We start from the raw sequence: 108,082 nt of genomic DNA, 5'->3' as shown, positions 1-108,082 counted from the left end.
TTCTCTTCTCTTCTCTTCTCTTCTCTTCTCTTCTCTTCTCTTCTCTTTTCTTCTCTTTTCTTTTCCCTGCTGATTCTCTTATTTGGCTAAAATCACATACTACAATAAATTGTGTAGTTTATTAAATTGTTTACAGATGATATAGTTAGAATCTACTCGAAAGTTGTTAAAATTGACATTTTTAGGGAACTAGCCTATGTTGATTTAATGTGAAAAAAAATCAGATAGGAAAAGAATGAAATGTTAAAAAGGAGAAAACCTTACCATTCAGGTATTTACAGCACTAAAATGCTGCCTATAAATTAGAGATCATGATATCCTCTTTCCCTCTCTCTATTTCTCATTACTAAGGAATGGGTGGAAAGGTTTGCATTTTTAAAGAATCCACAGACCTAAGGTACTTTTGTAGGAAACTGTAGCTGAAATGACAGCTTTTTTTTTTTTACTGCGAAATGAAACGTTACATACGTCTTATTTCTTTTCATGTTGCTGGAATGTCTTCTGAATCCAGAAGACAGAACTGGTTGATATACATTAGATTTTAGGTAAATCCACTGACAGTAAAACTGTTCAGAATCATAATTGATTATTACCATAAGATTCTATATGGACAAGTGTCTGTAGGTGATTGTAGGCAAACAAAATGAAATAGTCACTGAGATCACACAGAGTTTTAAAGGAATTTGAAGCTGCAAGAGATGACTCTTAACTTAAAAGTGCCTTGTTACCTGAGACTACAGAGTGACATTTTTTAACAAAAATGTTCCAAGAGATGTTCAGAAAACAAGCCTGTCAGTCCAATACCTACACAAAACAAACAGGTGGAAACTATAATAAAGAACAGTGGACATCTGGATAAATATGACTTATCTGGGAAGAGTTAAAACAGTTTTCATAAAAGGAAGTCTTGCCTCACAAACATAAGGCTACCTTTGAGGGGATCAAAAAACATGTGGATAAGGGTGATCTGATTGATCTTGGATTTACAAAAGGCTTTCAACAAATTCCTTCACCAAAGGCTTGTAAGAAAACTAAGCAGCCATACATATTCCTTTGAATGTGGATGACTGAGGTGGATATGACAGATATCTATAAAGTAAGTGGAAAACATTACAAATACACTTGGTAAGTGTAGCTGGGGATTGCTTGTTCTGTCTCTGACACAAGAAGCAGCGGATGTCAGTCAAATCTATAGGATCCAGATTCAAACATTTTTAAAATTTCACAGTGTAGTTAGGGATGACTTCCTACAATCAGCTATAACTACTAAAAGTTATGTGAGCTCAAGAGGAGACTGAAAAAGTTCATAGAAAATAAATTTATAACTACTACTAAATACAAAGGAACTGCATCTGGCTGAGCAATTTCTTGAGCGGTAGTCACTGCGGGCCGCCTGAGGAAACTAGTGTACATTTTCCATGTTCTTGTTCTTTTTTCCTAAGCATTTTTCACCCCCTATCAGAGACAACATTTCAGGATATATGGCCTCAATGAAGTCTAAGTTCTGTTACTTAGCTACTTTAAGTTTACCAGAGCTCATCAGTGCTAACGTGCTAGAATTTTGTACTGGCAGTTCTTGAAAGCAGATGGGCAGCTGAGGGTTTGACCTAGATTTTTTTTTCATAAAGATCTTATCATAGAAGATCAGATTCAAGCCAAAGCTTTGCCTGTAATTTGGCACAGATGAATGTTGGCATTTGTAATTTGCTGAGTTGATAAAGCTGAGGTTTGTCACACAGAATTTTGATCAGTTGTTGCCTACACTCCGATCTTTTGGTTTTAGAGAAAATGATGGAGGTGAGGGCAATGGTTAAGTGGCTGAGTTTGCTGTTAACTTTAAATTTTTCAGTGGTCTTCATAATCATCTCTGAATTGATGCTATTTATCTGTGCTATAGAGACCAAATAGAAACCCAAATGTCATAAACCCCGTGAATGACTCCAATTTTAATGATGATGTGTCCAATTTCTGACCAGCATTTAGAAATCCCAAAGGATGCAGAGAATGTACAAGAAGATAAGACTCCTATTAAAAAGCAAGATATGCTGAGGCATAAGCATTTAAGAAAGTCGTATCTGGCAAATGGGAGTTGTTAATGCCTACGGAGCATTATTTGTTAGAAATTAGGACACAGGAAGCTTTGGGTAGCTTTTTGTTTGGGAAGCTTTTTCTACAAGTATTTGGACGTGTTCATAAACAGGGATCTGATTTGATTATCCTTTTTTTACCAAAATGATAAAGAGCCTAACACAAACTAAATACAAAAGCATCCTAGTAGTAATTAAAAACATAAATTTGCCCAGAAATTTATAACATTTGAAGGGTTGATGCATTATAAGGTTCATTTTCTGTAAAAAACAAAACAAGAGTATTTTTGTATTTAACAGAGTGCAGTAGAGCATTTTTTTGCAGCTACATGCTTAAGAATTTTACGGTCATAAAATTATCTACAAGAATTTTCATTAGTAAGCAAAAGGAGACAATTTTGTCTAAAGCAAGATTTTGCTTAGGGAAAAACTAAAAAGCATCTGCAATAGCAACAGATCAACATTGCACGAGATAGTAAGGTGTAGCTAGCCCTCTTGAACTGAGTTATTCTAAGTCAGGCTTTTTCACTCGGATGTTGTCTAGCAAAGAGCCTTCAAAGACCATTCCCTTCCTGAGTATGGCTTCTCTGGTAGTATCTTTTAAAAATATTTAATTATAAGTCACGTTGTGCTTCTTTTGCTTCTCCAGAGCCTTTGATTTGCAAGCAATAAAAGAAAACACTCTTTCTTCCATTAAATCGTGACATTTAGAGAGTGACATTTTCCTCTGTTTGATTAGAGAGCCTGTCTCCACCCAGTCTTTGAGTTACCTTAGTACCTTTTAGATTCCTGACGAAGGGCACACACTTGGGTTTAAACCCTCAACAGCTATCAACTACTTAGATGCAAAGTCATGTAACTTAAATGCCAAATGTTTCCCATTGCCCTGGCATCTCTGAAGACCTAGAGCCAACCAACTAAACCCACTTTGTACAGGCACCTTTTAAATCACTCCAACTAGATATGCAGGAGGTCAGCTGTCTACAGTTAGACTACCTTAAGTCAGGAACTGGGAACAGAATTGCACCCAGGTCTTGTAATGCAGTGGCTAATTAATTTCTCACTGAATCATTTTTATTCATGCTTATAATAAGTCTACCTTACAATGCAAATCATCTCTTGATAGCATCATTATAGTGAATTGATATCTCATTCCACTAATCCCCTTCCCTTCCATGGTGGGAAAGGCATAAGAACAGGCATTATTATGGTCCAATAATGCTTCAGGTCATTGCTAAATAGCAGTGCATTCTTAAATATGCTGGGGCTAGAGAGTACCAGCAAAAGAAGCAATTTCAGGAATGGGACACTAAAAAGCTTTTAATCTAAGTGTATCATTAATTCAGAGGATGTACATGATGTTTCACTTGAGATTCTGCTTTCTTCTTTGTTTGGAGTATGAATGCAAGAAGTGGGTAAATTGGAGTTTAAAATGTCTGGCACCATTTATTAAAGTAAACTTATGTCCTAAATCATCACTGGGAAATGTACACTTCTTTCTGCTGTTGTTTTGATTTAGCTGTCACGAGAGACTCAAGTTTAAATACAGCCTTTTCTGCCTCATGGCCGAGTCTCTTTGTGTGCGTTTCCTCAGCGTTACTTACTTTACTTTGAAGGTGGGCTGAGCGTAGGAATCTGACGAAAGAGTGGGCTGTGCCCTTGGTCTGAGAGAGCTCTTACATTCTTCTGAATGACTACATTTGCTAGTGCAGTACGCAGCAGCAGCAACAGTGTGGTGCTCTGGGTCTCCAGCTCTGCCTGGCAGGCAAACCTCAGGCTCGGTGAACATCTGCAAGACAAATTTTTCATGTTCTTCTGTAAATGAATGCTGTCTAACTGCACCAGGAAAATGGGCACAGGGGATTACATCTGCATTGCTATGACTGGAGGGGCGCCTTGGGGCTTTAGATTGCAAGGTGGCAAGGAGCAAAAGCAGCCTTTGCAAATCGCCAAGGTAGGATCATGAGAGAAAGATGTCAGTGTTTTGTGAACACGAGTGAAGAGAACAGTTTGTTAAATATATCCTGCCTTGGGTGAAATTGTTGGTGTGGGTTGTATTGTGATTCTTGTTTGAATGTGCTAACACATTTTGCAGAGATTCTACAGGTGCTGATTGTATTTGTTTCAATAGATAGTTAACTAATATTGCAAACATTCTCTTGAATGTAAAAGTTTTGAAACTGTGAGGTGATGTATGCCTTTCAGCTCCTATTCAACTCACTGTACGCTTTTGAATGTTCTCAGCATATTGCAACACTGAATCTCATATTAGGAAATGCTGTTTCAGTCATCTATTTACGATACTTCTCTAAGCATAGAATAAATACAGCTTTATCATGAGAAAATGTTCTTACTATTTTGGGAATCCCGGAAAGCATTACACTGAGTTATCTCTCTTTTTGGAAAGTTAGCCAGTCTTAGGAGCAGCTTTAACAGAAGCCAAACATTTCCTTTTATATTTCATGAACAACATTGAAAACTACTGAATGCTTCATAAATTATCTTCATGGATAAAAAGAAAGCAAAAGAGATAGCAGAAGTTCAGAATAAACTGAAGTAAGTCCCTGGAGAATTAGTAACCCCAAGTTACAAAACAATACTTTAAAAAGTAGCGCTGCTAAAAATCATTGCTCATGCCATTGCACCAATGAAGATTTGTCATGGATATTGAGGCTTATGTAACTGTATGGAGCTGTGTTCTGTTTTCCTAGACAAGGGGGACAAATTTTGTCCAGATCTCTGGGATCAGCAAAATACCATTGGCTGAAACAGTATAGGGACAGCTCACCATACGATTCTCCCTTCTTAAATTGAGAGAGATTATAATATGCCTTAGGCCAGAAAAATAGGCAGAGAGACAAGATGTCTAGGGATTTGCAGATCACCTTTTAGTATCTTGGTAGTTTCAGTACACTGAGTGTTAAGTTTTTTGTATTTTAATACATTATCTTAGATCAGAAGTTCAGCTGTTTAAGCTCTAACTTTTTAAGCTGTCAATATACTTATTAACTAGCTACATCTAATTTACTGGATCAGTTAACTTTCTTTACACAAATAGCAGAACAGTAAATCTACCTCATTTTATAAAAGAAGGTCCTTGTAGTTCCTCTGTCAAGAAAAGAACAGCTTTCACTATTATTTTCAGTTAAATCCATAATATTAATCATATTCAGTAAGAGAATTATTTTTATTGAGTTTATCTTTTTTAAATTATTATTGTTAAAGTTCTAGGTTTATTTTAATATTTTGCAAAACTTGAACATGTTTAAATTTTTTTCCTACTGATAGGCAACTGTTGCTTCACAAGTAAAGCCACTGATAATAGATAACAGTAGAGTCCTGCCATCTAGTGAAAATTTATAGCTAGAACTTCAAAAATTGTAAGAAACAGTGAAAGGCAACTGCCCTTGATTATAAAACTAAAACAAAACAAAAAAACAAAACAAAACACACACACAGTAATTTGAACACAAGGTTATGAATAAACTTCAGTTTTTCTGACAACTACAGTCCACACCACATACTTTTTTTTTTTTTTTTTATATATATATATTGACATCCTGAACAGCAGCACTTAAGTCTTGGTTCCCTTTTACCACCAAAATTTGGAGCTTGAGAACTAGAGACATGGTAACAATTGTGACTTTTCCCCTTTTCTAATGGCAATATCAAAATTTAGGAAACAAGTATATCTATTTTTAGAAAAAGAAAAAAGCATGAGCTTGTTTTCTTGAAAATGAAACCAACCAACAGGTCGATACAATACTTTGTAAGCGTACATGTCTATCAGCATGTATGTGTTATAAGCATGGTGGATTGGTTGCAGCTAGGCACTGTGTGACCCTTTTTGGGGAGAGGCAATGTTTGCAGCTTTTCTTCCATTATCCATGGAAACTGAAACTAATAACACATGAAAGATTAAACAATTACACAGCTATTGCATAGTGATTTTCATGCTGGCTCCAAGATCCAAAGGTAGTGTTTTCCAAACACATTTTTTTTAAGTGTAAGGTTCAGCTTCTGCACTAGTGCATATTAATGTAGCTCCACGGAACTGGTGGGTCATTGCCAATTTACACCAACGCAAATTTTTGTCAGAAGCATGTATTTCTCTTTCGGTATCTCAGCTCAGCAGGAAGCTGTGAGGGGTTGCTCTCGTGGTTGCTGAACACAACCTGAGTGCAATATACCCCTGCACAGCTGCTGAACTGTACTCAGGCCCCAGTCATAAGCAGAGCAGGGGTTGTGATACGGATCTAAAGGGGAGAGGGAAGTAACATGGAGTGAAGTGAGACAATCCCTGAAATTGTGGCAGGAAACCCAAAAACCCAAATTCACACTTATCTACACTTGGTAAAAGAAATACACTATTTTTAAAGCTAATGAAATAAGTCATTGCAGTTCACTACCAGAAGCAACTTTTACCAGTTTGACTTATGACTGCTCTTTGAAAATATTGTTTTGTCACTTTTAACAAGAAAAGTGTAGAAAAATTGTTTGTTTCTTGCCCAGCTCTTAAACTGTATAGGCAAGTAGCATTCCTTCTAAAATCAATGAGAGTGTAGTATAAAGTGTCATCTACCATTATCATGCTAAGTGTTAACAGAGAGATAGAAGCCTTTTGCCTTCCTAAGAAATATCTTGTGGTGTATTTTTTCACCAGGACATAAAACAGATAATTTTCATCTGCAAAGAATTTTCAAACCATTAAATTAGGTTCAAGACATCTCAATAATTTAATTGTGAGACTGGAACAAATGGAGATTTTTTTGAACTATCATAAAGTATCACGTTGCTTTGTCCATTTATAACTCTTATTCAAAACATGCAGTTTTTAAAAACATTTGACTCTTTTTCCATAGAAGCATACAAAATGTTTATCCACCCCCCAACTCAAACCCTGGATCCTTAGATCAACTTATTTTGTTAAGTCTGCTATTGTAAACACTTCACAAAAATATTGTCCATTAAAAATATTTTGCATAAACTTTGTATGTCCAAATACATTAAAATGGACTAAAAAATATCTGTTTTAAATGCACTGTCAAAGGGGACACTGTGCTATAGAAAGCTATTTAATAAATGAATGTTCTGGAAATAAAAAAGATAATTGGGACTACCAAACAAAGGAAAACAGTGGTTGTATCAGTTGTGCTGTGCATGTACAACAACAATAAAACGTGTCAGTATAGCACTATAGAGTACCTTTTCCAAAGCAGGAGATGGTTTGGAAATCTCAGTATAACAGTGACCCTAGATGGTTAAGAATTCCAGATATATAAGAGCAAAGTGACACGTGATGTCCCTTCTGTTTCCACTATAACATGCATGAAAGAATTATTATTTTTCTCAATATCATGGACTTTTTCCATGTAAATATCTTTGCAGTTTTTAATTTATAAAACATATAAAAACTGTATTTACAAAATGATGGATGATTTTCTGGACTATCATTTGAAATAGTCCTGTTAACGTTCCTACTAACACTTAACAATACCAGATATAGTGTAGCTATATCCTTTAAGAAGCACCTCTCTGGCAACAGGTAATTTAATGTAGTTGTCTGTTGATGACTGATTTATAATTCAACCATAGTGTAACTCCAGTAAATTACCTGGTTGCAACAGAGGTACGCTATGTTCAGCATATTCATTACCTACACCAAGCAGCAATTTGATGAACTCATTGTTTATAACTGTCAAAGTCTTGCTAACTTAAGTTTGGGAAATTAACTGTCTATTTCTAATATTCAAGGGTGATAAGTTCCATCACTTAGACCTCTAACCACTTCAAAGGAAATTCAGTCCTCTTTCTCATATCGGTATCCTAAAAGTAAAAATGAGCAGATGCTTACAAACCCTTATGATCAATTCTGCTTAAGACACTGAAGAAACTGATGTTACTCAGAGTGGTGCCTCACTTGTTAGTGATTTCAAATCACATCAGGTCTAGAAGTACTCTGGTAAATATGTCTATATTCTGATTAACACAGCTATATTTCTACATATGTCAGCAAAAAACACATCTTCAAAGGGAATCGAATATCTTTGAGAGCATCCTCATCTCTCCCTGATTTATTGATGGCAGAATACCGTCTAACTGTATATGGAGAAACACATAATGTTTTTTTTAAAGTGCTGATAAACTTAATGTATTTTTTCAGCAACTTTTTCAACTAAATTTTTAGAAAAACAAAATGGTAACATTTCCCCTCCTTTAATTTCTACCATACCAACTTGCCAGTGCATAATTACAAATATAATGCCTATCCTCTAAAATTTCAAGTTATTTCAAATAACTTAATGGACACTTTGAAACTAATTTTTTTTTTTTTTTTTTTTTTTTTGAAACTGTTTTGAAACTCAGTGTGGTTTTGCACCTGAAAACCTTTGCTCTACTTCAATGGATGTTCTTTTATGTCAGAACATGCAAAATATCATGCAATTTCCATTGTCTTGTAAATGTTAACTATAGTCCTAATTAATTCTGTGAAATACTTTGATAATTCACAGTTCAAATCCAATGGCTTCAGCTAGGCTTCATGTAAAACATTTACAGTTTTTGACTATTTTGCCAATTTCTTAAATGGACTGCTACTGCTACACAGATAGTAGCTTTACCTTTGCCTTAGTTATGACATGACAACTGTCTGCCTTGTCATTTTGGACCTGTGCACTTGTCCATGAGAACTCTCTGATTTCAATTCAAGTCTCAGTTTCATCATTTTGGATTCAATGCAACCTGAAACTGAAAGAGAAGCTCAAAGACTTGGCACCAACCTGAGCCATTAGTGTGAAACGTTGATGTCTGAATTTGATGAGTTAATTTGGATGTATACAGAGGTGGGCTCTAGTGTGGTTGTTTGGCTTTCTTCCTGCGTTTATCTGAAAAACTTGACACATGCAGAACAAGCCCAAGAGAATTCCATCAAGTTGACCTTTACACTTAATTCTAGTAGAGAAAAAATACAGTATAGGATACGTTAGCACAGTTATGTTTTTGATCCTGAGGTAAGGCAAAGCACGCCACTGGCACACGCATGAGAGGTATGTCAGCACACATTTGGCCCACCCACAAAGTACACCAGTGCCACTAGATTTAAAGAAACACTTTTAAGTCACTGTCATTCTCCTACATTTTCATTAATGACGTGTGCCCAAAATGCCAGGTAGAAACACGTGGTTAGCAGAAGCTGAGGTTCTGCTTGCTACATCCTAGCTGAGACACGGCAAATACACTTGGTGTTATACCTGTGCTCCCAGCTCATTTGAGTCACACAGATGAGTACGAACCATCAGCTGCTGAAGCAGTTTTTTTGTTTGCCTGCTTGCCTCTGCACTGATGACCTAGGAACACCATCCTCCTCCTGAGATGCAGGAGACGCAGGAAATAACCACTTTGTATCGGGACATCTCCAGATGACATCAGCAATCATCTCTGAGTTGGAGTTGGTACTTTGGTGCCATCTGATTCTGAAAATATACTAGTTAATGCATAGTCAAGTAAGATCTTACTGAATGTTAGTGCATTTGAAAAGAAGATGCATAGATGCAGTGTAAAGGCTCAGTAGTGTACTAACACGACCCTGCTGATGGTTCCTTATTTGTATCAATGGACATTTTAAATAGAATTTGAATACAACTTTATGCTAATGCAGACAGAGCAATCCATGTTTAAAACATGCTAGCTGAACTTTGGCAGCAAAGGAGGGGAGTTTAGAGTTAACCTACAAGATTTTAAACACAACTTGCCTTACTTGGACTGCATTTAAAACTGTTTGTTTAAATTTGCTAGCTAATACATTTCCAAACATAGTTTGTTTTCACAGCCTGGACAAGCTCTTATTCTCAAATTCAGTCTTCAGACCATCTGACACAGCCTGTATTTGCTGATATTCAGGAAACCCTGTAAGGCATATTTACATATTCTTTCACATGAAGAGTTATGTGGAAAGTGTTTTTTTTTTTTTTTTTTTTTTTTTTTTTTCCCTCTATCTTTTCCTGAGAGGATTTTGAATCCTTTATGGGGCCTGACCCAATTTAACAACTGATAACATTTTTTGCATATGTTCAGATGACACAGCTCAGCTTCTATCTAAGTAAATGACAAAACTTCCATTGAAAGACAGCGAAGAACTTGGGCTTTACAGAGTTTAGGTGAATTTATTTTGCAAAATGAAGGAACAAATTAAGTTTCACAAAATCTAACTAAAATACTCCACTACTGAGTAACTGTTCCTGAAAAGCTCTCATTGCTAGTTAGAAACAGAAAAATAATTAGGAAAGAAAACGTCATACACCTTTAGCAGCAAAGGCTTATATTCACTTCCCAAGGTTAGGGCTCTGCATTTTCTAGCTCCAAACTTTTGCGTTCCAGCTATTGTGCCAGTGGAAATGTTTAGTACTGAAGTCCCATCTAGTTGTTTAAAAGCTGCAGGCTGAACCAGCACATGATTGTACACTCTGTTTTAGATATACAGAACTACATACCAAGCTGGTTTTGGCATGCTTTCCACAGTATTTAGACAAATACAAGCATGCTTTGGATACATGGAAGTATTCTGTGTTTGTTTCTAACAGATACTTTCCCAACTCTCATACTAGGAGAGTTTTCAATGGAATAGAATGAATGACACAATTCACACTGATTTAAACCGAACAAGTTAAAAAAACCAGTGTATTCCTACTAAATCAGATTAGTTGCTTTGTACAGAGCTTTGCCCCATTGTTTAGGTTCTTTGCTGGAAACATTTAAAGTACACTGCATGACATTATTATATTTCATTGTTCTGTATTTTCTGCCATTGCATTCTTATTGTGAATGTGAATGTAATAGTAAGACTTTGGCCATATTCACAGTAAAATATCACAACAGGAAATGCTGTTTACAAAACCCTTTAGGATTGTGTCAGATTGATGGAGAGGATACTGCAAGCAATTTATGCAAATCATGGAATGGCTTTCTTCCAAGCTCAGTGTGCTTCAGATTTACTTTCTAGAGCAGAAATCTGTGTTAGGGACCATATTTCATGGGTTAAATGCTTAGCATTCTATAAAGTGAGACTGATTCACAGAGATAGCTTCTACTTTAAAAGGAACAATTCTGTGCAGGGAATTAACTGTGGACAAAAATGATAACATTTAGATTGCAACCAGTACTGTTTGCTAGCTGGAACAGAACAGGCATTAAAGAAAAGCCCTGGATATCAGCTTGAAGGTTTTAAATTTCAGACCTAATGTACACAAGTTACACAGTGGATTTCTTTTTCTTTTTCTGTAATTTTTCCCATCTGTCCCATTTCATTAGAATCTGCAGTCCATAAGCAGTCTGGATGTTAGGAAGAAGCTAACGCACATTTAGGCTGAAACACTTCAGCTTGCACCAAAAAAAAAAAAAAAAAAAAAAGTGTTATCCTTTGGTTACCTGCCAATATAACATGGTGTTGAGCATGAAAGCCAAAAATCTTCAAAACACCTCAGCACCTTACTCCTAGTGGGGTGCTAAGAAGAGTGAAGTGGCTGCTTTATTTGTTGCTTATGGGGAAGGAAAATTGCAATGAAAAATTGGTTTTAAGCTCTCCAGAGTTGATAGGCTCATGCCGTGAGCTCTCTATGTGCTTCAGTTCTGGGCACAGCACAGGATCTTCTTCTCTTGTTTAGCAGGGAAGCACTGCCTACAAATCTTTATACTTCCACAGAAACATATTTTGAATCCTTTAAATTTCCTTCTTTGTTTGGTATCTCCTTGCTACATCTGGGTTGGGGCAACTGAAGAATGGGTAACCTTTTTCTTCAAAGGAGTTATGTCATCCTGGACAGTGCAGTTGTGGAATTGTTATTTTATAAACTTGCATTTTTGTAAGTAAATTTCAGAAATATGGCCCCATTTAGGAAGCTGGAAGCTTTGGTTTTTGTAAACATGTTTTTTATTACAATTAATTAGCAGATGAACCGTTGGTGGGTCAAAACTCTGAGCAAAGTAGATAAGTTACGGTTTTCTATATGGATTATCTGTCTTGATGGTTTCATTTGGTATGTTCTCTATATACATAAACATGTCACATATCTCATGAATTGCTACAATATGGAATTTCAAGACAGAAAGTTTCTAAAAAAAAAAAAGCAAGACAATCATATGCCCATTGCAGCACCCAGTAGTAACAAAGAAAAGCAAACTGAATGACAAGTGAGCATAATTTTGTAACACCAAATTCCCCTTTCCTAGTACTCTTATATAAGGAGTACCAGGAACTACTTGTTGTCTGTAGGCAAAGGTGGAAGAGAAGAATCTTTGTTTTAAAAACCAAACAGCTGAAATTACTATAAAGGACTCCTTAACAAAGCAGTTGCATTTTTTCCCATGAACTCAATGGGAGAATTGCCATTGACCTTAAAGGGCAAACATCTGAGTGTTAAGATGTATTATATAGTATAGATATTTAATTAGAAGCAGATATCATGAATAAAAATTCTCATTGGGAAGGGTGTAGCAGCTTTTGCTAGAGATCTATTTCCTACAATATTCTTAGTCTAGCAGAAGTAATTCCTTTCAAAAGAAAAAAATAAACTTAATAAAAACAGACTTCAGGGTATTCCAGTAACACTGTTGAATAATGTAACTTTTTTTTTGATCTATTTGGTAATTGTATATTTTACTTCCAAGCTGTCTTGGAAGTCTTTGTAAGCACCAAGATACACTTTTGAGTTGAAGGCATTTCAGTTTGCCAATTTATAAGAAAGTGAAATGATTGCTAGTAATAGGTATTAGACTGACATTACTAGATACTTGAGACACTTACTGATGGGCATACTGTATCAGTGTAAGCTAAGGAGGGAATTTAGGCTGTGGACATATCTCTCAGTTGCAAAGTTTTATTGGTTGAAGGGACTACTTGTAACTGCCCTCTTGCTTCCTTCAGCTTTGCAAATAGGTTTGTGTCGGTTGAAATAAGCTGGTATTTCTTAAACAATGTATATACCAGGGCTTTGCTAACTCACCTAATTTTGACTGAGAGCTTAGGGACCAATCATTAGAGCATCTCATCTACTTGATTTGAAGTGTGGAAACCTCCACCTTAGCACAGGGAGGAGGAAAGAGAGGAGTGCCAAGCAGCTCTGGGTGGCAACCTTTCCAGCATGCACAGCTGTGGCTGGACAAGGCAGACAGTAACTCCTTGAGTTGGCACACCTAACTTGCAGATGCATTTTCAACAGTTGAACTGGCATCACTTTGGAAAGGCTCTAAGTATAATGCAAAAAACAGAAAAGCATCCAAATGGAGAATTGTGTAATTGTAATTATAGTGGTTGCCTGTGCCTGGATCTACTGTATTCAAGGGGATTCACTGTCATGAGTTTTATTAGCTTTACTCAACCACTAACACCAGTGCTCCTGAAGACATATCTCTATTTATCTGTCTATACAAACTTAGATCCTTCTTCTCTGCAAGAAATTCTTTCTCTGTGTTCTCTTACCATTCTCTCAGAAGTACTTTCATTTGAATATAGAAATACAGCTCCTTACTTAAGCATCACTTTCAGTGAACTCACTGAAAATTGAGGCCTAACAATGCCTAAGAATTTAAACCTTGTTACTTGGTTAGAATAGTGCCTGTCACTTCCAGACCTCTGGACTGAAATAAATAAAAGAAACCTTCTGCTTTGCAAGAACTCTCTCATCGCTGAAATCTCTGAACTACTAGAGCATAACAGATGTGGCTGGAATACACTGATCAGCATTTTGTTCCACAAATTACATTTTCCTATTCTGTAGAGAGAACTTCAAAGACTAGCTGCCATAAGCCACTGATTTAATTACAGAGGATGCATATGGAAATAATCTGAAAGGGATAAATAGCTTTATATATTATCATATATTCATAATTATCTCCCTGCACACTGGAAATAATACTCCCAGAATGCATAGTATAAGACCTGCTTATAAAACTCTTCAAATTAGAAAATGCTATCATTAATCAAGGATATTTTAAGCAAAGTCTAAAATATAGCATTGTTTAATGTCTAAGGCCCTTACAGAGAAGCAGCTGTTCCACATCCCTCACTGTGGAAAACCCAAGGCTTTAGAATTGTTGACTTATTTACATATAAAAAAAAACTAGCTAATTAGCATAGTTTCACCTAAATTCTCATTCAGATGAATGACTCCATTATGCTGATCAATACAAAAAAAATTATTCACAAACTTGTGGGAAGGTTTGTTACAATAATGCCTAATAAAATTGTGCCATTTGTTTATGAAGCAAAATGTTATTTTTAAAGTTTTATTTCATGGGATCCATACTGTCAGCCAAAGTTTGGATTTAGATGTGCTGTGCGTGTTTAGGGGTATCATGAGGAAGATACTAGTCATTAAACTGAGATAGAAATTACATCTAGAGCACTTTTCCTTTTCAAGTGCCCAAATCCCATTGCTAAGTGAATTAGCAGCATGCAATCACACCCAGGCTGAATAATGACCTTTTCATGATACTGACATATTATTGATTATCACTAGATGGTGCTATTATTCACAGCCCCCAAAATCACAGGTAACTGAATGCAAAGATAGATACACCTTTGAGAAATTTTGCTTGTTAGCTTTAGTATCTTCTTACTGAAGCTGTTGAGTATTGTTCAGTTCAGCAACTCTCAGACTGAGTAATTTCAAAGTGTAGAATTAGTTCATTCAAGATAAATATGTAAACAAATCAAGAATCACATATTATCAAATTAATCAAGATCTACATCCCTCATTGCTTTTTTCAAGCCATTTAAATTCTTCCCATCACATCTACTTATTAAGCCCTGCATGCAAACAGAATATAATATCTTGAAGGGGGGGCCCATAAATTTGTACTAGGGTTTGATTTGTGATTTTGTAATACTATAATTAGGTCAGTTTTTTTTTTTTTTTTTTTAAAGTAACTAAAAAAGAAATATTTCAGAAGGTCTTAAGAAAGAAGCAGACATAATCCTTTAAAGAAAAAAAAAAATCATTATCTGTTTTGCATTGTATAATCATGTAATAGTACACACTACTATGTAATACATGTAGTGAAATAACAAAAGAGAGTTAAAAAAAAAAAAGCATTATATCAAACCTAAGTTTCTTCCAGCCCAATATGAGAAAGGCCAGGGCTGGGAGAAATGGAAGATTTAAGAAGTCTCCCAGATCTTGTATACAATTTAAAATGAACTTTGAAGTATCTCTTTTTTTTTTTTTTTTTTTTTTTTTTCCTAGAAATTTTTTTTTTTTTTTTTTTTTTTTTTTTCCCCCCTAAATTCCTCATTATCTTACTTTTCCTTTTCCCTCCCTTCATTTTTGTTATGACTTCAGCCTGCAATACTAGCCCTTCTAAAGATGCATCCTTGAACAGCTAGGGATGTTGGAAATCTACCTGAGTTTTTCAGCTTCTGCCCATTTTTACTTGAATATTTTGAAATTAAGAGATCACTATAAGTTTGATCCAACATATTTTTCCATGACTGCATCTTTCTTTGAAAAGCCCTCATTCAGCTCCTACATGTGCTACATTTTTAAGTCACTTCCCAGATTCCCAACATAATGTTACCGAAAGATTTCTGAATTAAATGGCACAATCTGTGAGTACAAAATGATTTGACTTTAAAACCTCTTGTCAATCCACAGAAGCAAATATTTTCCAAACTCTCAGACTTACAGCTTTCTTCATCTATATTTACAGCAACAGTGAAAAACAATCGAGTGAATCTAAATCTAGTGAGAGGACCTTGCATGCCTCTTTTTCTATACAGGCAAGAACAGTACAATGGGTATGATAATTAAGCCCAAGGAGATGGTCATCTTTGTGGCCTGACATTTTTTTTAGTGTTACTACATGAACAAATGGAGCACTGAAATGCTCTGCCTGAGAACAATTGGTGCTGAGCCCCGTACCACCCTCCTGGGTCATTCAGTTGTTGTTTGCTTCCAGTCCTGATTTGCATAAGAGGCCTGGAAAAGTTGCAGGGACTGCAAATTAGCACAAATTGATATTGGGTGCTAATTGACTCAAGAGAAAACTAAAGATGCTTTGGCCTGTTCAAACCAGACTTGAATTCAAGCCTTCTGGGTTCCTGCATCAGCCAGCTCTGAAGAATTAATCCCTGGCACAGTTCACCAGCTGCTGGGTCCTGGGATAAAAATAGAGAGGCAGTGACTGGACCATGTTTTACCACAATCTCAGCTGAAATTGAACAGGGTGGGAAGGATCCCTTCCTTTTATGAAATATATTTTATTTTCAAGTGTTCTAGGCTACAACATGGCAATAAAACTCACCTAAAATGAGAGCCAAACTAAATGTCTTCCCAAAGCCTTTTACTGCTCTAGACCCAGGCATTTTTTCAAGGCTGTAAAATGTTCATAATTTTATTTTTTGTGTGCTGTTTTTAAAACAAGGAACAACATTTATTTCAATGACTGGATGAATCATGCTGACAGTCACAGCTTTACCTCTACAAACTGTGCAGAGGCAGCTACCTATTGCTTCAATTCTATGCAATGTCTCTCGCTTGTCTGTTACCCAACTAAAAAGCTTCTTCTCATAGGTATCCTCCAAATCATGACAAGTGAGCCTTCAAATACCGTGTCAATAGGTTTCTTAGTGACACCTACTCCATTTTGTATTGTAGCACTGTTGTACACCTTACTGGGAGAGGAAATGATGTACTACAAAATTCCCTGTTTTTATACTTTTATAGCACAATAGAAAGCAACAAGCCCTTAGGGATTTGCACAACCTCACATTATACCTATACATCACTTAAAGCAAAACCTACATGTTGGTCCAACTGAATTAGTTTCATTTAAAAGCTTCCCTGAACTTTCTTGATTTCTCTGATTTTACATTTGCAACATGCTCTCAGGCCAGGGATAAAGCTTACTTCAACATGCAGATTTATTGTTTCTTCCACACAAAAGGAAAGACCTGGAAAACCGTTCCCTCTGATACAGTCACGTGAATATGCTCTTGCTGAAGTGTTTTCTTTAAATTACTTATTAGGCTTAAGTTAATGTGAAAAAGGTAAGTTTCAGGGCAAAATAATAAAGAGAAGAGGAAACTGAACACTGATTCTGACACCAAATTCAATTTATGAAGGCACTGACGTATGTCATCTGATTAAAGACTATGCAATCCTTAAAGAGTATGCTTCCCAGAGAAACTTGAGAAGATACTAGCAATTCATATAGCAGGCCCTGTCCCTCAAAATTGTATTAATAAGAACGGTGTCAGCAAAGTTATAACTTTTCTGAGGCAATCTGAGTCAGATAATTTCTTTCATATAAAAGAGAGCACTGTACATTTCTACATCCCTCTTCAATTGCTTAAAATGCCACTCTTCAGTTGATCTTTAAAATGACTTCTTTAATCAACAATATGGTGAAATTTGCATCTGACTCTAAAGGTTTCTTAAAGAGAGCTAGAAACAGTACCATGAGTTAAGTAATTAGATCACCCATTAATTTCCAATGGTAATGTGAATCATAGTGAAGTACTTGCTCAAGAAACAAATCCAAAATACAGAACTGATCCATATAATTAACTTTTCAGTTTCTAGCTGTGCCTTCACAAGTTCCTCCTAGCCTCTATTCCCTTTCTTTGGTGTTTGGCATTTGGAAGAGTGCCGCAGCTCAGGGCTTGCTGCCATTACCACAGGTTTCCTGAAACTCCTTCTAACAATCCTTCATGAACAACATACTGTCATATTGTCAGATATTCCTTCAGATTATTTCTTTCACTAGTAAATGCTGAAAGCAGAAGAATGCCTATGAGAGGAGAAGACAGAATGATTACCATTTCCTGTTCTGCATGTGTCTCATCTTTTTAAGCTAGTATTTGACCTTTGTTGGGAGTTAGAGCACTTTCCACAGATCTAAAGGGAAATATTACATGGAGGATTTTGTTTTAGCAGCTGCCAATCCCTTAATTTCACATGTATTTACAAAAAGTGCCTCTTAACTCAGTACAAAATACATTTTGTTGTTGTTGTTATTTGCTTCTGTAGCAAAGGCTGTATTCAGTCTCAAGATCAAGTCATGAAGATCTGGCACAGTTTCAGATTCATCCAATCGAAGGTTACTTGGAGGTTCCATATGGTTGTAACAATGCAACTGAGTTAGATTGCAACAAAGTTGGAATAACAGAAGCCTTGCAAAATGAAAAGGAATGCTTTTGTCCTGAAGTCATATAACTGTAGAGCTGTCAAAAAACTATCTATGTTGGGATGAAATATTCTGAATGACAAGTAGGTATTTTATAGCCACATGTTAATCTTCTCAAACGGGATGAGTTATTAAATTAAATACTTAGATAGGGTAGTTCTTTTATGTGTGCTTATGTTTTCCAGATGTTTGATACAGACAAGACTATCCTGCTCATTTGCATATGCTTGTTTCTTTTGTTATTATTTTCAGAAAATTCTTTAAAACTCATTATTATTCTAACATCTGAGCAAGATTTGAAAATCTTCTTTTATTTTAGTCCCAGAGCATTTTTCAATTATCTTTCTTAATTGTTATTTCTACAGTTTATAGTTTTGGAAGATGAGGAAAAGAACAGAAGCCTATCGTGACTTCAAGTTATAACTTTTATTTCAGTAACACTCTACAAAATAGGCCATTACTCTGCAGCATAACAATAGAGCAGGTGATGGAGCTGTGCTAGAAGAACTGTTGTGCATTTTCAACAAAGTCCAGGAGGCATAAAGGAAGGTCACAGGCGAGAACATATTTGTAATTTGGGGTAACACAGTATTCTTCAGAATGATCATACTCTTTTAGCAGACTTTAGATCTTTAAGGTCTCAAAATGGGAAGGTTCATTAGCAGCAAAATCGAGAGTCAATTGAAATTAATTAAACAAGTAGGATCTTGTCTTAGGTTTTGTCTCCATTAGTTGGATTTAATGCTTCTGGAAGCTTAGTAAAGTTATAATGCACAGAAACTATTAAGTCTTTAAAAAACACTATGCTTTTTACTTGTGCTCTTCCATTACATAATAATAGGTAATGCGGAAGCACTTTCACACTTCGGTTCCTTGTCTTCAGGAAATGGAGATGTACCCATACAACTCCTGTGTGTGACTGTCTCATTGGTATACCACAGCTGGCTGATATTTTGTAAGCCAGATGTCACTTAATAGGAATACTAGCAACAGCAGTGATTGTTGTCTTTCATATCTAGCAGAATGCTTTTATACAAAGTACACCTATGCTGCAACAAATAACTGTGCTTCGAAGTGAAATAATACCACTTCAAATTGCAATCTCCTTTTTCAAGGCTCTTCCTTCTTGACAAAACCAGAGTGTTGCAGAAAGTTACTGCTGTGCATTCGGTACATGGCAGCATCCCTGCTAGGCCAGCCCCTGAGTGACCCTAGCAGGAAATGTGTGCCTGGCAGTTCTGACCACCTGCAATCATTTTAGTTTTTAAAGTCTATCTGTAGGAGAGAGACTACTTACAGTGTCTCAACCAAATTCCAACTTGTGCCTTGGATCTGATTACATTAGTTACCCTGTGTCCCTTCCTGTTTTGAGAGTTTTATTTGGAAAATATTACTTTACCTCCTAAAAGACACACACAGTTGTGCTCTGGCATAGGACAGCTGCATTTCATGAATGTGTGGACTGCAGACTTCTGTGTGTACAGCTGCATCTGTAAGATAGCTGACATGTCTTCAAGCTGGCACAGATTTTGGCCAAATGTCATTAAAGCACTTTAGAGTGGAACGAGAGCTGCCATATTATGCTTGGGTTAGTACATCATAACAATATTTCAGAAAGATAATTAAATTAATAGAAAATGTATGCCAAAGATCTGCTTGAAACAATACCCAGTCTCTTTTATTACTCCAGAATTGTTAAAAATGGCAGCATTAAAAACCAACTGTCTCTTTCCCAAGCTACATGCCTCTTGGATTTCCTTAAAAATTCAGTCTTTACAGTTCCTTAATAATGCAACCATTGTAATTCAAGAATGCTCCCCTGCTGGTTTTGATTAATTTATTTTAACAACACAGAAGAAGTCTGCTGTAGCTCCTCTGGTAATACAAATCTGTGTCACAAAGAATTCTGTTGTCTCCACCTCTCTAATAAACTATAGTGTCAGGGTTCAGAGCTAAATGGATTGCAATACAACTTAATTCATCTCTACTCTTGCATCTGAATTTAATATCAGTTCTTTTCCCCTTCAACCCTTAGCTTGTTTGTATTTCTATTTGTATTTCTATTCCAATTTCCCATCTAAGTAGCAATTCCAACCAAATATTTTAATTTGTATGCAATAACACACATTTTACACACTTAAAATTAATATCCTGAAAAAAATACCCATGGTTAGATATCTTAAAAAAATAAAAAATAATCATGGCTTTCTTGCCAACTTTTAGAAAATTACTGCAAGTCTCACGCCTTGTGCTCTTTTTCTTACAGTACTAGATTCTGAAAACTGGTTCCTACCTGAGTTACAGCCTACATTGCAAGTAGAATACATTACAAGTAGAATACATTTCTGCATGTTCTCAGTTGCAAAATTATTCCACCCAGAAGAGGAAAAAACCCAAGCAATCCCAATGTTTTAATGTTTCTATCTTTTTTTCATATGGTATCAGAAGAACTTTTACTTTCTAGTTGCAAGGCTAATAGAAGAACCTTGGAAGGACGGCAGTCAGTTTGAAAATGAAATACATATCGAGGGCACCTAAACAGCGGTTACAGTTCCTAAAGATGGAAACTGAGTAGATGTACAAATAGCTGCTTTTAAAAAGCAGGGGTTTTCAGAGGTTTTAGCAATTGTTGCAATGCCATATAGTTGTTTTCCCAAATTCTAGGAACAGGTGAATGAATATTCCAGCATACAAGCAGTATGATGATTTTTGGGAATCGTACCACACTTGAACAGAAATTGCTGTTAGCTTGCTTATACAATTACATACACTTGAACTGTTTTCTTTACACATAAATATTAAATACTTTTTTGTTTAAATTCACCCATTTAAACATTAAGTAAAATGAAATTAAACAATTTCCAGGCTGTTTCTTACGGTGAACTAAATGCTCCTTTGACATATCACATGTAATTTCAACAATACTCCTACGTGTGACTGTATATACAGATGCTTTAGGCTAACATTAAACAATGTTCTATAGCTATGAGTGTTTTTGTAATCCAAATAAAGTAGGTAGTGTTTTTATAACTATCAATTCTTGGGTTATGGAGAATGTCTTCAAATAGAAATGGAAGGAGGTTTATCATTACAAACAGGTCTCATTCCCTTAAAAGGAAGTTGTTTCTTTTTTCTTCTGCTTCTTTGGAGAACTGGCTACAAACTGGGAATGGTTATTGTATGACTCATTTGAGAGGAATAGCTACAGTGTAAAAAGTTCAGAAAGGATTTTAATAAAACCAAACCCAATTATCTTCTGTTTGGGGCACAGTAAAGATAGATTTAAAGTGGAAAATACCACATTTTCCAGAATGTTGTAAATCAACATAATACAGTAATGTTTTAAAGGGAAGGGGAAAAAGGTCAGGAAAAATAAAGCATTTACCCCTACTCTCTGTTCTACAGATGAGACAGAATTCTCCTTTCAAATGCAAACTTTACCTTTACGTTATTCTGGTCTGGCCTTAAAGTGAGCTCCTACACCCACCGGTGTAAATCACTGACTGCCAAATACATGCAGCAAACTTGGGAATCATCACTCAGCTATGCACAGATAGTGCAGCTCTTCCACTGCGCCCCACATACTTCAGCTTCTTGGAACTTCCTCAAAACCCCAACACTGTAAGTCCAACTGTTCACAGTAATAAAATTATTTGACATGAAGCTACTTTAATTACATAAATGACTATGCTGTGGACATTTGGGACTATAAATGCTACAAGTAAATATTATTGTTTTGTTCCTTTTATTGTTCTCTCCCCTGACAGCTTAAAGAATACAATAGTAAAGTTAGGACAGAAAAAAGCCCTTTTCACGTTAAACGTCTGATACTGTTTATGATTCAGCAACAGCAACTTTTGGCATAGCACATAGATGTGAAAGAGGCAGTCTTATACCTTGTAACTTTTGCTTACTGTGTCATTCAAAGGGGAGGCTGATCAGAAAGCACAGGGCAGTACTCAAGTCATCATTGTACCCTTTTATTACAAACCCCATCTTAGATTTTACAATTTGATGCATGAAATCACATCTCCAACATACCACTTAAAGTTCTGCTTTTCTGTGTGCTGCAACATTCAAGTATCCTATTTTTATTTACAAATGGGAGAGAAACTGGTGTTATGCCTCAAAACTAAGTTTTAATAGTGCTTGTGACTGTTAACACTAGGAATATGCATAGAAAAAGTACATGCTAGCTGATGTATTTTAAAAATGCGATGGCTGGGTGATGGATGCTGAGTGTTTAGCAAGTGTTTCATGCAAGATATGGAGAGAAGCATTTTTTTTAAGCTCTCCTCTAGCTGTTTAGCTATTGCTGCTCTAGCAAGAGAAGTAGGTATGCAGCACAGTGAACTACTAGAAAAATCTGGTATATAGTCCACTCTTTAAATAGGTAAGTGTTTCAATGTTTTTATCTAAACCCCAGGCAATAGGGTCAGGATATTCTATTTAACGTGATAGTCAAACACAGTTTGATAGTTAAAGATCTGCTGAACAGTCTGTAATATTTTTGTAAGGATATGGCTTGTCTATTTAAAGTGTGTGAGATTAGAAGGGCAACCACAATAATCATTGCATGTGGTTGCCAAAATTCTGTAGAAACCATCTGGAGGGGAACACAATATATGAAAAAATACCATTTTGCCTTAAAGTTATAGGACATCGTAAATGAATAAAACTTCATGGAATAAGTCAGTTGCTTCATATCAAGACACTTCTTACTGTGTAGTCCAAAGAATATTCTGCATCCGTATTTTACAGTTTTTCCACTCTAAACAAAGACAATAATTCATCAGTCACAACAGAAAGGTGTTAATATATTTTAAGATTTTTAATTACTTTGTCCTTAATGCACATATATTTCTGTGTTCACTTAAATATTAAACTGCTATAGCTTCATATTTTGATGTGAAAGTGCATGTACAAAAGTGCGTGTGATAGTGCGTGGCCATTTGTATAAATTAAAGTTTGCAAAAGAGCAGTTCTTTTTTAAATTGTAATTTAAAATGATTTTTTTTTTTTTTGATTTCTCCCACTTCTAGTGCTATAATTTTTTCCCCAGTGTTTCTCTAAGACTGAGCCAAGTGAGGCTGAAGTTAATAGAAAACAACCAAGTCATTTCAATGGGAGTTTCACATCTCAAAAGTAAAAACAGAACACTATTTTGGCAAGATTGTCTATGTATGTGAATTCCTATTCCTAGGAAGTTTACAGGAAAATGCTGAACATTTCAAACTGCCATGAGACTAATTGAAATTGAATCTTCTTCTAAATATATGTGAGATATCTTGTAGCCTTCAAAGCTAGATTTTAAAAGAAAAATTGCTTCAAAACCCTCATCACTCCCTTCCACCTTGCTTATGCCTGATCAGCTGAGAATGTCCTGGCCAAACATGGTTCATGTATGTATCGCAAACATTCATTTTTTGGGAGAACCCAATAATCTTGCATAACTTCATATTGTTCTAGGTTGTACAGTGCACTTGAGGAACTGCTGTTGCTTTATGAGGTACATTTGTGATGAGAGACCTAAAGTTGCAGCCATAATTTACCCTTGCAGTAGACTGGGCAGACAGAATTTTAGAATTGAAGTCATTTTAATGGATTTCTGGAAAATTTGTTTTGCAGATCTCACATTTTAAAAAGATGTGAGGTGAAAAGATGTGAGGAAAAAGTGTGATACTGTTGCTGCTGCTGCTAGTGTACTACAGTGTTGTTCTGTGTGAGGGCCTCCTGGTTGGTATATGGTAGGAGAGGGCAAGGTCTCTGCTGCTGGGGGTGAGAGGCCAAGAGACACAGGAGGTTCCCCACTTCCAAGCCAGTGCTCTACCTGATAGCAACAGGATTGATATCACAAAAGACTGCAAAAGAGAGTCTGTGCTCCTTTAAAAGCCTATCCCAGACCTGGCTGCCAGGGAGCTTAGGGAGGGAGAAGGCTGGCAGCAGACAGGAAAGAAGGAAATAATTTGGTTAAATTGAATTAGATTACATCAGCAGAACTAAGTAAACAAGTACAATAAACAGACCCCCTAAATCAGAAATGGCTATGACCACAGAAATCAGTCTTCACAGATTTGCATAACAGCATATTGAGTTATCACTGGTGTCTAACACGAGCCATTGCATTGCACAGTTACAACGTTTTCAGGACTTGATTACATCCAGGACTGTGTGGCAGTGTGTGGCATCGGCCCATCTTGGTTCATTTGACATTGGTAATTTTTCAGGACCCATAGCAGGTGGTGGTGCAGCAAGACACAGATTTCCTAAAGACTGAGGAAGTGCTGCCTTAGTTTGTGGATGAAGGAAAACAGAAGCAACAGCAGGAGAATACAGGACTGTGAGCAAAGCCTTGTTTCCCTCTTCTGCTGAGGACTCCTGCTGAACCCCTGCAGAGAGGGCAGCAGTTATCTAGAAGAATGACTTTGGATTTTCAAAATATCCTGTCTGAACTATTAGGCAGGAAATAACCTTAATCAAGTAGATATAACTAAATAGTCTACTAATACCTTCAGATACTCCAGATTATTTTTCCTCTGAATGGTAACTAATTGATTTAATGAGAGATATTTTCATCTTTAAAAGGAAGCACCCTGAGCATTTCCTGAAGACTGTAGATTTAATTTGTTCAGCAGTGTTTAGGTATTCTTCAGCATTAGTTTTTAGGTATTCATCAGCAAGTAAATATCTGATTTTAGTATATAACAGGCATTGAACTTCATACAAAAGCCAGATTTAGCAGGAAACTGGGTGCAAGTGACAAAGTATCACTCGTAACTGAGACCAGCACATAAGAATATATTTACCTACTGCTTGGTTGTCTTTCATTTGACAGTACATTTTGTAAGAAGTTATGTTTGAATGAAAAAGCACACTGGACAAACTTGCAATTTGAAAGTGAAGTCCTATTCCCTTTCCCAGTGCTGCCTCCTCTTAGTGCTCCATTGTAGGGGTTTCTGAACTGTCCTGTGCATTATTTAGCATCCTCAGCTCCTAGCAACATAAAATTACACACCGCATCAACAAAACTCCAACTCGGTAAATTTTGGAGGCCTAAACACTCCTATTTAAAAAAGCAGTAAGAAACAGTCCTGTATGTACTTCAGGATTCATGAGAATGAAATACTGGTGAGAATACTTCTGTTAGTTCAAAGTAATAAATATAAGTGTGCTCTTAAATGGGTTCCATTCTCCAATGTGAATTCCTACAACAAAGGCTAACATCTTGAGTACTAGGATATAAGCAATTCATTATGAAAGAAAACCTAACACCTAATTCTTCTAGAGGAAAATTTTCATGCTCACAATCTAAAATGTTCACTTTGCTTTTTTGCAATCATATTCAGAAACTGAAAGTGGTTGCAAGATTTTTTGTTGTTGTTGTCTGCAGTAATGCCTTTTTGGGTTATGGACCAACGGTGCTGACTAATATCTAAATCTTGCCTGCAGCCAAAATGCCAAATGGCAAGCTAGTCCATTTTTGATAGTACAAATGCAAGATATGGCCAAGATAAGATATGGCTAAAATTAAAATTGCAAGAGACAGCATGGCTAGTTTCAAACCTTGCTGTCTATCTGCAGTAATTACTTCGGACACAAAACAGCCTGACACACAGAACAAGAGTTACAATAGGTATTAATAATCAAAGTGTCTGACCAATTTTGTGAGTAAAGAACTAAAAATGGAGTCCAAACCAGGAAGTCAGAAATAATATTCAAAATTCCTATCTTGATGCATTTGTGACTTTGGCAATATAGATAAGATTGCTGTAAAATTTTGCACCCATGAATTTTGAGGGTTTTGGATATTGGGACTTCGGGCACGGGCCCAGAAGTGTTCCAGGAAACTCATTTTAGAAACATGTTTAGCTTTTCTATTAATGTGATCAGTAGAAGTGACTACTGTCAATGGAATTATGCCAAAGAGCTCCAGTGGAAGACCTAGTTCCAAAGATCATTGACTGTAGGAGACAGAAAGAACCAATGAAGGGTAGGAATGAGTTAAGGGTCCACACAGGATAGTCCTGTTTAGCATTACAGGCCAGGATCTAAGCTTAAAAGTCAGATATCAGAGTCTCATCTAATCTTTCACCTTTCCCTCATCCCTCCCCATATGCTTAACACCTGCAGTGTGCTGCTCCAATTTTTTCCTGAATACACAGACATGAGATTACAACTTCTGTCCATGAACAATCCCCTTCTAAATAATCTTTGTCTAAAATTCCTTCTTTGAACACCTTGCATTGCTTAGGCTTAGCTACCTCTTAAGCTGGTTGTTTCCCTACTTTATTCTAATCTCCCCTTGTCTTTTTGGTCCTTTTCCTCTGTCCTTCCACAAATATCAAATATCTGTGATATTAGGGTCCTTTTTATTTTATTTTATTTTATTTATTTAAATGGAAATTCCTACCATGTGAACAGCTCTATTGTGCTTCCTCACTCTGTAATTCTTACTGGAATATACACATCTTTTTTGACATTTCCCATTCCTTTCTCCTATGTGTTTTAAGGAAAATAATTACCCAGGCATATTTCAAATAAACTGTTCTGCATAAAGGTAGTAGGAAGTCATGTTACATGATGAAGAAGACAATTCTGAGATTGTGAAGTTTATCAAACATGGAAGAACAATTTAAATATTTTAACTACTTTGCTACACATACCATGTGCATGAGAAGATATAAATGACAGTAGATTAAATTTGGTTCACAAACCTTCAAAGATACTCAGTATGACATTCTTTTTCATTTATGCAGCTGAGCAAGTTTACTTCAGCCAGCTGGTGGGGGGTCTAGGAAAACTATTTGGACTGCATAACAAGAACACATCTGTACAGCTGAGATAGCTTTGAAGATATGCCCATTTTTTTTTAATAAGCTAAATGCTTTTCTGAAAGAATATTAATATAATTTCTCCCCCTCTCACACACACACAGAAAATAAAACAGCTTTAGAAAGAGTCATGAAAGCACTTTTACATCCCAATACATAAACTACTTAACCAGTCATGTCACAGAATAATACAGTATACACATAAAAAATGGAAAGGGATTAGTTTACAGATTATACATTCAAACAACCATTAGCTAAACCCATCTTTGAAAAGCATTGATATGAAAAACAGAATTAATGTTGCCAGTTCCAAGCAAAAATTACCTATAGCTCTTTACAAATAGAAATACCCAATTACGGTATGCTTCGGTATTTGACTAGGCTTGGCAGGGAGAAGTAAAAGCAAAAATATACCCTGGCAATCTACAGCACATAGAATACTTCAGCATTAACCAATGTAACCGTCTTGTCCTATTTAGGAAATTTATTTTTGTTTAGATTGCTTTGTTTGGGTTCAATAATATAACTGCAAGCTGATTCAAAATAACAAAAAGCTTCTTTCCCTGTGCAGAATTAGAATGTAGTCTCACTGCCTGTCTATAATGACGACTGTAAAAGGTCCCTTAGACTCTTAAAAAGAGCAGTCTGTTTGCAGCTCTTTCAGACAGAATTTGCTAGTACTACTGATTGTGTACACTTGTACACAAAATAGTAAGGTATATAAATTTAAAGTCAGCGTACCAAATTCTCATACAGCATAAATGTTCTAAGCATGCATTGTATTCAGTGCTTTAGGAAAAAAAAAAAAAAAAAAAAAAAAAGTTACAGTTCCTCCTACGCAACTAAATTTGGAAAGTAAGAGCCCCCAGATGTGCTCTGAAGTATTTTATGTGCTTGTACTCAGAACATTATGCTACCCAGCACAAGTCAGGGCTATGACATCCCATGACATAAGCCACTGGCTTTCATATGCCCAGAGCATTCGCAGTGCACAATGAAAATAGTTTGGACAAGCTGACCAACACCAGCACTAGCAGTGTCATTCCTAGCAAAGAGCAAACACTCAGGCATGGCTGAGGCTTTCTCAACACAGTGTGCATGATAGCTTCCTTAAGATGGTAAATAAGTGAAAATACTGGGAAGATTATCAATTTCCTTCTATTTTCTCTCTGTCCCACATTATGTAAAGGTAAATTTAAATGTTCCACTTTGAACTAGTAGAGATTTGGATCCCAATTAACCTAGATGTGTAACTGTCATTTGGCCTCACCTAGACCCTTTGCTTCCCCTCTGCCCTTTTTCTGATATCCTTTCTTCATTTCAAATCTTTCATATTAAGAGAGCTAACTGGAAACTTCAGGGTTCCAGTTCTCTGTGAAACTTGAATTTAAATCTCACAAGGATGTAGTGGGGAAAGCATACAGAAATTTCTTTATTAAGACCTACTGGTAGCCATGCTGTTAGCTCTCCTGTGGTAACTATGGGGGAGTCTGCTCCTGGCCTTGCAGAACAACCATCCTCTTTCACAAGTAACCAGACACTGTAGAGCTTGGTAGAAGCATTATACAGAGGGCTGTCATGTGTTATTGCAGTCTCATCTTTGAGCTTTTTTCCTTGGATGAGCTTATTTTTTCAATCCTACAACAAGTGATACACTTTTTCACCGAAAAACAAGGGTAGCTTTGTCACAGAATAGTCTAGGATAATGTGTCAGAACCTATTTTCATCTGCTTATTACAGTCCTCAAGAACAATACTTTAGCCCTTCCCACCATCCAGAATGATGCCTACCTTCAATGGATTGTTTGTTTGTACTCAGGATAGCTAGGCAACAAGTGAACAATAATTACCCATGACGCAGCAAAACTGCGTTGTTTTAAGCAGTACATGTCCAACTTTTTTTTTTTTTTTTAAATTATTATTATTATTATTTCAGAAGGCAAAATTGAATGCAAAATCTGGATCAAATTAGTTTTGACTAATCCTTTTCTACTCCCCATTAGAATACAGTGAGAGCAATGCACCATGATCTATCAGCTACCTAAAATCAGTTATTTCCTGGAAGATATTTGTGGTGCTTAATGAGCTGTGGCTCTGCACAGGGGGTCTAGCATGTTGCAGTGCCAGACACACCATGGAGCCCCATGGTGTGAAGGTTGTCATTGTTTGCAGTTTAGCACAAGGTTGCTTTACATGCCCTTGAATCACAGTCCTAGAACTGGGAGTACTGGGGAGCACAATGGAGGGATACAGGAGCTGGTTGAAGCAGATGGATTAGCCTAAGATCAGTGCTATTGCTGCAGGCAGCAGGGCAGCCTCTGCAGGCAGCAGAGGTGGGAGGATGCTGCAGCAGACTTTGGAAGCAGGATGAAGTGGATACAGCAGAGAATAAATCTTGCCAATTTTTTCAAGTATGGCTTAGCTGGAGAACTGTTGGGAATCATTACTGTATAATATATTAGATGTGCTTGTACAAGTTAAATTACTTGTTTTCTTGGACAATGACATGATCTTCTTTCTTTAAAGTACTATAAATTTCTCGACAATATAAATTGAGATATTCTGTTGATATGTGGGTTTTCTTTCTTTTCTTTCTGGTTTTGTTTGGTTTGGTTGTTATGCCTGGTTTCTAACAAAGCATAACTTTCAGTCCACATTCATGTCAGCAATGGCCTTATTTGAAACAGCAATTCTTCTCAAGGTGCCTCGCAGGGTGATGACCCTTAATTCCAGGCATCCCAGATTTGATTAAAGCCACATGAAACAAGTTCATCTTTGTAACCCTGCACTGGTACATTGCCTACTCTCCTCAAACACACAAAAAGCCATTACAAAGACTACACTAACTCATCTTTATGTCGGTCACATTTTCTTAAACTTTATCTCTCTATCAAAATTTAAGCCTCAAACCAGGTATAGAACTGAGAAATACACTAGGAGTTAGATAAAAACAAGATCAAGAATGAAGTATGAAGTGCCACATTTATTCCTTTAAGGGAGAACCCTTTTGTGGGCTCTATATAATTTATATATGTTCTGTCTAGATATCTTTTAAAGTAGAACAGAAAAATCCTAGCATATATAGTGAGAATTTCAGTATCCGAAAGGAGTAAAGATGGTCCATTTTGCTCCTTCTTAGTTTGCTTCATACATAAGACATACAGAGCAGAAAGCATGGAGTCTGTGTGAAGCTTTGCCTGCCTAGTGACTTGAGTTAGGCAAGAAGGAAACATTCAGTATTTTCTTTGTAAAAGCAGAGATCTTCCTCTGTGCTCTCCCACAACATCAAGTGTATGTGCTGTCAACAAGAACAATTATTGCAAACATAAGCATTCCTCCTGAATGAGGAGCAAAGTAATTTTCCTTGTAAAACCAAGAACAAAAACATCTATTCCTATAAGCTGAGCTATCCCACTCTCTTCTTCTTCTTCAGAAGTGGCCTTTTACCTTTCTTGGGGTTTTAAGGAGATGAAATCACATACTTCAAATCAGTGGCTATTCCTGTCCCCCCCCAAAGTAGCTACCATAGAAGGGAGAGGAGGAAAAAAAAAAAATGCAAGAACAAAACTTGAAGCTTTTTGGGGAATTGGACAAGTCATGACAAAAAAAAAAAAAAAAAAAGAAAAAGAAGGCAACATACAAACATACAACTGTTACCACAAGTAACTGTACAATCATTTCAGTGATTTCAGTGGAACTGTGAGGAACTATTCTGGATTTAGTGCCCATTTTAAGACTTGATCCATGAGTTTGATACAATGCCATTTTCTTACTTGAGAGCACCAGATACTGTTCTATGCTTTTCTGACTTTCAAAGTGGTGATAACGTTCAATAAAAATCCACTTCCAAACCAGTGTAGACTAATTATAGCACATAGAGTAAAATCTCGGTGTCTAAATATATTAAGAACAGGCACAGAAATTATCTTGAACACAAAGTCATCAGACAATAAATCCTTTTCTTTAAAGAAGATGCCAGCAGATTTAGTTGATAAAACACTAACCAAAACAGAGATTTTCTGATTTGTCATCTGTCCATAAGTATATGTGTGTTTCCTCAAGGTTTTGAAGACTCCAAGACTCAAGTCCCCAAGACTCAAAGCAAATTCCTCATACAAGAAGTCCTAAGCGTAGTGCTGCCACTACAATTACAATACAGTGTATAAAATCAGTTGACCCTCTAGTAGTTCATATTCTAGCTGCAAAAATACTTCCTTTCATTGAATTATGAGACAGGAACCCATTATGAGTCCTGGAGAGCAATTCAATCTCACTAATTTTCTGTCAGTGTAAACAGCTGGTAACCTTGTCTGAAAGTTGAATTCTGGATTAAAAAAATGTAAAAACCACTTTAAAAACAGAAAAGTAATTTAATACTGTTTTAAAATTGTGGTTTTGCTTTCTGTGGGAAACAAATGTTCCTGTGGGGATCACCTGAAGGAATGCCAAATATCCATAGTTGACTGCACAGCATATAGTAGCCCCAAACATTCCACAAATAAGCAAGCAAGGAGAACCTTCACTGAGTTTTAAATGAGCCTGAAATGGCTTTGTTGTTTGTTCAGTTTTCATGTGGAACCAAGTGAAACAGAGCAATTTTAATTTAATTTTGGTAGGATATTTCTTTTAATTCATTCAAATTCAATGTGAATTTCTAAGCATATAAGTTGTTTACATAGACATGTACACAGAAGGCAAAACTTAAGGTTTCACTGACATGCTTGTGACTTTCAAATGTGAAGCTACAAAAACTACAAATTAAAGAGTTCATATTTAAAGGAAGGATAATTATAATATCTACCTTCCTCTTCTGAATATGTGCACAAGTTAAAAAGTATTAATGTATCACAATATTTGATTTCTTGAACATCAGAATTATGATGATCCTAATGAGTCCCTTCCAACTCGGGATATTCTATTTTATGATTAGTCAATTTTATAGTACAAGTATCTTTTGACACGCTATACAGCAGCAATTATAGCATATACATTCAATAATGTATGTGCATTAACTGTGAAAATATAAATAAGTGATCAACAGAACCTGGACAGTTGTGCTGTGCACATGTATAGGAGAACATTTTTGTTAAAACTGTGAGAATTTTTTTTTTTTTTTTCCAGAACTTTTGGGGCTGACTCTACAATTCATACACACTGATTCCTATCTACCTTCTCAGCCAGAAGTGGCATATGACATGCTCCAATAATCCAGCAGAGTGCTCAAGCACATAATTTGTATAAATAGATAAGCATTAATTAATGCAAAGACTATCTGCTTAGAATTAGATTCTTGCTGAAATACTTGGCTGAACCACAGCATATATAACTGTCAGCCAGTACATAATTACATTCCTGTGAAACACTGAAACATAAAATAGAGCCAAAGGAAGCAAAAATTTCTTTATATGGATTCAATTGCCACAAAAGAGAGCATTTTCATATGACCATATGAGACCATACAACTTAATGCTGGTGGTATTTGTTATACCAGTACAATGAGCACATCTAAGTATCTGAAACAGAAGGCTAATTTTTTTTCTTTTTGCAAGAGAATCACAACTTGAGTTCTAAATTTAATTTGCTAAATTGATTTCAAGTGTTAAACTTCTGTGCATACTAGAGAAGGAACAGGACAGAATAGAAAGTACAAAGCAGCCTATCAGAGGCCACTGGGGAAATGCTGAGTCCCGGAGATGATGATAACACCAAAAAAGTAGGTTTCTACAGTTAAAATCAGGAGCTACACAGGTACAGAGGTGTTTGATCACCACTGCCATGAGGTTCTTACACACTGCCTCTAAGTGTGTAAGAACCTAGGGAAAAATCAATGACTTAGAAAGGAAGTTCTGAGAAGGCCAGAGGTGAATGAACATGCAAAATCCAAAACTGTTCTTCTCTGGGAGGTACTTGGGCTTCAGAAAGGAAACGTATAATAGGGGCTGCACTTAATCCCTTTCTTCCACCAGTGCATAAGCACTGAAGCAGCTGGTTGCATAGGCATTACTACTTTATATGTGGGAAAAATAATCTTTCTTTTGTCTGTAAAATATAGAATTAAGGCCTGGGTTACCTTAGTCCCTCCTACCCCTCATTCTATATTGGCTTCTTCCCTATTCTTTGTGTTAACTATAGTGCCACACTACCAGTCCTGGATACTGAAATCCTCTCCAACTCAAATGGGTAAGGTGTAAGCTATAAACCTCATAAGCATCCTCTGTCTTGTGCAGCTCACGTGGGCCATCAGTTGCTGAGGCAAATGGTCAGCCAGCTCCATATCTTTAGCAAAGGGGCAGTGACATTGCTGACCTCTCTGGACTGGGAACCTCAAAAAAAAGCCCTACTTTTACCGTGGGTAGGACAGTAAACAGCCAATAAATTTTGGGTCTCTCTACAGGAGAAGAGCTCAGCCCCCACAGCTATTTCAGCGTAAGTGCGCCAGTGGATTTCTCCAAGTTTCTCTGTGGCATAGTGCCACCTTCTGTGAGCTGCTCAAACCATGCCACTGAAAAACGTTTTAGGACAATATAGTGACATCTATATTGATGTTTACTAGTGTACTTACCTCAGGGAGAAAAGTTTTTTTTTTTTTTTTTTTTTTTTTTAAATAATTCTAGCCAGAATAGTCCTGCCAACAACATTTTGTTGTGTGGACTTAGTCCAAATTAGGAAAAATCAACTACCTAGAGACTCTGCGCTCAGAGACCTGGCAGTCAGCCATTTTCTTTCATCTTCTGGACCACATTAAGATGTGACTGTTTTCTTTTTTGTTTCTAGGAGACATTGGTTAAAATTAACAACAACAACAAAAAAAGATCATTATCGTAATACAATGTTGAATATGCTAACAATATCTTGGTCATGAATACGGTCACATAAAAGATAAACATGCAAAAAGATGAAATATTGCTGTGTGAAGGAATTCCTAGAAGCAGAAGGCTCTAATGAGTAGGCAAAAATGATATAATGATGCTAAAATGGTAACAGTTAATTACCTTAGCCTTACACAGCGACCTGTAGTCCACTGTCAGAGAAAAAAGAGGTACCAAGAACTGAATTGTCTTAAACTTTCAAAGTGTAACACAGATGTAAAACATTAAACATAACTGCTTTAATCTTATATATCTATCACTTTCTATAGAGTTCAGCTAAAAATTTTACATCAGAGAGATCTAGAATCATGCCTGCTGTCCAGCATCCTGGCATATGGCTGTCTTAGCTACCTGTGGATTTACACAAGTGCTACATCTTCGATCTGGGATGGCACATTCTGTTTGCCAATCATAGTTTATCTTTTACGGTTGTGATGATAGAAACTCAAAGGCCTAGAGCTCCTGCTGAAATCTGTGAAGACCCCTGCACACGTTAACTGGCAACCACTGCTGAGGATATAAAGCTGGACAATCCTTTCAGAGGAACTTAGAGCAGTGCTACTTCTAGTGTTTACATTAGTTCTAAAGGTTAACTACAATTATTTAAGCACTGAAAATTACCAGAATGGAAGCTTATACAAAAGTTTGGAAAGAATTGTTTACACATCTCTAATTGGAATGTGAAAATATGGTACACAGGGTGGATTCTGTTCCCACTGTGGCCATTTCATGACTTTCTCCATATTGCAATGTTTGTTTATATCTGATTTATCTGGAGAGAAAAACAAACAAGCACAGAAACACACCAGTAAGGTAAGGAGGAATTTTGTATATAATGTCATTAAAGTTTTCCAACACACTTTACACGATTTACTTATTCATCTGCTGTTGAGCTTTAGTGCACCAAGAGGAACCAGGCCCTCAACAAACCAAACCCCGCTTGTTTGGGAAACAGACAACAGTTTTTTGGGGACCTGGTTCATATTCCCACTTTACTAAACATTGTCCAAGTACTACTGAGATCCATTCAATACAATTTCCTAGTGAAGGAATATGTCTTGTATCGATTTGAAGAACCATTTTCTTTTATTTTTTTTTTTTTCATTTTTTTTTTGAGAATATTATGTAAGGTAAATATTAAGTCTCACTTTCTTCAAACTCAGAATATGAGTAACTCTGATTGGAATTAGAATATATTTTCATAGGAAGCTTTGGAAGAATCAGCATTGAGTCAGGTCCAATTCTAAGCAGATTTGTTGGAAGCATTTGCTTTTCTGCAACAATTGTAGTGATTGGAAATGGTGTGTGGGTGTTCTCACACTTATATTTTTCTGTACTTGAGCAAGAAACTCTCCCTGAAAGGTTTAAGCAGTCATAAGCAGTAAAAAAAAAAAAAAAAAAAAAAAAGAGTTAATAAATTTCTTTACCATCAGGGTATATCACTTATTTGGGACTTGGGAGATCCTGGTGTATTCCCTAATAACAGAATTGCACAGGACAGGTAGCGCTGCTAAAACCATCCCCTTTAACCGTAGAATATTAAAATATGTGTTCAATACCTAACCTGTTTACAAATTTTTTTGTTTATCACAAAATAAGGTATTTGAGGTTAAAAATAGTCTGAGGAAAAAATTACCTTCAACATTAAATTACAATCCAACCTGTTCAAAACATCCAATTAGATGCTATTAGATGCTAAATTAGACACTTAAGAGGTGCTATTTCCATTTTTGTGGAAAAATTAAGAATTACAAAAATGATCAGTTAATCTGCTTTATTTGGAGATCCCAAGATACAAAAAAGACCATGAGGCTCATGGGACTGAAGTTACTGTAACTTCGTATTTTAGGATAATGTTCTCCAAAGACTTTTTGAACATTTCCTTGCTTGGCTGTTATACAGTAAGTGTGCTGTGAGATTTCAGGCTGACCTTTAGCTTTTGGAAATGCTGAAGTATGTGTTTGCAGAACAAGCCTGCAAATTTCAGCTAAACAGAAGAAGGAAAAACAGCGAGGACTGTTTTGCTACAGGGTTGACTCATTTCTTTTTAACAAAGAAATACTGCTGATTCAACAGAAATAACTAGAGACACTTAAAGTGGAAAGTAATGGAAATGTTTATACTGCAAGCACAATCTGAGTAAAGGGATATTTTCCAATAGATGGCTTACTGTAGTTGCCATTTCATAGCCTCTGAAGGCTACTGAGCTTCCTGCCAGGTCTGAATCTACTTGCAACTCCTCTTTCTCAGGCTCTACTAAGAGATAGAAAGGAATCACACCTGCTGTTTGCCCTTCTTTGATGATCTCTTTCTCTGCAGAACAGACTGTAGAATGTGTGCCAATACCCTAATCAATATTAATCTAATAATAAGCTTCCTCTAAGGAAAAATAAAATAAAGTAAAACTAACAGTCATTTCTCTATGAGTGAGCAAACTCAGTCTCTTCTGAGTTCTCACAATTCTACTTAAAACTTACTAAAATTAGAATGTTGTCCTTTTTAATTCATCACAAAACCTAGCTTAGGTTGAGACAATGCCAGTGGTTTTCAGACCTACTTTTCCCAGTAGGCTGCCTTAAGGGACTTTTATACTGGGAAATAACTGATGCCTTGTTTGTTCTCAGAGCTGGCTTGGGACAGCAGAGTTCCAAAAGAAATAGGAGAGTGATTTGTTTATGTTAAGATATGGCCCTGATCTAAGATGTCATCTCTTTTTTGATTTCTCCCATAACTTCAGTTCACTCAGAATCAGATGCTTCTTTTTTAGAATGATTAATTGTAAAAATGCTTCCTAGTATGTGTGTTGAAGATTTCTCACTTCATCTCATTTGAGTGTGACAGCAGGCAAGAATGAGGTGCAGAGAGCAAATGTTGCTCCAGAAGAAAGTGGAATAATTTTTCAGTTCACAACCTGAAGGACACACTCTCAGTTCTTCTCAGCACAATATTGCAGACTAGTCAAAATTGGCTTGAACTTTTCATATTCCCTTTGAATGTTAATTAAATAATTTATAATTAAAAACCCTTTTAACTTTGGATGGAAAGGTTTTTGCATACCAGCTTATGTTTGATGATAGGGAGACTGTTGTCATGACATTGCTTTCCTTATCTTACTCATTTGTTTCTGCAAGGCCAGGATATGTGTGTTGAATGTAGGGACAAGCTTATATTTGGATGTAAAAAAATGAGCTGTCATTATCCTCACGCCCTCCCACATTTTCCACAGAAATAAAGAACAAAGCTAGCACCCTTTCCTACATCTTTAAAATCCTCTTTTGCAGTGGAAAATCAACCCTAGGAGGAACTCCAGAAAGAGCTATGCTAAGATATTACAGAGTACAAGCAATTGTTCAGATAGCATTCATTTTGGTGATCCACAGCGTTTGAGACCAGAATAACTTTCTGAGTTGAACAACAGAGTGGATAGAGAAGAGCTCACGAATCTCAACTGAATCACTTTACCTAGAATTTGAGTTAAAAGCAAAGCAGACATTTTTATGACCCTCACCCCCTCAAGTTTCTGAATTAAAATAGCTACTGAAAAATTACCAAGTAATTGCTGTTTTGTGCATAAGGGGAGACCTGGCAGAAAACAAAGATATTTGGATAAAGTCTGGTGGCTGGCAGGGGTCATCATGTATTTTGAGAATTACAGAAAAAATGAGGAGCAGAAGTATAGAAGAAAGAAGTCTAAATACCTTGAATCTGATGGAGATCATTAACAGGAAATTCTCTTGTTTGGAAGTTCTAATTCCTCGGTTGAATTGTTGCAAATTCTACCTTATTATTGTATGCTATACTTCTAAATACACAGTTTCTGTTACGTTTTCATATCAGGAGTTTAAGGAAAACCTGGAATATAGAGATGGATGAAATATAAATCTCTATACTTGTTGTATTTATTTGTAGGGAAAGAGTTTTCCCTACCATTTCATGGTCCACAGGTATCTGTGTATACTTCAGGGGCAGGAACATAACATTCCCAAATTTATTCCACAGAGCTGAAGCTATAGTTTATACATATGCAAAGACTACCTACATGTATCATTAGTTTTTTAGAAAATGTCATGACATTTTGGTACTAGACAGTCCAAATAGGACACCAGCACTACTGTTGTGCCACAAGGCTTCTCAGAGAAAGTCTAGATACAGATCAAGTGAATAGAAAGCTGTGCTAACCAAACAGTTATTGACTTTGTGTTAACCATGCCAGGAAGCATTTTGTTTTTATCTTATATCTTCCTGCATAACTGTAGTAAAAACAAGACGCTACCAAAAGTTTTTTTTGGGGTGTGTGCCTGTCTTCCCCTCGATATTTCAGTCCTGATCTGCTTTTAGTGTAGGGCCTCCTCAGTAGAGGTGACTCATAATGCTGAAGCATTCTCCAAATGCAAGGCAAACAAGCATTTGCAGGGGATTAGTCTGAGGTCAAAAATCACTCCAGACTGTCTATGTTAGGTATAAATTTAAGTCAGAAGAGAAATGAAGCACTAGTTCATTAAATCATTCTGCCACTTAGCTCATATTAGCCATACTTTAAAAGGTAATTACATTCCCAATAGCAAGGAGTGTTCTGAGATCAATTTTGCCAGACGAGCCTAGATGACAGGTTCTGATACAGACACTGGGAGCTGTATGTTTCTTATCTTTCATAACCAGACGTTGTCACAGTCATCAATAGGTTTGTTAAAACAAGTGGAGTAATCTTTGTAGGATGACTACTGGATCCACACTAGCACAGAACATAGCTTCCTACATTGCCCCAGACAGGATGGGAGAGATCATATTATACACTCTTCTTTGGCTGCTGCCTTCTTTTGTAAAATCAGTGCAGACTTTACAGAGTCCAAAGAGTTCCACGCTAAATTATTACAAAGAGTAATGCATTAATTTTCTTTCATGCTATTTTCTCAGACACATGTAAAGTGGCCCTGCTTTGGCTATTCAAAGATTCATGTTACAGGCACTCTTTCTCTCAAAGAATGTCAAGGATGAAATGCTATGGCTATCTTTAGAGTACAATTCAAGACTTGTTTCTCTGGATGGCCTTTTCTGTTACTGTGGCAACTACAGATTTGATAAGGTCCTCCAAACTTGCCTCCAGGCTATTTTTTCTTCTTTCCCGTAAAGTTATTTAGGTAGTTTCTAACATTCCTTATAGATGTAAGGGGCTGCTTGCACCTCAGGAGATTACATACTGCACTGATTTCCTGTGAAATCACCCCATATCTACCAACTATACTTATGACGTCTTGCAATTTCACTTTGTCAAACTGCAGTCATCATGAATTACGACTTGTAATCAGAGTAAAAATTCACTTGAAAAATCACTGAAAAACAGCTTCTCGCCGTAAGGATTAAATGATCTTAGTCCATTCCTGACAGCAGTTTGCTTAGACTCTTCTAAACCCCCCCAGTGAAGGAAATTCCAGGACTCCTAGGTTAACTAAGTCTTTAATTGCTCTTAGAAATATTTAAGATGTGAATCTAAATTTTATTTGCTGTAAAGTTGATTTCTTGCTACTTCTTACCCTATACATAAGATCAAACAAATGTGCTGCCTTCCTGATAATTTTTCTGTTGCAAAGAGGTAAAGTCTTCCCACCCAACTCTATAGCTGCCCCCCCCCTTTTTTTTTTTTTCCCTCCAAAAAGAAAGACTGAATACACTAAATTCCTCCACAGCTTCTTTGTAGGTCATGCTTTCTAATTCTTTTAGCATCCTTGCTGGCCTACTTGGGACCATCTCCAATTTGCCCAAATCTTTCTGAACTTGATAGAGCACTCACCGTGCCAAATAAAGATGAATAATTACCTCCTATATTCTACAGATTGAGTTGTCCTATTAATGCGGCCCAGTATCATGTTTCCCTGTTTCCTTAAGGAACAACAACAACAACAAAAAACAACAACACCCAAAAACCTCCTGAACCTGCAGTCTTCCCTTATTTAGTTTATAAACACACTAAACGACCCCCAGAACCTCTGCAAAAGAGCTAGCGCCAGCAAGATACTTCTCTTCTTGTTTTTATAAATTCATTTTCTCTTTCCCAAGTAGAGGAGCTTGTTTTAATGTAACAAACTTTGTAACTTCACTTTTTTCTTCCATTTTCCAGATCCTTCCAAACATGGCTCTATATAACACCAGCAGTCACACCCAATGGGATATCATCAGCCATTTAGCGTATACTATTTCTTCACCAAACAATTAACAGAAAACGTGTTAGGAGAGGATTCATGGCATAAGCCTACAATGCTGCTTGAAATAACCCTCTAGCCTCAAAATAGAATATTACTTTTTAAAAACCATAACACTTTCTTAAGGATCTAGCCTTACAAAGCACTGCCAATACAATGATAAATGACTTGAAAGGGTTGTAACAAAAACTCTTCACTGGTTTCTCTGAGCACAGCATTAATAGTTTTCTTATCAAAGATGGAATCCTGTAGCAATAAAGTATGGTATGCTTTGTACAACAGATAGAGAAACTCACAGGAAATCTGTCATTAATGATAACAGCCAATTTTCAATTCCAAGGGGATCATTTCCTACCTAATGAGCTCTGGTCAAAGTCCTGATGACCCCACACCAAATAACATGTCAGATGTCACAGCAGCACAAAAACTGCTGTATCAATCTATTTAGTGAGAATGAATAAAAAAAAAAAAAAGAAAAAAAAAAAAGAAGTGTTCCAATCTCAGCTGGATCTACATGTTTGTAAATAAATATCAAGCTTCTGGTTCTTATTGTTAGTTTAATGGGAATCTAAAAATCATATTAAGAAATATGGAAATGGTATGGACTGAAAAGTGTCAATACTTTTAATGGACAATATGAGGAATGTTTTAGAATGAGGTTATACCTCTATCATAACTTATTTTAGGATGGCTTTTAATATAGCTTCTGGAATATTTCACATCTAAGCATTACTCCTTGTAAGACTGAGATTTATATTAGTATTTTGGAGAAAATGTCTGTATTTTCATGAGGAAAAGACTCAAGCTTTTTTTTTTTTTTAATTATTGTTATTTTTATTTTGTTTGATTTGTTTTGGTTTTGATTTTTTTACCCCACCTAACTGAACAACCTTTCATACTTCACTTCTGTCAAAAAATATTCAGATATGGAAAATTGCACCACCCAGAACCGTAGCTGCAGGATATATAATTTGTATGTATTCAGTACTACCTTGAGTTTTAATTTTGGCCTTATCTCCCTTTCTTTTTCTCTGCCATGTTTCTCTTTTGCAACATAAGAAGACAAGTACTAAAAACTTATAGGATAGTTTTACAATATGTATGCAGGGTAGCAAACAGTACTCTGGTCTGCAAGTAACAGTTGCACAAAAAAAATAAATATTGTTCATCTAATTGTGCCTGTATTGGGCCTATTAAATAAATAAATAAAAAAAAACAACAAACAACAAAACCAAAAACCATCATGGTATCTACACAGATTTGTAATTTACTTTGTATGTGCCCAGAAATGGCCATGTCTAGGAAAAGTGATTGTTAGGAAAGAGAAAAATGATCCTGTTATCACACTTTCGTTTTTCTGTGTAGTGGATTCACTGCCCTCTACTGTCTTACATGAGAGCAAAGCCACTAGGGAACAATTTAACTTCTCTTGACAAACAGTAATATAAACTGACTGGGAAAACCTGTAATAATAAAACAATAGTCTCACCTGTTTCTTAAAAAGAATTAAGCTTTGTACTAGCAGTAAAGCTTTCCATTAAAATAGCATGCAATTAAAGTAAAGGTCTTCGTTATTATCTCATTAAAGTAAAATATTTGAACTACATTATACTGCTTTGTACAAAGGGTACTGTTTGTGTGTTTACCGAAGCAAAAGTAGTACAAAAAATAATTAACAGTCAAGAAGTTGAGACATGTAGGCTCTTGGATCTTCAGTAACTTTTAATGTTTAAAACTCCACCCAGATTTCAGAGCTTAGAGTAAATGAGAATCTAGTCAGTCATTCGTTTGATGGTGTTTACTTAAGAATAAACTGAGATTTAGTCTTTTTTGACTACAAATGTGTCTACACAACTAATGACATGCTGACGTCTGAAACCACGACTTCAGGTGTGTCTATATAGTGCAATGTACACATATAGTGCACATAGAGTACAATAGTACACATTCTGGACAAGCTCTTCAAAACCCACTGGAATAGTGCAACATATCACCTTACTATACGGTAATAAAACTTGAGGTTGAATGGCAATATTGAATTTCACCATTCTACTTTTAATAACTAAGCTAGTTTGTTCAGAGAGATACTTGGGCCTTCCAATGCTAATCAGCATGATATATAGATTCAGATTTTAAAAGTGCAAGCAGCTTTTTGAACCGTTTAGGATACAGGGGGATTTTCAGTACAGCATAGACTCTACTAAAAACCGTATGACTTGTATCTAAATATATTTGATGTATTGAAGATATAATGACATAATGTAGTGGTACTTAGGTCACTGAGCTCATAAGAAGTATAACAACAGCAACAAGGGCAGTAACAAGGTGAAAATGACGAGTATATTTTTATCTCAAGATAGCAGCTGGAGATAGTATCATCACACCTATTGCAATAGCATAATTTCACATTGCAAATATGCAAATTCCAATTCAACAGTTCGTTGAGCACTTCCCACTCTGTTCAAATATATACAAAAAATGTCACACTGCCACTTCATATGTTCTGGGGTTCACAGTAACTTGCCAAGAGAAGCTGAAGAGGAAAAGAGGCAGGTAACACCAAACAACCAGTAATCCTCAAGAAGTACTCTACACTGAGGGCTGGTTTTGTGCATTAAAAAAAAACAACATAGATGTCACTCTAAGCAACTACCATATGCTGTGTTCTGTGACAGTCCTCACTGATGTTGCCAGTCTGCTTAAGCAGCCACATTCAAACTATATTTTGGAAAATCCTCTTTACTCGCCTATATTGAACACTGTCAATTCCCTGCTTGGTAGTTACCAGTCTTTCGTCTCTTTCTGTTCTTCCCAAATACTGTTCTTACTGTCTTAATAAAATGCATGGCGCCTTCTGTCAACTTTCCTCTCTGTGTCAGCTCTTCATATGACTGGCAAGTGACAGTTTCAGCTATGCCCATACTCACTATCGGTTATTTCAACTATCTGTTTTGACAGAAGACCTCCTAAAGCAGTCCCGTCAAGATCAGTTATTGTCCTCCCTTTAGTTACAGCATACATATGGTTTGCATCCACACCCCAGTATGGAAATTTATATATTAATACTTTTTATTTATTTTTTTTATTTTTTTTTAATTATTATCTTCCAGAGTGACCCCGCTGTAGCTGAAACCATCATGACTATGACTGAGGACCATTTTTATCTTGGTACTCTCAAAGATATAACATGGTTCTCAGAATAAAAAAAAAACATCTGCCTTCATGTAAGAAAATCATGATGCCCTGTCCAAGCATTTAGTGTTTACACAGATTAACATGAAAGTCAACTTCAGTACAATCTCAGAACAAAATACACTGAGCATGTATAGTTCTGACGTATGGTTTTTCTTTATAACTACCATATGGTAGTCAGTTACCATACTTTAAAAAAGTTAATAAAGCTAGAGATGGAGGTAGTAGTTCAAGTACAATTTTAATAGTGTCAGCTGTGGTTTTATACATATGCTTTATGATAGTCCAGTATAATTTGTATCAAATTTCTTTCCATATCACAGGAAAGCAAGAATAGTGGGATGAAAGGCAAACAATCTCCCACATTTACCTCGTGTTTACTATATAAGATTTTTATATATATAGTTTTAATGACAAACACAAGGTGACAGACAAACACACACTGCCAAAAGGAAGTCATTAAACATCGTTTTGAAGTCAGACAGAGAATCAGTGAAATCTGTGAGAGTGGTATGGAAAAAAATATCCAGGATCCAAACCCAAGAAGACTCTTCTAGTCTTCTTGAAAGAAATGTTCATACTGTCCAATAAATAATCAGATATCTTTATTTTGTCTGAGACAAGAATTTTGAAAGGGTGAATACTTGAGAAGTGAAAGGTGTTGCAGTCTGGTCACAGCGAGACAATCAAGTATAAAGAGCTTGAGTAATACTAGCATAAACCTGGCCTTACAAAAACTGTGCAGTTTTCCATGATACTGTGGCTAGCCAATTCAACGGGATTGTAAAAGGTTCTGAGCTTCACCTTCCTGGCAACAGCATATACACAACTCCTGCTGGGGACTATATATCGACCTCCCTCCTATTTGTTTTTTGTTTTTGTATAAACATTCATCCTTCCCCATTAAATTGTTCCTACCATTATAATATTTAAGTATTTTAATATTAAATGAATAAATAAAAAATAAAAAATAATTTCAGACTTTGCCTGGTCAATTAGTTTTCCCAAACTTAGACATACTCTAGTAGAAAAATTATTTAACATTTCTCTGTCTGATTTCTTTAACCTAGTTTGTTTCACCTCTTGTTTTGGACTCTCAGAATAATTATTATGGCAAATACTTTTCTAAAACATATAAACACAAAAGGACTCCAAGATTAGTAATGTGTTTATAAATATTTTGGAAGTTAGTGGCTTTTCAAGCAAATCTTTATGCTTAACTAAATTCAGGCTTACATACACAAACAAAATACAGATGTTTTCTGTAACTATGCATCTTGTGCTGCTGATCTAACCTTCAGCTATTTAGAGGAGGCCTGATGATCAAAACATTGTACAGTCATGACTTACAGGCTGATGGTGTTTGTATACAGCATAATGCCATTGCTCAATTTTATTTGTCTTTTACAGCAGTATTTCAGAAGGAAAATATTGCTTTTTTTTAGAGTTCTAAAGAACAGTTTGAGCTTCCCACCTTCCTCATTACATCCTTTAAGTAGTTTTTTCCTTTTATTTTTCAGAATATGTTATTAGAATATTAGAATATTATACACTGAAAACAGAAACATGCTTATTTAGAGACACATACAAGATGAACATTAAAGTTGAAGAAAATTTTGCAAATTTTCTAATGGTATTCAATCAAATTTTGAAGTTAGTATCAAATAAGTATTTGCAAAATAAACAGAAAGCCCATTTGAATGAATAAATATGCATCCTGCAAAGCTTGTACTCACCATTTTAAATGATCAGTCAATGAGGATGAAAATTTCAGGTCTGAAGTTGTCTCCTTTGTTTTCAGCTCTTTCAACTTTCTTTCCAACATACCCATCTGATGTAGGATAAGAAGTTTGACTGATGAAAGTTTATATACTTCACTGTAAACAAACAAAAAAAAAGATTGCTTAGCTCAATTAAGACTTGCCTTTCTCTAGCTCAGAATTTAACCTTGGAGCTTATAGACCTTTATTGCTTTTTTTTTTTTTTTTTTTTTTTTTTGGATTAGGCATCTATATGATATTAATGCACCCATATTACATTTTACAAATGGTAACGCTATATAATAGATTTATGCTGTTATTAAAGAGTTAGTGTCCATGAAATGGAAATTTGCATTTATTTAGTAGTCACCAGTTCTAGTCTTCCTCTGTACAACAGATAAGAAAATGAAAACAGTATCTTACAATTGCTTCATGAAACCTGTGGTGGAAATGACACTGAAAAAGTTAATTGAGAATATATTAAGACAACCAACTGACCAGATGTACAACCTTTTAAAAAATATCTTCTCAATATCATACAACTGCTATGTTTATTAATAAAAAGGAAAATATAAAGTCCACTGCCATGGGAATGCATAGTAGACAGTGGTCTGAATTAACCTGTACAGCCTTAACCAGCTACTCTTTCAGGAGACAGTGTAGAGATTTGTTTAGCCCCAGAAGGAGACTGTTCAGGAACTGGGAAGAGGCAGCCTGGGATTCCTGTCTGAGACAGCTGCGAAGTGGATCAAATTAGGAATGTGTCTTTGCTGCCCGGTAAGCCAGCAGTGCTGATGACATTTAGGAAGGAAGAGAGGACTGCCATGGGAATATTTCTTGTTTGCTTTCTCAGTGAGGCAAGGGAAGGTATAGAGGCACTTCCTAGGAAAGAGGACATAGAAAATTTCAGCTCAAAGCAGAATTAAGTTCTTTGCACAGGTAGGGAAGGATGAGGAGCTGGTTTCTGTTGCAGTACTCTGAGAATGAAGGAGACATTGCAAAAGACCTTTTTTAGAACAACATAGTAAAATTAGCACCGAGTTCGTTAGGTTTATCATGATTAATCCCTTACAATTACTCCAGTTACCTGCATTTTTTTTTATAGCTCACGTGTAGCTCCTAGATGTTCTGGTCATAAAAAGTAATAGTGTACTGCTCTGGCACGTTTGCACTAAAATGAGCACTCCAATTATGTGGATGGCATTTTTTGTTGTTGTTGTGGCCGGTAACTCAGCCACTTAGGGGCAGTGTTGCTCTGTTGAAAAGTGCAGAGACCTGTTAAAATTTACCTCCTCTCCATCTTAATGATCTCATTCTAATTTCTTTCCTGTAAGTGCAGTCCCTATATTCACAACATAACAAATGCCTGCAATGCCAGTAGTGTCATCCATTTGTTCTGTTCCTGCCCAATATTCAAAACCAAAATAAGATAGTATGTAAAACAGATTTCACCAATAAATCTAAGAAGGTACCTGTGTGCACAGTAGTTTGGCCAGAGCAGCGGTTCCCCAATATACTCAAACTGTTTCTGGTACTTTTAACAATATGCCAGGGGTAGCATGTCAAGTCATTCAAGAGAATTTAAAAAATACATTTCAATATTGATAATGGTACTTCTGAAGAGCAAGTGTCGAAACAGAGTGTGTTGTTTCTCCTGCTGTTCCTGGTTCAATACTTTGGATGGATATGAAATTTCCCTAAGTGCAGACTATTTGGAAATTGATGCCTGTGCTTCTGCTTTGCCACTAACTAATCTGCCTTGTGTTGCCTTCTGCATGACACAAGACTGCTTACTGTCTTTTCTTATGTTACTGAAATGCAGACAGCAATTCCATTTATTTTTTTTTTCACCCCTAGTTCAAATAGTCTGGCTCTACATAATTTTATTCACCTGAAGTCAAACAGGTTATATCACAGCTAGCTAGACAATGTAAAAACAGAAATATAAAACCAAGGCAAGTTAAGACCAGAATCAGTTCAGTTCTGACTCCATTTAGAATTCATTTGAAGAGCCATGTCAAACTGCAGCAGAAATGGACGAGCATCCTTAATTTAGCACTATTACCTCATCTACTCCTCACTCAGGCAAAACCATATTGGCCCTAACTGCTGTGCTAACATTTCCAACAGCTGCTAAAACCGGTGCTACCTGGGCTGCCTCTGAAAACTTGGACAGACCTGAGAGTCTCCCTTGCTTCACTGACATATTATTCCCTGGAAGCCAAATGGTCCTCTTAAAACATTGGCAGAAATGACATTGAGAAAGTAATTGAGAACAGTTTTACTCAATTCTGTTCAGATCTTTTTCCTATCTATTCATACAAAATTAGATACTAAGGGTAACACAGAGTTATGTGCTTGCTGAATGATTCTACATCAGGAAAAAATAGACTTCAGAATAAGGCTCCCTAGCAAGCCATGCTGAAAGCCAGGATTTTAGACACTGCTTCTTTCTTCTGCTCTTCTGCTGTTGACTGTGACAGTTACTCTTAGGCCACCAGACAAGTCTGCCTTTTTTTTTTTTTTTCCCCCCCCCCCCCCCAATGCAGCATTCAATCAGCTGAAATGCACTTTGTGCTCTGGATAACAACAACAACAACGAACATAGCTGGAAGTACTGAATCTGTAATATCAAATTTTACCTAGTTTCTCTTGCGGGACATGATGATAACTTGCAGGGTTTTCCCAGTGCTGTCACCTGTTTGCACAGTAAGTTGTCTTTTGGCACCAGACCGTGCTTGGAACCATTCCTTCTCTCTTGCATCATCACTTGTAATGAAGAGCCTTCTTAACCATTTTTAATGGCTAAAACAGTATTTTCAAGAACTTGTGATAGATTAGAATAACATTAAAAACAAATACTGGGTCTTCAGTTTGATTTCTGTTCCCTCTCCCCACAAAAGACATCCAAGTCAGAGTATCTTTTTTTTTTTTTTTTTTTCTCAGTTTTACACAGAAGAACCAGGTCCTTTTTCTCCCCCACTAAGTAACAAGTTTTCTCCTATATTATATAAAAAAGTAATGATCTCCGCAGCACAGCCTTATATAGCTCTTTGAGTAGAATCTCTCTCTAAAAATAGAAATCTCTTTGACATTGAAGTGCCAGGCAACATGGAAACTGTTGCATTTCAAACTGAAGTTTTGGAAAGTGCGCTCTGCAGTTCTTCTACAAGTGTCCCACAAATGTGCAAAATGCATGACCTGTCATGAACTTTGAGTAAATGAGATTTTGTTTGCAGTCAGTGCTGTTGCAGCAATAGCTTCTTAGAAACAAGCAATAAAAAAAGAATGCAGCACTGGCAAAAGGTGCTGGATTTACAGCTCTGCAAAATAACACCCTTTCTTTCCCCCTCCCCCTGCCTTCGTACACAACTGCCAGCCTTTCCCAGACTGCCTGACTGGGCAAGATTACCCTGAGTTAAGCCCAACACTTGCACTGAGGACAGAAGGGCAGATGAAAACAAGCAAACAGAAATCTCACATATCAGTGTAGCAGTTTTTCCAGTTCTCAAGCAGACATTTCTCTTGGGAATGCACAGAAAGGAAAAGGCAGAGGGAAGACAAATCCTCTTGGTCCAGCTTTTGAAGATGCTGACAACTTTCTCTTAACTAAAGTCAGAGAAAGAAAAAGCCATCAACTCCGTCAGCATGCCTGAACTGGAGACTGTAAGGATAGGCCTAATTCTGCAGCACTCTAAGTCCAGGAGCACTAAAAAGAGCTCAGCACCTCTGTCAAACTTGCTCGGACATGACTGTGCTAGGATCTTTCAGTCTTTAGTTACACTGCAAGTCTCATGCTCTACTTACAAGATACTTCATTTTTTCACTCTGGTTGGCCCCACACTGGAATTCGGGTATATGACCTTACACTGTACTTCATTTGAGAGCTGAAAGGCAGCTGATGAATACTGATCTCCATGTCAATTTTATGAAACATGTACAAACTGACAAATGGGTTCAAGGACTGCCTATGCAAGAAAGTATCAAGGGGGTGCCAAAGTAAATCTTTGCAATAGACATACTTATTCCTACTTTCTTATAATTGTTTTGGGTTAAAGCCATATTAGAACAAGCCACTGAAAAAGAAGGATGAATTTTATTTGAGGGGTTGTACCAATTCAACTATGACTGTTTTAAAGCTTAATCAAATTAAACTAAGAGAATTTTAGAAAAAAAAATGAAACTCAGATAATGAAATCTCTATGCCAGATTATGGACTTGGTTTAATTGAAAGCACAGGGCTAAATAACTAGTGGCAAAGTCCACAGAGGGAATAATCCTGTCTCCTAGTTCCCTGGAGGATCCGGAAACAACACTTGAGAATCTCCACCCACTATTTTCCCCCTCATTAGGGTCTCGAGCACAAGCACAGGAACTGTGCCGCCTCTGTTGTAAGAACAAACCCAGAAGGAGACCACTGACCTCCTCTGGTAGGCATGCATTTGCATGGTGTACAGCCACCCCGTGAGCCACCACTAATGCTTTCCTGGCCAGCTTTATTTGAGCCATCAGGGAGAGGTGAGGCTGTTGAACATCTGAATTCCCCAACAAGTCACCAAGAAGGGGTTGTCCAGGACAGCAGGCAAAAGACACTGGGAGGAATCTATGTGAAAGTACTTTGTGAATGTACTGACATTCACAAAACATTCACCTGGTTTTGCAGAGCTTCCCTTCCTAAATAATACCTAGGCCTGTTGCTGCTCTCAGTTTTGAAAGGGTGTTTCAAAACATCACCCACAAAGTGTGAGGGACACTAAGTAACTTAGAAGACTGGTAACTAAGTTTGCATGCTTTTTGTTTGTTTGTTTGTTTTGTTTTAATTAGTGAGTTCTGGGAAATCCATCTGAGACTCTACTTTGTGGCTGCAGCCACTAGCCAATACCACTTCATTTCCACGAACTGTCTAAGATATGAAAAAACAAAGCACAGAGAAATGTCAATGAAATTTGAGTAAACCAGTGAAATAAGAAATTCTGAAATTTGTTCAGTATAGAACTTTTCAGGAAGTAGAGAAGCTCAAGTCTAGTTGAGGTATTTTGAAAAGTGAAAGAAATATAAATAGTTCAAGAGAGTAAAATGATGGAGTTTAATGTGAAATCCTGGTAAATAAAGCTAACAGCTTGCACCAAGGACCATTTTCTTCAGTCTAACTCTATGTTTTATTTAGCTGAACAGCACAGCTAAAGATGACCTCAAGTAATGGCAGCTGGAACTCAGTCCCTGTATTGAGCTCTCAGCTGACTTTGAGCCACTGTTTGATTCACACTTCTGTGACTTGGAGCTTTGTGCTTTCCTTTTAAGAGTAGGCATTGGCCTCTTTGTTTGTGCATAATACAATAACTGTTTAAAGTATGTTATCTGGATTCTGCATTTCCCAGCTGCTCCTGCTATTAGGTTTCTTTGAACATTCTGATTCATTTGTACTTAGGAAGTCCCCAAAGCCACCATACCCTGCAATTTGAGATCTGGCCCAATTGTACCAAATATTGTACAAACAGAAAGCTCTCTTAACAAACACTACTTTCTCCACTGGAAGTGAGGCAAAGCTTCTGGTTATCTCTTCACAGTCCTTCTGGTGCTGACTGAATTGCTGCCTAGGCAGTGAGGCAAGTAGCAAGAAATACATAATTGGGCACACATTTCAGTATAACCTTGACATCATTGACAGTGATAGCTACAGCCCTCACTGAAACAGAAACCTGCAAGACGGCATTTGTTTCTTCTTGCTGCCTTTGCTATTCCTTTTGGGCGGATGATCATATGCCATGCTTGTATATTTGCAAACTCATGACATAATGGTAAGGGATTGCCATAAACAATACCATTTCTGGGAATGGACTGAGGAGAGTGAATAATGATTTCATTTTAACTGTCAACTGGACTAGTTTTGCTCCAAGGATTAAATGTGTTGTCTCTTATCCAGATTTGTAATGAGAATCCTCCCTCCCTCCTTCATCTTTCTGCCTGTTGCCCTCCCCACCCCCCAAGAGAATTTGGGCAGATGACCAAAGGAGAGAAAATGAGACGGGGTAGCCACATAGGACAGTGTAATTGATACAGGATATGAAGCTGGGAATGAGTGGGTTTGACAAAATGCATGCTAGTAGCTGAGTGGCTCATTTACCTGCTAGTAGGATGGATTTATGGCCTGTATGTCACTTATTAATAAGCCAGTTCTCCCTGTCCCTCCAAGTAGTCTCCCCTCTCCCAGCATTGCTTAGTCTGGAAGGTAGGTCACAGGACAAAACATCAAATTTCACAGGCATGCTTTGGATTAAACTCAGGAAAACGCAAAGAGCTCCAGGAAACTCCCTCCCACCTCCCCATTCTCCCTCCAAGATAGGAAGGTTTTTTCATACTTCTCAGCACCATTTTTATTGCAATGCTCGATAACATTCCAGTGGGTAATGGTCTAGTCTCTTTTTCGAAGTGAGTCTTTTCTCTCCCTTGCTATCTTTGACACACAGCAAGGAAGATGCTGAAAGTGGTCTGACTCTCCCAGAGATGTTCTTGGGATAATGCACACTTTACTGTTGTGCAGGTCTGTGCCTAAGGTCAGCCAAATGTTGTCCAAGCAGAAAACTGCAAATTATCAGGTTCTGTATAGATCTGTAGCTATGTATGCTCTGTAACCAGATACAGCTGGGACTTGCAAATCTGCTTCAAATCTCATTCATAAACATCATCTCAGAAATTAGTTAATCCTAGATTATGCAGTTTTATAGGTCTGAGACACAGGGAAACTAGCTGCAGCTGAAACTCACAAACCAGCCTCAGTTCTCCTGAGGCAAACCTCATGACAAGCTTTGGGTCTGGAATCCATAACCCCAATTTCAGTCACAATGAATTATGGCCCATCCAACCTCCACCACAGATAAATGTGAGCAAATTTTATCCTAACTTATTTTGCATCTTAAAATTACCAATTATTAGCTAAAATAGTACAACCTGGGTCCACACACTTGTTCTCCCATTAACGTGATCTCCAAGATTGGACTATGGCAATCAGTAACCCAGATTACTAAAACTGTGTTAGGCCCTGAGGTTCTGCCTGCAGTAATCCACTCCAGGAATGGTGGTCACCTGATGTTCTTCATGAGCTGCTCATCACAGCAAAAACACCAGTTTCAGCTGTTCCTCTAATTCTGATCTGAGTCTGGAACCTCAGTTCCCACTGTCATGTATGACTGAAAAAAGGTAGTGTCCACATCAGCACATTTCACACATGATGCTACTGCAAAAGCAGTAGGAGCTTTTCCTCTTTAATTTACATGCAGAAGTTTTGAAAGCTGTCTCAGCAGGCCTCTGGGCAGATAATGTTGATTTCCTTTGTCAGAACATGACACTCAGTGCCAGAGGCCTAGAAAAATTGAGTGTTGTTTCAGTGTTTTAAAAGGATAGACACCAGTAATTAAACATTCTGGTATCAGCTCTGACAGCATCAATGGAGTAGTCAGTGCAGTGACTCTTGGAATCACAAAATGCAATTAATGACTATGGAAGATTGCTCAATACAGGACTGCATATTTGAGCTCTCTCCCAACAAGATTTACTCCATCAAGGAAAATTATAATTGTGTTGATGAGACATGCTTTTTCTAAGGAACTTGCCTTGGCACCACAGTTTTGCCTGAGAAATTTAAAACAGCTCATTTCTAAACCACTTAACAGTATGTATTTGTTATAGTTGACAGTAAAAGCCATATGAATGTATTTTAGCACCAAGAACCGTCTCTGACTCCAGCACCCCACCCTCACTTTCTGTATACTCTTTGTTTCCCTCCATTTGTCTCCAAGGACCTGGAACAACTCTTCTTAGAGGCTGGCAGCTGCTGGCATGGTTCAGGCATGCCTGTTCAGTATCTTCCTCGTACAGTTACCTCACTCTCTAGTTCTGCAGCTAGCTCATGCATCTTTATTACAGTACTGCATGATTTCCATAGAATGGACTAAAAAATACCTCTTATCAAGTATCTCCCAATCAAACAAAGAGGAAGCATATGGCCAGTTTTTCTTCCCACCCCATCACAGTTATAGGGAGGAATAGAAGAAGAATACAGACTTCCACCTCCCCCCCCCCCCCAAAAAAAAAAAAAAAAAAAAATCTGTCCTTTTAGAGAAACTGAATTTCAGGTCTGGAAGTGCACAAGTTTTCAATTACTTCTCACACACCTTTTACTTCTTCTACCAGCAGTTCTCAAAACCCTATGCTAGAAAAGCTGTTCTCTTTGAAACCGTGTATATGTATCCTAGTATTATCTTAATACCACCTTAAGTACCTACTTTCAGGTGACAGATTTTGCTTTTCATCTTTCATTTACCCGTCTTTTGATTGCAATTTTGGTATAAGAAATGTGCTGCTTTTTCTGCTGGAAACACGTACTGTATGGTCTTAAGACTATATTAATGTTGCACATGTACAGCTTCCACTGCTGTATCAATGACAGGAGCTCAGAACAAGATTAGGCAGTGGGTATGCTTACCATAAGCACGGTCTATTGTAGTACTTGCATTGTTACCACCTAACTGCTCCATAACAGACATTTATGTTTTTTTATGATACAGACATTTGTGTTTTTCATCTGTATTGGGCCATAATATCCTCTCTTAACTTTAGTCATCACAGAAATTATTTTCTCCAGGCCGTAAGCTACACTGGAGTGAAAAGACTTTTGATGCTACCTATGTACTAAAGCACTAGCAAAAGAAGCACTGACAATTGAATTATCTCTCTGCACAGAGAGAAAACAAAGAAGAAAAAAAGCAGAGCATAGGTACAATGTTTCACAAAGAAATCAAAGTTGGTTAGGATTTCAAAAAGCATATAGCCAGTCACAATTCAAGCAGGACAAAAAGAAAGGAAGAATGGAAATAGAGCAAGACAAGGCACAGCCACACTATTGAGAGGCAGCAGCATCATTCCTCTCCTTGTCATACGTGAACCAAGTCGCAAGCAGCACTAGTGAAAATCAGCATAACATTTTAGTTTTGACACATCAGCTACTAAGCACGCAGTAGTATGCACCAAGAAAAGGATAATCCACAGCTAGGCTATCCACTAGAAGTGTTGCACAAAACAAGTATCAGACTTCAAGTGTTGTACCCAAGCTCACTATTGGGAAATTTGCTGTGTTGCCAGCATAGCAGATCACTATTTCAGAGGTCATTATCTCACCCCTTTTTCAGCTGCTAGCTCTGGGTTTCTGCCAGAGAAAGGCAACCACTTGCAAGATGATACACTAGCACATTAGACATAGCTTTGGGGAATTTGAGCAAGCTTTTCTTTTCACCGAGATCAGTCTGCTTTCTGGTTCCAAATGAAGTAAGTTCTCTGTCAATACACAACTGGTCAAACACACAGTAGGTATAAGCTGTACCAAATAAATTAATTCTTCTGCATTTGTCAAAAATACCATCAAGAGAACTGTACCTTTATATATGTACTTCTCACATTATGGCAAGGAGGAGACAACAGTTACCCGACTGAACCAGTGCACTCAGGAAGTGTAATTTCACCAACAGGAGGACTGAATGGAGACAGAGTTATACAATAACTAATAATCAGATGATACCATCACCCCTCTGTAAGAATATCCCATGTATTTTTACATGAATAAACCATGATTAAAATTTTGCTTTAGCTGTGGGTTGGTAAGAAAACCCAAAAACTTCCAGGAAACTAGATCAATGGGTTTTAAAGTTAAAAAGAACCTTCACTTTATGAAGTTTAACAACCTATAGTACATACCTTTTGCCATAAACTAGCATAATATTATATCTCTATTCAACTGTTCTAATGATGATCTTTGTGATAATCAATGGCAGCACTCCCATGAACTCAAAGAGCAATATCCTACCTCATCTTCTGGAAGGATTTAGATTTAGATTTAATCTGACACTTGAAGAATTGTATCAGACACTAAACAGTAACAAAAACATACCTGAATGCACTAACTCTTTTGTCCTTTGACCTCCCTAATGCTGTATTTTCCCATTTAAAAAATAATTTAGAAAGATAATTAACTTTACAGACATTCATAAAAGTAATCTCTACAACAGTGGTTCTATCTAGAAGCTTCTCCTTAAGACCAGAAGCAAAAAAGCGTATGCAGACCTGCCAAATTCCAAATATCATTATCCTGCTATTGGAAAGAATTTGGTTAAGGAAATATTTCAGTGCTTACATTTCAAGCCAAAGATATTTCATTATTCAATGCTTCCTCCCAGGAAAAAGCTTAGAAGTATCTTTGTTCAACTTAATCATTTAATACACCTCTGCATGCTTTCACTAGTCTTAGGGTGCAAATTCTACGTACATTCCCCCAGATTCCCCCTCATTGTTTGGGAACAGAGAACTCATATTTGAATTTTTATGTGGACACTAATAGGTGTTAGAAGCAAAGGAGAAACAGGGCCCCTTTTTCTAAAGACTTGAGTTTATACAGTCCATAATATTATAATTTGTGATATGCATAGCTCTTAGTAATGAAAAACTACTGCTTGAAGGCAAAGCTTGGGGATGGGAAAGAAAGTATTAAGATGGAGTTCCATTTGGTTGTTCTCATTGTAAGCCTGGGTTAAAAAAAAAGAAAAAACAAAAAAGGAAAAAGTAAAAGACTTGAGGTGCGCTTGTCAATGCGTTGCCTCTACAGATTGAGTGACTATGGAGTATCTCACACATGTCCCACCACCTGCCTGGGAAAGGTCAGAACACTGTCACTGGATGAGCTGGTGCTCTGGACTGAGGAGCACCAGTAACTGCTGCTTTGCATTAAGTTGTTTGTGAGCTGAGACCCAAGATTTTGTCTTAATAAGATCAATGCTTACCAGCCTGAAGTCCGTCAGGTTGGGAAATGTACTTAAAAGATCTAGAGAGATCCCCCAGAATCCAAACCTATTATCAGGTAGGCCTAACTTACTGTACAGATGTTTCTGCCTGTCTAAAAAATAAAAAGCTTTCTAACTAGAAGTTACTTTTTTTGTCTAAAAGACTTCTGCGTGCATAAATGTCATACAGCAAAGCCCTAGGCCTACAATTTATGATAAAGCATACCTGAATTCATTTGTAACTTTATTTTTAATTCCTTAATTTCATACTGTTAAAAACAATAGCAATTACGGCAGTCGGTGCTTCTGCTTCTAGTGCTTCTGCTTCCTGTTCATAATAAACCATTGTACATCACTAATTCTGTTTAAATGAATTTACTAGCCTATTAACAATGCTACAGCAAAAGCAGAGAAGAGACAGGTTGTGTTTTTTTTTTTTTTTCTTTTCCCTATTTTTTAAAGGCTGTACACAGGAAACACTGATCTTTGATCCCTGATCTTGAACTTCATGACTAATGCCTAGCTAATCAATTAATGAGAAATGATAACTGCTGGAAAGTATGAGCTAATGCTCAATAAAATTAAACTAAGTATTGATTACATTAACTTATTTATGCTGGCCTTAGAGATATTTAGTAGAAACATGTTAGTTAGCTAAATTTATTATAGCAACTAGCAGATAAGCATTAATTGTGGCAGTACTATGTTGCCCTTAGTTAAGATGCCAAAATCTTATGGCTATATGCAGGAAGTCCTCCAACGTTGCAGGTAGATAGAACCAACTTATAAAATAGAACATTTATTATACCATTTCTGTATAATTGAAAGGCCTAAACTGATTTTTTTTCCTAAACAAAAAATAGGTCACCATTTCTGTGGGAGAAAAAATTTAAAGATCTCAAGTCCAGGCAAATTTAAACAAAGCTACTCTGTTAGGTAATAGTGAGACTATACAATGTAAGGGTTGTTTGTAATCCCAACATTAAGGTTAATCATTATTTTCATTAAAAATGACCTATTTAACAGATAGTTTTTAAACACAGTATGCATTACTGATGATGGCAAGACATCTAAGGGCACTGATTACTACTGTAGCAAAAAATACCGCTCAAAAGCTGGCTAGTTATTAGATCTGAGAAAGTAACATTAAATTGGAAATCATTATTCAACAGGGGCAAAACAAGTCTAAGGACAAATCCCCGTTAACCCCCCTTTACTACTGATGTTCAATCATCAGTCTAAAAAAAAACACAAAGTCACTGCTGGTAATGTTTGCAGCTGATGTAACTAAAGCAGTGAACAACAGTGAAGATGAGCAGCTGACCTACAGAAGTCCCATTTGGCTGGTAAGCTCTGCTATTGTGGGCAACATATGCTTGTCTCATCATAATGAAACATGTTGAGCCATCAAAGGCTCAAGATCAACACTTTGAACAGTGGCTTCACTGAGGACTTACATGTATAAATAAGGCCCAGTGACACTGGCTTCAAGTCTGAGAGCCACACGGCAGTTCAGAAAAAGCTTCAAGAATTAGATAGGATACTCAATTAAGACAGTCTTCCAGAGCTGACCCTTCAATTAAAGAAACAATGCCATATGTATGAGCAAGGAACCAAAATTGTGGGGAAGCGTACTTCCACTGTATCCAACGGCAATATTTTCTGTTATTTGTTTGCTGCTGGTAAACTGGAAAAGGATCAGTAAATAATTGTGAGAATAATAAGTTTTGGAAAGCTTCCTTTGAATTCAGAGTATCTCTGTGCAAATGTACGTATGTTTTAAAGCCACAAAAGTCTTACTTTTAATAGATAAAGGCATAGGCTAAACGGCTTATGCTCATGCTGACATTGCTTCTCATTCAGAGCAAATGCGCAGTCAGGCTATATCTGAAGCACACGACTTAGACACTTTTCCCACATACAGGTTTGTGCTCCTAGCAGCAGACCAAAATAAGATTTAGATATCATTCCAAGAAGTCACTGGTACAAACAACACTATGAAGTATTCCAATACACATCTTGGGCAATTGGAGTACCAGGACTACTGAGTGTCCATGAGTGCAACTGCCTTGCATTAAACTACAATGACCTCGTTATCAGGTTCAACATACATCAGCATTCTGATCTGCATATTACAGGGCTCAGATGCACAACCTCGATCACCAGCTGGTAAGCTGAGCCACAGTTGCTGTCTGTGCATTCACTTGCAGCCCACAACAAATAACAGTTGCATCTAATTTAGCTTTTTAGCTTCACCAGGGCTACATTTTGCAGCATTAAGTTTCCTTGCTATCCTTTCTTACCACATGTTGATTGGTATCACGGAAGAGCTTTGGGTTGTACAAACTGAACTATTTTCAGAAGAAATCAAAGGAGCACATCTAATATATAGTACTACGCAAGGGGTCTTCAGGTCACATAGGGCTAGAGCTCATGTAAAGTAAATCTACTGCAGTGAACACAGCGTGAAGGCTGGGCACTCAGCATTGGCTTTCTCTACAAAACCTCTCTTTTGTGGTGTCCTAGTGTGAGAACAGCTACAGTGTATTCCCCTCAGTTTATCCATCTTTTGCTGGTTAAGAATCTGACTGAAATTGCCACTTGCTATAAGCACCCACGATTGCCCCAACACCAGCAGCAGGCTGCAGCTACCACCAACACACAGTAAATTACTACACCACACTTTTCCCCCCGCATACCTGTGCCTCTGGGATGTTACCTCTCACCAGTGTATCACTACACCCAGACCCACAGACCCACCTCAGTGGGCCCCAGGGTTCCTTGCTTCTTCCTGGTGCTGACAGGCTACTTACTTTTTCCTCCACAAGGGAAAGAAATAGAGAGAAACACATTCTCTATTATTGGCCTTTCACACCAATAATCTCCCGTTAAATCAAACTGCTGACAACCAAGATCTGATCCTCCTGATGCCTTCCTCAGTTTCTAGCCTAAGTCTTTACAGACTCCTGAAAATCCCTTGGAGAGCCCTAGTCCCCTGTTGTAGCAGCTGCATGTGATGAGGTACCAGGTGAAGGGAGCGAGGAGCCATCCACCACCCCCCAGGGCCTTCTGCCCTGGTGAGCAGTGCTGCTGCTTCTTGGGACGGCTCACTGTGCACAGTGGTGTCCTGGCCCCTCTGTGGTGCTCAGATAACAACACGAATCTAGGCTAAATTCTTCACAAAAGAAGTTTTCCCTAAGATTAACTCCTCTGTGGATATGAAGAATTGCCCAGCACTAGACATTTTAAGCAGCTAGTAGAATTCCTGCTAGTGAGAAATTCTGGACACGGGAGTTATTTGGAAACAAATAGAAATGACTTACTTCAGGTAAACTGTCCAAGTAATCCAGCGCTGCTCTTCAAACCTTCTAGCAGCACAGTAATCTAGAAACCTGAAATCAGAGAATATTATAACAATTGACTCAGAATAATCTCTAGGCTAATGACAGTTTTTTTTTTTTTTTTATATATATATTCAACCACTTTAAGACTTAAAACATCAGAAATATAAAATTCCTTATGGGCAAAACATGTGCAGCATTGACTAAGAAAGATCAGTACTGCTGCAATGCAGATACACCCTCGAAAATCATTTCCTCAAAAATTTTGGAATTGGGAGTAGATAGTTCCTTTGCCACTTCATTTGAAATTTTGTGATTAGAAGAAAAAACAGTCTAATAAAAGCATGATATGCAACTAGAGTAATAAATAATAATAATATCTATACAATATTGGTATATTTACATAATATAAACAGTGATAATAAAAAGGACGAGTCCTGACTGAGGTGGGAGCAGAAAAGCAATGCAGACAGCACCAGGGAAAAATGGGCTGAAGTGGTACAATATTCCCCAGCAGCAGCTGGGTGTCTGGACAGGTTCAGCACTAGCAGTATAGGCTCAGCTTTGCTGTGTTATGCCAGTACTGGAAGTACTGAACAACGAAGAAATTTTTTACAAACATATTTTTCTAGTAGTGAGATCCCATTCATAAATTATGGGGAGAAAAACCACACCTGTCCTTCCCAAGGAAAACTCCATCTCGAAGCAGACAGGTAACAAGTAACTGGGGAAGCCTGTGCTGTGGTATAAGGCAACAGAAATCACTGCGTTTGGAAAAATCTCTTCTGCTTCATCATCATATGTGCCTTGCTTTAAGGTCCCAAGAACCAGGTAAAGGTGTCTTATTGTTCCCTGTGTGGCCAAACTGTATTTCTGGTAACAAAGGCAGCTTCCATTTCCCACTGAGCTGGCCAAAGGCTTCCTGCCAAAACTTTATTTGAGAGAAAACCATTCATTAAGAAACTCCTTTACCAGGAAGGTTCTAGTTTCCACAAAGCTTTTTTTTTTTTTTTTTTTTTTTTTTTTTTTTCCAGGAATTTGAAAAAAAAAATTGTTATACACATTTTTGTGGGTTTCCAGTGAAGACAAATAAACAAAACCCAAAATGATTACAGCTTGTCTGGTAAGACAGTCTACATATTGCTGAATAACCTGGTCATATCCTGAGACTAAAGCAATACGAATGATGATGGTGTATTTCTACCCTAGCAGCAACCTGCTATAACTTACTATTATAATATGCTATACAATCCCTCGCTCATTTTTTTTTTTTTTTGTCAATGCTCTCTCCTTCCTTTTATTCCCCCAACAGAAACACCAAAAACAGGGTAATACTGAGGTTACCTTATATTAACATTGTTCAAATTCAGGAGGCACAGGTGCCGTGGGGAGAGGCTGAGAAAAAGGCTGACATACAGTCAGGGGAACCTGTAGGTAAAGCACGTGCAGTGTGATCTTGTGATGGTAAAATCATGTTGAAGACTTGATTTATGTGGATAAACCTAGAAATATAATATGGATAGGAAGTTTGCTCTAATGTGCATATGAACTGCAATGGAACCACACAGAGACATATAGTTACAGCAATTTCTTTCCTGCATGTCCAGTCAAAGAAGGGGTTGAATTTTCTTACAAAGGTCCAAGTATCTCACAACTAGTGACCTTTCAACAATTCATGAGGGAGAAAAGGGGACTGAAGGGCCATTTCAAGAACAGTAAAAAGAAGTGCAATGTCCTTGTCTATTTTCTTTGAATGCTACCAAGGAATCTGTTAAAAAAATAATGAAATCGTTTGAGCTCTGTATAATTTATATAGGTGTAGTAACATTGTATATATGTACTTTTTGACATAAATCACTGAAGTTATGGAATGGATAACAATTTCTCTCCTTAGACAGCTGTAATAGTAATCTATGGCAGAACTGACCCCATATTCTCAGACACTTAATAAAGAATCAGAAACAAGTTTTCTTTTCACATCATAGATATCACCTTACACTATTTCTGTATTCACATGTTGCTATAATTACTGTTCACATGTCTTTAGAAAAAGGGTCACTCTACATTCTTCCTAGCATCCACATTAAATATTTATATTCAGGCCTGGGGTGCCCTGTAAAATTTTAACAGCATAGCTTCCTATTTCAAAAAACAAAAACAAAAAATTAACCTAAATCCTAGCTCATATACGAAGCACAACAATAATGACTGTCTAAACTCATTTCTTCCCAAAGTACAAGGATGTTTATGTTCTTGCCTAAGGGAAGATAAACACAGCAGCATACCACTCCATATTTGTAAATGTTAACTCCCGTGCAAGGTAGTAACCAGCTTCTGTATGCACCAGCCATCTGTTTCTTCACTGCTCAAAAAGCCATAGTATGACATACAGGTATGCATAAATTGAAACAACAAAGATCTATGGCCCCACCACAAAAAAAATGTTCAGTCTCACTCCATTCTACACATTAATCTGACTTCAAGAAACTTCAAAATAGCCTCCAGAAATGGCTCCTAGGCCCTAGCCTATCAAGATATTGGAGATAATTTCATAGGTCTCTGGGACTACTAGATGCTCAGGACCAGTATGTATCAGAAGTAACTCTCCTAGAGTCAGTGGGGACTGACTGCTGCAAATGTGTTAGAGCTATGCTACTTCTATAACATTTTCAAGAAAATATTCTGAGGATTTTATTAATCATTGTACCATATTAGATAATGTATTGACCTATCAATTGGGTATCGTCTAAGGCCAAAGTACTCACACAAACAGATAAAAGATACAGAGAAAAGAACCCAGGGATGACCCTATTATGTGTATGTGTCATTCTAAAATACTCCTGCAAGTATCCTGGTTAATAATAATGTACTGTTTGCCAAATATGTACTTTAAAAATAGCAGTCAACTGTATGGCGTACCTTGAGTGGTGTTAAAGCTGTCTAGGCTTTGTTATACACAAACTATGATAAGTTATAACATGCTACCTGTGGAAAAAGGAGTGAAACAGCAAAAACCAAGATGCATAGATTATTGAATGAGTACTTAATGGGGAAGATTGAACCCTAACAGGCATGTCTTAATTTTTAATAAATCAAGGAACTTATTCAGATGACTAAACATGGATTTAGGACTTCAGTGATTCAGATGTTTATAATTTGGCAACTAAACTTATGGCTGGGCACCTAAGGAAAAGTGTCCAGTATATCAGAAATCCATAAACGTACAGCCCTAACAACATGCAGGTGTAGCTAGAGTAGCCCGACATTATACACTCTTCTTTTGAAATCTTGTCTTGGATTTCAGCTCTTGTAGTCTTCTATTTTGAAGTTACTGAGTTTTTTTTTTGCCTTTCTGCTAGACTCTGATTGATTGTTGTCCCAAACTTCCATGTATCCCTTTTTTCAAAAAAAATCCATCCTGCTTGACATCTAGCTCACAAGCTCAATAAAGCAGAAGTTTTTGTATTTGTTATTACTGGCCAGAACAGTATTAACCTCAAATGGGACAAGTTATTGATTTGTGTTACCAGAAATTTGTCTTTGATCAATAACACTGATCCTTTCATTTCGTACAGATAAAATTAAGTTGGGGACATAATTGCTGCTGTTTTCAAATAAACACTAATTGTGCAATTTGGAATTTTGTTTTTGACTCATTGTAGGTTCGCAGCAAAAGCAAAGCAGCTAAGGCTGGCCTGTGTGAGGGGGATGAGGTGGTGTCTATCAATGGCAAACCCTGTGGAGACTTAACCTATGCTGAAGTTATCGTTCTGATGGAAAGCTTGACTGACGTCCTGCAGATGCTTATCAAGAGGTACAGGAATGCTCAGAATGCTTTGGTGCGATTCTGTTTGGTGAACCATGTGGAAAATGCTGGTGTTGAATGCACTCATTTTGCAGACCTCTACTTGGAGCTTCTGATAGCTCTCTTATTTGTGTCTGTAAATCTGTTGGTATGGAAAAGGGAGGGAAGACAGAGTATTTGATCTGAAGGAATTAAGGTATATAATTCAAACAGCACAGTTTAGGCACAGAATTAAGAATGCAGTCTCCAAATATAATAATTTTATTTCTTATTAACTGTCCTTGCTGCTTACAAGGTGTCCACTACTGTATCTGCATACTGCAGAGTCTTGAGTTCAATTATTCTTTCCACCCCTTTGAAGTAGTGAAGTGTTGTTATTCCCTATAGATAGGGAAGTGAGGGTTACAAAAAGCAAAGGCTCTATAGATGGAAAAAGTGTGTTACATAGATATGCCTTGATGATGACATGGCAAATGGTCGTCTTGGGTGGCAAAATGTGTGAGTAGTCAGGGGGGTTAGAGGGTCTGGAAATCACGAATTCTATTTTTGTTGCCGTTATCGCTTCACTAGATGAGGTGGGGCAAGTCACTTACAGCTCTCTGGATCTCAGCTTCTCCATTATAAATCGGTGATAGTGAATTTTACTTTTCTTTGAAAATGCTTTGAGCTTCTTAGAGTAGAGAACCTTCGTGTGAATTTATGAGCAAGCAAGCATTACTGCTCACTGAATATCAGTCTATTCCTAGCAGGTTTGTAATGGTCATCAGTTTAACATATGCTGTCCTGAGTTGGGAACCACCAACAGTAGTTTTCATTCTTTCCAAACTTTATGCATTCAGATAAGATGAAGTCTGAACTGCAGTCAGCATGGGTTAAAAGAGGAAGAAAAGACCTTAGACTTTCCCATTCCTTGTAAGAAATTATGGCTCCCTGCTGAACTGCTGCAGTTCCCTGTATCTGCTCTCACCCATGCAGAAGCAGGAGGACAGACAGGGCCAGGATTCATCATAACAGCTAACAGAGAAGTGTCACTGGAAAGTGCAAAAAGGCACTTGCCTGTGATTACCAGGAATGTTGAGAAAAGCAAGTGACATTCCTCTGTGATTTCTGCAACCTGTGCAAGGAGAACTTTTCCTAAGTGTCTCAGAGTTTGAAGTCACAATCTGCCTTCAAAACCAAATGCTGTGAAAGAATATGCATTTTGTTTATAACAGACATTTTGCATGGCCTGCTTGTGCATCTGGTTTTTGGCTAAGCAGGGGATCAGTGTGATGAGATCAGGGGAACGGTGATAGCTGAACATTACAGCTTACCTTCTACATAGTGCATATATCTTGTTTCTGGTTCAGCAGTGTATCAGCTGAGTGCTCCTCATGTGGTATCTGCATTCCAATGTTTTTAATTCATAGCATGACAACTGGAAATGCACTTGTGAAAATTGTATTTGTGGCTGACTGGCTGACTGCTTTGCAGCCATACAAATAATTCCATATGCTTTGACTCCTAGTCTGCTGCTGCTCTTTAACTGACATTTCAGTTGGTATGAACCACATTATGCTCTAGCTGAAAGTGCCTGCACAACTTCTATTCACTCCACTGCTTCTGCTTGAATGTATGGTGAACAGTAATACATGTCCCAAAAATCAGAATCAAACCAGAATGTTTATGACCTGTAATTCAGTGTTTGATGGAATTAAACTGTGTTTCTTATAAATTTTAAGAAAATTGCAGTTGCTCAACAGTTGGCTTGCTCTGAAAGTGACTAAAATGTTCTAAAGGAATTAACTACAAGAATCTGTGGATTTCTTCTCATCAGCTCATCACCCCCAACTCCTAGTACCTCCTGCCAGGGAATAATGAACTGAAATGCTTCTCCTCCCTTGTCACACTCTTTGTGGGTAATAGCCCATCAACACCACCACCAGAATGATTTTTCAGGAAGTGTCTTATCACACTCTTAGAGAACAATGAGAAGCAAGTCATTCCTTTCCTGAGTAGCCATCTCATGAAAAGGCTAGAAATCATAAGGAAGGAATAATGCCTAATTAAAGTGGTATTCCAATGGTAATTTCTGCATCAAAACTTATTTTGCTAGTAGGGAAGAGTATTTCTTCTTGGAAGGCTTCTGACTGTTCCTGAACTATTTACACAAAGGATGAGACTTTCAAAAGCATTTATTGTTGACCTAATTTGGCTCTTACTGAACTCACTGGTAGAAAAATTAGCTTTTAAAGTAGTTTTTGAAATGCTACTGGGGCTTTGATGTCTAGTAAAGTTTTCCTGATCTCCTGTAAACCACAGTCAGTTTCTGACCAGCAATGCCCACAAAATCTTTGGTTTGCAGGATCAGAGGAAAGAGACATTCTGCAGGGCAAGCACCCTCCAGATGCCATGTGGGGAAGCATATTACTGACCTTCCCAACAAATGATGAACAGATGTATCCAGGAAACATTGAGAGCAGGGACAGAAAAGCTAGCCTGCCCTTTTCACATCAGTGTTAGCAACTCCTGGGCTACTGCTGAGTCTAGAAACAAAATTTTTAGGGGTAGGCAGGGAGTGTGCTCAATGCATACCAAAATGAAATGCACCATGTAGGGAGTAAAACATGACTCTGAGACAAACCCTGCTGTGCTGACTCCATGAGTTCTGCTTCCTTCCTGGAATTATACCAGGGATGTTGTTCCTGCTGTGAGCTGGAAAGACCTGAAACAAAAATAATAATTTGACAAAACAGAATCATAAATATCAAAAAAGAGATCAGACCAAGTATTCTGCTTCTTGACACATGGATACACATTTATGTCTATATAGAGTAGAAGTATATCCATAAGTAGCAAAGGCCTTTTAAGGTGGAAATCTTTGTCTCTCATACATACACACCATCACTCAGCTACCAATAAAGGCTAACATTTAGTTGACCCACCCCCAGTCTCATATCCAACATGGAAATGTTTATGGGTTTCTGAAATTTATCTGTACTTAAGAGCAGTGCAACTGATCACCCAAATAGCATAATGTGATGGAATCCAGCAGCCCTCACAGGGAGCTCCCTAAATCAAAATCTGTCTGACCTTTCTGTAGCTCCATATGTGGTTTAATGGATGTTATACATTTTATACTATTTGAGGCAGACACACACTATTACAAACAGTATGCCACATGGCTAGAAATGCAAGTGTTATTGAAGCTTCTTCAGTGTACTGACAGATTTATTTCTTCTGTCACTTCTTCCAGCCTTTCTCTGTAGGGGGTTCCAAAGTTTCAGAATAGTTGGGACCTGCTTCTGATTTCAGAAAACACTATAGTACTTGATGTGAATACTTTACTGAGGGTACCTACTTCTCCCCTCATTTGAAAAAGTACTTTGCTACCTTCTAGGCTAGGGAAAGCCTTAATAGAGTGTTGCAGTCTTGTGAAGAAAAAGGTTTCTTCTTAAATTACTAAATAGTCAGTACTTTTCAGAGTGCTGAAAGAGGAAGCTAGGGAGTACACTAAGAGTCATAAAACCAGTGACGTAGCCCAACCAGACCAGGGGAATGAATAGTTCAAAAAAGGGAGTTAGTGAGGTACGCAGTGGCTTCAGGAAGTCAAAGTCATATTTGCCAGTCAGAAATATGTTTTTTTTTTTTTTTTTTTTTCATAACTAGGAAATATTGTCTGGTTTCAGTAACCTGTCTCATTGGATCACCAGAACAGGCCCAGAATATTTCAATGACATATGGCTGATGATTTTAACAGGAATTCTTTGAACGTGTATTTTAAGTATTCAATCCCCTCCCTCTCCCTTGCTCCCTCCCTCTTATCCTCATCCAGTTCTTATCTGTTCCTTAGAGAGTAAACTACTTGAGGCAGCAACTGTGTGTGAGGAAGGTGCCTAAAGCAGTTGTGGTAGTAGCCACAGAACAACAACAACAAAAAAAGCACAGTTCTGGTGTTATGCAAAGTTAATTTTCTCATGCACATGTGAAAGATGAAGAGATGAAGAAGTATTGTTCTAGAACTCTCAGTAGCATCACTATAACAGAAATGTATCTGTGAAAGCAAACTTATGTTAGAAATGATAAGATTCAATACTGCAGAAGGATGGTAGTAGGATCATAGCTATTATCCTACAGCAATAATGTAATTTTCCTCTTACCGAACTGTTAACGTGAAGAATTTTGGAATATACAAGATGTTTTAATTTAAGACCTCTACATTCTGGGAATTCTTCTACTTAAATGGACCTGCTTGCAGGTACCACAGTTAAGTTAGGGGAAAAATACTATACAAAAGTTGCTTTCGTAACTGTACTTACAATTACTGTACTTACAGCAGCTTAATTTCTTGAATTACTTGTTTATGTATGTGCAGATCCTCCAGTGGAATAAATGAAGCTTTGAGTGCTGAAAGAGAAAATGGAAAGCATGATAACATAAAAAATGAGGACTATAGGGAGAGCGCTACACTACAGGTTAATACAGCCAAAGAGATACCCCATGGAGACTTATGCATCACAGAGATATACAGTGAGACTCACCAGGCAGCAGGAGAAAGCAACATACACTTTTCTGAAATGAAACAACAGACCACACAAAGCCACAGAATTGCTCCTAAAGTGATAGGCACCTCCAAAGTGCTTGTGACAGATGAGTCTGCTCTCAGAGGGAAGAGAGAAGAAAGAAGGCCAGGCACTATGGTTGAGTTGCAGTTGTCCCTCTCAAATGACGGTCACAAGAGCACCAATGCTCCTGCTGTGGCTCTCCTAGGGGCAGAAAAATGCACCTCTTCAGGGAGAGGACCCACTGTACAAGAAGATGGAACTAGCCCTGTAATCGCAATTCCCCTGGGTGTGAAAGAGGGCAACATCCAGTGGTCAAGCAAAGTAGTCCAATTTTCTAGTGGCAAAGAGGTCAAGAGGATTCAAGGTGCAGCTCCATCTATCCCCAGGGTGGAGGTGATCCTAGACTGTTCAGACAGGGAGAAGGAAGCACCCAGGTCTCTAGCTGAAAGGGGGTGTGTTGATTCTCAAGTGGAAGGAGGGCAGTCAGAAGCACCTCCTTCCCTCCTCTCCTTTGCAATCTCATCAGAAGGCACAGAGCAGGGAGAAGACAACCAGCACTCGGAAAGGGATCACAGACCTCTCAAGCACAGGGCGAGGCACGCAAGTAAGTATATCCCATCTAATCATTCACACTGCCTAAGGGTATCTTTTGTAACTTGAAACATCTTTTCACAATTCAGATTGCATTAGGAAAAAACGTTTATAGACTTTTTTTTTCTGCAGTTTTCTAACTTCCCTCTCTCTTTGTCTTTTAAACAATGTTTCTATTCTTGCTTTATATATTTTTTCAAGGTAATGCAATGCTCCTGTTGATGAGCCAAGTGTATACCCATGCCTTAACTGTGCTGAATAATTTTGCTTGGTAGACTTCCACTTTGAAATTATCTCATGACTTTGTCCAACTAAATATACTTATATCTCCAAAAAGGGATGAATTCTGCTGGCCTTCTCACGTACATTAAAAGGAAATCTGTAGAATATTAAAAAAATAATAAAAATTGCTGGCACACATCTAAATGAATCCTGTGGATTTCTCCTTTTACAGCAAGAACTTTATGTCATCATTTCCACCATCTAAAATCAAAGCCATGCTTCTGCTCTTGATAATAAAAAGTTGATAACAAAAAAGACTATTAGAAAAGCTTGATGTTGTCTGCAGAAGAGATTTTGACAGACACTAGCATATGTATAACTGTTACATGATCCTTTCAGTTTTGTCAGTCTTCTCTAGACTGTAAAGTGAACTTACTATTTCTTCTGACTCCAAACCCAGAGGTCAACTCCAAAATTTACATGAAAGTACACTTGAAACTGAATCCAGTATCAGTTGAGTGTAGATATGTAAAAATCATTTATTATTTTATTAATTTGGGACCTTTCTATTGTTTTTATATTTGTTTGTGTTTCCCAACAATGTTAAGAATCCTCTCCAGGGATTTAGTAACAGTATGGCAAAGCTGCTTGAATGCATGCAATGATATACTGTAGCAACAAGCTATTTTATATGCAGTGTTGGAATTAGGCTGCTAACCCCTTGCTAATTCTTCTGTAAGCATATTTTTAGCATGATAACCATTTGTATCTTATTGGCAAGTGGATTGAGCAGTTACTTACGCCTAAGTGTCTGTATCGAATCCACATATTTTTGGCATATTAAATGGACCATATAAAAAGAGTGCACATACTTTACATTTTGGCCGTGTAGCTAGAACCAGCTGTGGGACTGTGCCTGTCTTTCTCAGTGAATTACTTGCACTGTTTTTCCAATGAGGCAAAAATATACAGAACAAATTACATATTACATGATATATTCTTCTTTCAAGTAGGACATATTCTGCCTTTTTCCCATCTCAGCTATGTCATTCTCAACTATTGCTAACCTAGTGGCAGACCATTATCATTAGGAACCATCGATTTTACATATAAAAATGTTTGCTTTTATAATTATTTGTAAAATAAAATCTACACATTAAAATGATCACAGGGCAATAGTCTGCATACAGCAAATACCATGCATATGCTTCTGTAAAATTAAAAGCTATAACACTGCCAATCTATTGATTAAGTAATTACAGAGATGAGTTAGGATAATAAAATGAAGAGTTTCAATTTTTGTTTTCCACAAAACTGTGAGTATCTGCTGAATCCCCCTCCTAGCAAAACAGTCACTGCTGATGCAAGTAGCTTATTTGAAAGCATGGAACTTACATGCTGAAGGGTGACCGCTTCTGTTTGCAGAGTCACTCTAATGCTACAGGCCATACTTTTGGAAAATGTCTCCAGCAACTATTGTAAGCATTTGGCTTGTCAAAGGAGCGAGCCAAGGATTTCGTGATTTGGCCCTCTTGAAATAAAATACTACAAATTGCTGGTACAGACACCGCGCTCTTTTCTCTTTTATAGGTTCTTGTGAGAACCACTGGTCTAGTCATGCTGTCATCTGGCATGATGGCAAAACTCCAAGTTTCTTTAATAGGAGAAGTATCAGGCTCCATCCTCTGACATAGCTAAAAGGATCATTAATAGAAAATACAGCACAGGGCTTTCTTTAACCAGTTTGCTTTATTCATGATAGCACAAGATATTAAATAATGTACTGTTCTGTTTTCATATATCAGAGGCACACTTTTTCCTTTTGAATTTAACTGGAAGGGGACCATTGATTTAGTCAAGAACAGCTTTACATTATTTCTTTTTAAAAGGGAGAGGCCAGTGAGGCAGTCATGCTGATGTACAGTGCACCTATCAGCTTTACAGCTGTGTATATTTTTGCTCCACGTGACTTGATGAAAACCAATATTTTATGCTTTGAGAAATATACATTACTGATGCATGGCAGCAAATACTCTCAACAAGTTAGCTGAGTGTCCTCCATTCAGTTTTTAAATGTGTATTCATTCTTGCCACATTTTAAAAATAAATATTCTGGAGATGTTATATCCTACACAATTTTGGATTATGTTTCAGGCAAGTTAGGTTTGTTAAAGGACTGAAACCTGCTTTACATTTTTACAACTGTGTACTGTGGGGCCAAACTCCCACTGTCTTTCAGGGGGCTGAAAGTTAATGCTAATAGTTTTTTTGCATGACTCTGTGGATATATACTTGCTTTTAAATAGCTAATGAATAATGTAAAGGTACCTACTTTTATCAATTATACACATTCTGAAATGCATATGAATAAAATAACTCATAAATGTTAGAACCTGCTACTGACATCAGACACAACACGCAATTTCATTTGCTCTCAGATGTTAAGCAGACATGGGCCTGGCTGGCTGTGAATCTCTTCTGTAAGCCTACGAACTGTGGTCAAACACTTGAATTTAATAAATAAGAAAATACTGTCCAGCTGTTGCTGCTGAGATGACTTACGGGAATAAAAATCGAAGAAATCAGAAATGGACACACGTGATGTTCCTGCTGAAGCAAAGAAAGAGATGTAGCCTTTGAATTTGTATGGGTGTGCCTCTAACTAAGGAATGCTGGGTGGGGAATTTTTACCACAGTTGCTACTGTGGGCAAAGCTTCAGTGTAGCAACCTCTCCACGCACAAGAAAAGAAATGTTTTAGTAAGCAGAAGAGGGACAGTAGGTAAATTTTACTATAAACAGATGCGTAACTATTTGCTAACATACTCCTTGCATTTTTGTGGGCTGCATGCAATTAAATGTGCACTTCAATTCTTTCCATAGGACTCCGGCGAAGTGAGAGCCTGTCAGAGAAGCAGGTCAAAGAAGCCAAATCTAAATGTAAAAGTATTGCATTGCTGCTGACAGCAGCTCCCAATCCCAATTCCAAGGGGGTGTTGATGTTCAAGAAGCGTCGTCAAAGGGCAAGGAAATATACTTTAGTGAGCTACGGTACTGGGGAGCTAGAACGTGACGAAGACGAGGGTGAAGAAGGTGAAGGTGAAGAGGGGGACAAAGAAAACACTTTTGAAGTGAGTTTGCTTGCAACGAGTGAGTCAGAAATAGATGAAGATTTCTTCTCTGACATTGACAACGACGGCAAGATTGTGACATTTGACTGGGACAGCAGTCTACTTGAGGTGGAAAAGAAGACAAAAAGTGGAGACGAGATGCAGACGCTTCCAGAGAGCACAGGTAAAGGGGCCCTCATGTTTGCCAAGAGACGGCAGAGAATGGATCAGATCACAGCTGAGCAAGAGGAGATGAAGGCACGCACAGTGCATGCAGAAGAGCAAAGGGAAGTCACCATGTCAGAGAACTTCCAGAAAGTAAGCTCTTCAGCCTACCAAACAAAAGAGGAAGAAATGTCAAGACAGCAGACCTGTGTAAGCAAAAGTTACACAGACGTGAGCCAGAATCATGGTAAAATCATACAACAAAACGGGTTTGGCTTAGCACCAGACACAAACCTCTCTTTTCAGTCCTCTGAAGCTCAAAAAGCAGCATCTTTGAATAGAACAGCTAAACCCTTCCCTTCTGGGGTTCAAAACCGAGCAGCTGCACCATTTTCACCTACAAGAAATGTCATTAGTCCTCTTTCAGATATACCAGCACCCCCGCCCTACTGCTCTATTAGCCCACCGCCTGAGAATTTTTACAGACCCGTATCAGCTCCTGCAACAAGCAAAGCTGCACCAACCTTGTGGTCACTCACAGAGCCAACCGAACGCATAGCATCCAGAGATGAAAGGATTGCTGTGCCAGCCAAAAGAACTGGGATATTGCAAGAGGCAAAGAGAAGAAGCACATCAAAACCTATGTTCTCTTTCAAAGAAGCACCAAAAGTAAATCCTAATCCTGCCCTGTTGTCCCTCGTACACAATACAGAAGGCAAAAAGGGTACTGGAGCTGGTTTTGAGTCAGGACCTGAAGAAGACTACCTCAGTTTGGGAGCAGAAGCTTGCAATTTCATGCAGAGTCAAGCATCTAAACAAAAGACCCCTCCTCCTATTGCTCCAAAGCCTTCAGTCAAGGTCTCTCCTACTGCTGGTACCCCAGTTTCACCTGTTTGGTCACCTCCAGCTGTGGCTGCTAACAAGGCTCCTTCTTTCCCAGCTCCAGCCTCACCACAGGCAGCATACCCTGCACCACCCAAATCCCCACAGTATCCTCATTCTCCTTCTGCCAATCCCCCAAATACTCTCAACCTAGCTGGTCCTTTCAAAGGGCCTCAGGCAACGCTAGCGAGTCCAAACCACACACCCAAGACACCAGTCACACCAAGTGCTGGAGAAACAAAGACGCCCTTTGAGATGCCACCAGCTATGAGTGGAAAAGGAGCACAATTATTTGCCAGAAGGCATTCTCGAATGGAGAAGTATGTGGTTGATTCAGAGACTGTGCAAGCAAACATGGCACGAGCCTCATCTCCAACTCCATCTTTACCAGCTTCTTGGAAATACTCATCTAATGTCCGAGCACCTCCACCTGTAGCTTACAATCCCATCCACAGCCCATCTTATCCTCTTGCTGCTACCAAACCTTCCTCTAAGTCTGCTGCTGCTACCAAAAATACCAAAAGAAAACCTAAGAAAGGTCTCAATGCTTTGGATATTATGAAACATCAACCTTATCAACTTGATGCGTCTTTATTTACTTTTCAACCTCCAAGTACTAAGGAAAGCCTAGCTATTAAGCAGACATCAAAGTTGCCTACTTCAAAGCAAGCTCTGTCTTTACGACCACCTGGTGCCGGCTCTCCTACTAATGCCCGGGCATCTTCAGTGTACTCCGTGCCAGCCTACAGTACACAGCCTTCATACCAGTCAAATGCCTCTACCCCTGTAAATGAGTCCTATTCACCTACAGGCTACTCTGCATTTTCTAAGCCGGAAACAACCACTTCCTCTTTGTTTACTGCTCCGAGGCCAAAATTTTCAGCAAAGAAAGTTGGCGTCACTGCACAGGTGTGGAAACCATCAATTATTGAAGAGTAAACCTTACAGCTGAAACTTAGTGTCCACTTTGCTTGCCATGCATTAATTGTTTGCAGTGGTAACTGGGCACACAAAGAGTGCCAGTAGTATTCCTTAGCTTACTTAATAACTTCAGATGTATCACCTCAAATCTGGGTCCAAAATACTTGCACTTTTTTAAGGAATCAAAATAGATTAAAAAAAATAGGATATTTAAGCATATTATCAGATGCTTTATACACATCACATCCTGCAATAAATTCACACCGTTGTGCTAAGTAAGCAGGACACTAGGTTTTTGCTTTAAGATGACTACAACACAAACAACAGTAAGCAATATTCCTGGTATGTCAAACTAATAGAAAAGAGCTTTCTTTCAGCACCAATTGGAGCAGACCCCTGCACCAATTATGTCCTAATGACCTAGGGATTTGAGGACTTTTTTTTTTTTTTTTAAAGTGCCTTATTAAATGATATTAATAGTAACATGTATTACTAACATACATAGTATAAAATAGGTAAAGTATTAGACTCTGACTGATCACTAGCAGAATAGAGCTGGATAGACCTTTGGGTATGCACAGAGCCCCACTGAATTCAGTCATAATCTGTCCTGGCTCAAAGGTCCTTCCACAAGAATCTGATTGATCAGTCAGGGGCTTAGTTTGTAAGTTATGTGGATCAGCTGTGATCCAAAATCATGAATTGCCTCTGTGATTTCACAGAGAATGTGCTATAAGAGATGCTAGAGTGTTCTGCAGAAGAATAATTTAAAGGAGGTGGAAAGACAGCTGGAAAAATGGCTAAGATTTCCCATTTTGGGGAAATCTGACATCCCAAGCGCAGACATATTTTTAGCCAAAGTTTGCCTTGAATCCAGCATTTAACATAGAAACTACTAAATTAAAAATATTGGTCAGAGAGGTGAGATGGGTTTTGCAGCTGCAATGTAATGCAATAGTTTCTTATGAAAGCACAATGACTGAGAACTGAAGGGATACATATATTCAAGATTCTTGCAACTAGAGTAGTGTATGCCACAAAAATCAGCACATAACAGTAAATCATAAATATTGCCATATCTTCCTATTGGTCTGTCATACATATTTTCTTAATTTCATTTTGGGATTTACAGTTCTTCTTCCCACTTTAAATCTTTTTACTCTGGTCTTATACTTTCACCTTTTACTTCTTGTATTCTGTACAAAGGATTGAAATACTGCTACTGTCGAAAATTCTTAAGAGTCTGTAGTCTTGAAACCTGCTGTATAATATTGCAATGAATACATCTTGCTGAAATCAAGGGCCTATATTTGAACAGTTTATCGTGTTATTCTGTAAAGAGTCTTGTTTACATCAGTAGTGCTGGGTCTGAAACAAAACATTGTTTGACACAAGTAAGGGTATCAAAATCCATCCCATGTGCAACAAGATTAGAGATGTGCAATAAGATTAGAACATCACTCTGTGAGTAAAGGCAGCAGAATCTGTTGGAATATTTGTTTAAGTTATGATCCAGCAAGCTACAGACCCAAATATGGATCTTTTATATCAGTGGTGCACAAAGATTTTGTAGAACTATCTGTCTTGATGAAGAAAGCATTCTCCAGTATGAAAAAAACACCTTAGTTTGGTCCCATGAAGGTAACTCAAACAGCAATTAAGTTTGAAAATAATAATAATAATAATAATTTGGTTGGACATACAAAATGCAGATTGGAATCAAGCCAACAAAAAACACTTTGAATTTTGGACCTCCAAAATCCCACTCTCTCCTTTAATATTTGGACTGGGATACTGACTACATTAGAAGAAAATGACCATGTGATCCACCTCTCTTAAAATTCAGGACAAGGATGGGAAATTTTGAAGAAAATAGTTTGGAAAACTCAAGAAAGAATTACACTACATTTGCCTGGAAACAGAGTAGCAATATTTTAATCCTGTGGAGATGTCCCTTCAATCTGTTTTTCACTGTCAGTATCTATATTTTCTTCTACTATTAAATTTGTCCCTTTCTTCTCTGCCTGTTTGGGTTTCTTTTCTTTGGTTTGGTTGTTTTTTTTTCCTGTTATGTTTTGCTTTGTTTCACTTATATATACAGACTGACAGTATCTTTTAAGGGAAATCTATTTTCTATGTAATTCTGTTAATATGAAATCTCCTTTCTCGTTCCCTTTTCCCCCATTCCCCTTCTTCTTCTCCTTCTCCTTCACCCTTCCCTTCCCTTCCTTTCTCTTCCCTTCCTTCTTTCCTTCCTCCCTTGGAATAAAGATACCCTGCCCAAGGTAAGGGTTGTGCTACAAGAGAGATACATAGAAATCTAATCCCTTTCAGACAGCCTCATGCTGCCTTACATGTGTTTATCTAGAGTCTCCTCTTTAAAAATACACCTGCAAATTATCATCACACTTCTGTACTTGTTCACCCTACCTACCACCTCAAGAATATTTCCCTAATGTGGAGATATTTAGCAGTTTTGTACTTTCACAAGAAGTGTTGAGGTTGATGCACATGGCTACTAACAAGATACATCTTGTTAACACGGAGATAAAATATATGCCTTACCTGGCGTGGTGACCAGGTTCTATCATGCTCAGGCCAGAAACTTTTGGAAGTTGTCACCATCTCCTGAATATCCTGTATGAAATGTGTGGATTACTGAAATCTAATGTGTATATGCCTACATGCCACTTTCCTTGTAAGAAATAATACGCATTATTATCCTCATTATCAACTTGAAAATCATTTAGCTATTTTTTTCATTAACAGCATAAACCACAATTTTATTTAGGATGATGTCTAAATAATATTCATGTTGACAAGTATAAACATAAAGTCAGCTGCTGTGATTGCAGTACAGAATGAAGCTATTAGCCTATCTTCTCTCTACCTTGTCCAGAAGAAAAGGAAATTAATCTATGTTAAAAATTTGGATCTTGATCAGATTTGGATTTTTTGCTGATACTCAAATACAGGTATTTTGTATGGCTAATAGCAATGATAGAAGGGCTTTTTAAGGCATCAATATGAGTTAAAAGCAAAAGTCCCAGTGACAGTAGTGCTCTTAATTCAACCAAGATCTTTTGAAAATCCCTTCAAAGACCCAGTCTGAATTCAATACCCTATACATACACCATTCTACATGCATAGTGCTTGGATCCAACTTGCCTTCAAGATTTTTATCAATCAGGTAAGTCTGTAATTCTTACTAATATGTCAGAAGACTGGCCTCCTTAAATTAACAGTTTTATCCAAGGTGTAATCTGTCACGAAGCAGATATTTATAGGAAAGTTAAGCTGTTCACTGCCCTGAGTCCTATTAAAAGGTAAAGATTAAGCATAGATGAAATGGCAAGAAAATTGTCTGTTTGCATAGAGAGGAGCAATGTGAAATTTCTCTATGAGAGAAAAATGAACCTTTATTATTTTTTTTCAAAAAGTTTTTAGAATTTTTAATATAATATGACAAAGCTCCAAAATGCAATTGTTGTGCTTAATCTGCTTAAGCACATTAAATGTGCTTAAGCATATATACCATAGAATTTTAGGCCATCCCTAGTAACAATACTTCTAATATGTTCACATTAAAGGATCTATTTGTTCTTTATGTTGCACTTATCACATTTGATTATAGCCCATACACTGCACAACTTAGATCTCACATTTGAGACAGCTTTTCCATGATTCAGTTATAAAACACTTTTTATAAAACCTGAATTTAAAAGTTTTGTCTTGGAGATGCATAGCTTTTAAATAAGAAGTTAAATTTTTGTAGCAAAAATAAGAAACAACATTTATTTATTGAAAAAAAAAAACAAAACAAAAAAAACCTGCTTAGCTTCTCTCCCTTTCTCCAGGGAAACTACTCTTACCAAGTTCCTGATTGGCAAAAGATAACATATTTTGAAACAAACAGAAAGATATTTCAAAGATATTTTTTTTTCTGTAGGAAAATTTACGGAGTAAACAATACCATCTCTTAAAAGTAGGTCTCATCCTTTTGCTTTCTGCTCTCTTATGGAAGAAATAATTTTGTCAGTGTCTTAAGACGTGACAATATGCAGTGACAATAAGCCACTTGATTCCAAAAGCACCTGGCTGATGGACTGGGACTTTATAATACACTCACAGCAAGGCGTGCAGTAGGGAATGCTCATTTCTCTCCTAGATGCACAGGCAATTCACTATGAGATTAAGCCAATGCCATTAAAATATCAGCCACCAAAAGGTTTCAGTTCATTTTTTGTCCAAAGTCTTCTTGCACTGACCCAAAATATATCTGAGATAGAATCAAAACACAAAATCTACCCTAAAAGTGTTGTGACACATTTTGCTGTCACCACAGCAATCATACAGCAATGAGTTTTCCTTTTGGCAGAGTGCTGTTACTATTCACCCTAACATGAATGTCTAGAATTCATGCAAATTTGTATTTGAAGTAAAGGGATACTGTGAGGCTGAGGTATCACCAGGCTCCAGCAATTAGGAAGTGAGAGTCTAGCATGTGGTTCATATAGGAAAGTTACTAAGTGGCAGAGCACCAATTTTGAGAGAAAAAACTACTAGGGTTAGAAGGAGCCAAGCAATGGGGAGAAAACTCCAGAGCAGAGACTGCAAAGGATAAAATATCTATCACAGGCTCATGAAATACTGAAGTTACAAGAGAAGAAAACAATCAGAAAGAAGGGCTTAATTATTTTGCACTGGCAGCATCAAGCCTTTTGTTGAAATTTGCTAGATTGTTCTTAGATGACAGGGCGCTTATATCACTGGGCATGATTTTTTTTCCTCTGCTTAGAAAAAAATACTGTGAAAAAATGGAAATGCTAATGGCCAGGAAAAAGAGAAAAGCGAGCTTAAAAAAAAAAAATAAATGAAGCCGACCCTATCAATAGACATTTGCTCTGAGAGGCAAAACATATTATCCCAGATAGCTCCTATACACAACAGTTTTTGAAAGTGCTGAAGTGAACTCTGATGAAAGATAATAGAGGAAAGTGCCCATCAGCAGTGGGACGCAAGTGTAAAGAGAACTGGATACCAGATGAGGAGATCTGGGAGGAGCACTGCTTACCATGTAGCCGGGCCAACACCCCAGCACAGGACCAGCTTTTCCAGCACGTCCCGCTGCTCCAGCCTTTCTGTGGGAATCCTCTGTACACCACGAGGTAGGGAAATACCAGTGAAACAACAGCGCTCGTTGCAACTAACAATTTGCAAAATCTTTCTCCTCTCTTTTTCCAGGATCCTTATCCAGATTTCCTAGCTTTCAGAACACAAAACAAGTGGTTATAAAAAGATCTGCCCTTTCAATATTACTTTTTTATTTTTATTTTTATTTTTTTTTTTAACCAACCATGATACAATTTTGCCTGAAGTTAAACGCCCGGGAGATTCCACTGATCGCTTTGTGAGTTCGGCATGGCAAATGCAAGCCTTAATTTCACAGCTTGACATAATGTTATTTTTTAATGAATCTACTCAGCTTGAAAGAGAAATGTTATGCAAAGAAGAAACTTGATGACAAGATATTAAAAAACCTGTGGATTCAGAAGCTCTGAACTTACTGCGGGTAGATTTCTTGGGAAAATGTGTGACCTGGTATTTATATGACGCATTTGGTGCTACCTTCACAACTTCATAGTAGCCATGACAATGACTGCTCTTATTTTATCCTATACTTTATTTTGCATGTAATTATATAAGGGAGGAGTTATGTTTGGCAAGTGCTTTTCAGGCTGGATGCTTACTACAGGAAGAACTTTAGGTTTTTTATCAAATGATTAAAACAGTAATCCTGAAGCTAAGTGGAATGTTTTGGAAGGATCTTTACGGAGACAGATTTGAGCTCTTTATAAACCAAGACTAACCACATAATGATATTTCCATGGTTTAAACACTGGCTTCCTTAAGTAAGGCCAGCAAAAACTTTATTTATTTATTTTTTTATACGATGCTGATCAAGTCTCCCGTTACTCTGCGGTTATCAGAGGAAAAAAGTCTATTCTTGTTTGTAATGATCTTGACAAAATGTTTTTAATTTTAATGCATGTGAAATTTTCACAAAGTTACATGGAAGTATATTGTAACAGTAACTGTTCACTCTCTCAGGCTGAGGAAATGCTGGTATGAGAAAAATAACTTACCAAACCATACTTACAGATGGACTAAGTAGATGAAGGCTTTGTGTGCAGGGTAATCGATACATCAGTAGTGTTTTTAAACAAGAATCTTTGATTATATTGTATGGTTTGAGACAGACATCTTAAAAACGTAACTCTGACAAGGGAAAGATACGTTGCTACAAAAGTAACTGGGCTATTTCTAATTAGGTATAAAGGCTAAATTGTTGAACAGATGGAGTGCTACTCTTGATGTTTCCACATAAACCCAAAACAAAAGACTTTGACTATTTTAAGAAATGCAGAACATACGGAAGAAAAGGAGGAACATTATGGAAATAAAATACCCTCCAAAGCATCATAACACATGTTGGGTTATAAAGGCTGCCAGGGAGCACCACTCTCACTCATTTCACTATGAGCTTTACTTGTTTTCAAAGCCAAGAATTCAGTATACTTATATCAGAATCAATGGTTTATGTACAGGAACAACCTATAGACAAATATTTTCAAATTTTAAAAAAAAGTTCTTGAGAAAACATACTTTTTTTTTTTTTTTTTTTTTTTTTTTTCTAATTGAGAAAAACATCAGTAACCGCCACTGATTTTTTCTTTGATCTGTGAGATTACTACTTCTCATAGTCTCACTGTGCAGGTTGTTGTTGGTATATGGCTTTACTACTGGGAGCAAAACTAAAGGATGGGCATCTAGATACATTTAGGATTCTTCCTAGAATTTTGGTAATTTTCCCACATCAGGTCTATAGCTTAAAAGTGGAGCTTAAGCAGCCTTAAATAGTTGAAGATGTGGTGACAAGAAAACCTCAGTATCTGTCTGCAGTTTTGTTTTCTTTGGTTAAATAACCATGTTTAGATATATATGGGTATTTCTGCCAGTCCTAACCTTGCTACCTAAGAATCTTTTGTGAACTGAAATGTGGGCTGTGAATTTCTTCAGAAAACACTGGCACATAATTTCTTTCTTCTTCTTTGGCTGATATCGGAAAGTGCAGAGGTATGACAAATGAGATTTTTTTTTATTTTTTTTTTTCCACAATGTCTTTCCATTAAAAATTCAAATGATTCCACAAAATGAGAAGGAGCAACGTGACTTGTTATGTTGATATACATCTGCTGTTGTGCTGTCCTCTGCTGCACAGCTGTAAGCATTTCAGATATATTTCCTCATCCTAAGATTACTTTAAGAGAGAAGTTTTGGTAGGGAAACTAGGCCAACCTGGTCCTGCTAAAGGAAAACTAACAAAACCAGGGCCTGACCCTTATGTGTATACAATTATTAAAAAAAAAAAAACACCAATCTTAAACACTACTGTTTAGATTGCAAAATGAGGCACTTGAAACGAATGTGTCACCTTACTTCAGCCCCCTCAAGCATTTGTGTGACAAAAACACCTGTAATCACATCATCACTTGCTTATTTTTTTTTATTTTTTTTATTTTTTTTTCCCCGTAGAAATCCTAACTCAATTCGGGGCACAGAATGGTACTGCTCAACTGATGAATAGCTCTTCACTGATTTGTAATGACACTGTTCTGTGCTTGGCACCATTTCTTATCTAATGTACACTCTTCAAAGTATGCTCTTCATACAGAATCATTTATTTCCTCCTATTTTTTGTTAGTATCCAACTGATGCAGAAGCTGTCATTCATTTTTACACCACTGCATTTTACAAATGAGTAAATGAAGATGGAAGCATTGTTATTAGGAAACTCAGTAGCCTTGGGTGTCCAGTTCAAGACATTCAGCATCTTCAGATCATAGTATAAGAACTAGTCAATATATCGAAAGCATGGTTCTCCTTAACATCAGTCCATGAGTATTCATAGATTACAGGTCTCCAGGTGGAAGACCAGAGAAGGGAATACTGAGTGACCAGCACTGAAATCCACCCAGTGAAAGCATCTTTCACACAGTATACTCCTTTACCATATACTCATAGTATTTACTAAAAGAAACTCTGAAACTGCACTGGATGGGGCAGAAGCCCTGAAATATAATAAAAATGCATATGCACTGGCTAATGATGCTTTTGAATATTTGACCTTCCAACTTTACTTGCATTGTTTCAAGGTAACTTTGTGTGCTTAAGACCCAAGGTGTTTTTTTTTTTTTTTTTTTTTTTTTTTTTTTTAATCAAACTAAACCCCAGAAAACTATCATATAGAACAATGTAACCAACAAGGTCCTCCAGCATAGCCTGAACCACCCCAAACAATTGCCATCATGCTACTACAGTAACTGGCAGTAACTGCATATTGACATCTGGCTGTGAGCCACCACTGGGAGGATGGCACAGCTTTCCGGTGGGGCTCTGCAGTCTTTTCTGATGTCAGTGAGATCCAGGAAGGACAAACTCCATTCTTCCAGTGATTAAATTCCTCTGGAGCTCTAGAGGAAACTACACAGTAGTCAGCACAGGTTCTTTTTCCCTGATGTGTGTTCTTGGCCCCATTTCTTCATCTTATCTCTTTCTTGTCCTGGTCTCCAAATTGTAGCCTCATTGTGGGCTACACAGGTCAATTTTCTATTCCTTAATCTTCTCATCCAAACTCAGGAATCTTGGCCATCAATACCTAGTCTCATCACTCTCCAAGACAGTGCTGAATACAGTTTTTCATTCTGCATCACGTATTCCTGTATCCTGGTTTTGTTTTGTCCAGCCTCTTCTCTGTCCTTCCCTCGCCTGTTTCTTCCACCCTGTTGAAATTCTGCTTCTTGCTGCTCCGTATTTAAATCAGGTGTTTTTCCCTTTGAAGTTGCTTGGGCCAAACAGGAGCTCTAGAGCTCTGCCAAAAGGCAGCGTGCTCTGCAGTGCATCTCAGTCCTGATCAGTCAGTGTGCAGCCTTGTGTTCAGCCCCAGTATTGTGACATGTGGGTATGCACCATACCCCTGCGCACAATACTTTTTTCTGTGAATGAAAACTGAGCTGTGCAGCAAGTGCAGGAGCTGTGGTGCACCTCAGTGGCTTCTCCAGCCCGTGGAGATAGGCAAAGCCTGCAGTTTAGACAGGCAGAGAAAGCAGAAGGTCTGTCTTCTTGTTCTTCTGTGTGTGCCCAGACTTTTCACAACATATTGCAGCTGAGTTGTAATAATGAATAGAATCCCGCTGCCTAACAGAATATCAGTGCTGTCCTGAGCTTTCAGGAACTGAGTAACAGATAAGGTGTTCCCACTGAGCCTGACTTTCCTGCTGAGCCAGTGTTAACTAAAATTACAGAAAGGTTCTCAGCTTGGATATAAATAGGCAAGTCTGAATATACTTCAGACACAAAGAGGATTAGTCTCAGAACAATTCTAAAGCATGAAGTAGTAGTACTGCTTTTCAGTGAAAAGGAGGCTAGAGTTTTTTGTAATTTCCCTACTCTCACTCCTTGAAACTGTTGAGCCATATAGGTTTACTTGGTTAAAATGCGTGTCAGATGGTTGAATCATCTGGAATGAAGTAAGTAGGAAAAACAAAACAAACAAACAAACACAAGGCTGAAGATTTTGTTTTGGAATATTTGATAAGAAAATTATACAGAACTGGATAATGTACCTTTTCATTTGGAAATGTTCAGAAACAATAGTGCCATGACCTTCAAGAATCATAATACATTCAATATAGTTTTGATTTGATTTTAGAAAAAAAATCCATAGTCTTCATTTAATACTGATTTTAAACTCTTTCACTGACAATATAAAATAGAAAGGACAGAAACTAGGACCAACTTTGCACTTGTTTTTCAAACCTTTATTCACAAGCCAGGCTTCATATTCCAAGACCTTCTTCGAAACTGTAATATTAAAGTCCAGAAGGTGGCAGCAAATATTCTTCCTTACCAGAAATAACTGTCCCTTCCAAGGAAAACTAAGATGCCTTTTGCAAAAAATGTTTCAGCTATTTGCTTGTTATAGACATAATTGTATTTATTTTTATAATTGTGTATTGATAAATATTAAATGTCAATAGAAAGCACCAATTTTCTTTCATTGACACAGATGCAAACTGAGCAATAACAAGAGGTTAGAAGCACTCTTGCTTCTGTTCCATGTGTGCTGTAGGTGTTCTGCAGTAGCGAAGGGCCAATTTTATATTTTTATGTTCAACCATTACTTGACAACTAAAATGAATTTACTATCAAAAACAGAATTTGTCACAATGTGATTCTAATCTATTACAATTCCTAGTATAGCTACTGGCAAGGCTTTAATTGTTACAGACAGGTAAGACTCCCTGTCTCTCCAACCATTAATATCCCCACAGACAAAAATGATGCAGTCCAATTTTACAAGTTTCCTTTTGCCTGCTATAATTTTTTTTTCCGCATTTTAAATTTTACTTCAAAATTTTTGGTAGTTATATTGTAAAGTAGCTGCAGTATTTACTCCAGAGCTGGCAGCATTTTGGAGAGATTTTTTTTGTCATTATTTAATGTTTAAATTGTAACTGGTTTCAGACAAAAAAAAAGCTACGATAACATAATCAACATGGCTTCTTTCTATATATGAGTCAGATTTAAAATCTGAAATGATTTTCTGTTTAAAAAAAATTGAATGAAAGATTTGAAAGAGATATAAAAATAAAAATATATAAAAATCAGGTATTATTTATTTTGTCCTACCATTTTCTCAATAGTTTGATCTCTAACTGAAGTAGCAATTACAAACTGATAGAAAGCAAAATGACAAATGTATCACTGAGCTTTTTATAAAGACAGAGTCATATTTTGCAGTAGTCCAATTGTTTTAACCGCTTCCTTTTCCTTTGTTCCCTTTTGGTATAAACATTAGCCAGATGCTAATGTTTACTCTGATTTGAACCTGCTTTGATATTTGATTAAGGCCCGTGACTAAAATGAAAAGACAAAAATAAAAATGCCATAATGACTTAGAAACTTAAATCATTTTTTTAAAGCGACTCAACCAGATGAGAGTCTGTGTTGCAGAGTTTCACTGAGACATGGAATATTAAGAGCCCAGGCTACTTCTAGAGCTTTTTAATATATGAACTTTATAATATATGAGCAATAAATAGGGATTTTTAATCTATGCCCCCTTAACTGGTGAAAAGGCAGTTTCAGCAGGTAAGCATATGAACAGTTTTCCCTTACTAAGGAGACGCGCCACCTGAGACAGAAAAAGTTAGTGTGAAATCATTTCACTAAGTAGCATTTTGCATTCCCATTTCGTCTGTAAAATGAAAAAGATCTTTCTAACTTTTGACATTTATATTCACACTGTGTTATGAAAGCAAATATTGCAATTTTGTCTTTCAGCTTTTCATAATTATCAAGAAATATGAAAAATCATTAAGTTCCAAATGACAGGTTTTGAGTATTACGGAATCAGAGGTACACATTCACACTCTTTCCACTTACAATGCAAAAAAAAAAAATGTATGTGTACACAGAATTTTCATAAGTACTGTGTTCATTTCATTTACTTATACTGAAGAAGTTATTTTGGGGAGTAATATTATATTTGTTTTAGTTCTAGCTATTAATACACAGATCATAAGTACAAAATGCACTTGTGGTACAATAAATGTGTGCTTCACTGACCAGTTTATAAACAGTTTGTATTTTTTAAATCAATGTTAACCTAAAATGAAGTGTAATCTGTTTGCACAGACACCTTTCAGTCAGTAGGTGTTGTTAGGGTTCTGTGATTGCAATGGACAGCTCTGAACTGCCTTTCCTTTTCTTGACATCTAAGAATCACTTCCCCTTTTACAGCTATTTTAGAAAAGACCTTTCCCTCTGAAAAGGTTCATGTTAGGCAATGGAAAAACATAAATTAATCACTGAATAGGGTTCTGTTTTGTTTTGCAGCACTTTGAATGCTGGTACAGTACTGTAATTAATGTTTTACAAAAACAGTACAGTAATACAATGTGTGACAATTTAATAATTCTGGTAGCACATCACTTTTCTTTCCCTTCTCTGGGGAAATTTCCTTCCTAATTCTGATCACTGGGCAGAAGAATGGAAGATCTCTAACATTCTGCTTGAGATTTTCTTATAGCTTAATGGAGATGGGGGTAGAATAATCATTCTCCATTTGCACTTTGTATTTCCCACTGTCTTACTTATGATCAGGGGTTTGTGCACTCCTTTTAGTGCACTCATGTCAAAAGATCTATCTACAAGAATTAAATAGGAAGGGAAAGTAATTGAAAGTATCAGTATGCCTGGCTGCTCTTGTCCACTAAATGAATGATGAATTGCAGTGATTAAATGTTGCCTTAATTCCACATTTTGTTTGTTATGTCAAAGGGGCTGAACACCACAGTTCTCATAAAAACTAGTCTATGAATATTAAAAGCAGATCTTCTATGTATTTAGAAATGTTCAGACCTAGGCTTTCAGTGTAGGAACACCACTACCGACAATGAAAATTAAACACGACGACAACAAGGCAATATTAATCATATCTCAGTTCCTACATTTGAGACACACTTGTATTTTAGAAAAACATGCTTTTCTACAAATGCATAAAACCTATTTACCACAAAGTCTGAAAAAATGTGGAGATAAATATTCTGAAGTCAAAGATTATTCAGTTTTAGAATAAAGTCAAAGTAGGTAGAAATATTCTAATTCTGAACTAAATAAATTATTCCAATAGTATGTCACTATGTAATGTCTATATAATTATTTAGGTAAGTGCAGAAGAATCTGCTGTGCAGGCTGCTATTAGACTACTTGTATTACAATAGATACTACCATAGGAATCTTAGTAGTGAGTAGACTTAGAGACTAAATTCCTCCCTCTTACGGGAAACACTGAGGCATTGTGGCACAGTGAACTTAATTGATGCATTTGCTATATTTCTTTCAAGGGTGATGAAAGAAATTCTGTAATTTTCTGTAAAAGAGACAAGAAAATTAGAAATATATCCTCCTGAATCCAAAGGGTTATAAGTGCTTCGAGCTGCAGCCACTTTACAAAGCTCAACAGAATTGTTTCAGGCCCAAACTGATATTTAATTTTCCTAGATATATTGAAGATAAAATTAATATAAAATATTGTTTTGCTCTCTCTGAGCTTACTGGAATGGAGATAATGATGACTGCTATGTATTTTAGGAATGTTGTAATTTAAAATAACTAAGGCTCATTTTAGCTGAACGTATTTTCATCTTCTTGGAACCCCAGAGTCTTCAAACCCTCTTCTGCCCTTCTGCCCATCTTCAGCATAGTTATGATTTCTTCTATTTAGGAGGGGTAGAGAATTTAGTCAGCTCCTTCCAATAAGACTCTCTTCCTTCAAAAATTATTGGTCCACTTTTTCTCCCCATCAAAAGCCAGAGAGCCAGACACAACACTACAACTGGAGGTTGGTACTATCTCAGAAAGTGGGAGTCTCTCTCAACTTTTTCTTCCAATTCCTTCTGACCATTACAGAATGGGCAAAGTGCTTCCCACTTACTTCAGACATTTTCCAGGTAAATCATCTGGAACGCTATTTTCTCTTACAGATTTTGTTCTTTCACTATCTGAAAAAGAACTGTTAAAAACTCATATTGTTTAATCCTTCATTCAGAGAAGTAGAGATTAATCCTTATTTTACAAAATGTAGAAGAAATGGATATCCAGTTTCACAGCCATTTTAGAGTTAAAAAGCAGCCTAATATCAGAACTGTATCTAAATACAAGCTACCAAGTGGGAAAGGAGAAGAATTTGACTGGTTCAGGAATACCAAAACAGGACCAAGTATGCTAAAGGACTGCCTACAGATGAGAATCATCCATCTGACAGTACCATAGGTCATCAGTTTGACCTTGCAGCGCAAACTTTGTTGCTGTGATTTAAATAGGGGTTGAACAACCATCCAGAATGAAGTAATCACTGATTATCTTCAGTGATAAAGATTTTACTGAATGGGTCCACTCTATCCTATGTATCTAGTCTCCCTTCAAGGTACTTAGCACGTAACAAAGCTGTCCACTGGGGCAAGAGAAACAAGTCTTTGGGTAACTTGCTCTGTTTTTCTATCAGAACTAAATCTCTCTGATGATAGCTATGAAGATGAAGTCCAGAAATTAACAGGATTATGTGAGATCCAGGAGACCAATGAAAAAATGCATAGGTTACTCTGGCAAACTGACAGCAGTGACATATGCAAATAGTCATTTAGCAAAATGGACAAGACCTGAAATAACTATTCTTGGGTTCTGAGTAGAAAAAGAGAATACTTATCAACTTTTAAGGAAACACATTTTTCCAGATTAATTGGCACAATATCTCACTGTAAATTGTAACAGTTGCTCCAAATTACCTGGAAGTCTAAATTGAATTTGATTGGAAAAATCTATCACAGACAATTTCATCTTGTAGAGTGATCGATCACTGGGTAAATCCCTTTTGTAGCAAAGGAAAGCCATCTTTATGTAATGAAACGTTCTTCATCTCTTGAGAGGGTGTGAACTACTTGGATTCTTACGTAGTCATTTTATCCCTGAGAGCCTAACTAAAGTTAAAAATGAAATAAAAAATGAGTTCAAGTAATTTTAGTATAGCCAACCTCATTCTCAAAACACCACTGATGTTCCAGTTTTCAGACTGCATCTTTCCAGCATTCTAGTCAAATGCAGAACCACACTGCACAAAAGCTAAGAATCTCAGAACTAAAAGGAGAAAAGATTTGTATTTCCTATGAGACTAAAATTTTCCACGTCTGAAGTATTTCACATTACTTGTTTTTTTTTTTCAATACAGAGCAACTCAAAAGATAAAATAATATTCTCCAGATTATCAGTATTCAAGATTCTGCTTTTTCTGCAACAACCCTTACATACTCAACTTATAATCTGCATGACATTACAGGCACTATGGATAGATATGACTTGAAGTACAAGCACTTGTTCATTGACGTCTTACAAATTAAGGACAAAAGAGATTATCAAGACAGTAAAACACTCTTCCCTGAATCTAGCTGTCAAAACTGTGCCAATTCCTTTATACTGTATTGACTGATTCATGCAGAGAGTTTTTCTAGGAGGTCATTTTAGTTCTTCTCTGCAAGTTCCCTTTATTTGCCTTATATAATAACAAAGCTCTCCCTGGAATAGTTTCCAGCATCACAGAATAGTATCTTATTTTCCATTAATTATCTTGATTTTATGTTGAATCTGATATACCACTCATACTAAGAAACTGTAGAACTCACCACAATGTGAACATTTTATTTGGCTATACTATATTGCTGCTTTTACAAGCTCCTGTCTTCATAACATAATAGAACAGCACATTTTATTTGACATAGTACTGAAATACTTTTCCTAACTCATTGCTCTCTGATCAAATTCTGTCAAAGAAAATCAGCTCCTGCTGTATTACTGATGGTTAGGCCAAAAAGGTACCTCTGCAACTTGATGGACTCTGGAGGTTTTCTCTAAACGTGACAGACTAAAGAGAGTGTTTCATCTGACTGTCTTGAAATATCTGCCATTGTATGTAACAGTTCCTTCAACAGTATAATTTCTCTCTACATCTCTGTAATCCTACAAAGTACTGACAGGGCTCAGAACTGGAATCTCCATTAAAAGGAGGTTTTTCTGTTCAGCACAGCCCATGATCTTGAACCATCCTGAGAGCAGTTTGCACAGGTAGATTAGCACAGCTACACAGGTAACCTACACAGGTTAGCACAGCTAGCTGAACCTGTTTGATCAACATTTTCATCCCTCTGTACATCCTCTTTTAAGTTTCATTAGAAGAAACTGCTACATTACTTTCTAATGGAAACTGCATCTCATTTTGCATACTTGCTTTGATTTCACACCTTTCAAAACATTATTGTTACTGACAATTTAAACAAAATACAGTAATTAGACATGCTGAAGAAGCTGTTTTCTGTGGAATCAATGAAGAAAGAAACTGAAATACATGAGAGGAAAGATAATTTTTCTGACAGGCCTATCTGGGTCTGCCACTTCTTGTCCTCAGGCATGATCTGTTATCTGGACTCTTATTTTCTAGGTGAGAAGAAACACTCTTGTTAGGTGAAGACGTGGAGAAGGTTTAATCCATTCTTGATGGCGTATCGCTTCATCTATGTGGAAAAGGAAAGTTCTGTATACTCTCACATTCATTTACCTTCCAAATGGATCACTTTTGTTTTTTATATGCTACCAGCTTAAAGAACCCTGATGGGACCTGTCTATATGTGGCGATCTGGTAAGCCACGTCTTTAATGCTTGACAATCTCATGGTATAAGTGAAGACTCTAAAAAATTAATTGTGCTCATTTGTCAAATTTGACAGAAGTGTGTGGGGGTCAGATTAGTAATGTTGGGGAATTTCCTCTCTGGAACTGCACATTGGGAATAGCTGGTTGTAGCTAAGTGGTGAGACAATAGTCCTGTTGTAAAGCATCACTCGTGAATCTTGTCAGGTCTCTCATTACATAACCTCTTTGTGTCTCTGCACACTCAACAGATTCAGACTGTGCAACACCAGACTGGCTGAAAATAATGTAATCCGTAGTCTTTTCCTCAGTTTTCATCTCTCATTTACAAGGCTGATATTAAAACATAACATAAAAGCCTGTGTGAAATAAAGGTCATTTCAGTTTCTTCAGTGTGTCAAGATCTCGTGATGGAAAAAAACTGTAAAACATGATGTTTCTGTGTGAATCTTTGCAGGACTAGCTATTGCCTGTATAATCATATAGTTATTGACTGGTATCTCGATCACGTTCACAGTATTCAAAGTTTTGGAAGCTAATTAGGAAAAGTAACACAGGCCAATGTCATTTGAATGAAATCTTAGCACAGCCTTTGGCAACAGAGCCCGGAATTTCACACAGGATTTCAGAGCTGAAGGCATTTAAACTTCAGGATATGAATCAGTGGGTGTAAATCAATTAGTTTACGAACCACATGCATGGACACTTCTCAATAAGAACAATGTGATTTGTCTAATACAAGGAACATGTCTGGTTTGGGGAAAAGGCTGTATGTGTTTTGTATGCCAAATGAAGACTGTTGTGGGCAGAACCTTCTCACAAACAGAGTTTCTGTTTCAAAGTGCTGCATTACTAAGAAGATTAGGATTTGTCAAATATGAATGGATTGCTCCTATAAATGGGTCAGAATGTTCTGAAATTTTGAGGGCACTGCCTTATAAAGAAGCCAGGTTAAGTAGCATCCTGCAAGGGTATTAAGGAAATGATTACATTAATGTTTTTAATTTTGCATGTTAATTTTTGACCCCTTCTCATTCAAAGTCCAATAATTTTAGAATAAGAAATTCCTTTCTTAAAAGGAGATTGCCAAAGATATGTTCTTGGACAGATGTCCCAGACAGAGCCTGTAATCAAATAAATTAGACTGTGCCTGCATGTTCAAGGGAATCTTGTAAACACAGAGAGAACTGTTGCAACATGACTTCCTTTTTCATTATTAAGAATGGTCTTTTCTTAACAAGACATACTAGCTAAGCAGGGGAGATGGAAGAAAAGCTGTACAGTTGTTAATGTAATTGTACCTTTTCAGTAACAAAATCCTGCCTTTGGTTTATTGACTTTCCTCAAAAAAATCAGTTTGCCCTGCCTTTCTTCCTGCTTCTTCCTCTGCACGCTTTTTAATACTTCATCTCTTTCCACTTAATTATTAAAAAGTACCCATATATATAATGGAACTGCCAGGATATCATGTGCTTTCAGGGTTTGTTGTTCCAGTTTGGAAGTGAAGAGAAGGGGCTTATGTTTTTATTAGTTAATGACTGCAGCTATATTTGGTGTTTTGTTTTCCTAGGAAAGAAGCAGTGGACGTTCATTATCACTTCCTGGGAGACCTTCTGCATTCGTTTCTCGAGCCATATCTCCTACTTCTCCTCTTATATTTCAGCCTGCCCCTGACTACTTCAGCAAGCCAGATACAGCAGCTGACAGGCCTGGCAAGAGACCGACTCCCTGGGAAGCAGCAGCAAAATCCCCTCTTGGCCTAGTGGATGAAGCTTTTGGGCCCCAAAGTATGCAGGAATCCATTGCTGCTAATGTAGTATCAGCTGCTCGCAGGAAAACACTTCCTGAGCCACCAGATGAATGGAAACAAAAAGTTTCTTATGAGCCTCCAGCTCCAAGTGGTAGCGTAGCTTTATTAGGAGGGAAGCAGTCGGGTATTCTATCACCCCAAAAAAGCTCCCTGTCTGTCCAGAATGCCACCATGCAGGGTGGCTCTCAGTTGCAGTATGCTTACTACAGCCAACGGTCCCGAACAGATCCTGATATAATGTCCATGGATTCCAGGTCTGACTATGGCGTGTCAACAGCTGATTCAAACTACAATCCACAGCCACGGGGATGGAGGCGTCCAACATGAACAGCAGAAGGGCCTGGCATATTCTCCCTTCTTCCAGCTTTACAGGCCTTAGATTTGAGTTGGAGAAGGAAAGCTTCTTGCCAGCCTCACCATCTCTGAACTAAAGAAACGAGGAGGCAAAATTGAATGGAGCACAGTTTTCATATGACTGCAAGGCTAACAGCTGCTAGAATAGACTCAGTTTTACACCTAACCTAAGATAGTTTTGTTTGCAAAAGGGCAAAATTACACATTTCTTGGGGGTGGGGATGAAGGTGGGCAACCATGTGCTCAATACAGAAATACAGAAAGGATTTAGATGGAGACAGCACAACTGTTTGCGGTTAAGATAATGTGAAAAAAAGAAAAAAAAAAAAAAAGGAAAATAAGGGCATTTTAAAGGCTAGAAGTATTTGGCAAGGTCTTGTAGGTTTTCTGGATATGCTAGACACCTGAGTTTCAGGGTACTAGATACAACCAGACCTGAGAAAGTTCCAGTGGAAATGGAAGATTGGGAATCACTGGTTTATTGGCCCTATGTTTTCTTTACTGCATTTAAAAAAAAGCTAGGAAAGGAAATCAGTGAATAATTATACCATGGTAACATATAAAATAGGTCTGTGGTCATGGTACATGAATCTCTACAACAAGTAGATATACTTTAATCTCATGCAGTCATACATTTCAGATGGATTTCATGACAGTTTCAATGAAGTTTTGCATATTATAATTAATTGCATAATCTGAACACAACAGGAAGAACGGCATTGTTAATAGAGACCAGTACCATGATATTTGAACAACAAAAGGGATGAAGAAAGTATTTAGATTGTATTTAAACTGGATTGCAAGCTGATTTTGTAATAAACTATCAAACAAGACTGAGGCTGGAACAGCCTTTATTTCTCTGTGAAATGCACTACTTGCTGAACATGTACTGCTACAGTTATCTAGTACTTTGGCTGGGCAGTTGTTCTTCTTATGTAGGTAGCTCAATGTTTAGAAGGCTTTTGATTTGTATTCTCAGTTCAGAAGACATAAATAAGTTGTTCATCAAGCATAATACCTGTTCTATGTAGAAGGTGGTATGTGAAAGTGGGTTTATGATATGTGTTACATGGTATGAGTCTAGTATGAGTAGCAAATATTTGAACAGTTGGTTACAATTGAATTATCTTGATGGATCTGAAGAGATGCTAAATAATTGTTGCTGGTGATACATATCTTGAATTTTTAGCTTATTGAAGCAACAGAAATATGTGTCTAAAATATACATATTGCAAGCTTATTGGGTAGTTTAGATGTTGTTAAGGCATTAAATGCATACCCCAAGCTTTACAAAGTGCTCTGCATCCTCCTCGTTTTGTGGGGCATTCTTCAAGGATCTGTCAAGCACTGCAAACTAAAATTACTGCAGAAACACTAGAAACACTGCTAAGCATCATTTTCATTAAGATTGTCAACTCTGCATAAAGTGGTTAGATTAGAAAGAACTGAAGCAAGTATATGAGAAAGAACATATTACATTCCCATCTGCAAACAGTTTTCAGTTATAACAATTATAAAATATAATTGGTATAAAAGAAACAAGAAGAGTAAACCAAATTCATCTGAGCTGGAACTTCCTATAGGAGCAACTAATCACATGAAATATACCTTTAATGAGTTTAAGTTGGCAGTAATTCTCTAGTCAAACACAAATCTCTTTGTAATCAACCAGTCCTTTTGACCACTGAAGAAATGAAGACATGGGAGTTGTAAACCTTTAAATTAGTATCATATTGCTATTGCACCTTACAAATTTATTGTGAAAGAAATTTATGAAATTCTGAATTTGTAAAGAAAAGATGATTTAGAAAAAATATACAAACAAGGCCGCCACGGTATGTCTGAAAATGAGCTTTGCACCTTAGAGTCGTACACTCGCATAATCAGATTAAATTTTCTTGACAAGGAAAAAAAATTACATTTTTCTCTGCAGGGCCCCATAATGTCCTTTTTTGACACCACTGGGAATATTGCCACTGAAACCAATAGGCCTGTGGTAGTCCCATTAGCCTTAAGGGCCTAAGTTCGGATCCAGGCCTACTTCCCTGGAAATACATGTCAAGTTTTCACCTGTTTTCAGTATAACTGTGATTTAGCAGTAATGCTTTATAATTCTAACTCATCAAAGCCTTAAGTAGTTAATTAATGCTAGTGTACATGTATTTCACAGAAGGACTACATTCTGAAAACTATATAATGCTTACATATTCTGCTGAAGTGTGGTCTGTATTACAATAATAAAATGATTCCCTGTATCCAAGTCAAGTTTAGGTTTCTGTTTTCAACTTAATCCTTTACACTGTTAAACTAGAGAACTAGAGAACAGTGAGACATATGTTTACCAAATGCAATTATTTTAATTCTCAGAATCAAGTGCATAGCTGTTGAATTCTCATTGAAACTAACATTATGAATTCTAATATCCTATGTCTAATGGAAGGAAAGGTGTGCTTAATTTTAAGGTTCATGCAATTAAAAATTCTGGTAAGAATTTCTAAATTTCGATATTTCAAAAAAAAAGATATAAAGTGATATTAAGAAATATTTAATGCTGTGATCACACAGCAATCAATGTGGGAAATCATACTTTAGAACCAAGCTCTAAAAAAAATCCCAAATATGCACTAAACATGTAAGCAAAGCAGAATCAGAGAGCTTCAGACAGAATCACTGACCTTCAATATCTCAAGAAAAAAAGAAAATGTAGCCTGATAATTTTCTTCTCTTGATAAGAAGGGATTCATCAGTAAGTACTTCTGTGAACATGAGAATTAACAACGCTGAGTTTCCTATGGATTTGTATCTTATCATAGATTAACTTGGGTGTTTAACATGATCTACTACAGATTTTGTTTCCTACTGCCGAGGAATTAGTAGTTCTCTTTCCCATATGGATTCGCTTATGTCTGATATGGGACAAGTTCACCCTGCAGAATTTCTCTCAAGAGTGACACTGATAGTGTACCTATCCTCCACTCAACTGCCTAGTTTTACAGAGTCTGGGGGCAATGGATTGCCTCCGAGATCTATTCCACTGCAACATGGAAACAAAACAAACATTTTCAGAAGCATTAATGGAAAGGCAGACATGAATACAAGCGTGCAGACAGGTCACGTAGCCTTGTTTACAAAGGAAATCAGGCTAAAACCAGATTGAGACAAAGAACTGATTTCAATGGAAGCAGCAGGCCCAGACTACTAAATGAAATGTTAATGCATACAGAGCTTTATGAAGAATCACACAGCATCTTTCACTTTGTTCTTCACCCCATTCCTCCACTAGCAGAGCATCTTTCTATCATATAGTTGTGACTGTTGTGTGTGAGTTCTGACTATATTAATACAAGTATTTCTTACATTTGGTTTTGAATGCACAGATCTGCTCAATAAATAGGGACAAAAAGTTTTGATATTTTAAATGCAGTTTTCCTATTCACCCTCAGAGGTGTCTCTGTCAAAATGCAAAGGATTTGAATACACAATATAACTGAAAATTTAGATTCTTTAGTTATGCTAGATGATGATGTTCACAACTCTTGTTCATAGTTTGTTTTCAGTTTGGTTTGCTTTAACACAACCAAATATCTATTCACATTGCATTTCTGCCTAGTAGCAAAAGACTGTATTATCTTTATAAAAGGCTTTTCACTTCTAAAGGCTTTTTGTTCACTGCAAAGGACACTTTATTTGAGAGTGCATGCCAGAGATGTAAATTGTATCATTTAATAAAGTGATTTGACCAACCAGATGAGAAACACAATTTTGTTTTCTCTAAATTCTTGTCTGTTTGTTTTAAATAATCTGAACCCAAGTAAAGCCTAATCTCTTTTATTCTGCACCATTTTTAGATTCACTGACTTTGCCTGTCTGTGACCTCGTGCTGTTATGAGCTTCTAGAAGCTTAAATCAACATCAGGTCAAATGGCAGCATGTCACATTCGGTAGAATTTCATTTTCATACTAAATAAGCAGAGGAAGGAAATGGAGTGAAGCACAGTCTACCCAGGTGAAATAATATGGCCAGAGCAGTTTTTATTGTTTGAATGTTTTTATCCCCACAGTAAAAACCTGCAACTAACATCTGTTCACTATAATTATTTGTCTACCTTACATGCATCTAAACCTCCGTTTTTTCCCTGTAGGTTTGCTCAGAATGACTGTATTGCTGCATTTTCTTGTTGTTTATTCTTAATTGAACCATGCTATTTAAAAATAAATATTCAGAATAAATTATGAGGCCAGTCTTGACACTGTTCAGACTATTCAGTGAACAGTTCTGCATGATATAAACGCTCACCATCTAGCTGTGAAAAGTCAGATCAGATTTCCACTATTTATGTGAATAGTCCTGAATAATCACAAATCAGTTTTTGCATTGGTAAAACAAGCAGCATTATGCCCTCAAAAAATGATTGATGCATGTAAAATTTGGGAAACTAATAAAGCTTGAATGTAGCATTTTAATAGCTAACTGTACAAAGGGTTTTCAACGTTTAATGCAACTCCCTTGACTTCAGCAATTTGCAATAGCTTAAAAAAGAAAAAAAGTGATGCTATGTATCACTTGTGTAGCAACTAGGGATGGAAGCATGTGAACTGTATCTGCTAGCATCTTTCCCCTAGCAAAAGACCACCAAAAATGCTGGAAGAGCTTTGAACATTTATAGAAATATGAATTTCACAAATTAGGCCTAATATTTTGCACAAGGAAGTCAGTTTGAGACAGATTAACCCTAAAAAGTGCATAAATAAGACCCACTGCAGAATCCCTCCTTTTCTTTAGGTGGGTTCTCAGTCCACAAGAATGTCTTTCCTTTAGTTACTTTTGGTTCTTTCCCTTTTTAGCTTCTCAGTAATCATCTGCTGTGTGCTTAAGCAGCAGTCTCCATTCTTGCTTTGTTTTTTGGAGTGTTGTTTGATTTTAGAGCTACACTCAACAGATAGCAACCAGTCTCAGAGAGGAAAATACTGCTGCTCTGCTCATGTCACTCTCCATATACTCCCCTATTTCTGACACTACCACTGGCTTTGGCATTGGCCTGGTCTGGCCATAGTGAGCTGAACTAGAGGAAAAGTGTCCCTAAATTAAGACAAGGTTCATGCTCTATGTTAGCTTATGTTCCCTTCAGTTGTTACCTGCTGTTAGTGTGGCTTAGCCTCACTCTCTTTCTGCCTGCTCCTCGAGTGATGGGTGGAGGAAAGAAACTCCTCTTTCCTTCCGAGAGCTCCACCCTGCCTGTACAGCAGCAGCCAGGTGGAGGAAATCAGCCTCCCTGTCTCCATTCATCTGCACACCTTTAACAAAAGAGAATCAGCAGCAATATAGATCAAGGGTAAAGAATGGAATTGCAGGGGTTAAGCTGGTCTATTTGCTCAGGTGCTGATCAGCTACTCTGATTTCCAGGCCTATTCACAACAGTTAATATATACAGTTAAACACAATCTGTGGGCTATCACATAGTTTGCATATTGGAATGCAGAGCTGAAACTGAAGCTCAGTGCTGAATTACTTGTGTGCAGAAGTGAATACTCTCTGATGTTTTTTTTTTTTTTTTTTTTTTTTTTTTTTTTTTTTTCAGTGAGAAACAAATAGGCAACTTTTCTAGTTTCCAATAAATTATCCTCTATGGTTCCACATCATTTCACATCTTAGGTGAAAGTTTAAAAATTCCTCCGCTCTTCCTGTGGCATTCTCCACCATTCTTTACTTCCTCTAACAACTTAAAACTCCAAGACACTATCCGTGTGATACCCAAATAAAATAAGATCAGTGTAGAGGTGGATAAATCTACCTACTGAGTAAGTATGCCCTGAGAAAGAATGCAGTTGAAAGAAACATCAAAAACAGGACATAAGGCAACAAAAAAATCCTTCAACCACATGGAAAAAGACTGATCCCAGCTAAGACTATGGAATCTTTACTACTTTACCACTGATGTCAGCAGCATGAGAATTTTATCTCACAGAGAAACGTGCAGGACCACAAAGTAAAACAGGTCATCAATCCATTACCAGTAACTGATGTCAGCAGTTCTGCAGTATTTTGAAGCCAGTTGTTTTAAAAAATGTGACTGACAAAATAGAAAGGGGCATTAACCAGCTTTTCTAATATCAAGTTAGGAACTTGCTCTACTTCCAATGTACAGAAATATGGATAGTTTCCTCACCTGGGTCTTTGTTCAGCCTGAAGACTAAATTGCCTTGGTCCCCTGTGTGATCAATGTGGCAAGGAATTCCTAAAAAGCATTTCAATTCATCCACAAATACATGTATAAAATAGGTGGACTGGATGCTAATTCTACAGGCTATTTGGACAGATGAGAATCAAAGAGCTTTTGATGGTGTAGAGAGTGCTGGAAGATAGGTGATTATAAATCTATCTCTTTCAACATGTACAGGTACCTCTTCAGTACAAATATTGTGAAATATTTGGCATGTAAATGGTTTTTACCAAAGGCTGAAACCTGAATATGCTCCTCATCTAGCCAGACTTGATCTAGCATGAGTAACAAAGCCCCAGGACCCTGGACACACAGTTATGTCACTCCAAACTTATCTAGGTTTGTAGAGGTCAGATCGGATAGTTCTCTGCTTGTGCTGAGAACAAGCAACAAAACAGATAACCCACGCAAGGACAGTGAAGAGATGTTTGCTGTTATTTTGGTAGCCAGAAAGTTCTTGCGCTTTAGGCAGATACTTTTTCAAAATTGACACAGAGGTTTCTCAGAGGAACTGATCATTAAAAAGTCATCCCTTTCTGAGTTTTAATAAGCTACTATTTGCCCTGGCAGAATTATATACAGATCACTGTATTTTGGGTGCATATTACTGCAGTTAGATATGACTCCTCTGTATTTAACTTTAAATAAACGGCAATATAAGTACGGGCTTGGATGGTGGCTAGTAGATGTTTGGATGGATAACATTCAAACAGTAGCAAAATAGCTTTATTCTTCATTGTGACCTTTATAATAATTTCTATTTCTCTGCCATAAACTGCACCAGTGGATGGAGATCATGAAAGTGATTCAGTTCACAACTACAGTAAGGGAGGATTAAGGGCATTTCCAAGGCACAACGTAACTTCTTTTTCCCAGATATTGATTTGACTGTTTGTGTCTTACTTTGGTATTTATTACTTTATCCCATTTTTAATCATTTACATTATTCACAATCTCTCTTTCAGACACTATAGTGTGCATGAGATGCATTATATTTTTTGACAAAGTATATATACTTCCTGAGAAAGCATTTAAGCTAAAAAAGGTGGTGCACTGTAACGTACACTCACCTATAACTACACAGAATGCTCACAGCACAGAAGGTCTGAGACAGGTAGAGACCAAGAGGGAAAAAAATGCAAGAAATCATGTATTACAGGGAAGCAGAAAGATACTGGGACTGTAGGACATGGATGTGGTAGCTTCCTATGCTCGCATTTCCCCTCTGCATTTTTAGGGATTGGTGCAATCTATGACACCTGACTCCGGTTCCTGCGCAGACACATGGCCCTGTGCAAACCCTTAGCAAAAGACATCATCCAATGTCTAGCCCAAACAGAAAGACAGCTGGGTGAGTACAAGAAAACAGAGCTGTGATGGGTTAGCAGGCAATAATGCTAAGCAGTACTCTAAAGAGACTTGCTATTCCATGATGTCTTCTTGTGCCACTGGAGACTTCATGACCTGACCAATCCATGACAATAGGAAAATAAAATCCAAGAGATTGTATTTATTTTTTATCCTCTTTTATAAAATAGGTAAGTAGACTAGCATGTTGTAGACATTCACGAATGTGATGACCCTATATACACCTGTACTTAGCTGCAATAAATGAACTGGCTAGTGAATTTCATTTATTTTCTACTAAAATAGTTATTCTGTCACTAAATACTTCAACATTACTTATAAAATATTGTCACATTTTTCATCTCTCAATCTTTCCAAAACTTGAGCTGTGCTGTTTGGTTGGGATTGGCTACAGCTGTTTCTGTTTCTTTAGCTGATGAAGACACAGATGAGTCTGACACAAAAATCAGATAGGGACAATTGCTAAATCAGTATCCATGAGCAGTGATATGTAAAGTTATTTGCAAATCTTTATTTACAGTGAAATCTAATCTTTGTTAATGACTGTGGAAGGGGAAGATGCTAACATGCACAAGCACCGACAAAGCAATTACCCTTCTCAAAAATCATTGAAAATCCTGAGCAAATGTTTTGTGTATTCTTTCACTGTCCATCTTTCAAGCCCCAAACAGCAAGATAAGCACTTGAACAAAGTCTAGTGCTGTCCAACAGAGGGCAATGGTACACAATCCACATAAAGCTAATATACTCTATTCTCTCCCTGACAAGGCCTCTATTTCAATACGGAAGATATGGTAGAGTTTGAGGAAATCAGTCTGGACACTAAATGCCAAATGATGTAATTTCTAGCTGGCCCACGTATATGTTGCAGCAGAATTGGAATTCAAATGCCAAACTTCAGTCTGAGATAAATAAGAAGAGACGTAAGTTATTTGCGCTGCACTGTTTAATAACTACTACACAGATACTAGCTAATTACCCCTGACCTCAATGCCATGGTGTGGACTGATGTCATTGTCTCATTTTACAAATGCAAGAAAATGAGACAATGAAAGGTCACAAGAATTGCCCAAGGCTGTTGAGACAATGGACTTCAGCACAGGCATACCCAGCTCTTACCTTCACCTATAATCCACTAACTATTTATAGTAGTAGCACATGCTTAACAACCAGTACAATTATATTCTTACAGCTCAGAAAAGAAATGTCAAGGAAGCTCCAAATCCTTTGAAGAAACAATCCAATAATTCAAGAGACCCACAAAGATATGGTCCAGTCTGCCAGGCAGAATTCACCAATTTCTGTGACAGAGAATGTAAGGCTTTGGAGTTGTTTACTGACAGTAATCATAGCAGGGCAAATAGGGATTAACCTCAAAGGGCAGTAGAAGGATTAGTTAAAAAAAAATCAGAAGTAATACAAGATGAGTCTGCCATTTGTGTTATCATAATGGAAGCAACTGTCCTCTCCCATGACACAACTCTAGTCTCACCTCTATAAAGTCTCATCTCTATAAAGCAAACAAAAACTACCCAAATTATTAGATTCTGTGAAATTCCCCATGAGCCAGTGTGCCCAGTCATCACTGGCAATGTCTTCAGTCTTAAGACGCTGATGATCTTGATGTCTGTTACTAAGGAGCACATGTTTTTTTGGTATCTATTGTAACAGTAATGTAAAATACACAATCAGTTGTTGCCATGGTGCTCAACAGTGCCACTAAAACAAAAAGAACAATACAGTCATATTCAAAGGCACCAAATGAAGGCAGTTAATCAACACAGCGCATGTTTATGCTAGGGGTTTCTTACATTAGCCTGGGGAGAAGGTGACGTACATAAAAAATTATGTCACTGCAGATGGCATAAGGGTTTCTTCTGCAACTCCTTGAAAACTGCTTTAGTAAGCTGTATGATTAATTTGAAAATGAGTGGTAGAACTTGTCAAACTTGCCACTTCTTTCTAACAAAGCCGAGTTAACAGTTAACCTCTGCTTCTAAGCAGGTGGTATAATAATAAACGCAGGTAACATCTATTTGATGGTAGAGTATTTCTGTAAACAAAAACCCTAGAGAAAAAAATCTTTTCTAATTAGTTAGCAATGCCAATTCCTGGAGACAGAAATCTTCTGGAAAAAAGCGACAGAAAGAACACGAATGGAAAAAAACACACCCATTGCTAATGAATCTCCCTTAAAAGCAAAGTAGTGAGGAACAGATTTACTATAACTAGCAAACCCATAGTAAGTTTATGTAAATATATGTTCACAAGCTCCAGCCACTGCAGACATAATATAAACTATCAGCCAATTCCACTCAAGATACTCAGAGTAAGTGACACAAAATAGAGGGGAGAAAGAAAAGGAAGTTGGCATAATTAAAATGCATTATGCGAAATGCCAAAAGTCATGCAGACTGGTATTTCCAGTTTCTTTGACATGCATTACCAGTTACCTTCCACTTCCAAATAGGATAATATTATATACCTGTTCATTTTAATTTAATTTCCAACAAGGGAAAAAAGCAAAAACACTGTACCTTCCCCCCTCCAAACATATCAGTCATCCATGCCCCTTCTATCCCTTAACTGCAGATCATGGTGTTTTGTCCTAAATCAAATAACAGAGCATCAAGATAAATATTTCCTTGGGGAAAACAAACAAACAAACAAACAAACAAACCACCTTTGTACCTTTGTATTCTATATGTTATATACATTGTTTTTCCTAGTGAAATAGCATTTAAGAATAGCCTCTGCCAGGGTTCAGATGAAAGGGAGTCCTTAACATTACACTTCTGGTTCCCCATCCAGAAAGCTCCAAGTCCTGCACCAGGGACTTTGATTCTTGCAGTATATTTTTCAAGGGGGGCTGGAACTGTAAAAAAAACTTTTAGTTCCAGACCTCTTCCAACACAAGCATTACTGCTTTTGCATTCAAGAATTTCTTGTTCCTTTTAGTTCTGTTCACTGTCCTAAGCAGAAGAGGAATTTGGAAAAGTAAATAATCTGCAAGTGCTGACAGCTTCTATTTGATTTTACAGATAAGCTTTATCTGAATTTAGGCATACAAAAGCATTGGTACAGCAAGTGTTATTCCTCTGGGCAAAATGCCCACATTCAGTGTGGCTAAAGTAATGGAGAAATTTCTCAGTAAAGTGAAACACACGTACAGTTCCTTGATGCATTCCCATATAGTGTAAGGAGTTTTAATTCCACATCTGTAGGATCTCAAGACTGAGAATGGAAAGTATCTATGGAACGGTTGGACTCTTGTAAAGTGGAAAATATGAGATGCTAGGAGTTTCATTTTCTATTAATCAACTAACAAACCCATTAATCATGGAATGCTTCTAAGCTAAGTGAATCTGTGAAGAAAGAAGTAAGAGCGACAGCATTAAGAGTGAATAAAGCAAGTTTTAAAAGTGAAATATTCCTTGTACTATTTTAAAGTATTTCTTCTTGTGGCCATCTATGCATAGATGGAACTTTGCACAGCAAAATATGGAGCAATACTTAATTTTTGATTCTCCATGTTTAACAGTTATGTACTTGAATTCACAATTATTTGGACTGAGTAAATTAATTTTTGTAAAAAAAAATATGAAAGGGTCAGACTGACCAGGCTGAAATCTGAATGTATTAATTCAGCAAATATTAATTCCAAGGTTGTTGTTCATTCATAAGCTATTGTACACCTTTCATAAATACTCTAAAATATGGACTTAGTATGGCAAAATGCTCCCTGTGGAGTCTTTTGTCGATGGATAATCTAGAAATTATCCCCCAAACAACTGCATAGGAGATGTGAAATGAAAAGTATTGTAATATTTCCCCTTCATAGGGGTCAAATTGAAAGATACGTTTGGAGGGTATAATACAGTAACACTTACTCAGTCGTGATGTGTTAAAGTTTTAAAGCTCATACTTGCTTAAGTGAATTTTATGGTATTCGCTCTTATGTAATGAGGTTATGCATGACAAGAAGAGTCTCTTAAAGTTGTTTGGGAACAATATTAAACCTTTTGAAAGATAAGGTAATGACACATCTTGATGACACAGCAACAAAGAAATGGTACTTCTATTTCAGTTCTTTCGCGCTAACTTTACAAAAAAAACATCTGGTCGATTATATGCTTTCTACATTTCAGCCATGAAGTATTCCAATTAACTTCAAAGTTAAATGGATTACCAGAAAATATCCAAACTCTGGAAATGTCACAAAGTAGACGAGCAACATCATCAACTTTGATTTTTTCGTGAAAATTCACCACAGATGGTTGCTAAGGATAAGGACTTGCATCACTCAGTGCAGAAGCTGGTTCCCTAAACGTGGGATAGATAAAAAAAGGGGGGGGGGGGGGGGGGGGGGGGGGGTCAGGTTGGGCTTTAGTTTCTGAAAGAAGAGTCTCCATCTTCATACAGAGGCAGCTTTGGTAGTGAGCAAGGGCATACCTTTTTCCTCAGCAAAATTAACTGCAACAAGCCAGAAATTCTTAAGCTTCTTTGATAATGAAAACACCAACAGGAAAACAAGTTCAGACAGGCTTGTAACTCCAAAAATGGGGTCTACATCTCATTTCTGGTTCGGAAAAAAAATACGAAATACCACACCCTCCTTCTTCTCTGCTTATACTGATTCTGCCTAATTACAAAAACACCTTGGGAAGAACCCTAACAAACATCAGGGGTAGACTTGGAGATTTAGAAGTTCCACCTTACCTACAAATAGTCATTCTGCTATTAAACAAATAGTGTCTATTAAACAAGCAGTCTCTACTTTTTAAAAGCTAAAAAGTGTTTAAAACACATCCAGGTGTGCCCACTTCACAAGCTTGGGTGCTAACTGACATTTAATACCAATAACATCAGCAGATTTCACACGGTTGTAAAAGGAACGCAGCTTGCTCCAGTCATGTGACTGTCAGCTGAAGATGACCAGAAAGTTTATTTAGGTGACTTCTCAGTTTCTGCTACCTCCACTAAATAATGATTTTTCACTGTAAAATTCAAGAGGTCAGTAGAAAAGATTCATTCTTAAGTACTTTGTTGTTTGAATGAAATTAATCTAGTTTGCCCTAAAACTTCTGGTCTTTTTGTATTGTATATATATGTTCCAAAATGTAAATGTGCTCTTCCACAAGATCAATGTAAATTAAATTCATAGAAACTCATCTCTCATTGGAGGTCAGATAAGAAACTCATTTTCCATGTACAATTAATCCCGAACTCATTTCTTACTTTCTTACTTTAAATTTACTCTGTCCTGAGGGTGATTCTTCCTCAGATCTGTCCACTGGAGGAAACTGACCTCTGCATATAGATTTAGTTCCCTGAGGATCATCTACAACCAGTTTTTAACCAGCCTTTAACTTGTTATTTCAGTCTTCCCAATTAATGTCACATCCTGTATAAAAAGAAAGGTGAACTGACAGTTACTGAAAAATGCTGGTCTATGTTTGTGGTTTTGTAACCAGTAATCTCTGCTTCAAAAGTCCTTTTGCCCAGTATTGCATTGTGACGTCTAAAAATAACTTAGCCTCTATATTCACAGTCTTGGATAAGTCACTAAATCAATGTTCAAAGCTTATGAATAAAAATTACTTACTTTTTGGAAGTGCTGAGGCCCCAAAACAATAAAATGCATAAATGTACATCTTGTCTTAAAAGCAGCCCCACTGCTTTGTAGCCCGAATATGGTGCTGCATACATAATTTTAGACATCTAGATTTCAAATGCTTTCTGGAAAGTCTCCGTAAAGTCAGTGACAATGTTAAATAGGATTTTAAAGGCCTGATGGTTTTGCCAGTTGTATAGCTGCTTTCTAGAAAGCATTGCTTTTCCAGCCAAAGTATTTTCAGAAGCCAGTATGATAGAATAGGCTGTAGGATACAATATTACTTGAGACTCAACTGCAGGTCTTCCTACAATGAATGCATGCAGTTTCCATTGACATTCAAAGAAGCTATGCATGTGCTAAAGTGCAAATCTTATTTGGCAAGTGACACTACCACACAGCATTGCAATCCACTGAGTACAGATGCAAAACCTGGTTTCATACTTTTGCAGTAACAAAGCCCCCATTAGCTGACACTCCCTTCCCTGAACAAATCACGTATATACTGGTTTTCATTTAAATATATTCCTGTGCAGGAAGGGCAGCAGAGGATAATTTATTTTCACATAAAAAGATGCGCAGCTATAATGATTAATGGGAACATAATTTTCATAACACTGGGATACTAAAAAGAGAAAAAAATGTGGGACAAGTTATGTAATATGTACTTCCTGAAATATGCTGCATGTTTCCGAAAGGAGATTTGATCCTGCTGTCTCTGAAGTCAACAGGACCTGTGCTACTGAGGTAGACCTCAGTTGCTTTAAATCACAAATAATTATCCACTAATTTATTCTAATTTACAGCCAAATATTCTTGTGAGGAGTATCAGGAACATATTAAGGAAGAATGAAAAAATACTACAGCCAACAGCAGAACACCCCCTGCATGACATAATCTCTATTCCTACTTTATCAAGAATGGTATCATCCCTGTGACACTTAGAACTAAAACTTGGCAATACCAACGAGAACGAGAGCTGCCTTGCCCAAAACAACGGGGGGTAAAGCAACATTAACATTTTTGCCCTTTGTCAGGACTACAAGTTCTTCCATACTTTAAGACATTAATCTGAATCACTTACAAAAAGCAACTCTACCCAGATGAACAAGTGTCTGGAAAGAAACCACTGTTACCTAAGATGACACTTCTTTTGGAACTGTGCTGAAGTTTCCAGGATAGCGTCATCTCAAGTCAAGGGCTAATAACGTCTGTAACATTTTCTCCTCAGGGCAGCAGGGGTATCACATAATTTCTCCAATTTTCCTGTAAAACAGGACTAGGTGCCGCATCATAGGTACTCATGCATGTCTGCAACAAGAAACTTTGATTTGCATTTTTAGATCAGGTCTACTAAATCAATGGGGTCACCTTTTGAAATTACATTACAGCCTACACAGTGACTTAGAAAGGGGATCCCAAATTATCTGGGTGTCTTCTACTTCCGGTTGCAACTCAGCAAGGAGAGCAGCCTCTTGAGGGGTGATATTCTTCACCCTCCCTCTGACATGGCGGTGTGGATAGAGACGCTTCAATACTGCGACTCCAGTGAGGGGCTGTGGGAATGCAGGCAGGCTGGTTTGGAGAAAGCTCCTCTCAGTGACACAGCTGCTGCAGACAGTTTCACTGCTATGTGATGGAGGGAACCAAAGACACAGGGCTTGGGAGCTGCACAGCTGTTGCTTGTCCTGAAGCCTGTTGCAAACTTGCAGTCTAAAGCCCATTCTGGGTATGCAGACAGTGTCATGTGCTTGGAGTGAGGCTGTGTATCTCCAATGAAACCAGACCCTGGTAGATGTACTGGATGATGCCTTACCTCACCACACACAAGTTACCCCCTGGGCCAGAGGAGGCAAAATTTGAACCTACCTTAACTTTATAGCTTAACCTTATAGTTAAACCTATAGCTTAACCTTCTACATCTCACAAGTTAACCCGTACATAACTTGTATGATGCACCAATGGTATAACAGTGCTTGCTTTACTAGCCAAGAAGGAAATTTAAGTTACATTCAAAGTAAATTTGTTAGCAAGTATTTTTTATATCAGACCATGAACCAGTATAACAGTAGAAAACATATAGAAAATAGAAAATACACTTAGAAAAAATATTTGGAAAATATATCAGATATGAAAATAATTTCTGAAATTTATGAATTTATTAAATTAACTTAACCCACTTTGTCCTACTGTACTTGCACATGTTTAAAGGGAAATTAAGGAATATCTGACGAAAAAAAATAACAACCAGACAAACCAAGACTAACTTCCATTAGCTGCTACTTTAGTTATCCTAACTTATTCTGCTAAAATATTTGCCAACATAAATGCAATTTATATTTAACCTGAGTACTTATGATATGGCATACCATGTGGTTGTGAAGCTGCAAGGCTGTAATAAGATCTGGTCTCTGTACTTCCACTGCTGAGAAGAATTCTGCCAAAGATTTCATAAAAGTGATGGAAGACATTTTTATTAGAAACAAAAACAGAAACAAAACCAACCAACCAAACAAAAAAAAAACTAGCTGCTTTCCTTAAGGAAGCTTAGGCAAACACTTTTCAGTTAATGGTTATAATCAAGTGGATGCTGATCCATTCTAAAGTCTTGTGAGAGTAGTAATTAGAAGTTATGTTAGATTATATTCTTCATGAAGACCAAGAAATCTGAAAACAAAAGAAGAAAATTCTAGTTTGGAAGGTGATGACCTCTGGGTACAGTTTGTAGTTATAGAAGAGGGCAGTGTTCTTTCAGGGAGAATTCAGTTGGCTTAAAAATATATATATGAATAAACATACCCCAATAAGTTTGACACCCCAATACATTTACGAGTTGGGTGAAAGAATTAGAACAAGTGACTAATGAAACCCGA

At 37.2% G+C, this 108,082-nt stretch overlaps 1 protein-coding gene and 1 long non-coding RNA gene across 3 annotated transcripts; one reads left to right on the top strand and one right to left on the bottom strand.

The window, feature by feature from the left end:
- Positions 1-3,787: 3,787 nt before the first annotated feature.
- On the top strand, positions 3,788-95,752 carry SYNPO2 (synaptopodin 2). 2 transcript variants are annotated; one of them, XM_035326330.1, is made up of 5 exons: positions 3,788-4,041; positions 62,944-63,095; positions 67,441-68,234; positions 71,326-73,508; positions 91,413-95,752. In XM_035326330.1, the coding sequence occupies exons 1-5, from the start codon at positions 3,913-3,915 to the stop codon at positions 91,977-91,979; spliced, it is 3,825 nt and encodes a 1,274-aa protein (XP_035182221.1). In that variant the 5' UTR covers positions 3,788-3,912; the 3' UTR covers positions 91,980-95,752. The 2 variants fall into 2 exon arrangements, with proteins under 2 accessions (XP_035182221.1, XP_035182222.1); XM_035326331.1 differs by lacking the exon at positions 91,413-95,752 and adding an exon at positions 78,765-78,830 and having other exon boundaries at positions 3,790-4,041.
- LOC118167096 lies at positions 63,332-67,478 on the bottom strand. The gene is made up of 2 exons (XR_004750936.1): positions 67,400-67,478; positions 63,332-65,790 (listed from the first exon to the last, which is right to left on the bottom strand). It is a non-coding gene; the product is annotated as an uncharacterized LOC118167096 (long non-coding RNA).
- Positions 95,753-108,082: the final 12,330 nt, after the last annotated feature.

This window comes from Oxyura jamaicensis, chromosome 4 (genome assembly GCF_011077185.1).
Source record: "Oxyura jamaicensis isolate SHBP4307 breed ruddy duck chromosome 4, BPBGC_Ojam_1.0, whole genome shotgun sequence".
NCBI classification, from domain to species: Eukaryota; Metazoa; Chordata; class Aves; order Anseriformes; family Anatidae; genus Oxyura; species Oxyura jamaicensis.
The sequence above is the reverse complement of the archived record's forward strand: the minus strand, read 5'-3'. Positions and strand labels throughout refer to the sequence as shown.

What these genes read in the sequence shown, in the direction of transcription:
- SYNPO2 (XM_035326330.1), top strand. Translation starts at nt 3,913, where the DNA reads ATGCTGTCTAACTGCACCAGGAAAATGGGCACAGGGGATTACATCTGC. An exon ending in CTGCAGATGCTTATCAAGAG is followed by an intron (nt 63,096 to 67,440) that starts GTACAGGAATGC and finishes ATGTATGTGCAG; the next exon opens with ATCCTCCAGTGGAATAAATG. An exon ending in GCACAGGGCGAGGCACGCAA is followed by an intron (nt 68,235 to 71,325) that starts GTAAGTATATCC and finishes TTCTTTCCATAG; the next exon opens with GACTCCGGCGAAGTGAGAGC.